The sequence below is a fragment of the Plasmodium berghei genome (assembly GCF_900002375.2).
Source record: "Plasmodium berghei ANKA genome assembly, chromosome: 8".
NCBI lineage: Eukaryota > Apicomplexa > Aconoidasida > Haemosporida > Plasmodiidae > Plasmodium > Plasmodium berghei.
The window spans coordinates 1-144,179 of NC_036166.2; the positions used below are offsets into that span (position 1 = coordinate 1).

Sequence of the window (144,179 nt, forward strand, 5' to 3'; positions counted from 1 at the left end):
AACCCTGAACCCTAAACCCTGAACCCTGAACCCTGAACCCTAAACCCTGAACCCTGAACCCTAAACCCTGAACCCTGAACCCTGAACCCTGAACCCTGAACCCTAAACCCTGAACCCTGAACCCTGAACCCTGAACCCTAAACCTAAACCCTAAACCCTAACCCTAAACCCTGAACCCTGAACCCTAAACCCTGAACCCTGAACCCTGAACCCTGAACCCTGAACCCTAAACCCTGAACCCTGAACCCTGAACCCTGAACCCTAAACCCTGAACCCTGAACCCTAAACCCTGAACCCTGAACCCTGAACCCTGAACCCTGAACCCTAAACCCTAAACCCTGAACCCTAAACCCTAAACCCTGAATACAAATGAATTAATAACAAATTTTCGTAATAAACAAACTATATTAAAAGACAAATTAAATCAAAATATTAAAACCATAAAAGAAACTAATTCAATAGATAAATTTTATACAGACAAGTTTGAAAATATATTAACAGATAAAAAGACAGAATTAGAAAAAAAGTTCACAGAAATGTCTTTAAATAATCACGAATCAAATAACAACGAATTGATAACATATTTTAATGATTTAAAAGCAAATTTAGGAAAAAATAAAGAAAACATGTTATATAAACAATTCAATGAAAAAGAAAAAGCTGTTGATGATATTAAGAAAAAAAATGTAGATATAAATAAAATTGTTTCAAATATTGAAATAACAATTTATACATCCATTTATAATATTAATGAAGAAACAGAAAATGAAATTGGAAAAAATATAGAATTACTAAATACTCAAGTACTTGAAAAGGTAAAAGCAAACGTAACCAATTTGAATGAAATAAAGGAAAAATTAAAAAATTATGATTTTCATGATTTTGGGAAAGAGGAAAATATTAAATATCCTGATGAAATTAACAAAATTAAAAATGATATTGATACCTTAGACCAAAAAATCGATAAAAGTATAGAGACATTGACGGAAATAAAAAAAAATTCAGAGAGCCATGTTGACGAAATAAAAGGGCAAATAGATAAATTAAAAAAAGTAACAAATAAAACAATATATAACGAGGATCCAAAGGAAATTGAAAAAAAAATAGAAAATATAGTAGCAAAAATAGACAAAAAAAAAAATATATATAAGGCAATAAATAAATTATTAAATGAAATATCAGAAATAGAAAATGATAAAACTTCGTTAGAAAAATTAAAAGATATAAATTTATCATATGGACAAAGTTTAGGAAACCTGTTTTTGGAACAAATTGATGAAGAAAGGAAAAAGGCTGAACATACGATAAAAGCAATGGAAGCATATATAGATGATCTTGATAATATAAAAAAAGAATCACAAAAAATAGAAAAAGAAATGAAGATAAAAATGGGCATAAATAAGGAAATGGAAGCACTTAAAATATCACATGATGACGACAAAAATTATCACACTATTAGTAAGAATCATGAAAAAAGTATTTCTGATATCCATAAAAATTCTTTAAAAATAATACAAGAATTTTCTAAGGAATCAAATATAGATGATATTAAAAAGGAGTTACAAAAAAATGTTTTAGAATCCCAAAATAATAATACTGATATTAATCAATATTTAAGAAAAGTTGAGAACATATATAATATCTTAAAATTAAATAAAATTAAAAAGATTATTGATAAAGTAAAAGAATATACTAATGAAATTGATAAAAATAATAAAAGCATAAATAATGAATTAAGTAATTCAGAAAAAATAATTAAAAAAATCGAAGAAAATTCAAGTTTAAAAGAATGTCAATCGAAAATAGAGTCAACCATAGATGATAAAGATATTGATGGGTGTATAAAGAATATTACAGATTTAAAAACTTATATTTTAAACGAAGAAAATAACATCAACACTTATTTTAAAAATGCCGAAGAGTATAATAAAAATGTATTATTAAACTTTAATAATATAGAAATGGCGGATACTAAATCACAATATATATTAAACATTAAAAAAAATAATGGCACTAATAGCAATGATTATAATATCAATGAATTGAAAGAACACAAGAATAAGTCTAATGGTTATAAAGATGAGGCTGATAAAAATACAAAAGCAATCAAAAAAAATAAGGAATTATTTGAAAAATATAAACAAGATGTAACTGTGCTTTTAAATAAATATTCTGCATTAGCATTAAAAAATAAATTTGATAAAACAAAAACAGATTCAGAACAAATCATAAAGGAAATAAAAGAGACACACAAAAATTGTATATCGCAATCAGGCAAATCTGAACAAAAAATGAATGAAATAAAAAACGAACAATTTCATATTGAAGATGAAGTCGCTAACAATGATAAATCTAATAAAGCAATAACAGATATTAAAATATCCGTAGAGCCATTCGAAACAAAATTCTTAAAAATAAATGATATAAGAAAAAAATCAGATGGTTGTTTAAAAGAGACCGAAAATATAGAGAAACAAATATCAAATTTATCTATAGATAGTCAAGAAACAAAACTAAAAGAGAACGGGGATAAATTAAATACCCTTGAGAAACTTTTCGAATCTCTCAAAAACCAAAAAAAAAATATTGAAGACCAAAAAAAAGAATTAGATGAAGTTAATTCCAAAATTGAAAAAATAGAAAGCGATGTAAACCAGCATAAAAAAAATTACGAGATTGGAATTGTAGAAAAAATAAATGAAATCACCAAAGAAAATAAAAACCAAATTGAATCAACAAAAGAATTAATAAAACCAACAATAGAGAATCTAATATCTTCTTTTAACACTAATGATTTAGAAGGTATTGACACTAATGAAAACTTGGAAAAATATAATAAAGAAATGAATAACATATATGAAGAATATATTAAATCATACAATCTAATAACAGATTATTTAGAAACGGTTTCAAAAGAATCCATAACATATAATCAAATTAAAAATACACGAATCACCGCACAAAGTGAACTCTTAAAAAATATAGAAAATGTAAATAAAGCCAAATCCTATTTAGATTATATAAAAGGAAATGAATTTGATAGAATAGTCACATATTTTAAAAACAAATTAAATACAGTGAATGATAAGTTTAAAAACGAATATTTAAAAGTTAACGAAGGGTTTGATAATATTTCAAACTCTATTAATAATGTTAAAAATTCAACTGATGAAAATTCATTATTAGATATACTAAACCAAACAAAAGAAATATATGCAAATATTGTCAGTAAAAAATATTATAGTTATAAATATGAGGCAGAAAACATATTTAGAAATATTTCTAAATTAGCAAATTCTTTAAATATTCAAATAAAAAACAGCTCTGGGATAGATTTACTTGAAAACATTAATATAGCTATATTACCTTACTTGGATTCCCAAAAAGAAGATACGCTAACCTTTATTCCATCTCCCCAAAACATATCAGAAACATATACAAAAATAAACGATTCTTACAATATTCTTCTTGATATATTAAAAAAAAGTCAAGAATTGCATAAAAAAGAACAACAAGCATTAAACCTTATACTCGAAAACCGACGTTTATATGAAAAAGTCCAAGCAACCAATGAGTTAAAAGACACATTAAGTGATTTAAAAAATAAAAAAGAACAAATATTAAATGAAGTTAAACTACTTTTGCATAAATCTAACGAATTAAACAAATTATCATGTAACTCTCAAAATTATGATACCATTTTAGAATCGTCAAAGTATGATCAAATCAAAGAAAAAAGCAATAATTATAAACAGGAAAAAGAAAAACTTGGGATAGATTTTGATGTAACAGCTATGGAAGAAAAATTTAATAATGATATTAAAGATATAGAAGAGTTAGAAAATAATTACAATTCTTCAGAGGAAAATAGTTACAATTCTTCAGAGGAAAATAATTACAATTCTTTAGAGGAAAATAATTACGATTCTTCAGAGGAAAATAATAATATTTTACAATCTAAAAAAAAACTAAAAGAACTAACTAACGCATTTAATACTGAAATAAAAAAAATTGAGGATAAAATAATAGAAAAAAATGATTTAATTAATAAATTAATAGAAATGAGAAAGGAATGCCTACTTTTTACATATACAACATTAGTTGAGACTCTTAAAATCAAAATAACTGATTACTCAGAATTTATAACATCTGCAACGAAATTTTCAAAAGAATTTTTAAAATACATTGATGATACTTCCAATACTTTAAATGATGACATAGACGCATTGCAAATAAAATATAATTTAAATCAAACAAACAAATATGTAAAAAGTATGTTTGCAGATGCAACTAATGATAATAATAATTTAATAGAAAAGGAAAAGGAAGCAACTAAGACAATCAACAATTTGACCGACCTATTTACAATAGATTCAAATAATATCGATGCCGATACATTACACAATAATAAAATACAAATGCTTTATTTCAATTCTGAACTTCATAAATCAATTGAATCCATAAAACAACTTTATAAAAAAATGCATGTCTTTAAATTATTAAATATAGGTCACATTAATGAAAAATATTTTGATATATCCAAACAATTTGATAATATTTTACAGCTGCAGGAAAATCAATTAACAGAAAATTTAAATAGTTTAAAGAAAATTGGTCAAAACATTTCTGATAAAAAAGATCAATTCCTTCATGCACTAAGTGAAACTCCAATTCCCAACTTCAATACACTTAAAGAGATATATCATGATATTGTTAATTATGAAAGTCATATAGATGAAATAAAAAATATTAGTAATAAAGAAAACGAAAATATAATCTTATATATAGACACAATTACCAAATTAAAGGAAAAAGTCCAAAGCATTTTAAATTTTGTTACAACTTATGAAAATGATAATAATATAATCAAACAACATATCCAAGACAATGATGAAGATAATGTATCAAAAATTAAAGAAACTTTAAAAACCACAATTCAATCATTTCAGGAAATTCTAAATAAAATAGATGAAACCAAAGCTCAATTTTATGGTAATAACAATATAAATAATATTATATCTACCATATCACAAAATGTAAATGATGTTAAAAAACATCTTTCTAAGGATTTAACTATAGAAAACGAACTTATCCAAATACAAAAGAGTTTAGAAGATATTAAAAATTCTACTTATGAAATCAGAAGCGAACAAATAACCAAATATATCAATACTATAAACAATTATGTTGAGCAACAAACTAAACACATCCAAAATAATCCAAATAAAGACGAAATAGACGATATAATACAAAAAATCGTCAATTATAATAAAGAATCAGAAATAAAATTACCCACCATTATAGATAATAAAAATAACGTTACATCAATAATTTCTCATATTAACAAAGTAATTGATTTAATAAAATCGGAATATAATAACAATAATAATGTATCATATAATGTTGCCAAAAAACATGAAGAAGATGCCAATATCATAATTCGTGATTTAGATACGAGTCAAAACATGGTTAATAATTTAATACAGAAAAATTTTAAAATTATAAACGATTTAAAAAATAGAAAACAGGAGATGGAAAATCGTAATAATTTACATGCTATTAATAGGCAACAAGAAATAACGCAAACAGAACATATTAACAATACATATCATCCTCATATTAATCATACAAACAATATAAATAAAAATCACCAATACTCAAGCTCAGATAGAAAAAACTCTTCCAAAACAAAAGATACAGAAAATTCGGTTAGATATGCCGGAGCAATTACACTAGGTTTAGTAGCATACTATGTAATTATAAGAACAAAAGAAAAAAAGGATAAAGATGAAATGGAATTCGATAAATCTACAAGTTTTTATGATGAAAATGAAAATGACCTTTTTAAAAGAGATGATGAAATTATAGAAATATATATGAATGAAGATTTATGATTTAATTAAAAACCATTTGTTTATAAAAGTTAATATTATAAGGAATTTACAACTACAAATAACAAAAAGTATTTTATATGAATATTTACCATATTAATGCAACAATTCTATGTTTAAAATATTTTTTGTATTACGCATACAAATGCTAATTGTTGAATGTTATATATTTAAACACATTTATAAAATTGTAATTTATAATACCAAATTAATACATCAATGGGTATTATAATTACATACAAAATAAAATCACATAAAAAATTTCCCATTATGTTTTAAATATTTGCAATTTTACATTTTTTTTTGTTTTTGTTTTTTTTGTTTCAATCCTTATTATATAAATATTTGTTTTGCATATAAAAACATATTTTATAATTCACACTAATTTACATAACAAAATGGGTATCAATACTATTAAGGATACATCATTTTTATCAACTTAAGAATTAAATTGCAAACATTTTGTTTAGTAAATTTGAAATTAAAAATAATAAAAAATAATAAAAAATATCACATAAAACAGGATTTATTATAAATTTTATGATGAATTTGTAATATTATTATTGTAGTTGTGCAATTGCAACCATAATAAGCAATTTAACCTCAAATTAGTCTCTTTTAATGCTTAAAATGTAAAGACATGCTTTATACCAAAACTAATGAAAAAAACACCAAAACTATTACTTTTATATAATCTTATTATAATGTATTTCTCCCCTAATCGCTTATTCATTGACATATGTATCCACAAATATCATCATATTCAAATCATATATATCAAATTTTATATTAAAGTTAATATATTTTTTATAATCATTCCTCTTTGCATTTTAAATGGTAGTTTTGCTATCAGTTACACACAATTGGTAGTGTATAATATTGCTTTTGTTCGATTTTTTGCAAATATAAGGTATATTAACCCCATATGTATGAATATCTTACAAATTTTAGTTTTTATTTTAGCTTAACGAACCATGATAAAAAGTTTGTGTATTCATAATGCAATATATATAATATTTATATTATTTATTTTTTGATATTCAGTATTGGGGAGACCATTGGTTTTTATTGTTTTCTTATAAAGAACAATTTAAATAAAAAATATATTGAATTTATAAATTCAATTAAGTATGCGCATTAATAATTAAATAGTCGTATTAATCTTTATTTTTTTAAATAAATATTAATTTTTAACGTTTTATTTATCATGTCCAAAATGAATAAAGGATACATTAAAATTTGGGTTTCTCTTTTAACCGTATTCATATATATGAGCCGTAAAACCCTTGCAGCTGAACTTTCTCTAGAAAAAGTTACTCTAGGCAAATTTGTGTAATCAAATAGGACAATATATGTGTTTCATATAAGAGAATATTATATACATATTTATGTAAATACACACCTGTATAACTTTGGATAGTTAGTATACCATTTTACAAATTATTTTTTTTATAAATTATTTTTTTTACAAATTATTTTTTTTACAAATTATTTTTTTACAAATTATTTTTTTTACAATTAAAAATGTAAATATTAATTAAAAATATATCCATTTTGGCCAATGATGAATCGGATAAAGGACATGAACAAAACACCCCACTATTATGCACAGATCCTGAAGAAATTGAACAAGCAACAAAACGTATGAATATACCTGAGTCACTTTTACAACACCATGGTACAAATACAGATAATTACGATTTAATTACTGATATTGATTTTGATACAAATATATATTTTAAGAAACATGAAAATGCATACATTGAAAAACTTAATTTTAAAATTCGAACCCCCGATAAAATATGAATTAAAGAGAAAAATATTACAATCTATAAAGTTAACCCAAAATAAAAAAATTATTATATATTTTTTGCCATTAGTATAATGATATAGTAAACAAACTATGGAATCCACATGGTGATCAATGTTATGATGAAAACTTTATTAATGGTATACAAAAAAAATAATCATTCTATTTAATGCATGGTTGTTACTCCTTATGTGTCGTTTCTTGCCTTATTATTTCCAATTTTATATGATCCAAAATTGGGGTTTTTATTGTGCTAATTCCATAGTATTTTATTTTTATGTATCCAATTTTATAATTTTTTTAGGAATAATTACTCATGTATATAATCCAAATTTAATAATCATACAACAACGTTACCGAAATCCTACGCAATCATCTCCAAAATATCCTTATGCTTTAGCCACAAAAGTTGAAGTAAAAATTATTTCTGTTCATATTAAATGATTGCACCATAATTTATACAAATGATGTATTTTTATATCCATTTTGTAGATATCAAAAGACACAACTATAATGGTCTGTGGTTCAACAAATATAAATGACCACAACAATGCCAATCAAAAAACATATATAAACACAATCTCCGAATTTTCAAATTCATTAAAAATTGATATTGATTCGGAAGAGGATATTAAAAAGGAAAAATTAGAAAAATATATTTTAACTTATCTGGATTTATAATTAAAAAAAAGACGAATTAATTGATATTACCTATGTTACCTCTGTAAAGCAATATAAACAATTTAATAGCATAATAATCTTATTTCATCATTTATTTTACATTTTTATTGCGTTATTCTCATTTTAACATTTATCAAAAAATATACTCTGAATAAATACACATATTTATAATATATGATATCCATCTTCCAAAAAATTGAAACATTTCTTATATACATTTATCCATTTTTTTCGTAGATGAATGTGAATGCCCCTTTTGTCCCAATGTTTATTAATATACTAAATAAAGCATCAAAATTGATAGTTATTATGCACTTAAAAAATATTTTTTATAATGTATAAACATATATTTCCCATTGTATCTTTTAAACAATTTAATATTCTGATACATATATTAAAAAATTCATTTGTTTTCATGGATGACACCTATTTTAAATTACCATCACAAAACCTCTTTTTTCCGTTTTATGAATTCTTACTTTGTATATAATTTGCTCATATATTCTTTATATAAAGATTCATATGCAGGTATTTAATTTTGTCAACAGACAAATATAAGTGTTATAATTTGTGCAAATATTTTATTTACGTCCATTCTTTCATTTAATGTTCATCATACCTTTTTCTAATATAATGCAAATTTTGGTCAAATCATAGTATTTGAAAATTAAATTACATTGTCCTATTTTCTAAGTGTATATGCATAACTTTTAAATTATTATTAATATATATAATTTTTTTTTTAATTCTCTTCAATAACTTTATTTACATCCAAAATTTTCTCTACACATAAATTTTATTTATTAATATTTTATGGGCGTAATTTATCTATCTTTATATAGGTTTAAAAACCTATAGAGCGCGGAATATAAACTATTCAATATAATTCAATTTTAAACAAACCATGATATATAAAGAGGTTTTAAAAAGGTATTTAATATATATTATTCTTTTTCACACACATTAACTATTTAATGTATAAATAAATGCTAAATATTATTTAAAATTATAAAATAAAATAAAATAAAATAAACGTAATTATTATGATTCCATTTACTTTTAAATTAGTATTTTTATAATATTAACATAACTTTTGACTAGTTGATAATTATAAATTTTAAAAACAATACAACATGAGTTACTATTTTAGGTTCATATTGATACGTGTAACCTAAAATGTATTATGTATTGAATATTTTTAACGAACATTATGGAATTATTAATATTATTTTGCTTGGTACGGTTAGTCTAAGGTTATCGCATTAAACATACTTAATAAACGTTATAATATTTCATTTGATCTTATATGCATACAATTTTAAATTTATCATATCTTTAATAATATATATAATGAAGCTATACCCATGTAATTTATCAAATTAACATAATATATTTATTCGTATTTAATACGTTTATATATTGTTATTACTATTACTATGTTGCTGATATATCACTGTATAGTACAACGGAATAATTAATACCCTTAATATAAATACTTTAAATCAATGTAGAATATGTCCGTGTCTCATTGTTTTAAATTATTACATTTTATAACATATATTATATTTCGTAAAAACATTATATTTAAATTATAAATTTAAATTTTGTATATATATAATAACCTAATATAAATATTATTAGTTCAAAGAAAATTGATTATTATGTGGCTTCTCGATAGAATTAATATTATTATTTAATTATATGAAATTTACACAATAAAACAATATTACAATATTAGTTATTAGCGTAGTATTTTATTAGAATATGCAAATATATATATAATAATAACGATATTCTATCTATCATATTATTTATAATTTTTAAAAAAATTATTATAAAAATTATTAAACAATTTATTAGGTATTTTATTAGAAAAATAATTAGATAAATTGTTATAAAAAATATTAGACAATATATTAGAACAAAATATGATATGAAATTTTATTAATATACTTATCTTTTAACTATTTTAAAATACAATTTATTTATACCTCAAATCTTTAAAATTTAAAAATTAATAGTGATTGATCTAATATTATGCTTTTGTAGTAAATAAATTAATGTATATAGAACGATTTATATTATTTGAATTTAAAACATTAGCATAAAATGATACTATACATAATCGAAAATTAAAAGGATAGTATACATATATCTATAATTTAATTTCTTATTAATATGCACATTTTTATTGATTATTAAAAGTGTTAGATGCATAAAATACCTTTTATAGATAACTTTGTATTGTTGATTCTCGGTTGATATTTTATGAATATCTATTATTACAGTTCAGTTGGATAACACGATTTAAATCAAAATAAATATGATATAAATCATAATTTTTATTAAATAAAATGTTCATCAAATAAAGAAACATATTATGATATGCATAATTCAATATAGCTATGGGTTATCAAGGCTTATATAATAGGCAATTATCATATAGAATAATATGAATTCATATATAGTCAATATCTATATTAATATATGCAATATAGACATTTTATTTTAATCATATTAAATCGGCATGAACACTCAATTGTATATATTATGCTTTATGGAAAATATGCTATATAACCCCTTTTACATTAATGATTATATCCACTTTTGGGTTGCATATTTGGTCTTTGTACTTCTCGAAATTAAACATAGGGTATAGTACATATATTAAATTAGTGTTCAAATTATAAAAAAATAAATAAAGATATAATACTTATCCCTAACCCGAATATGAATTCCACAACATAAAAACTATATAAAAATTATGCAAAAATTATTTCTAAATATATAAATCATTATTACTATTCCTGAATTAATTACTCTTCTAATCATACATTAACGATCAGTTTTCTTCTTTATTTTTTTTAACTTTCCTCTTAAATGTTGTTTTTGAGATCGTTTCCGAAATCCAAATAACGAATACTAATATAAAATGTTAAGAAACGTATGATATTTTTGTTAATGTTTGCATATATATAATGAAAATAATTTTTTAATTCCTTATTATTTACCTTATAAGAAATTCCTAAAAAAAATGCTATTGCACCAAATATCGATAAAACTGTAAATAATTTGTTTCCTATCGACAAACTTGATGATGTAACTTCAGATGTTTGTGCAGAAGTTTGTTCATAACTTTTTACAGTTGGTTCAAAAGTTTTTTTAGTTTGTTCAGGTAAATTTGCAGTAATTTTTGATGTTTCTATCGATGGAAGGGATGGAATATCCTTACAATTACCACCTTTGCTAGTACAATAATTTTTAAAATTATTATAATCATTTGATAAAGTAGACAATAGTTGTTTATAGGAACTATTACTATTAATAACAGAGTTTTGATTCATTTCTTTATATTTATCAACAAATTTATTAGCATTTTTCGAACAGGTTGAGCAATATAATGTCGTATCATCAAAATTAATATACATTTCACATAATAATTTAAACGCTTCATAAAAATTAAATATAATATTACTATCCATACCCAAAAAATATTTTTTTTGATCTATAAGATCCTTATAACTATTATACCCCGTAACAGCAGTTATAGACTTTTTATACTTATCATTATTTATATATGTATTATAAAAATATTCTAGGCTGTTGCCTTGTTCATTTTTGATTAGGTTTAACACATAACTTAACCACATCATAATATATTCAACAATATTTATGTTACTTTTTGCAACAGACTCAAACACAGAAGAATCCTTAAAGAATGCATCAAACAAATATAAACATCCAGCATTAATTTTTTCGAGATTACTACTGCATGTGTTACTAGTACAATAATTATTAAAAATTCCTTCATTCATAGTAAATTGATAGTCTCCACTTGCGCTCAACTTATTGGAAAACGAATTACTTAAAGCAATGAACGTTCTACACTAAGAAAGCAGTTAAAAACAATTAATAAAAACGCGAATTATTAAAAATTTTATTAAAATAAAGTTTAATGATATTTATATATAATACAATATAAAAAAATGTAAAGGAAACTATTATTATTAAAAAATGCATATACAATTTTGTCATCCATTATAATGGGATTTTATTTTTGATTTGTAAATTTAATAGAATCATGCTGTTTTATATGCACTGCCCCAAATATGTGACACAAATACTTTAGCCCTATATATAGCAACTATCTGTAGTTAAATATATTATAAAATTTTCAATAATTAAATTAATATAGAATAATAAAATAACATTATTACTAAAGAAACGTTTTATTTCTGTTTACCATAATTAGATAAATTACCTTAAATAGAGGGTTTTTTAATAAAATTTTGATTAAATATAGATATGATGCATTTTATACAAAAAAGACTGTTATTAACAAAATATCGTATAACTTTATTATAAAAATGAATATACTTTTATAATGAATTTAATGTATATTTTCTTGTATTTATTTTTGAACATAGAAAAGGAATATACTTATATTTTATGTTTTAATGATTTCAATTCTAAAACTTAAATACTGTATAAATCTAAAAAATAAAAAATCCTATTATTACTATAATCTTTAAAAGTATATAAATAATAATATTTTAAATATTTATATGCTTTTTTCTTATAATATATAATACAGTTTTTACTAAAATTATAACATTTATAAAATAAGTTGCATTGTTCCCCTTTTTAATTGATATACATAATTTTAATATATATGCACTCCAATTATATTTTAACGTTTTCAATGACTTTATTTTTATTCCTATATACTTCAATTTAAAAATATGCATTATTTGGTAATTTTATAATATATTTTGCACATCTCTCCCACGGTTTAAAACAACAATTACCACTGAACCCGTATTTATAAGTTTAAATAAATCTTTAAATGTATATTACTTTTAAAATCATACTTAGTAAATGTTAAATATTAACACATAAATAACTATTGATGCAAATTTAAAGTATAATATAAAACTATGTTTAATTATGCTGTTGTATTGCCCTTTAAATGGAGAGAGATAAAATATATTTTCTCTTTTAGTATGTAAATTTATATAAATATTCGATAAATGTTATGCATTGCTCATTTTATCTTATATGCTCCATTGTTATAGTTATTAATGTATATACATTCAAATATTTTATTAAAAATTCTATATTTTATTAATTCTATGGTAACATAATGATAATATAACATGTGCTAATATGGAATAATAAAATGGCATTTAACATGAATTGAATATTTAACCTTTTCTTTATTTATCCATTTTTTTATAATATAAAACCATATATCTCAAAATGGATCTTTAACAAATATATAAAAATGATGCCTTTATAATATATTTTATGCGTCTTTTCGATAAATTTAATATTTAATTATATGAAGCTTCCACAATAAAATAATATTTCAATATTAATTATTGATAGAGTATTTTATTAGATTATATATATAGGAATATAACAATAACAATGTTCTATCTATCATATTATTTATAATTGTTAAAACATAATATGTAATTTTATTAATATGCTTATATTTTATTTTTTAAATTTTTTAAAATATAATTTATTTATACTTCAAAACTGTAAAGTTTAAAATTAATAGTGGTTAATCTATTATTATATTTTTATGATAAATAAATTAAAGCGCATAAATCAACTTCTATTAATACTAATTAATTTTAATACAAATTTAAAGAAAATACAAAAGATAATAGTAACTACAATTACAATTTCAAAAAATGATAGAAGTATAACAATATTTTATAGACTATGCTATATTTTCGATTCTCGATCGATATTTATGAATACATATTTTATGATTATCCATTATATATTAGTAGTGTGTTTAATTAATATTAAAAATATAATAATTACATGAATGTATATTATAACGTAGGCAATTGTTCCAAATGAATCAAATTATAATTATACCCTGATATATAAAATTATTATACTGTTCGGTTATAAAAATACGATTTAAATCAACATAAATATGATACAAATCATAAGTTTTACTAAATAAAATTATCATCAAATAAAAAAACATATTATGATATCCATAATTCAATATAGCTATGGGTTATCAAGACTTATATAATATGCAATTAGGATATTCCATAATACGACTTCCTATATAACCAATATCTATATTAATATATACAATATAGACATTTTATTTTAACCATATTAAATCGGAATGAACACTCAATTGTATATATTATACTTTATGGAAAATATGCTATGTGACCCCTTTAATATTAATGACAATGCCCCTTTTTTGGTTGCATATTTAGGCTTTGAATTTCATCTCGTGATTAAACATACGGAATGAACTAAATATTAAATTAGTGTACAAATTATAAAAAAATAAATAAAGATATAATACTTAGCCCTAACCCGAATACGGGTCCCACAACGTAAAAACTATATAAAAATTATGCAAAAAATACTCCTCAATAGACAGTTTCTTAAAATATATAAATCATTATTACTATTCCTGAAATAGTCATTCTCTTCGAATCATATATTAATGATTCATTCTCTTCTTTATATTTTATATTTTTTCTCTTAAATATTGTTTTTGAGATCGTTTCCGAAATCCAAATAACGAATACTAATATAAAATGTTAAGAAGCGTATTATTTGTTTATTAATGTTAGCATATATATAATGAAAATAATTTTTTAATTCCTTATTATTTACCTTATAAGAAATTCCCAACAAAAATGCTATTGCGCCAAATACCGATAAAATTGTAAATAATTTGTTTCCTATCGGCGAACTTGATGTAACTCTAGATGTTTGTGAAGAAGTTTGTACAGAATTAGTTACAGAAATAGTTGCAGAAACTTTTTCAGGACTTTTTGTAGCATTTTGTGTTGTTTTTATATCTGGAAGAGATGGAATATTGCTACATTTCTTTTTTATATTATCATAATCAGTTGATAAAGAAGACAATATTTGTCTATATGCGGTACCTTCACCATTATAGTTATTGAGCTCTGTATATGTGTTAACAAAATTAGTAGCATTATTTGACAAGGTGGCGCCATTTGTATTTGTTGCAACATTACCATACATATTACATAATAATTTGAATGCATCATAGAATTTAGACATATATTCAATATTAATATTCATAAAATCATTTCGTTTATCTATGAATTCCTTAAGTTCTGTGAATTTACTGGAATCACTTATAAATTTTTTATATTTACCACTATTAATTACATGTTTAGTATAAAAATCGTTTATTGTGGTGGAATCGTGCCCTGTGATTTGATTTAATTTGTAACTAAACCATGAAATCATATGTAGAAAAAATGCATTAGTATTATTTTCTTTATAATTTTTATTTTTTAATGTAGAGTAACATATTCCAAGTAACCATAAAAATCCAGCCTTAATTTTATCGAAATTATTGTTGCATTCATTTTTTCCTGAACTGTTCTCAGGGCAGTACTTTTTGAAATCCAAATCATCATTAAAATTGAGTTTTGCGTTTTCGGTTAATTCATCGGGTAAATGCATCCTCAAAAGATCAAATTTTTGACACTAAGAAACCATTTAAAAAGAAAAGATAAAAATATGTATTAAGAAAATATTTTTAAAATAAAACTTAATGAAGTTTATAGGAAATATAATATAAAAAAGTGTGCATACTAGATCATCATTCATTATGATGGAATATAATTTATAATCTCTAGGTTAAGGGGGTATCATATTATATATATATACTAAAATAGGTAATACAATTATTTAATCCTATATACATCAATTATCTGTAGATAAAAATATTTTTATTATTATTATTAATTACAATTTAAAATTAATATGTAATAATAATATAATATTATTACTAAAAGAATATTATATTTTTGTTATGATAGTTAGATAAATTATATTATTTTGGGGGTGTTTAATAAATGTTTTATCATGTATATATATAAAACAATTTTTCATAAGTCGTTATCCTTAATAACACTCATATGAGCATTATTATAAAGATGAATATAATTTTATAATAAATTTATAATATAGTTTCTTATACATATGATTTAATATAGAACATAAACAATGTCCTAAAACTTAAATGCTGCAAAAATATAAAAAATTAAAAAAGTTATTATTACTATAATCTTTAAAAGTATATAAATATAATTTTTTAAAAATATATTAAATATTTATATACTTGTTTCTTATAATATATACCAATATTTTATTAAAATTATAATATTTACAAATTAAGTTGAATGTTCCATTTTCTATGAAAATTACATAATTGTAATATTATTTTTATTTAATGTAGATAAATTAATAATTCATTTTAGTAAGTCTTATAACATTATTTGTATTCCTATATAATTTAATTTAGAAATATTCCTTATTGGGTGATTTTATAATATATTTTGCACATATTTCCCACGGTTTAAAACGTCAATTAGCATTGAAACCGTATTTATTATACTATTTATAAGCTTAAATAAGTCTTTGAATGCACATTTTTTTTAAAATAATACTTAGTAAATATTAAATATATAACACATAAATAAGTATTGATGCAAATTTTAAAGTATAATAAAAAACTATGCGTAATTAAATTGTTATATTTACATTTTAGATAGGAGAGATAAGGGAAGTATTATTTTTTAAGACAAATATGTACCCATATAAAATTTACTTATTCTACGTAGTTTAATTATATTTTATATTTTCTACCATTAAAACTTTCAATTCATGTATACATTAAAAATAACTTAGAATTATTACTTTTCTAAATATATAATTTTCTTTTAAATTTTAATAAATAATATTGTACTACATGTTTTATAATAAACTATATTTTTAAGTAAACTATAGAATTATTAATATTATTTTGCTTGGTAATATTAGTTTTAATATTAACACATTAAAGGCATACTTCGTTGAAGGATATAGTATTTCATTTGATTTTTTGTGCATACAATTTTATTCTTATTACAAGTTTAATAATATATATAATTAATATATATCAACGCATTCGAATCAAATTAATTTAATGATTTGTTCGTATTTAATACGTTTATCTATTGTTACTGATATATCACTGTATAGTACGACGGTATAATTAGTGCGCTTAATGAAAATACTTTAAATCAATGTATAATATTTCCTTGTTTTATAGTTTTTAAATTAAGTATTTTAGAACATATATTATTTCACAATAACAATATATTTGTGAATTTGTATATATATAATAACCTAATAAAAATATTATTAATTCAAATTAAATTAATTATTATATACTTTTTCTATATATTTTGCATTAATATATAATTCTATATATTTCCCAAATTTAACATATTTCAGTTTTAGTCATTGATACAATATTATATATATTAGTGCAATAACGCTAATTTTATATAATAAATTGTTTATAAGTATTATAGCAAACTATAACATAAAATTTTATTAATATGCTTATATTTTATTTTTTATCTATTTTAAAAAATAATTTATTTGTGCCTCAAAATTGTAAACTTTAAAAATTAATAGTGATTAATCTAATATTATACCTTTATAGTAAATAAATTAATATATAGAGAACTATCTCTATTATTTGAATTTAAAACTTTAGCATAAAATGAAACTATATATAATCGAAAAATAAAAGGATAGTATACATATATCTATAATTTAATTTACTATTAATGCATATATTTTCATTGTATTACTAAACATGTTAGATACATAAAGCATCTTTTATAGATATCGTTGTATTGTATATTTTAGATCGATATCCCATGCATCTATATTTTATGAATACCTATTATATATTGGTAATATGTTTAATTAACAATAAAAATATTATCATTAATCCGAAGGTATATTATAATGTAGATGAATAATCAAAATGAATTTTATTATAATTCATATCTAACCTCATATATAATGCTATTATTATAGTTTGTATATCAAAATCCGATTTAAATTAAAATACATATGATACAAATAATATGTTTATTAAATAAAACATTTCATAAAACAAAGAAATATATTATGATATGCATAATTCAATAAACTCTGGATTAACAAGTCTTACATAATAAATAATTATGATATATCATAATATTAATTAATATATGTAATATAGACATTTTATTTTAATCATATTAAATCGATATGAACACTAAATTATATATATTATAATTATGAAAAAATGTTATGTGGCCCTTTTTATATTAATGGTAATACCCATTTTTTGGTTGCACATTTAGGCTTCACCTCGAGATTAAACATACGATATGGTGCATTTATTTAATTAGTGTTAAAATTATAAAAAATTAAATAAATATATAACACTTAACCATGAATCCTTAAAAAATATATTATATTTTTTTAGTATTGTATTTATAAAATCCAAGAATTAATAAAGGATACATTAAAATCGTTTTTTTTTCTTTAATTTTCTTCGTATATATGAACAATAAAATCTATTCAACCGAGTTCGCTTCAAGAAAAAATATACCCAAACTTACGCCAACCCAAGTTACACCATCCAAACGTTCTACAAACAAAGTTAATTCAGACATTATTATTCTAGAAAATGATAAGTAAGAAAATATGTCAATATATATATACATCCACCATATATAAAAATATTATATACATGTTCATGCAAATGTATACATTCATAACGATGTGACAATAAAATGCCACTTTATAATTTTTTTTGTTTTTTGTAAATTAAAAATTTAAATAAAATTTAAAAATAATTCCACTATTGTCAATAATAGACTAGATGAAATATATAACAAAATCCTGCACTTATTATGTAAATATCCTGATGAAACGGAAAAGGTGACAAATGTTATGAACAAAGCTATAACGGTTTTACAGAAATATGCTGCAAATGAAGACGGTTACAACTTATATCGGAAATATGATAATGATGCAAATTTATATTTTACAAAACATGGAAATGCAGACATTGGAAAGCTTATTCTTAAAATCCCCGATTCCGATAGGGTATGAATTAACAAAACAAATTGTTAAGTTAAAATAAAAATTATTGTTATTATATTATATTATATATATATTATTCTGTTATTAGTATAATGATATAATAAATACGCTATGGAATTCCAATGGTGCCAAACTTTTCGATAAAGAATTTATTGAAGGTATATAAACAAGTAACTGTTTAATATAATATATGATTATCATTCTTTATTCGATGTTTGTTAATTTATTATTGTCAACGTTATATGCTCCTATTTGTTATATTTCATTTTGTTAATTTTCATAATATTTTAAATTACATGTACGTAAAATTATAATTTTTTTAGGAAAAGTTATTCGTGTATACAATCCAAATTTAGCAATGATACAAAAACGCTACAATTTTCAGCTGCTATCATTTCAAGGATATGTTTACGCTTTAACTAAAAAAGCTAAGGTAAGAAAACATTTCTTTTCTTTTATCTTTCTAAAAATCCTATTCACATTATTACATAATAATTTATGAAATATTTTTTTTATTAATTTTGTAGATATCAGAAGACACAACTATAATAGCTTTGGATTCAGCAAATATAGATCATCATAACATTAGTGATAAAAAAAATATACAAACAATATTTTAGAGCATGCAAATTCATTCAAAGCCTACATGAAATCTGAAAACTATATTCGAAGTGAAAAATTAAAAAAAAATTTTGCTAACTTATTCGGATTTATCATTAAAAAAAAGACAAATACGTTGATGTCACTTGTGTCAACTCTGTAAGAAATATAAAAATATTAATAACATGCTAATTTTATTCCATAATTTATTTTATTATTATGTTAAATCCATTTTATCAGTGATCAAACATATACATACTCTGTAAAGATGTACATATTTATAATATATGATATTCATTTATTCAAAAAATTGAACATATTTTTTATGCATTTATTCATTTTTTTTGTAGATGTATTTTAATGTAACACCTTCTCTAAATTTCGCGATTAGAAATGCTATATCAGACAATTTGGAGGTTTTTATCAGCTTAAGAAAAATTATATCAAAGAAATATATATATATATATATATATATATATACCTAATAGTAGCTTTTAGCACTTTAATATATACATATGCAAATAAAATAAATTTATTCGCATAGCGTCGATTTTAATTAACATCATAAAGCGTCTTTTTTCCTTTTAAATTAGTTTGTTTCGTATGTAATGTATTTTTTCTCTTTAATATAAAGATACATTTACAACTATTTTATTTTTTCAACACTAGAAATATAATAAATATTATTTATAAATATCCTTTATTTATTTTTTATCATTTTTTTATACTAAAAATTTATAAGTTTATGCTTTTCTTTTGTTATTTCTATTATTTTAACTATCATTATAAATTCGAAATTATGGTTAAAATTTTATTATTTCCAAATATCTAGTGTCTTAAAGTATATCAATTTCTATTCTCATAATCATCTATTAATATTTGATTTCCTATATATTATTTGTGTTTTTTTCTTAAATTTGTCCTTAAAATCGTTTATGGAATTTAAATAATAATACTGATATAAAAATGTTTAGGGTTCAGGGTTTATGGTTATATTGAATTACGTATATCATAATATGTTCATTTGATTAATACTTTTATTTAACCAAAACTTTTATTCATACATTCATTTTTTTTAATTTAAATTATAGTTTCCCGATAAAACAGTAATAAACATTTTATATATGAAGTTGTAAAATCATAATCAAATTCATTTTAAGTAATTTCTCTATGCTATAATATGGCCGGATTAATACGCATATTTTATAATATTAATGAAATAAATATTTATATATTTTAATATACAATTATAAATTGCAGATACATAAACTATAAATTATGATTTGACAAAGCGGTATTATTTATAACGCAATAAAGATTTATGAAAGCATTTTTTATAATGCCTAGAAAAATATATATTATTAAAAAAGTATATTATAAGAAATTATTTCATATTGTTAAAATTTTAATCTATAATGTAGAAATAGTTTCGCAAACTTTTATTTATTTGCCATAAATATATAATATTAGATTATTATTCGACAATATATAATATTTATGGTTAATATATAATTATATTTTAAAACAGTTGAAACAAATATATGTAAGTATATTCAATAATATTTCAAGTATATTTTCTTCTTAATAAATTTTATATTAATTAAAAAAATAGACATTTAAATTATCACAATTTTATGCTATTAATCCATATAAACTTAAAGGCTATTTTATCAAGGACTAAACAAATGAATACTTGTTAATATGAATAATACATATAATTATATATGAATGCCGGTTTTACAAAAAACACGTATCAATTAACTTGCTTGAACTGCATACATTTTGTTATTACACATATAGGGTCATAAATCATATTATTAAAATTTTTTTTTAATATAAATTAGATTAAAAATGTATTTTTATCCAAATTTGTAAAAAATACTTTTTAGTCAAAATTATTAAGCATATATATTTTTTATAGTTAAATATTTCAAATATTGCATGCTTTTGCGAAATACAATTTTTTATTTTATTTAGTTATTAGATATATATATATATATATCATGTGTCTCTCTGAATTTTTAGTTCTATTTATAATATGCGCATAATATATTTGTATGACGTAGTTCATCACTATTAATTGCGAACCGTTGTTTTTTTCAGGGATACACCAAAATACTTTCCTGTAGCATATAATATTTTATATGAAAATAAATTCATATAGAAAAAATATAATATATTTTTATAAAAATTAATATAAATGCTTTATTTCTTGTATTTATTTTTTAATATAATTATAAATTTAATTATTATACTAATCGGGGTATCCATTATTCTAAATATATAATTTTGCCTTTAATATAGTATAATAAAAGAACTACTAATATATAATAATTAAAAAAATAATAACAAATTTATTAATATTTAATTGACTTAATAATGTCATTTTTATACTATAAAAATATATAAATGGTATAACTATTCGTGTCCTGTGATTCTGCCTTTTTTAAAATTATATTTGTAAATTTGTTAATATTTGTTCATTTTTCGGATCTTTAATAAAGTATATTATTTTTATGTTTTTGTTTATATTTGATATAAAAATTCAAACTTCGTTGCCCTCAAGGTTATATACATATATATACCAAACAATAACCCATTTCAATACCATTATTTAGCTATGGCGTCGTTAAATGGAAAACCATTTCATGATTTTGTAACTGAGGTAGAAAACCTGCCTGTATTTAGCAACAGCCTTCAGAATTGCGAATTAATATTAGATGATAATGATGAAGCTTTAGGCTTACATAAAATTTTTGAAATTAATATAAAAGACAATGATATCGAAAATATAATAGTTGGAATGAATGAAGAAGCTGATCAAAGCGGGGAAAAATCAAACGACGATGAAAGTGTTTCAGACGACATTCCTGATGGAAGTATCAATCAAGAAATAATAAATTATGTTTATGAAAATTTGCTAGCAAAAGAAATAAACAATGGAAACTCATCGAATAGTTTGGACCCAAATGACAAAGTTATAAACAATTTAAGGGGAACTTCAAAAAACGAACAATTAGATGATAATGATGAACAAAAACCGTCTTCTAGCACAACAGTGGAAGAAATTCATGAAAGAAATTGTGCTATAATAAAAAAAGACGAAGACATACTTACATTACAAAGTCCCGATTTAGTTGAAGGGAAATGCTTCATATCAAATAATAGCATTTATTTTCTTTCAGCGTTTAATCAAGTACTAAAAAATCCATCGATTGCTAGAGTAAAATGTGAATCGATCCTATCAACTAAAAGAGCACAAGAATTGAATATAATTCCTGAATGGCTTAAAATAAAACCCGATGAAAACCAATCATTTGTGTTTACATCATTATTAGATAAAGACGGTACGTATGATTCGATATCGAACATGATAGAATATGAAGTGGATTCAAAAGAAAAATTGGAAGCAAATCCTACATCAGACAATAAAACACAAACGGAAAATCAAAAGAACAATATAGATTCAAATGACATAAAACCTTCTTCCGAATTGTCGGAAAATTTCTTAACTATAAAGGATATTGATAATATGATACCTCTAAATTTATATCCCGAAGAAATTGAATTATTAGAAGAAAAAGAATTTTATAGTGATTTAGAATATGCAAGTAGTTCGTATATAAATAAAGATTTTAAAGAAGTTTACTATAACGTATTTTCGAAAATTAATGATAAAAATCCATTTTATAAATTATATCAACGAATAGATCCACAAGGTGTTAATTATGACCAGTTTAATGAATTAGGTGATATTATACAAACGCCATCTGGATATTCATTTAATTTTAAATATAATGTATCATTGTTAAAAGCTAAAAATAAAGTAATTGGATTACCTGAAAGAGCAGATATTAATGAAACTGTTAAATTATTCTTTTTTGATAATTGTATAATTTTACAAACACAAGTTAGCTTTATATCTAGTATTCCATTTCTTAAATATGTTCGAGTCGTCATAACATCTGTTTTACACAGTGTTCCTAGCGAAGACGATAACGGAAAATATGCTACGCAGATAGACATGCTGTATGGCGCATATTTTTTCAAATCTTCATTCTTCGATAGCTTTATAATAAGTACCATTTTGCCAATATTAAATTCGATTTGTTTAAAGTTTAAGGTATGCATAAGTGAATGCATAATGGACATATATAAGGACAAGATATTACGTGAAATGGGAATAGAAATTAACAATACAAGCACTATTTTTAGAACCTCCAATAGTAGCGATGCTAGTAGCACTGATAACAGTAGTTCCGATACCAGACATCATGATGCTAAAATACGTCACTAACTGGATTCAAAAATCAGATAACAAATCCCCAAATAATAAAATATTCATAAAAACAAAACATTTTGAAAATATCCTAGACAATTACATAAACAAAACAATGCATATGAATCTCACGGTGACGCCTTCCGACAAAAGTAAGTGAAATATTTCCCTTATAGTATATCGAACTACATCATATTTTTCCCCTTACATATACATCATTTCTTTATTTCTTCCCTTGCAGTCGAAAACTTTACCTCCACTTCCTTAACAATATTGATGTACACTTATATGAACTATATTAAAAATCAAGGAAATTCATCATAAACAACGAAGAGGAAGTATGGAATTTTCCAAAATTTTTCATTTGTTCGATTGTTTGATAATAATATAACATATTTACTTTCCTATTTCATTTTAATAATCGTAATTTTTTGTTTTCTTACCTCTCCAAAATTAATTAATATGGTTATTCAAATAAGATGCACTATATTTGGAAAAATACATTTCTTTTCAATATGCTTTATGGTTTAAAGTTCATAATATTGTTTCAATTTGATTTTAATTTACGTGATTTTATAATATTTATTAATCTGTATATAATTTATTGAGCACTATTATAATAGAAATAAAACTTCAATAACCATTACATACATTTTTATAATATTATTATACACACTTATCACCATTTTAAATAAAAATAGAAAAGTATATATCTACAAAATGATAAAAATTTATGTTCATAACAAATCCAAAATAAAAGACAAGCCATTATATATTTTCCATCTAATATTCCAATTCCTCTAACACTTATATAATGATAATAAATAATTCAATTTATTTGTGTTTTATAATTATTCTTTGCCATTTTATATATTATTTAACAAAACCTTATATTTTATGTTTTTTGTCAACTACATATATTTTCAGAGGCTGATATGTAATAGTTTTATTTATAATATTTATTTAATTCACACAATATGAAATATATTTTGCTAAAATCATATAAAATATTCATATTGGCAAGCATACCCCCAATAAATTACCACATTATAATATTAAATATAATCAATAAAAAAAATTGCATAAAAATATTATATTCCAAGAAATTACCGATTTAACATCATGACAAAATCTTATATCGTAATTTAATTAGTCTATTAACTTTTTATTTTGGTCATTCACTAAACATATATTACGACACCCCTAGCATTTAAACACTAGATCACCTCTATTTTTACACATCTCAATCAAAGATGAAACAATACAACAAATAATTTAAATATAAAATCCGATCATATACCAAATATATTTGATTAATTCCCTCCTTTTTAAATCAAAATATAGAGAAATTTTAATTATAATTTTGTTTATAGATATTGCAACACTAAATACTTATAATAATGAACGAAATATATGTGACGTATTATTATTATTATTATTATTATTATTATTATTATTATTATTATTATTATTATTATTATTATTATTATTATTATTATTATTATTATTACTATTATTTAAAATTTATATAGCCTTTTAAATTCAGAGTCGCAACCCCTTATCCCTAAAATTCAACCAAAGCAAAATCCAGAACCGAAATTCGTGATAATTTAAAAAATTACATATAATTTTAATAATCAATCTTATACGCTTCATAAAACAATATCTTACACAATTGTATCAAAATATAAAGTTTTATCTCAAAGTATATAAACATGCATCTCCATAGTATTGTACACAAATTATATTTTCAAATTCAAAATAACAAATCAGCTTATAAAAGTATAAATTCAGTATAAAATTGGATATATATTTACGAAATATAACAACACATGGGTTCTATATAACACAATCTTTTATATTTTTATTACGCCTTATAATCACCTATGATGCATAAAACAATAAATTCTAATTTTAACTACTGTACATTGACATCTTACATCATAAGAACATTTCATAATACTTATATGTTATATTTATGCTGAGCTCATTTGTTATAAATTTATTAAATGTCTAATTGGTCAATATTACTTCCCTTATCTTTACTCATGACTATTATGTTTCTATTAAAATATAAAAAATAAAAATAAAGATTAGCTCATAAGTAATAAAAGCGTCCATTAAACATAGTTATGTATAAATTATAGGACACAATTGGCTATTAAAAAAATTATATACATGATTTTTCAAATGCTAGAATTTTTATAATATTACCTTATTCATTCTTTTACGGGAATTATAATACATAATTAAATAAAACAATATAATACCAAATATAACACCTTGTAAGAATCTAGGGTCAACAAATAAAGAAAATATATCAGATTTAAATGGTATTAATCCTTGACCACTGCCTCTAGTAGCGGCACCATATGCAGATGCTGTAAGTTCCGCCATCATAGCATTTTTTTAAATTACAATAATATTTTATATTAATAACTTTCCAGTAGCATAAACAGAATCCCTATATTTGAAAAAAAATATAATAATAATCAATGAGTTTAGCAATAAATGATGGATATAGTAATAATATGTATAATACAACGATAGGCGTTTATATTTACATGCTTGTTGTTTATTTTAACTGAAGCATTACTAATATTATAAATGCATATGCTTTCAAGTAAATACTAAAATTAGAACAAATATATAATATAATGTACTTAATTATAATGAGTTTGGTCTTTAGTAATGTTTATGTTTTTTTATTTTTATCCTTAAACATAACATATAAGGATTGTAATACAAAATGTATTATACACTATAACGTATTTTTATTACATAAGAAAATTACAAAATCATATTTTTTACTAAATATTTAATACTATATTAGTTAATTAATTAATATATATAATTACTGTTGATATAATTTATAATTATATGTAATATTTACACTTTATTAACATTATGTTTATTGGTATTACTATTTATTATATATGGGGGGGCAAATTTATGTATTCCTTTTCCCTTCGATAAAAATGTATTTTTTTTAATTTCCGACTAAATATCAATGGAGAAAATAAAAAAAATGTTAATGAAAATACTTATTTGTGATAAAATTACATAAGTATAACAATTCGTTCTATTTTAAAAATGATTATGATACTATATATATTATACATAATTCATATAATCGCTCATTATAAAATTTATAATTTGTTTTTATCCTTAATATACAAATACTTACCTTTTTTATTTTTGAAAATGTATTAAAATAATTAAATCTGCTAACTTTTATAAACGATTTTATTTTTTAAGTTATTTTTAAATTGTATTAATCACATTTACAAATCATTAATATATTTTTTTAACGTTATTTTATAATAATAATAATAAGAAGAAGAATCTAATAATAATAATAATAAAAATATATTAAAATATAAGATAAAAAATTCACTTTAGTAATATTTATGTAATTTATTCATTTAAAATAAAAAATAAAAATAAGTAGGGTAATAACTTATTTTTTTCTGAATTAAAAATATTTTTAAATATCAATAAAAATAGGCTTTAGATAATAAATGCACATATGTATTATATATCTAACTGTTATCTAATTCATTTATTATATTTTTTTACTCCGGCTCCTATTGCTCGGTATAGTAATCAACGAGGGTGTATTAAATGCATGCTTTTTGTATATAATATATATATATAATTTTATATGAAACTATATATTTTATTTATGATTTTCATAATAAATGATATTTAAAACATATTTTTCATAAAATACAATTATTTTTTATTTTGTTTTTAATAATAACAATATAATATGCTTGCTATTTAGCATTAAAAACAATGTTAGCAAGCTAAAAAATGAAATACTGATTCAATTTTTTTCTATTTAGGACTTAAAATAACCCTAATTGAAAGAATATATGTATTATGCAATTATAATGAATAAAAATAAATAATTATTTCTCATACTCAATTTTCTTTTAAATGTTTCCCATGTTATTAAATGTTTTATAATAAAAAATGCATACACGAAAAAACAATCCCCCACTACCGCCATTAAACTTAATTTCTATTGTTTTTACTTTTTAAAGCTTTCATTTTTTTTTATAAAAATGCTATTATTGTGTTACATACAATTATCATATTCTATTAAAATTCTATAACAATTTTTTTCAATTTTTGGAAGTAAATTAAAACCCCATAAACAAATATTAAATAAATAAATAAATATATATATATATATTAAGAATAATAAAGAAAGTGTTAATACTTAGCAAAATACTACTAATAATTAATATCACCAACTGTAAATGCTAGTAAATTATCATTTTAATTTTTGTTTGCAGTATGTTGTAAAATTTTAATAGTTCATACCATTCACCATTATATTAATATATGTACATATGTTATATTAAAAAGTAATTAATTACACATGAAATACTTTAATCTCTTTAATTAATTTTATTAAATGAACAAAACAATATGTAAGGGCGTAAAAATAACCAAAGGTAAATATTCTGTATTTTACAAAATTTTATATTATTTTCAAATAATTACTATGAAAAAATATCACCTACAATATAAAGACAAAAAAAATATATATAAAATAACACATGAAAAATTAATTCATTAAAAATCAACGAAAACATGTGTTAATATGCATTTAAAATTACCCATAAAGCGAGGGTATTTTAATATATTTATTTAGGATTTTTTTTTATGGTGTTGGAAAAATAGCCAAATAAAATGCTTTTAAAGGTACTTACGAAAATATTACAATTATATTAAAATAGGCTATTTATATCTTTTTAGCTAAGCCTTAAAATATATTAGACACAAACAAAATGGTGATAATGGATTGCTCTAATAAAATACAAATTTATATGGAATAGCTTTATAATATTTTAAAATTTCTTATATAAAATACATATAAATAAGGGCATACTTGTGTTTTTATATACCATAGGTATTAATTTTTTTTTATTTATAGCTATTTTTAAATTATTAATCACTATTTTATGGATGTACATATTTTTTTGAATAGCTACCTTATTTTCCTTTGGAACTTTTTTTTCATATTATAGCTATTTATGATTTATAAATAGACATCCTTTATTTTTTTCTTGTATATATTTTAATATTATCAAACGTATTACATATATATATATATTTTTAATTAGCCTTTTTCTATATCACCATTTTTTGGTTGTAAAGCTAAATAGTTTTTTTTATTGTTGTTAATCAGCTGGATAACCTTTTGCCAATTTTTTTCAATTGTTTTACAATTTATAATTTGTAAATTTAATTTAATTTTAATTAATTTTATATTTATTTTTAAATATTTAATTATACTTTATTTTATATTTATATATTTATTTTTTATGTCTTAAAAATTTTTTTTTACATTTTCATTTTACATTTTAATTTTTTTGGAGACTTTATAACATTATTTTATTTTTTATTTATATTTTTTCCGTCTATACAGTAATATAATTACCTCGTCATTTTAATATACTTACAAAATTTAGAAAAAATGAATATTTATGTATCCCTTTTTTTAATTATATTTTCAACAATCAATAATGCCTATTCGGTTGGGCTTAAGGGTGGAACTACTATAAATCATCCAATAAATATATCACATACAGAGAAGCAATATAAATCCCTATCACATGTTGACGCACTCTGCGGTGATTCCAAAAACTTTGTTTGTGAAACGAAATATATTTGTAAAAATGGAAGCAAAGGAGAATATTGCTCTGAAGGTGGAAGTGGAAATGGTGCAGAAAATGGAAATGGGAATGGTGTAGAAAATGGAAATGGTGTAGAAAATGGAAATGGTGCAGAAAATGGAAATGGTGCAGAAAATGGAAATGGGAATGGTGTAGAAAATGGAAATGGAAATGGTGCAGAAAATGGAAATGGAAATGGTGCAGAAAATGGAAATGGGAATGGTGTAGAAAATGGAAATGGTAATGGAAACCATGAAAGAAAATCTCCAAGGGAAATTTTAGAAGAATATAAAAAAAGAAAGCAAGGTATAATTGCAGGATATTATGGATCATGGAATAGCCAAGGAGCTAGCGGGAAACAAATGACTCATTCCAACCCACACGTATCTATAATTTATATAGCTTTCGCCCGTATAAATATGAACTATGATGCTTCTAAACCATATAATGGACTTCAAAAATTTTTACAAAAAAAGCATGGACTAGAATTTGAAACATATGGTATGATGGCTAATGAAATTAAACGTATAAGAAAAGCCCGCCCAGATGTAATTATAATTTTATCATTAGGAGGAGAAACATACATGATAGATATAACAAAAGAAATTGATTATATTCCTCAAATAGTAAACATGGTTAACAATTTTGATTTAGATGGTGTAGATATTGATTGGGAACCAAATGGAAGTTTTAACAATTTAAATGAACTCGCCTTTTCAAATTATTACATTAAATTGATTGATTTAATAAGAAGCAACATTTCTAAAGATAAGCTAATTTCCATATCTGGATCATCAAATGCAGCATTATCATGTGTATCAGTATGGGAGACATTTTGTAAAGATGAAGAAACGCCATATAATACACAGTATTTATCTGAACAAATGATCGTAAACCCTGAATTATACAAAGCATCAACCATGTTATCTACAGGAACATTTGTTAATGTTTTTAATACAGCAAAGGATAAAATTGATCTTGTTTTTATTCAAACATATAATTTAGAAACATCAAACCCAGATATCATGCTTGATATGTATTTATCTCATTTGTATTTTGGAAAAAAATATGATATAACTGTTTTCTTAGGTTTTTCAATAGAACAAAATAGAGGTGGATTTAGTCCAGATAGCAAAAACTTAGTAGAATTAGTATCGAAAGCTATACATGACAATAATCACGAATTCAACAGAGCCGATGGTGTAGGAATTTGGCATTTATTTATGAAAGAACAAATGCCTAATGGAGCATATGATCTAGATGGTTTTATTGATAATACATGGACCCATTTAAATCCAGGAATAAAATCCCCAACAGATATAGTTTCAATCCCTAACCCTGACGATTGTAGTACTATAGAAGAATATGTACAAGGAGTCGTTATCCCAACTGTAGGAACATATGCTAAACACAATGATGCTATATGGGTAACAAGGTCCTATTCAACACGGGCACCTGGTATCGACAGATATGAATGGAACTTAGTAAAAGTATGTTATGAAAAAGCATGTAATAATGAAGCTGCACATTATTATAACGTTGACTACCCAACAGGAACAAAGATCATTTGGAAAGGAGAAGTATTCTCTATTAAACAATGGCATGGAGGTCCACCGGAAGGCCCTTATCTTGAATCATATGAAAAATTAGACGAATACAGCTGCCCAGGATTAGCAGAATGGAATATAAAACACCCACATAAACCAATTGAAGTTGAAGCTCCATATGAGCAAGAACTTGATGGATAAATACAAATATTTCTCACATTATATTTGCAAAAAGTTAATGTAAGCAATTCATAAAAAAAAATAAATATTTATTGGTATATTTTATTATAACATATATTATATACATATAAATATCCGTATGAAAATTAATATTTATAGTTGTGCTGTGAAATAGTATTATTATAAATCAAAAAATGTATTACTTTTTTGTAACATAAATAATCCGTTTCTCTACAATAAATAATTTTTTAAAGAATATAACATTTGTAAAAAATTAATTTGTCCTTAATACACATTTTATAATTCGTTTTACAGTAGTATTTGTTACACCATTTTTTGTATTATTTTTTTTCGTGAGTCACAAATTTTAGTTACATTGCATATATTTGGAAATTATTAACAACACATAAATTTTTAAGTAAAATAATAATAAAATAATTAAATCGTTTGTATTACGGAAAAATAAATGAATAATTATATGATAATATTTTATAATTTAAATGAATCTGCATCACTAATATTGCTCATACATTTCACATCATAAAGTGTTGTTGCATCAGCAATGGACTTTATATATGTTAACTTGTAATAAAGTATTTAGCTATGCACAATGTATAATATATAAGCTTTTAATATAATAAAATTTATAATGGTTGAAATTATATTATCCTTTACATTGTAAATAATTGGATGGTGTAAAATAAAGATAGAACAATTTTCAAATATAATACGTTAATTTTATATATTAATGAATATAAAGCGGTTCTGTATTGTTTTCCAATATAAAAATGCTATTTATTTTGGAAGAACAAAATATAGCTTATATACAAAATATATGATGCCTTTTTATTATATCATTAGGAAAATTACGTTTACTCTTCGATATATTATATATATATATAGATATAACCCTGTATTACCTATACATGCCTTCATTTAAGCTAAAAATACTTTTATGTTTTTGTAACTAAAACATCGTTAAATAATAGCATATCCTATTAAATATATTTTTATAAAAAAATATATATAATTCCCATTAAATGTTTTATTTGTATTTCCCAATTAACATTTAAACAATTAATAAATAATTTCCATATAAAAATGAACAATTTATTAATAAAACATGTTAAAAAATATAAAAATTTTAATTTGTTTTTTAATGGTTAAAGCGTCAATTCACCATTTTCATAATAATTCATTACTATATCTCATATATTTTTTTATTGAAAACATTATGTTAAAATAATGTTTTTTTTAATGAAGAAAAACATGGACGACCGGGGTATCGATCCCCGTACCTCTCGCATGCTAAGCGAGCGCTCTACCACTTGAGCTAGCCGCCCTCATCTTATAACAAAGAAATTGTATATTATTAAAAGAATGCATTTACAATCCCTTATATAATATTGTGTTTTCCAATTTATATAAATATATAACTTTATTCATATATTTAATAATTTAAACCAATATATACAATTTTTACCATATTTAAATTTTAAGGGTATTGTAATCATAGTAAAAAAATGTTAACATCTTGATATTTAAAAAAAAATATGTACATCAAGAATTTAAATAATTCATAATAAACATTTTTTTTATTTAGTTAAAAAACATAAAAATTTTCATTTAATACAAGGAAAAATTCTTTAGTTCATTTATTTTTTAATATGCCTTTTTTAAAGGAAAACAAGTATATAATTATTATTTTGAAATTATATTAATATAACATTTACCATTATAAAACATACCGATGATAGCTCAGTTGGTAGAGCGGCAGACTGTAGTTGTAATGGTTATCTGTTGGTCACCGGTTCGATTCCGGTTCATCGGAAATTTTTATTTTATGAAAATCTTTTTAAATTTTCCTTTTAAATACTTTAAAAAAATGTTTATCAAGGATTTATTCGTATGTAATATAAATAATTAATTCATAAATTTAATAAATAATATATAACTAAAATAAAAACACTATTAATAATACTTTTTTAAATAAATGAATTTTCCTAAAATAATTTCTTTACTTGATTTATGAAATTTTTAAACATAAATTATTTTATTTATACGTTATTATTAAATGATTTAATATACTTAAATTTGATTTCTCTAATATATAATAATTATTTTGATATAACGATTAAAAATTGGGTATTTCATGTGCATAGGATTGTGTGTTTTATTTTTAAAGTGATTAAACCTATTCATGTTAAAATTTTAATTTTCGTAAATTGGTTTGTGATATCTAGATAGTTTGATGCTTGGATTTTTAAATATTTTTAGCAAAATTTAAAATATAACTTTACTCTCATATATTATGTCTTTCGTATTGTTCCATTTAATTTAATAAATTAGCAAAAATAATATTAACAAAATTGGCACTAAATAATTATAAATTCTATGAGGGCTCCCATAAATCGCTTATATTATATTACTTGCATAGTGATATCGTAATATACATATTCATTAGCTATACTATTTTCAATTTATAGATACTTATGTGGACGAAACAATTTTTAGTATATATATATATATAAATAGATTTACTATTTAACAGACTTCTTTGTAATCTTCCCATTTTGCAAAAAATAATTGTATATTTACAATTTAAAGAGTTAATAAAAGGGGCAAAAGTATAAAAATCAAAATAATGAAATAACAATAAATAATAAAAAAAATGGGATTTATAAATCTATTAAATGAAAATTATTTTCCCCATTACCAATATTAAAAGTTTTAATATCATGTAAACTATGCACAATAGTTCATATAAAGATAAGCATATATATATTAGTATATATAACGATTTAAACGGAAAATGCAATTCAAATTAAGTATCTGTAATAAAATTGTCTAGAAAATCTTCAAAATTAACTATATAGTTGTTTCCATTCATTTTAATCTTCCGATATTTAGAAACCTTTATTATTAGGATGGACAGTTTAGTTTGAATTTATGAATATCATATATTCATTAAGCGAAACTAATAAAACGAAATTAAAAAAATAATAAACATAGGAAACGTTACAAAGCAATATTATGAGAGAAAATATACATGCAGTATATATACTAAATAATAAAATTATTGTTACTTGTTCCTGATGAGTCTAAATCGACTTTTGTAAAAAAATTTATGAAATCTGATTTTTTCATATATTTTAAAACTGATATAATTTCCTCTGCGTCAATTAAGCCTTTAAAAAATTTGAGAATAAACAAACAGCAAAAATATTTATAATGTACTTATTTATGCTGCATGTATATATCAATTAAAAACGTTCCCGAATTTCTTTTCTTTTATCAAATTGTTTTAAATCATATATATTAATTTATTTTTAAGATGAAGAATGTTAATATCCTCATCACTTTATGTATAAATACATTGATATACCCTTTATTATGGCATTTGCACGAATATAAAATTTTATAACATATATATTTACAATTGTACATGTTCATTGCTTTTAATAATTATAATCATGTTACGTAATTAATTCGGCCGTTTTTTATTATATATATAAGTTACCATCTCTATTTAAATCATATTCGACAAATTCCAGATAAACTTCGTCTAGTTCCTGTTTAGGCATATTAGAGGTTGTGTTAACCCCTGCTTCATTATTATCATTTTTCTGTTAAAATATAAATTAAAAATGTAACAAGATTTAAAACAAAATATGCATATTAACTTTGTAGTTTATATGCACATATATATATTTATGTCACTAAATATAAATGTTAGGCTTTATTATATTACAGCAGATTTTATTTCATTCCAAAAAGATACAAACATAAATAAGAGGGCGCTTGCCTTTAAGTAAAATCGTTTCATTATAACAAAATCAATTTAGTTCTATATTTGAAAAAGTATTGAATAAAACAAATAAATTATAATGAAACAAAAATTAATATAAAAGTAGCGCAATTGGTTAACAGCATACAATATTCTTAGCAAAATATATATATATAATTTTCCTAAATATTTATTTATTAAATTTGTGTATGAATTGCTTTCTTTTATCTATTTTCTGAAACATTTGTTATTGGAAGTAACAAACATAAAAGTTCAATGTTTAAAATGGCGAGGGTAAAAATAAAATAATAAGACATAACGCATATATGCTGCATTTATATATTTCAGTTTTGCTTGAATCTCCCTTCTTGATTATATCAAATATTTTACTTCCACACAATGCTTTCTTGACTAACACAACGACAATCTTTATGTACGTAAATTTAGCACACTTTGATTTATCGAATTTTGTAAAACATTTATTTACTAATTCCTTTCAAATACACTTTATGTTTTTTAATAAATAAATATATATTAAAAATTAAATCATATAAAAATTTAAGAAAAAAAGTATATATAAATTTAATATTGTAACAATCTGGAAGTTTTTAAAATAATATATTTTTATTTTTTTCCATAAATTTTGCGTGAAAAAAAATGTTTATTTTTGGAGCTACCTTATTTAAATATGCAATCATACCAATATATAATATTTTTCTTAATTGTTCATTTCTTTATTCTTAAGCACACAAGTTTATTTTTATCATATTTACTAATGCATAAATATACGTATAAGTATTTTTGTTTCTTAAATTTTTTTTTTTTCTTAACATTACTTGGTATATCAAATACAGAGGAAATACTCGTGGATCATTTGTATGCATCCCTCTAAACGGATTTCTTATTATTATCACCAATAACCGCCCAAAGCTCTTTAAAATAAAGTATATACGTAAAATAAAATAATATAAAAATAATATTAGCATAGCAAAAAAGGAAACCTTTATAATAAAATAGGAAAATATAAATTTCCTAGTTAAAATATCACATTTTTGGATAGCTAGGGTACTGATTTTTTCTTCTATCAATTAAGAGGTATATTTTCCCAAAAGGAAACATATACACACATACACCACTCTATATTATTATATTGATTTTTTTTGTCATATATTTCCAGAAATTACAAATGTAATGTAAAATCACTTACCCAACTTATGCATATGCATCTATACTATATATTTTTTTTGTGAAAAAAAAATTAATAAAATAGATAATGTGATATTATATATAGAAAATATAAATCCAAAACAATGGAAGTTAAAGAAAAACAAGATGACCATGTGTTAATTTTTGACACAACAAATAGCATAAATCATCTCACAGGAAACGAATTCTATTTTTTTTCTAACCATGACGCAAAGGAACATAAAAAAAAATATTCACAGAATTCTCCACCCAAAGAAACATATCAAACCAATAACGTCACAGACCTTTCTGTAAATATAAACAAAAAGAATAACACTGTAGAAAATTCTAAAAAAAAAAATGATAAATATGGCAAAAGGGAAAAAGAAATAATTAACAAAAATAAGAAAGATAATCAAGATAAAGAGACAAAATTATATGTATTAAATGAAACATGCAATCTTAATGTCCATGATTATTTGTTTTCAAAATGTATGGATAAAAAACGGACTTACGAAGAAAGAGAAAAATTTGTTTTTGAGCAAGAATATGCCAAAGTTACTAATATATATGATGTAGACGAAGTTTTGAAAATTATAAACAATTTAAATTCGATCAGAAAAGAAATTGAAACTGTAATATATAAAAAATTGGAAAAAAGATATAAAGATTATCTTATAAACTCAGTTAAAATCAGAGAGATAGAAAATCACATATCGAATATTAACGATTTAGTTGTCGATAATATGAATGAATTAAAAGTGATACAAGATAACAAATATAAAGAGATCTTAAACATAATAGAATTGGTTAAAAAAAAAAAAAAAAATCAAAAAATTAATTCAGTTATTTTAATTATTTATATTATTTCTATTTTTGATAAGATCATTTTTAGAACCATTTTAAAAAAAAATTATGAGTATGCATCTTTAGTATATCACGAGATGTCTAATTTAATAAATGATAATATTAAATTGTTAAAAAATATTAATTGCATACGTGTATTAAAAGAAAAAATGTCTTCAGAATACCTAAATAGATTAAAACAAAAAAACCAAACAAACTTCATTGAGTTTTTGTTTTCAAATAATTCTAAAAAAAACTTGGAAATACAAATACAAGTTTCATTCAAAATTTATTACTTGATTTATAAATCAAAATCTTCAAATTTTATTGAGAATTTATTAGGTTATGTATATCAGTGTTTTCGGAAAATTTCAAAACAAGTTATTCTATCATTTGTAATTATACAAAACAAAAAAAATGCTTTTAAAACCATCCTTTCACAAAATGAAGAAGAAAAAAAAAGAACCAGAAACAGAGATATGGAAAAAAGAGAAATATCTAATGAGGAACTAAAAGAAGAAATTATGTTTTTAAATGACAAATCCATAAAAACAGCTGACAGTGAATTAAAAAATATTCCTATATCGGAAAATACTAACAAAATAATATTAATGGAAAGGGCATCAAAAGAAGATATACATAAAATAAATAAAAATTCAAGTGATACAGAATTAAAATATATTGATGCCTTGAAAAATATGAAAACATTTAAAAATGTACATAATAACAACGATACACAAAATGCACGCACTGATAAATATGAAATAAACAAGCAAAGGAAAACACTACATTCATCAGAAACTATTAGTACAAATAATGTATTTGAAAACGAGATAAATCAAAAAGAAGATGAAGATAATTTGTTGTTTATTCCTTTAAATGAATTAGTTCATAAATTAAATGAAAAAGATAGATATATCTCAATGGTCAAAGTTTATGAAATCACATTTGATATCCTTAACAAATATGATTTTATCATAATATTTTTATTAAGTTGCTACAAAAATTATGCATCAAAATTAATAAATAATAATGAAAGCGATAATAAAATGAATTTGGATGAAAATAAAGAAAAAGTTATTCCTATCAATTATGAAAATCCTTCCACACAAAATTCCATTAAAATATATCACGATATAAATTCTATAAAATGTAATGACCATAAATATAATAACTGCGAAATGTTACACGATAAGACAACGTATGATCATAAAATTCAGAAGGAAAAAACAGGACGAGACAAAAAAGATAATACTGATGATCTTCGTTTTAATTTCTATGATATATTAAATTTTCATAAAAATAAAAAACATAATTCAATTTGTTCACAATTTTCCAAAAATATAAATTCGTATATTTCAACATCATACATCATGTTTATGAATAATAATGATGAGTGTAACAATAGAAATAATAACTACTCATTTTTAGACAAATATTCAAATATAAAAGATCAGATAGAAAATTATCTAATGGACAAAATGACTAAATATGAATACTGTGAAGAATATGCTAATTTTTCTAGGAAATGTGCAAATAAATTCATAAATTCAAAAAAAAAATTTTTGAAAAATATAGAAAAAGTAATAAAAACAATTGTTGAAAATATACAATTCGACAATTTTGATTTCAATTATGTACTAGGATTTATAGTTATTACTATTATTTTTTGTATTCATTCTTTTCTTTTTGAAAATGATTGCTCAAATAAATGCATATACAATTTGAGAAAATATGAATTAAATTCAACCCACCCAAAACATCACGAACACACCAAAAATCATAATTCTAACGAAGAAACATGCGGATTGAACGATACAAATACGATTCTAAATAATAGTATAACAAATAAAAACGAAAAAGAGGAAAACAAAAACTTGAAAAACACATTGAAAGAATACTTTCTCAACGAATTTCCACGTATAAATATCTTTGAAAAGGAAAACATAGATATTTTTTATAGCATGATAGAAAGCAATATAATCTTTAAAGAAATAGAAAAAAATATTAAAAATAATTTTTCAAAAATACTTTCCATGAATATTCGAAAATTAAACAATGCTATTAATAATGATACCTGGGTAAGAATACCAACTATAAGAAATCAGTCTATTTTAAAGAAAAAAAATAAATTTTCTAGTGTCATATCATTTTATAAAAAAATATTTAATAATTTTTTAAATATTCCTTTTTCGGAAAACCCATTAATGAATTTTAATTTCGAAACATTAGAAGAAGATCTTTCCTCATATAACATATTAAACGATCCCTTGGAAGGAGAAATAAATTACATTAGTTATTCAGAAAATAATATTACTAATCAAGTATCTTTTGGAAAACCTTCTGACAACATTACTCTAGAAAAACGGAACACATATCAACCTAGCGATACGAACATTTGGGAACAAACAATCGAAAAGAAAAGTGAACAAAATAAAGTCGATAATAATGAAGAAGAAAAAAAAGAGAACCTACATAATTTAACAAATGATAAAAACAAAATATACAGTATGAAAAATTTTGAAATTGTTAATTTTGACATAGTTTCATCATACTCTACAAATATGCTAATATCCGTACTTCAGAAATACCTTGAACTTAATGAATTATTACCCAGTTTAAAAGATGAAATTCATAATAATATTTTTAAAACAATTGATTTGTATATATATATGTTATGTTATTACTTCATGAAAAAGGAAACAATTGATGAACTCATAGTCGATCCGAAACACTGCAATGAAAGAATTGGATTAAATAGTATATATTTTATTATAAAAAGACAAGAAAAATATAAAGAACTATATACCTTCTTAACTTATTATAATGATGAAATTAAAAATGAACAAAATATATGCAACCTTAAAAATCTTAATATAAATAAAAGTAATTTCCCCAAACCGCAATGTAATGTAGACAATTTTAATAGAAATAACATTGCAGATAATAAAAAATATCTTTTCCGTTTAAATAATTATTCTAAAATTTATAGTTCTACTTCGACATATGCTATTTCTGAAAAAATTGTATCTATAGAATCATTATATTGTTTAATATCAAAATTAAAAGAAGACATAATCAAAATATATGTTTCAATAAATGAAGAAAATAATAATTATCAAAACAGTGTAATTACAGAAAAAAAAGTAAATGATACCTGTGATAACTATGAACATATAAAGGAAGAAAATTCAAATTGCAAACCAATTAGTAAAGATAAAAATAATATCTTCATTTCATTTTTAAATGATAAATTAAAAATTGTAGAGGAGCTACGAATTTTAATATATTGTGATTCTTTGTTTGGAATTATCGACAGTAGTAACTATATAAAAGAAGTATTAAAAATAATCAATGATAGTTACAATAATGAAAAAGAGAAAAAAAAAAAAACAAATGATGACTTAAATTTAAAAAATAAAAACTTTAAAATGAATTTAAACGAATATATGAATTTATATTTAAATATATTAAATGATGGGAAAAGAAAATTAATGTTTTCTTGTGAAGGAGTTACATCTATTATTATTCATTATTTACTTTGGAATTTAATTAATTATATATTTAATTTAAACAATATAGAAATTATATATAATATCAAAAAGGAAATTATTCCTATAATAAGCAGTTCTAAAAACATTAAAAACCAAGCAAGCAATAGTAATTATAAATCCCAAGAAAATAATAAGTATATGTCTACAGCCAAAAATGGAAATACTCTATTATCACATAATAATTATTATAAACGCATAGTAGCACCTTTAAATAACAAACATGGGAAAACTGAAATATTCACAACACACAGTAACCAATATGAAGATAATTATACACCAGAACTTTTCATAATAAATACATTAAAATATTTTTTTTCGACAATATCTAATTCTATAATACAAAATATAAAATACTTTGAAAAAGAAATTGAAAATTATCTAAATAAAAATAATAATGCAACAATACAAAATACAATATATATGAAATTTTATAATGATTTAAAAAATTCAGCCAATAACTCGAGACACAATTTTTATTATATATATTTGTCTAATGAAGTTAAATATTACGATCAATATTTAGATTTACATTTTTATAATTTAGAAAAACTCGATTACTTAATAAAGAACTGCAATCCAGATTTTTTTCAATATAAGCATATACTTTCTATCATTATGAAATATCATCATTTTAAGATGATCCCTGATAATTACGTTGCTAGTTATGAAATGGGTATAATCAAATGCATACAAAATAAAATTAAATCAGTAAATTCATAAATGAACAAAAGTGGAAATATAAATAAAATGCCAGAAATGTCCACACGCATAATATGCGCCAAAATATATAGATTAATAAATAAGCCGTCTGATAGCCATTTGCTGGTTGTCATAAATATACATGCAATAAAAAACACAAATTTGTATATTTGTAAGACGCACATTTTATAGTAATTTTATAGAAATATAATCATTATACAACTTTAAAACAAGCATATTATCATATATTTCCTTGCAGTTTCTATATATTTTTTTACTGTTTTAAAATATTTGTGATATAATTATATGTGATTATATTTTTTAATTCAGTGTTATAATTTATTAACATTTATTCATATATATGATATTTTATAATTTTTTCGTACTTTATTATAGCATATATACTAAGTTATATGCTTTATGAACTATTATTACTTTATTTTTTAGTAAATTCAAATTAGTATAAACTGCATACATATTTTTTGTGGGACAATTTTCCCCTTTCTCTTAAAAATCCACGATTTGTATAATATATATCGTAAATTCTGCTTATATATATTTATTTCCTTATTCCATCTTTGCACTAAATTATAAATTGATGAGTTTAAAATAAATAATATTATTATAGTGGATAATATATTTGTTTTATATAAATATTTTATAAATAAATAACTAAATGAAGAAAAGAAAAAAAACTTTTAATTTTATGAAGATTCGCAAATTTCGTATTATATAAAACTCTGTGAATAATATACATATAAATTAGCTAATTAGCATTTATGTATATACCATGAATTATTTTTTAAAGAAATAAGCAATTATTTTGTTCCTATATTTTTTTAATTGTCTCCCCCAAATTATCATATATTATATATGCATAATATAATGAATGCTTATAAACCTGAAAATGAAAACCCTATATTATATAACACAAATACGGATGAAAAAAAGGATGCAATAAACGAACAAGTAATTAAGGACAATATATATAATTCAAGCGATTTGTGTGACTTACATTACGAAGAAAATGAAATAAGTGTGGATGAAATTTTTGATTTATTAAAAGACATAAAAGACCCTGAGTATTCTTATACATTGGAAAATTTAAAAATAATAGAAAAAAAAAATATTAATATAAATCGTGAAGAAAAAACAGTTACTGTTTATTTTACTCCAACAATACCAAATTGCTCCTTAGCAACACTTATTGGATTAATGATAAATATTAAATTACAGTTTTCTTTACCAAATATATTTAAAACTAATATTTATGTATACCCAGGATCACATAATTCTGAGCATTCCATTAATAAGCAATTAAATGATAAAGAAAGGATAGCAGCTGCCATCGAGAATACCCACTTATTCAATGTTATAAAATCCAGCATAACATATAACCATCCAGTCATTAATTTCTAGACATTATCAGTAAGCGAAATATCATTGAGAAAAAAAAGGGGAACTTTGTAATATAAAAATGACATAGTATACAAAATTTATAATGAAAACTCAATTTAAATGCTCCTAAAAAGACATAATATATATTAATAATAACAAAACCAATTGAACATGGTTATTTGAAATGCAAAACATTTATTGACAATGTAAAATATTAACCTATTAATTGTTTAGTGTCATATAAACCTTTGTTTCCTGTGTACGAGCAATGGAAATATATATATACCCATGTTTCATAATTTATTTTTTTCATTTTTCATAATAAAACGTGGTGTTTTTTTTTGTATTATTATTTTTTTAATAAAAATGGGACACTCATATTCCTCTAATTGGCGTTAAATTTTTAAACTTTTACATATATAAAAATCCCAAGGAAAATATAAATATATACTATGCGTATATATTTATCTAAAACAATTTCCTTATAAAAACTACAAAAAGTAATATAAAACGAAAATAAATATGTAAAATTAAATGCATAACAAAGGTATTTGTACATTTGTATTAAAAAATTTTTAAATTGTGTTTTTGTTAAAACCAATGTAATATTAAAGAAAGTTTAGATAATATACTAAAAACTGTATAAATCATAAGGGAATATATACACATTCATTCCAAAGGAACTTTGCGCAAATATTTTAATATAAGCATGAAAATTAAAACATAATTAAATTGGATATGGTTAAATTAATGAATGTTTAATAAATAACTGGTGAAATAATTGTAAATGACATAAAACAATGCAAAATATGCATATATCAAGGGGATTATAAATATTTACTTATATATGCACATACTTTTTTGTTACATATGTAATTGTATTACACCTAAAAAATTGTAAGCAAATGAATTATATATTCCTTCTCAATATTAATAAAGAATTGTCTTAAATCTGCAATTTTACATTATATTGAAAAATTTATTATATTTTTGTAATATAAATAATACATAGAAGATGGGGCAAGCAGTTGCACTGTGCTAGAGTTATCTACAATTGTTAAATCATTTGTATTTTCTTTCACACTATATATTTTTTCATTTTCTGCATTTATAAAATGCTCCCAATTGTTTTTTATTTCAAAATTTTTTTTTTGTTGTTTTTCTTTTTTTTTATCCCTTTCTCCTGTAAACATGTCAGTATTGAAGCAAATGATATTTCCTTTTGAAAAATCATAAGATGATTCATAAAAAAAATATCTTGGACTATTCTTATAATATCCCGTATATAATGTAGGAAAGGAACAAGACGGATGTACTAAATTTTGTATGCATATTTTATTTTTTATAAATATATTTAAATAAATAATAATATATTTCCATATATTATCCTCCAAATTTGCATATTTTGGCTCTGCAATTTCTATTGCGTCAAATTCATTATCTTCTTCAATAACCTCGATATTTGAGTCTATTAATTCAAAATCAGACATAAAAAAGCTCCAATTATTTAAATGCTTATTTTTTAAAACTAAAATATTATTACCTGCATTAGATAAAGAAACTAGCATGTCATAACATTTAACCCATTTTATAGTTTTAAATCCTTTATATGCAGAAATATTTACTTTAACAGCATTTTGAAAGTCCATATTTTTTAAGTTATAAATATATAAGGTGTATAATCCTGACTTTAATGATATTACTAATAAATAGGATTGATGTATATCTCCACTAAAACAGCATACTTCATGCACTTCTTTTTGAATAGGATTGTAAATTGTGTGATATAAACGCATTTTATCAATATAACTATATATACGCTTCTCAATTTTGTCATTATTTATTTGGTCATCCACCTTGTTTATATCATTTTTTTTTATATTTATAATTGATTCTTCCCTTTTATTATCATCTTTCTCAATTTTATCAGTACATGATATATGCTCCTTATTTTTAATCGGCAAAGAGCATTCAATATTATATTTGTAATTAATTTTATACAAAAAAACTTTATCTGAAGTTCTAACACATATCATATTCCCCTTTTCTCTCATAACAATTTCTAATGGTGTTACTATTCCTAAATATATCTTAAATAAATATTTTAATTTTAAATGCCTTTCATAAATAGTTAATCCCACATTTTTAATAAAATTATTATATTCTTTATATACTTCACTTGATATATTTTCAATTTGTTCATACACATTATCATTACTCAAAATATTATTTTTTTTCCTTCCATTTGCTTCTTTAATATTACTATTCTTTATATATCGTAATTCAAAAACTAGTATAAATGAATGAGTGCCTACAAATATATAATATTTGTTTTTATCTAAGTTTTCATACCTTTTAATATTTTTAAAAATATTGTTATTTTTTAATAAATCGCATGGGTATTTAAAGTAGTCATTTTTTCCCATTTCAGAATAATCAAATAAATAATAACCATTATATTTTTTAAATATTTTCGTTTCTTCGGTTTTTAAATTATTTTCATTATCAATATATTCTTTTAAAATATTATCTAAATTGCCATAAATATTTAATGTTGTTGGTAATTCTTTAAATCGCCTCTTACATTTTTTTTTATAAAGACATATAGAAAAACAAGTATTCTTTAACTTTTTTACATATTTACGATTTTTTTCATAATTTTCATAAAACATAATGAAATGCATATACTCATCTTTGGTATTATCCATATTTATATCACAATTTTCTGGTTTTTCCACTTTTTCACATTTATTCATACTTCCGTGCTCTCCATTACACTTTTCTACATATCCATCAAAGTTGCATATATAATTTTTATTATCGTCTATTTGAGGTTCCGAAACGATGGTTCCTTCCCTTTCGTTATCTTTTCCTTCCTCATTTTCAATTATTTCATTTTCTTGACTATCATCTATATTTTTTATTAATCCTTTTGAAGATAATTTTTTAACTTTCAATTTACTTTTTGTACAAACGATATCCTTCTTCGTGTTTAAATTACCTTCTCCTACATTCTCTTGAAATGTAGCATTCATTTGACCAAGAGAAACTAATGGAAATGTCTGATTTATGTCAATAATAAAATTGTTTATGTGTCTATTATTTATATCATTCTTATTAATATTAATTTTTTTTTTTTCAACATACATTCTTGATATATATGGTATTTGTTCTTTTAAACATAAAATTGTATCTATTATATATATTGTCCTTTTTTCATTATTTTTATCTATATATATTTTTTTTTTTATATTTATACACTTAATATCGTGTATCTCAAAATTTCTAACTGTTTTAATACTTAGATTTTTGTAAATATCGTAATATTTTTCAAATAATTTTGAATGACTCATCTCTCCTATTGTATCATTACTACTTACATCATTATTATATTCCAAATTTGTTTTTATTTCATCACTATTTTTCAATTTATCAAAATTATCTTTGCGTTTATTTATATCATCATTTGAACCATTATTGGCGTCATTTGGGGGCCCTTTATTTTCATTTTCTTTATATAAAAAATAAAAATACTCCGAAAAAAAACACGGAAAAAACAATTTCTCAGAAATAATGGTTTCAATTCCAATACATAAATATAACAAATCAATACATATTATTCTAGTAATTGGATAGTTGCAAATTTTATATATGTACAAATATCTATTCGATATACATAGCAAATATTCATCATTTTTAATAAATTGGATTTTTTTAATATAATAATTTTCATCTTTCAAATTATCTTCTGTATTTTTCTTATTAGTACCTATATCATTATGTTTCCCTTTGGTATTATTTGGATTATCTCCTAGCCTATTTCCATGTTTGTCAGTTTGCTTTGAGCGTTTTTTTACTTTCTTAATTTTTTGTTCCTTTAACGAAGCATGCTTTCTTTTATTATTTATTTTTAAAGAATAATCATTAATAGGACAATCATTATCCACTGAAAGTTGGCTACACTTTTTCACATTTTCATCATCTTTATTTATATTGTTAATTATATTTTCATCATTTATATCATTTGATTTTTCATAAGCATTTTTATCGACACAAACAAAATTCTCGTCATTATCACAAATATTGCCATTTTTTAAATCACCACTTTTTAAAATTTCTTCATTCGTAAACCTTTTCTTGTTCATTGGATTTACCTCATTTACTGAAGGATCTTCATTATTTGAATTTTCACTATTTATAATAATTTTATCATTGTTACAAATTTCCTCATTTTCAAGTTTTTTCTCTGCCTTTTGAGAAACTCCGTCATTGTTATCACATTCTTTGTCATGATCATATTTGGAGGTTTCTTTGACTAATATATCTTCTTCACCATCTGTTTTTTTATTACATTCATTATTATTTACACAATTAACATCCTTGGGAATATCTATTTTTAAGTTTCCTTCATTATCTTTTTCATTGTAATAATTATATTGAACTAGCAAAGTTCCAGACAATATGTTAAAAAAATACAGAGAAGTTTTTGTGGATGCTACCAATAAATTCCCACTTGAATTTACATCGAAACATAAAAATTTTTCATTATCAAAATTTTCAAGCTTGTAAAATACATCCTGCAATAGATTTTTGTTTATTTGCCTATTATAAAGATGATTTATACAAATATCCATTATACAAATATTGTATCATTTTTTTTCTTATTTATCCTTTTTCCCCTATTGTATATCATTTGAAATACAATCACTTTCCTTTATTTATGCAAAAATGTATATATTCAAGTATCTACATCAAGTCAATTATATATATAAATATATTAGCATGAATATTGTATATTGGGGTTTCTTTAAATGTGCTACTATTAAAATAGTTCTTTTATTAATCATGCATATATATACGTTTGTTCATTTTATGTTGAGTTCTATATAGATAATCGAATATGTTATCGTTGTGTATAATTAAAAATGGTTAAAAATATATTGTGGAAAATAAAAATATATATATCATAAATTTTCACAAAATATTAGTGTTTATAAATAACATCATTAATATCATCAGGTTTTAATTATGCTTATGCATTTATTCACAATACAATGAACTCAAATAAAATTAGCCATAAACAAAGTAAAATGAACATGTGTTATATGATGTGTATTTTTACCATTTACTTATTACTAATAATCTATTCGGTTTTACTCATTTTTTTGTTTCATTTTTTATTTAAAATTTTTATTTTCTTATATATTTTATTAAAAAAGAGATGAAACGGGAAGAATTGGTGGCTCTTCACAAACTTATAATTTGGAAAATAGCAACTTAAAAATGAATATTTATTACACTAATAAAAAAATATGCTTTTTGTGCCTATTTTGTTACCAATTTTATTTCCAAAAAGTTAGAGAAAAATATTTATATTTATTTATCCATAGACCAAATTTTAAATTATCTACACAAAATGGGGAAAAAGCAAAGATTAAAAATATAATATATAGCCTAAACGCAATCAAATTTTTATACGTTTATTAATATATTTATACAGCAAATATGTATTTTAGTGCATAATTCACTTGTTCCCAATACGTAAATTTTTCTTGTATCTATGAGCTTCAGTTATATGAATATATTAATAAACAAAATTTTTACCACAAATAATTGACATTTTTTTCAAACATTTCTTTAAAAAAATTTACATATTTTTTTATTCATTAAATAATCAAAGAAAAAGGATTAAAAAAAATCCTTTGATTTTTTCTACAAATTAATGCTCTGCTTAATCAAAAGTATTGTATATAATTAAATAAACAATAAAATAACACAAGTTTTTATAGCCATTTAATTTTTTTTTTATTTTAAAATGTTTACTTGGGAAAAAATGAATCAATAATATTTTAATCCTTTTCAGTGAATTTAAATATAAAAAAAATAAGGAACTATTGTTTTTTTTAAATATAATTTTGCTTCAAATATATACTATAATGAATTGTTGATTCTTTTTCTATATATGTATATATTTTTTTTGGTATAAATGCTCATTTTGTTTAATAAAATGTTTATTTTTAAGAGAAAATTTTCTAGATTTATGAATAACAATACACCAAAGAGGGGTGTACGAAAAAACCTGCATAGAAATGTAACACAATATAATTCTATGCCAAATAACCTTCAAAATCAACAATATGGGAATAATCAAATATCTAGATTTGGTGGAGGACTGTTAAATACTTTTTATGAAAGCTTTATTTATGGCTGTGGATTTTTTTTAAGTAATAGATTGTTAGATCAAATATTTGGTCCACGTACATATGATACTTTTAACAACAATATGGGCAATTATCCAAATGATAATACAAACGCATATCCCAATAATAATTATTCCAGTGAACATTTTAATAACGATGATCCATCCATTAATGACAATGATTTCCAGCAAGATATTGGTTTGGACGACGATGTATTTGATATTTAAAAAAGTAAAATGAACTTTCAAAATAAAGATAAGTATAACAAGGAAAATGTCCAAAACGATATTTCCAAAAAAATCAACGAAATATAAAAGGGATATTTATAATTTAGACGCGCATAAATATTTACCCGCATGATGTTATATTATATTGCGTTATATAAAACAATTGAAACCCAATTTTAAACCATATTGATTTTAAATTTTATTTCAGTTTTTTCACACCAATACCACATTTAATATATAGTATATAATAAAATTAAGTATATTTATTTTACTATAATATTAGTGTCTTATGAAATTAAGCCATATCATTTTACCAAACAATCAATAAACATCATATATGTAATATATATTCCTATTTTTGTGTATTCTAAAAATTTATTTGACATTATTTTATACCAAACATGTACTTCATAAAAAATCTATAACCAAAATGGAATGAATTTAATTATATAATTTTGTGCCATCTTCTTTTGTTTTTTATTATTGTAATTCAACTTATTTCGTTTTTTATCCAATTATAATATTATTCAACCAATGCGCATTTATGTGTATATTTATTATTTTATTTTTTTTGTCTGAGTATGTTATGCTTTAATAATAAAATACATAAACAAATCCACAAGTAAATTTTACTACTTCACATATATATGTGTGTATGCATTTTTTTCGTATATTTATTATTTTGATTAAACCATCATTATTAACCGCAAAAAACAGCAAATACTAAACAAATTATAAAAGAAAAACAACAAAACAAAGATATAATTTATATTCTAAATAAAAGGAGCATCATTATATGTCGGTAATAATATACATATAAAATATGTTACAACTTTTTAATAATAAAACAAAATGCTCAAAAAATTATCTTAATGGTATATAAAAATAATATGAAACTAGACATATATAAAACAAATTCACATCTCATGAAAAAAAATACGATTATATATTCTTCCTTTTTTTCTATGTAATTTCTTTTAACATATCTCTGTCCAGCTTATTAATATCATCGTAATCGTAATTTCTTTCCAAATTAACGTATTTTTTTTTTCGAAAATGAAAAATTAAATTTTGTTTGTCAAATCGCTCTAAATACAAATATTTCCCACATGAAGAAATATCACGTATATTGCACAAAACAACATCACCAATATTTTTGTCATCAAAAAAATGAAAATCATTTTCCTTATCATTTAAATATCCTACTAATATATTATTTTTATAATTATAAATTGTTTTATTTCTATTTACAAGTGTGGGTGATGCGTTTGAAAAAATGTTATTATTTACATTTTTTAATAAATTTTTGTAAATACTGATTCTTCTATTATTTTTATCATATATAGAACAATATTTCTGTGATAAAATATTTTTAAAAGAAATATTTTTAGAGTTTAAATTAAAACGGAATATTATATTTTTTGTACATTTATTTTTCTCATATATATATGCATATAAGTTACTCCCTATAGTCAAGTGGTGATTATATATTATTTCTTCATTTATATTTAATTTATTGTACAATGAAGTAATAAGTTTATCATTATATTTCTCATAATTATTTTGATAAAATTCGGTACTACTAGCTTCATTTATATGCTTTTTTATAATATTATCGTTATAAAATAATTTTGCGCTTTTCATACATAAAATTTTATTTCGGAAAGTAAACAATGATATATATTTTTCTATTAATTCATTCATTTTATAACAAATGTTATATCCTTCCAAATCTTTATATTTAGAAAGCAATTTGTGTGTGCATGGAAATATGTATAAAATGTGTACTAGTTGCTTTTCATAATTTAGTAATTCGTTATTATTATCAGCACACTTATATACAGACATAATTTGTTTCTTACATTGAAAAGGTTTATTATATTTCTTATTAACATTTGAAGGATCACCTTTTCCTAATTCTAAATATTTTTTTTGTTTTTCTTGGTATTTTTTCCTTTTTTTATATCCATTCATATTTATTCCAATCCGATATTTTTCATCCATACTAGGAAATTGTTTATATTCATAAAATATTGTTTTATTATATATATCCGGAAACAATATACTAATCACTTGATAAATACTATTTTTTAAAATTTTAAGCTCATACATAGATAATATATTATGATATAAATGGTGCAAATCTATAATATTAAATAAATTTATTTTTAAAAATTTATATAAAAAAGAAGACAACTCAACTGAGTCTTCGTATATTATTTTAATATATTTTTTTTGCGAAAATACTTTTTCCAAGGCATTTTTCATTTCTCCTTTTAGAGTATTTTTTCGATATTTATAAACCCGTCTTAGTATATTATTTTTAATTATTTTTTTTATACTTTCCTTTTTCCCTATTTTTCTCTCTTTCATTTCAATAAATTCAATGATCTTTTCATAATAAATCAACTCCTTGAAAATATTAATAAATGACAATAGGAATACACAATTTGGCAAAATAAGGTATAATTCATAAATAATTTTTCCATCCATTAAATCCTTTAAATTTTTAAAAATATAAAAATAATTTGCGTTTATAGAATTAATATTTATATTTTCAGGAATGTAAATGCCAATTATGTTTTTTTTCATAATACTTATTTCACCATTTTCATTTGAGCATAATTGAAAGACATAACTCAGATGTTTACAGGTGTTGTTATCATAATTAGGATCCTTATTTCCATTTATTGCGTTTTCTTCCCTTTCTACTTCTGATTTGTTTTTGAAATGAAATTTGTTCCATTCATTATATATTTTTTCAAAGTTACTATCTTTATATAAAAATCCAATTACATCATTATTTCCAAAATATGCTTCATAACTATCCTTTTTTTCGTTATTACCATTGGAATATATATTTTCAATATAGCATATCATTTTCTTCATATCCTTAATCGTTTTTATGTTCAACATACATATTTTTTTTGAGCTAAATCCTGCATGTTTTCTATTCCAAACATCAACACATTTCTTCCGTGTTATCACATTCATTTTTAATGGGAAACTAAAGAAATTAATCATTTTTCTTTTTTTTCCAATAATATTTATCATGTTTTTAATAAAAAAATTTCTTCATTGTAATATATAGATTTTGATATATACCTTCACTTATAATGCACAATAAAAAGAAACGTTAATCTATGTATAATAAGAAATATATATACATATTTTATGTTATGTATACATGTTTACTTTCACTTATTTATCCTCCGCATACCCTTCATTCCCATATTCATTTAATCACTTTTTCATTATCTAAAATATATATCTCACTTAATAAGTTGCATACATTTTGTTAACCTTTAATAAGTCTATGACAACTTAAATGCGTACATGATGCAATGTTTATCAAATCCCACATTATATTTTGAAATACACAATTCGATTGCCTTTTTTTAAATTAATTCGGTTTAAAAGAATTTCTATAAATTTTCATGCATATTGCGTTTATAGAAAAATATAAATTAAAAATTTTCTTATATTTTGTAACAATTTTTATAGAATAAAAATTTGTGTTACAGAATTATTTTTAAAAGATGAAACATTAAAAATACATGATGATTTATAGGAATAATGAAAAAATATAATTTACACGAATTAATTTACAAATATTTAAAAATAATTCATTATTTTATTTTTTATGATTTTTAAAAATTTAATATGCAAAAATAATTTTCGTATTTTAAAAAATAATACATGAAATGTGCATAATCATATAATATGGCGGTGTATATCTAAGTAAAAACTTGTATATGAACGTTATATATCCCAAATGTTATTTATTTTTTTATAATAAAAACGTCTATATTTTTCTTCTTACTTTTATAACTCCAAAGTTATATGTACAAATAGCGAGCTCGTAACATATTTTATTATATTGTTATTGCTTAATTCATTTTTAAAATATTATTTTTTTAATGAAACGCCGAATTTTATTTTTGGTGTATACACAAAACAGAAAGCAATACAAATATTATTGACGTTATAAAGTTATTCCTTATCTTTATTATTCAAAAAAAATGCACTTCAAGGCTTTAAATTTTCGAATAAGAATATTCTCTATATTTTTAGTATGTCTCAACTATTACACACTTAATATAATATATGTATATAACTATATTACTGAAATAAATGAATATATGCGTATGTACATATATAGAGAGTATATACAAACATATGTTATGCATATACTTTACTTTAAAAAATACCTTTTAAGTAATTAATAGAACTTCTATGTAAAAGGATAATTGTTAATTGCATATTAAATTATATTACAACGAAATATTTTCTAATCGTATTTTTTCAAATTAAATAAAACAATAGCATTTTTCAAACTATTTCCATTTACATTAACCTAAATAAAATTTAGGTTAATGTAAATAAAGCATATACCTAAAATAAAAATACAAAAATATACATATTTATCATTCAAATTTCACCATTATATGTATGCATATGTAATAGTGAAAAACAATAAATGTGCATATCAAAAATGATTATGATTTTTTATTTTATTTTTTCTTTAAGCGATGATAATTTAAATACAAACTTATAGTACTAACAGTATGTTAAAAGAAATACTATAGTATGTAAATATTTATTTGAAAATATTATATTTTAAAAGTTAGCTTTATCATGTTAATATTGCATTTTCATGTATACTAATATATATTTGTGATACTTGAAATACTATTTTGTAATTGTGCATCCCTATCATTTGAAAGCAACATATATATGTTTTTTATATATACTTTTATATAATTGTAAATTTGCATGTATGTATATAAAATCCTATTTAAGAACAAATAAAGAAAAAAAACAAGACCAAGTAACAATAATAATAAACAATATTATCCCACATTATATTGTATATATACTATAACAACAAAGGGAAAATTAATATACATTTACTATCAATAACATTTATAAAATTTCTATATATTAAAAAATATATAGTGTGTGCTTATGAATAATTCTATAAATATTTTTTTCGCTATGTATATCCATTAAATGCTTTTTTGTAATGAAAAAAGTTGTTACTACTATATATGATTATACATAATAAGTATGTGATATAATAAACCTTTAATTGTTTGGTCATTTTTTACACTTCATTTAAAACTACGTAAATTACCAAAATATATTTAATAATTTATGTTTTACGCGCAAAAACATATATAAATAAATTTTTAAGCACTGGAACATTTTTATAAAAAACAAGGAGCTTATATAATACATATATATATATATGATAAAAAGGAATAAATTTGTTATTGTTTGGGCATATCTTATAAACACCGCATGTTACTTAATGTAAATTTTTTTAATTTATTCCTATGGAAATAATGAAAGATTTATTATACCATTATTTTTTTAATTACCAATTTATATAAGCACGGAAAACTTAATGCATATGCATAATATAAATGCGCGCAAATAAGTTTCTATATACAAAAGTGCCTGCAAATGAATACATGCTTGTATATAAAACGTTTATATATAATATATTAGTATTATATTTTACATGTACGTAAAAAAAAGTAACAGCAAAAATATATAAAAATAATTATGTATTATAAAATTATTGTGTTCGCATATAAAATAAAACAAAAAACTAATAAAATATAAATATAAAATATAAATTGATAAATGCCCTTATAAGCATCAGTGTAAAGGGAAAACTATATAAAAATAACCCCTCCAAAAAATATATGCATATAACATATTCAATGTAACATATTGTTATAATTTAAATGCAAGGAAAATATTATATCATTTATTTATACAATATTGCATATTTTGTTAGAATAAAAGAAGAAAATCTACAAACGAAAATAAAATTTTTTTCATATATATATAATGCCATATTGATATAAATTATTGTAACTATTTGCATTTCATGCTTACAAATATAAATATTTACATATTTATATACAATATGTTATTATATATATTTATGCATAATATATATATATATATATTTTTACCTATTAATATGCTATTTCCCGAATTTTTTAATATTAATTCATTACTCATTAGTTAGTAATCCATGTTTACATTTTTTAATATTTTTCTTTTAAAATTTTAACATACATTTTTACATAGAATAAATTCAAAGACGTTTTCCCCTTTATAAAAATGTTGTAAAATTGCTTATTTTTGTATTAATATATATTTATTTAGTGAATAATTCATAAAATTTATGTTTCCATCAATAAAAATTGAAATAACAACAGTGTATGCTCTTGATACCCACATATAGAAATATAATAATGTATTTATAAGTTTGAAATCACATCTTATAAACATTTTTAGCATATTATGATTTTTATTATATATTTATATATGATATGATTTTAAAAAAATATAAGAAAATATCACTAGCAAGTCAATACATGTATATTTTTTCATTAATTAACGTATTGCAAACAGAAAGTATTATAGTAAAACAAAGTAATTCGCACATTCACAGCTTAATTCCCTTTTCATGTTCAGCACACAGAAAAAACAATCGATTAATATTAAATAATATCAGCTCAAATAAAAAAAATTATAATGCTTTTATAAATATATCGCTTAAAAAATATAAAATGAGCAAGAAAGTCTCCAGTTCCATAAATATGAATACAAATAATGACGATGAAAACATCATAAATGATAATATATTGTCATTTAATAAAAGTAATAATGACGTAAAGGGTTATAATAGAAACTATAAAAATAATAATAGATATTCTATATTTAACAAACAGTATAATAACCCTAATAATAGTGGAAATAACATTAACAACTTTATGAACAATAATATTCATATCAATAAAAACAAAAATAAAGTTTCCAATAGTTATTTATCGAGTAATAATAATAACAGTAAATATCCAAACAATAACCATAATTATTCGAATAATTATAATGGTTATTTTAATAGAGATTCTAAAAACAACAATAATGATTCAAACCATTTATTAAACGAAGCAAAAATAAATACAAGTGCTAAGTTTGTAAATTCTAATATTAAGGACAATACAAATTTGAACAAAAATAATGACTCTAATTCACATATCAATGATCATAATATAATTCAAAAAAATGTAAACACTAATTCATACAATAATGAAAATTCGTTGATAAAAAATCCTAAAGAAAAAACTGATTACAATAATAGCAATATATCAACGAGCAGTGGAATTACTACTAATAAATTTCCAGTTAATTCAAATTATCAAGATAATTCAATAAAAAATGGAAATTATAAAAATCATTCTAATGAAAAAAGGAAGGAAAACGAATCAATGAATAATAATAACAATAATTATAGTAACATGAAAGGGAATGAACGATATAACTATTTTCATGATAATTATCAAAATAATATGAAATATACCATGAAGAGCGCATTTAATTCAGGAAAAAAAAAATTACCCACATATAACAATAATAATAACCAATATAGCAAAAATAATGGGCATACAAGTTACATGCAAAAAAATTTTAAAAGGGAAGTTTCAGATGAGATAACAAGTATTAGTACCAGTGATATAAATAAAGTTGAAGACCTTAATATGAACTCAATAGATAAAACAAATAACATGCTAAATACCAAAGATGCATGTAATGCTAACATAGTTAATAATAATAGTGACGATGTAAACTTGCATGGTAACTACAACATTGAAAATAATAATACAAATGTGAATGTACACAAAATAAATAACATAATTAAAAATAAGGATATAAACAGAAATGAAAATTTTGATAATTTTCAACATGAATCATCACAAAATACATATGTAAATTCAAACAATATGAGAAACTCAATAAATAACCAATTAATGCAAAATAGAAACATAAATAAAATTTCATCATATAATTATAATGATGCTAATAATAATGCAGGCAATTTGATGAGCATTAATATGACTCATGGGAAAAATGAAAATCGTATGAATGTGATAACAAATAATTCTAATCATGGAAACAGCAAACTGTTAAACGAAAATGACAAAGGAGCAAACATGATTATGAATAAAAATGTAAGAAACATTTCTTATGATAACAAAAGTAATAATTATAATAATGATTCTAATAAATTAAATAATTATGATAATTTGTCAAATTCAAAGAACATGAGCAACTTGGGGGGCATTAACAAACTGGATAATTCATTAGATGCAGAAAATATAAACATACATACCCCTGGAAACAATTCTACTGGCACCCTGAATTTAGACTCTGATGCATCTATATATTTTGATTTTAGTGATTTTGTAAATTACATGTATAAAGATGAAAATATATTAACCATTTTTTATATAAGAAAAAATTATTTAAAAGCAGAATCCAAAGAAGAATTTGCAAATGAAAATGATAAAATAAAATGTTCTATTATATGGTCGTTTGCAAATAATGAAAAAATTACCGTATTTGGATTACATAATACTAAAAAATTAAGTAAGAAAGTATGTGTAAAAAAAATTTTATTAAAATTAAAAAATATATCCCTTTTAGAACTAGATCAAATGAGTAAATGGATGATAAACAGCCTCAATGTTATATTAAAAGTGGAAAGTAAAAATGTGGAAAATACATTTAATAATAATATATATTGTACAAATATAAAATGGAAGGTTAATAATAAAATATATCAATCAATAGGTTTGCATGCTCATGAAAAAGTGGCAGAAATTATAGCTATTCAAAAACTATATATGACTTTATATGATATTAAAGATCAACTAATTAAAGAAACAGAGCATTCTAAAATGTCGGATGATAAAAAAATGGGAAAAATGCATAGCAATAGTAATAAAATGTATGAAAATGCTATGTTTGGAAAAATTATGAACAATAATAAAAGTTATGATGAATCCAATATGAACAAATTTGGCGGAAATCTTCCAAATTTAAATAATTATGATGATTTTTATATTAACAATGATAATAACAGTATCAACAATGGAATCGCCAACAATTTTTCTAACCCCCCATCTTCTGATAATCAATTAATGCAAACGCTAACAACTAATATGTATAATAGAAATATGAGTAACAGTATAGACATGAATAACATGCCTATTAATTCAAATAACAATAATATGAACTTTCAAAATTGGAATAGCAATTCTCAGAATACTAACGATAACAGCAGCAATCACAACAATATAGGCAATGATAATATAAATGGAATGAATTCTGAAGTGCCATTACCACCTGGAATATCGGACCCATCAGAACTTATTGTGTATGGTTTAACAAAGCAAGATGCTAGCAGTATACAGATGTTGAGAAATAATATTGCTTCAAGATATAAAATTCATCAAATTGAAACATTTGAACAAGTATACAATATATATAAATGTACTTTAGAATGGGAATGGAAAAATGCCAAAATATCATGTAAGGCAAAAAGTTTTGGTTATGGAAGTACAAAAAGTTTAGCGAAATGTGAAGCTGCTTATGATATGCTAGTAAAAAATAATTTAATAGAATATGTTTCATCAACTGATAGGAAAAATGCGCAATATATAAGAGATCTTATTTCAAAAGATTTAACAAAAGCTCTTAATTTAGCTATCCAATTTATAATGCAATATAGTAGTAATGCGTGGTCTATATTTGTAGTATATTTACTTAGAGAATTGTTGATAGATGGTAATTATGATCACATAAATAGACTACTTAACACCCTTGTTGAGGTTAGTAAAGAAGGAAGAATAGAATCTGAAAAAATAAATAATTTAACCAATAACGCCAATTATGGAAATTCTTATAACAATAATATATGTGGCGGTAGAAATTCTAATTCTATGAACAATAATAATATTTCAAATAACGAAATGAACTTTAATCCATCAGGAATGAATAATAATGGGGCATGTGTAAATGCCGATATGGGAAAAGGATTGTATGAAAATAATTCCTGTGAAGAACAATATATTGATAGTTCTAGTAACTTATTTTTTTGTAATCCATATATTAAAAATCAAAGTGATAATAGTAATTATGTACACAAACTTGTTTCAATAGATTTATGGGAAAAATTAATTGATGAATGTGTAATTGTTTTAAACGATAAATTATGTTTCCATTGTATTAGCTTATTACGTGAAATAGAATTGGATTATTCAATTTTTATATCTAAATGCGCACATGATTATTATAAAAAATATAGAATAATGTTAGCATTAGAATTACAAGCTAATTTGGCACAAAGTATACAAGAAAAAAGAGATTTCGAATATTTACATGAAAATAAATCATTATTGTTAAAAATGAAAAGTGTTACTATGCCTATTTTGTCATTTACTTGTACATTAACGAATGAAGAAAAGGAATGGATGAAATCAACTCAAATGAGAGAAGATGACATTGTTATATTGAAGCCATATGATATGCTATTAAAAGATGAAGATGCATGGTCAAACAGTTTAATAGGTAGTATAACAAGTACAAAAAGTGATAATACGGTTTATAATATTAATGTAAGAATATTTTCTGCAGAAAATACAAAGAAAGGAAATATTAAATACACTAAATATAAATTATATTTATTATTAAATATAGTTACACATGAAAGAATGTTGCAAGCACTAAGATCAATTACATTTATAAGTTCAGTTCCAACACAATATCAATCACCTTATGTTTTTACTCCAGAAATTCGTTTTCTAATATTACATACATATAATAAGCATGCAAAATATATAGCACAAACTGGAAAACTGAATGAAGAAATTGCTGATTATGAACAAATTAAAATGAATTTTCAAAATAATGATGCATCCAAAAACTCACAAGAAGATATTTTAAAAGATTATAGTAGAGAAGCAAAAAATCCATATGAGGATTTATTAAACGAAGCATTGAATAAACAAATTGGAAATACATACCTTGAAGATGTTGACCAATATCTAGTTGAAAGTATTAATTTACCAACTAATTTACCACTTAACGATTCTCAAAAGTTAGCATGTTTAAGCGCTTTGACACGAAGATTAACTTTAGTACAGGGGCCTCCAGGTACAGGTAAAACGCATGTCGCATGTGCTATTATCGATAGTTGGCATAGGCAAAACAGCAGCAAAAAAATATTGGCTGTTGCAGATTCAAATGTTGCTGCTAATAATTTAGTAGAAGGTTTAAAAAAAAGAAATATTCAAGCTGTTCGAGTAGGGGCTGGTAGTGATAGCGATTTTCATGAAGAAGCTATAATGGAATTTCATAGATATAAAGATTTATTAAAACTACGAAAAAATAATATGCAAAAAGAAGCTAAAGTTATGAAAGCATTATTATTTCTTGAAGCTGTTAAAAAATATAATGTTGTTATAGCTACCTGCGTTGGGTCAGGCCATGAAATTTTTGATAATGAAAAATTTGAAAGAGTTATTATTGATGAATGCGCACAATCAATCGAACCATCTAACTTAATTCCCTTAGGTCATTATTGTACCAATTTAGTCCTAATTGGGGATCATAAACAATTACCTCCAACTATTATATCACCAGATGCTATTAAATTAGGATTAGATAAATCATTATTAGAAAGGTTTGTTATGGCGAAAATCGCACCAATACATTTATTATCAACACAAAGACGTATGCATTTAAGTATTTGCACATTTCCAAATTTTCATTTTTATGATAATAAATTAAAAACTGCTAATGTTACTGAAGAAAACAGACCCATTATTAAAGGGTTCTTATGGCCAAATCCCAAATGTAGGTTAGTATTCATAGATGTATCATTAGGTAAACCAGGAAGTAAATTTGAAAACGCTTATGGAACATCCAAATTTAATTTATATGAAATAGAACCACTGATAGCCGTTTTAAAATCTATTGTTAATGAAGGATGTGTATCAGTTGACGAAATCGGTATTTTAACTGCATATGATGCGCAAAAAATTAAATTAAAAAAAGCAGTTCAAGAAACATTCCCATATGAAGCTGCACATAGAATAGAAATTGATTCAATTGATGGATTCCAAGGAAAGGAAAAGGATCTAATTTTATTTTCAGCGGTTAGATCGAATGCAAATAACGAGTTAGGTTTCTTAAGAGATGCAAGAAGATTAAATGTTATGTTAACAAGAGCGAAAAGAGGAGTTATCATATTTGGTGATCAATTTACATTAGCAAATGACCCAGCCAATTGGTTACCATGGCTCAAATGGATATCATCAAAAAGAGCAATCGTCCATATAACTAAATTAAATGAACATTTAGATAATGCTGATTATTCTCTAATGGATAAATTAAACAAAATTAATAAATCTGTTAACTTTAAAAATGTAAATGTTTCGGATAACTACTATTTTTATGGAGATGATACTGGGTTCTCAAATGATTATGACCCAAAATATATCCAATCTACCGATAATACCAATAATTCAGATTTAAACAACCAGATAGCAGAAGAGCAAGTAGAGGAAATTGTAGAAAATTGGGAAGATTTGCTATAAATATAATATATATACATACAAATGAATATCATTTGCAAAAGGGTACAAACTATAATACCATTAACAATTCCATCCCTATTCTTGTTTTATTCAGCCCTTTCATATATTATTATTATTTACCTTTTTATTTTGTTTAATACAAATTATATCTGCAGTATATACTCCCATATATATACATGTATGCTACATATGTTTACTCAATTTAAAAATTATCCAAAATAATATCATTTAATTTTTTTATTTATCAAAATTAAAATTTTTTATTATTCTATATTTTATTTTTATATACATTAATATAATTAAAAAAAATATATATTAAGATTAAAATTAAATTAACTTGAACTTTTATTCGATATATCATATAAATGTTTGCATATTCATATATCATTTTCCTATATGCGATACTTGAAAGTTAGTATTTTTTCATCGCACAAAATTTTTAACAACCATTCCTATTACAAGCAGTATAATGCATTGCTTATGGTAACTGATGTATACACAATTTTATGTTTCCTTAATATTAATATATATATATATATATATATATATATATATAATTGCATTTACTTAATGGAGATCATGCTAAGGTATAGAAGGCCTGAATATAAAAATGAAATGATGCTATCCAATGACCATAACTGGTTGAATAAACAAAACTGTGAAATTAATGAAATTGGAAAAATTATACTGTACACACGGAATATAAAATCCCTAATTTTATTGATATGCATATTTATGCGTATTATATATTTATGAATATATTTATGAGTATCAATTAAAAATATGTATAAGGTATACATATATGACACATTAACACAAATGTGCATGTAATCATTGAGTGGAAATAATTCCCTTTTTCAATTTTCCTCTCCTCTCCAAAAAAATAATAAAATAATAATAAAAGAAAACTACGAATTAATGCAAATATATATTATAATATATTAATTAAAAAAATATATTCTACTTTCTATGCATTGATAAAATAGTAAAATATAATTTTGCATCATATTGTTTTTTACACTTTAAAAAATTTGGTGTAACTTTCAAAGGTTTAATTATTAAAAAGTAAATGCTTTAATTTTTTTCTGATTTTAATAGTTATATAAAATTAATAAAAAAAGTTTTTACAATTTTTGAATACAGTATTGTATTTTAATCAAATTGTCTATTATATATATAAGGAATAATATAAAATAAATGATAAATTCAAATATTCCTTCACATAATGTATTTATTGTTCGTTCTAATATTAAGTGATTTAAAATGGGTAATAAAACAAAATGTTAAAAAAAAAAATATAAATGTATACATTTCTTCACCAATTTGACTATAAACATTCACATATATCCATACACATTACATTTGTTTCACTATATATATAGAAGATATGAACAAAAGTGGAATTTATAACAAGCAATTTTCTTTAAGCCAAAGCAAACACAGTAGCGTATGAGAAAATAAAATTAATGAAGAATAATAATATTTGTATAAATATTATTATACAAATATATTTAAAAAATAAATAATTAAAAATTTAAATACTTATATTTTTCTGTTACAACTGCAGGAAAGGTTGCAAAGACTTGAAAAACGATTGAGCGGTCTACATTTCAATATTGAATTACAAAAAAATGAAAAAGTTGAGGTAATTTAAATCAAGGAAGAAATACATATATATAAGTTTTTTTAATTACAATTAATTAATATCATGTTTAAATCAATTATTATATGATTATTTATTTGGTTTTTATTTATTTTTGGGGGGAATACTCAGAAATTAACTGAAAGGGTCAATTCCTTAGAAGAGAAACTAGTCCAAATTAATGAAAACTCAAATAAAATTTTTGAAGAATTGAATGAAAAGGTAATCAGAATTAAAAAAAATTATAAATGTTTCATACGTAGTTTATAATAATATCGCTAAACAGTATTGAAATATCACCATTATATTTTACCGTAACTCATATATTTACATTATTCGCATGTGTATATATAAACGCGTATATATTTATCAGATAAATGATATAAAAACGGATTTTACTAATTATAAATCCGAATTTGAGGAATTTAAAAACTATCATCAAAAAAAATTGTATAACCTTGAACAAAAGTAAGAATAAATATGCCTTGATTGACACACAAACATATTTGTACTTACATAACTGTGTCTACTATTATGCATATAATACCACACATATATAAATGAATATAATAATTTGTGTTTATTATAATTCAATCAATGTTTTCCTTTCATCACTGGAAAAATAGAACTGAAGATTTTATAAACGCCGAAAAGGAAGAATGGCATAACCTCAAAATGAAACTAATAAAAGACTTTCAAAATGAATCTAGCTTATTAAAGTAATATATGAATTTATTTTTGTAAAATAATTTTAAAATTTATATGTATATCTATATATACAAACATATATACACATATATATGTTTTTTAGGGAAGAAATAACTGAAGAATATGGCATTTTTGAAGAAAAGGAAGCATCATTAAGAAAATATTATGATGTAAGAATTTATAATTAGCTAAACTTATTCTATATCATTATGTGCAGTCATAATATTTTATTTGTCCAATAATGTCTATATCATCATTTATTATAATTTATATTTTTTCAGAATGAAATTGCCAATCTTAAATTCATGGTCCAAAATGAAATAAACGAAAGAATTAAAACTGAAAAAGAAATTTTGAGAGACGTAGATGAAAAAATCAACGAAATTATCAAAATAATCAAAAACGAAAAAATAACTAGGTAATTTATATATGGAAATATAACCACGAATTAAAGATATATCAAATATGTTTTATATCCTTTAAAAAATATATATTCACATATATTTGTGTATTTTTTATTAATTTACTTATTATTTTTTTGTAGAAAAAATTACTCAGAAAATTTAGTTTCCCTTATCGAACAATATTTTTCAAAAATAAAAATGGAAATAGATAAAGTAAAACTTTTATTGAAATAATAAATAAACGAGTGTTTATTTATGATATAAAAAATATATAATGCATCCACATATACACATACAACATTATACCAGTAAATGCTTGTAAAAACATACAACTTTCCATTTTTTTTAATTTAAAGGAACGACTAGAAAGAGAAGACACAGAAGAGACACTTGTTCACCTAATGGAAGAAACTTTGGATAAAATAGGAATGCCATATGCATAAATATATATGTTATTTCCCTTTTTAATTGTTCTTTATAATATTACTAATTAACTATTTGTAAGTAATATTTCTTTTATAATTTAAAAGCATGTGATTGGAAAGGCGTTATCATTTTACCCCTTTTTTATTTGTTTCTATAATATACGTGTATACATGTAAAGAAAGCATGTATTGGCTTTATTATGGCATTTTGTTTTTTTTATTTTGGCATTAATATTTAACTTATTAAAAAATTTTGAACAGCTTTCATTTTTATGTGAATTTTAAGTTATTCATAAATTTCAATTATAAAAATGATAATACAAATACAATAAAAAAAATGAATAAATAAATATATAGAAAAATACATGTAGGAAAATACATATAAAATAAAACACACAAAATTAAAAGAAATGAATATCATCGTCTTTATTATTTCGGTTTCTTTTTATTCATTTGATTCTCAATCATTGTTATATAGTTTTCTTCTATTTGTTTACAATTCGTTTTGCCCCTTTTTCCAAACATGGAATAATATAATTTATATAAGTTTATTTGCATGGATCTGGTAAGGAATCTAATTGTGTGCATTTTAATAAACTATTAAAACATTCTTTCTGACTACAATCTCTGCATGCGTTAGAGCATTGGTCCTTTGAGCATTGTTTATTACATGATATAAATCCACAACCAATAAAATTTGAAAAGCATTTTACGCAATCAGGTGAAAATGGGATATTGTACTTTTTAAAATATTTATTTATGCAAATATCTATTAAATGTGGTTTTGCTGAAGATGCTTTAGCACAGTTAAAAAGAATTTTATAAAAATTGTTCGAAGGCATTTTTTTATCGAAAACAGGTAATTCTATTGTATGTTTTTTAGATTTATTAATTTTTATACTAATTGAATTGTCATTGTGTTTTCCAGTATCATCTCTCATCATCGCATAACTGCTCCAATCTATTTTTTGCCCATTTATTATATTTCTTTCAAGTTCTCCAGTGCATCCTGGACTATTCGATTTTAAAAAATGATTTAAATTTTTATTATCATATTTAGAATAACTATAATTTATATTAAATCCCGAGCCTTCTCGATGGCCTTCACATACCACATTAAACAAAGCAAGGGCTACAAGCAATTTTATTATATAGTTCATTTTATTTAAAAAAATATATAAATAACAAAATAATATGTATCTTATTTAGCCTTTAGAACTTTTATATACAAACCAAACAAAATTATGTGTTGTTCTATATATAATAAATTTAACAATTTTACAAATTACAATAAAATGTAACAAACAAATTTGGAAATTAAAATAATATTCTAGGGTATATTATTATTTTTTATTTATTATAAATCATAATATATAAATTAATAATTTATAAAATTATTTAATTTTATAAAAAAATATAAAACATATTTTTTTCTTAAAATAAAATAAAATAATTTTTATTTCCTATGAAATTGTAAAATAATAAAAAAAAATATGCTTTAATTTCTTTTATTTAAACTAATGGTGAAAATTGAGGAAACGTGCGCTTAGTAAAAAAAATATATATGCTTCTATAATTATTCTCTTCTAATATTAGGACCCCCATAAATATAAGTTAATTCTATAATAATATAATGTTAGTAGATGCATTATTATATTAGGTTACTTTTTAAGTAATGGCAAAGTATTATTTCCACAATCAAATAAACTGTGGTTATTTTTATATGAATGACATGTATCAATTAATAAGAAAAACGATCCTAAAACTATTTCATACATATAGCTGCGTATCATATACCGATTTTTTATTATTTTATTGCATTTTGTTTTTTAGCTCTATATAATTTGTTGGAATATAAAATAATAATTCTAAAAGTAGTATTTACTAAAGTATATTAATAAATTATTATACAAATAACTCAAAAATTAATTATATAAAAATTTAAATAAACATTGCATATTAAGATATTTTCCAAAATATTTAAGAAAATTAGCAACCAAAAATATATATTAATATGTGAACCATTATTTTATTGATCTATTATCCAAACTCTCAACTAATCTACAATTTTACTATATAATAATAATATCCCTCTTTCTTTCGAAAAATAAATAAATATAAAATAAATTTTTAGAACCCAAAGCAAAAAAATATTTAAAAAACTATTGTCATACCATTAAGCATCTAATAAATAATATTTCTACTTAAGTTTCAAAATTTTTTGTTGCTATATTAAAAAAAAGGTTTTCCTACTATATACACACAGTATACTAATGAAAAATGTATATATTCATACTTAAATTGAAGTCCATATTTATATATGAAAACGTTATACCTCATTTAAATAATTCAATATTTGTATATACAAAAATCCATTCAATGTCATATAATATGGAAAGTAACTTATCTTCATAATATATTCATACTGTGCATATATATAATAAGTTCATAAAGATTGATTGCAACACATTTGTTATATAATAACAATTCCCATATAACTATGTTTTGAAATCAAAGAGGCAAATTAATTTATTTAGAAAAAAATAATATAATATGCTTTTTTCAGAGAAAAACATGGAAAAAATATCTTTACTAAGACTATTGTATGATTTTGTATATTAATATTATTAAAAAATATTACATATATTTAATCTGCAATATTTTTAAATAATAAACAATTTCTGTGTATATAAGCATGCTGTAGTGTTTGAAGTTTCTATAAGCATATATACATTTATAGAAACATGATGAAATGTAGTTTTTTGGTAATTATAATTAAATAAATTCTCTATATGCTAGCTATTAAATTTTCAATCAAGTAATATCTTTTCTTACTATACTGCATAATATTTTTTTCTTCTAATTTTAATAAATATGGAAAAATAAACAAAAAAGAAAAAGTATTAATTTTATATATGAATTGTATTATAACTATTATTCATAACTTTTTATTTTTTTGGCACTCTCCCTTTTACGGGCTCGTAAGATGTGTGTATGTGTCTTTGTTTTGAAAACGCGATAAAATTTTTTGCACATATAGATAAACATAATTATATATACACATAATGCATTCCTTTGTCATATATATATTTTATCATTTTCTTCCCTATTTTTTCTTATCTTTTTTCAATTGGATATGATAAAATAGCTATAATTAACCAAATACTATTTCACATAGCATATTATTCATAAGGAAAAAATTTTAATATAATATTGAAATGGAATATCATTAAGAAAATGATATTAATATTATAAAATATGTATATATATAGCAGAATATAATAGGGGACGTATTAGTTGTTATTTCACTCGTCCTATTATTTGTCATTTCGAAAAATTTATATAAAATGTGTCGAAAAATGTAACAAAAGAAAAGGTTTAGATAATATTATCGAGACAACCCTGTATCTATTATATATACCTCTTTTACACACCAAAACATACATTTTATTAATTTATAAATAAATATATTACGATATATATATATATATATATATCACATCCTTGGATAACAGCATTATACTATTTTTTATATTTTTTCTTAACAGTTATATAATTTATTTTTATAAAAAATCAAGGTCCAACTAAAAAATGCTACTAAAAAAAAATAAAGACACAAATCTCAAAGAAAAAACAAAAAATATCCATAATAACATAAGTGATAATAAAATGGATAAGTATCAAAAATTATTGGAGAATGATTCGGATGATTGCGATATTAAATATTTAGGCGAGAAAGAATATGAAATCGAGAAAATATCTCGGAGAATATATGAAGAAAATAGTAAAATAAAAAAAATTAATTTACATCACAAAATAATAAAAGACGAATTAGAAAAAAAAAAATTAATTGATCAATCTGATAATAAAAAAAAAAACTCATTAGATCATTATAAAAAAATTACTGTTAAATTACAAAATAATATTAACAATATTGAAGAATATACAAATAATATTACAAATGATATAAACATATTAAAAAGTGCTATAGACGATGAAAGGAACGAAAGAATTATTTATAACAACAATATGAAAATATTAATTAATGAATATAATACTTTAAAAAAAAACATCAGGAATTTAACAATACAAGAAAAGGAGCAGGCTATCCAAAATGAAAAATTAAAAACTGAATTAGCTGAATTGAATAAAGAAAAAGACATCATGGAAAAAAAACATAGAGAAAATTTTAAAACATTACAACAAAAATTAAAGGAACAAAAAATTTTATCCTCAGAACAAAAATTACATGAATTAATAAAAATGAAGCAAAGTTATAAAGACAAGAAATATAATAAAATTATAGACGAAACAAATACATCATATAAAAAAAAAGAAAAGCAAGGTAACACAAACAATGAAAATATTGTTAATAACAATCATCTAATTGAAGACTATGAAAGTGAAAAGAAACAAAAATTAAATCAAAAAATTATATTGCTAAAAAAATTGTGCTTAAGGATATTATTTATAAATGAATACCAAAAAGAGAATATAAACAAATTAGAAACAAATATAGAAAATATGAATAATGCAATTAATTCCATAAATTCGTTAAGTGCTAAAAATGGAGATTTCGATCATATTATAATAAACTTAAATGCATCAAAAGAAAAAAATTATAGTCTTATATCCAGAATTAATCTTTTAAATTATGAAACAAATGTACTAATAAAATTAAATAAAAAAATGAAAGAAAAATTTAAGAATATTAATGTCCAAAATGATGAAATTATTCATTTGAAAAATAAAATTACTAATAAAATGAACGACAAAATAAATACTATTAAAACTTCATTAATTAATAACCAAGAAACTTGTAAGCTAAAAAAAAAATGCTTCTATGAGTGTGTCTCATATTTAAAATTATTATATGACTTTATTAAAAAATATGAAAATAATAATAATAAATTAAATTTAAGAGCCCAAATTATAAATAAAGACAAAATTTTTCATTTTAATTATATACATAAATACAATGAAGAAATATTAGTTGATGAAAATCATCTAAATGATTTCTTGATATTTATTGAAAGATATATATATGCTTTGAATTTTTATCTTCCTATGCCTTTTAATTATAAAACATTTATTTATCAAAATCCAAATTTTAACAATACACATTTTAATTATATAGATATCCAATTAGATACAACCAATATAAAACAACCTGAATTTATTTCTACAAATACTCTCAATACACAAAATGATCTCATAACAAGCACACAAATTCCACAAACACATTATGAAGTAATAGATAGTAAAGATGATATAAAAAATAACGACAGTATAAATTATAATGTTGATAATACAAATGATCCATCGGTGGATCAACTAAGTAATATTGATTTCAATATCAAACAGGAAAATAAGGAAACAAAAAATGAAAATATCGCAAATGAAAGTTCAGAAACTGACGAGAAAAAAATCTCAGCCTTGAACGAAACAGATAATATTATTAAGAAATCAGATGTAGCTATAGAAGAAGCAAAAGAAGATGTAATTATAGAAGAGAAAATGGAGGATACCAATTTAGAGAACAAACAAAATAATATAAATATAGAGATTGAAAAAATGGACGATGATAATTTAAAAAACGAACACGAAAATACAAAATCGATGACAGAAAAAAAAAAACACAATGGAAAATTAGAAAGTAGCATAACAAGAGAAAACAACCAAAGTGAACAAATAAATGATATTATAATTAATGAAGTAAAAGAAAATTATTTATTGAATCATTTCAATTCTCGTAATATTGAATATGATAAACTAAAAGAAGAATTACCAAAGGAGCTTCTAACTAACGAAAGTGAATCTTTGAAATGAAAAAATATATAACATAAACACATAAATATAGCGCAGTATAAAATTCAGTTTTATTTTATTAATAAAGCAACTATATCTACGTAATATTCATTACAATTGAGAATTCCTCGTCTAAATCGTTTACCAAATTTATCTACATACATATTAATATATAGTACCCCCATTTTATTTACTTTTCTACATTTATTTTATAATTCATAACATCATATAATAATTATACTAATATAATTTGTTCCCCATTTTGTTAACATTTTTAAGTTATCTATCAAAAATAATATATATATAGGCATAAAGAAAAAATTAGCATATTAAATATGCGCGGTACAGTAAAAATAAACCTCATAATTGCAATGTTTATATATATGACAATAAATTACCCCTAAAAGTTATATCAATAATAATAATGGATTATATTTATACTGCTATTCGTATGCATATACAATGCAACCTCGCTATTTATTTATTCATTCATTTTTTTATTACTATTCGTTTAAAATGCGTTAAATAAAAAGTTTTTATTTTTCAAAATGTTTAATTTGAGTTTTCGTGTTTTTTAAATCTTTAAAATTATGAAATTATAACATCGTAATGAAATGCTTCTAATAATTGATGAACAAATAATAAGTGTATATATGTAAGGACTCAAAATAAAAAACAAGCATATAATATTATGTATATATGAAAAATCGACAAAAAAGGTTGTATTCAGAAAAAAATGTCAAATCAATGAATTTTATTTTTGATTTTAACTATGTTTCTCTCCTTTTTTAGTACCATCATTTTGGCTACAATTTCAAATAATTAATTACTAAAAATTGACTCATAAAAGCTTCAAAAATTTAAGAGAAAATGCTTTCTTCATATTTAATATATCTTAAAAAATTTGCTTTAGTATTGATTCTAATGGATCCTTTTTAATAATATTATAAAGCTCAAATATGTATAAATATATCTTTGGTCGATTATCAACATTAATAAAATGATACATAGTAATTAGCTTATTTAAAAAGATATAATAAAAATGTTTGTTATTTTTAAAACAATTTTTATGTATCATTTGTAATACGCATAATATGATTTTTCTGTATAAAAAATAATTGGAATATTGTGGAATTTTATTATACGTTTCTTTTAATAATTTTGTATGAATTTTAACATAAAATGTTTCAATTGTTCTACTTCTACCATGTATGTTTTTTTCTTGCCCTTCATATTCCCCTTGTTTGAATTGCTCAATATCAAAATCGGTACTATATTTTTTCATTTTTGGGGAATTAAATGAATTAAAATAATTGAGGATTATACAAATGTTTTCAAAAAATAAAATAAATTCGTTCACAATTAAACTTATATCATTGTTCATAAAAGATTTGTCTACAATTACTTTTGTTGATATTGAATTTTGAAATATATTATCATTTGATATTGCTGTGTCATATAAACTAGTACAAATGTTAAAAACCATATTAAATAAAAGATAAATATATTTAATAAACCTTTTAGAAATTTTTACATAATTGCTAATAGTTTTTTTCAAGTATATATTTTTTCTTCCAATATATTTCTTTTTTCCACTAATAAAAATAAACAAATTATAATATTCTGTATGATATAAATTAAAGAATGTGTAATATAAACTTCTATTCAATCTTCTTATAATTTTTAGTATTTCTGAAAATAAATTTAAATTCGAATTCCTCAAACTGATATTTTTTTTATGTATTAAAAAAATCCCTCGAATTTTTAATGATATGCACCTATGAAAATTATTATACCAAAAATTCCATATCTCAAATTTTTTATTATTATTTTCATTTTTTTTATATATTAAATTATATCCATTTTTTAGTATAAATTTTTCGATTTTTCCCCTTTCTTCTTTTAATAAACTATTTGCAAAAATATGCGAGTAATCTACACTAGGATAAAACAAATTAGACACTATATTATTGGTCAGTAATGATAAGTATAACAATATACATGATGTTTTTCCATAGTTTTCTTTAAACACATATCCTAGCATATGCCATTTTTTAATTATGTCATCTAAATATTGCAACATAGATAAATCGCTGCCATTCATATATTCATTGTTATATATATCACTTTCGTCGTCAGTGATAATGTTTCTATTTCTATAGACACTAACAGTTTCACTACTGCTATTATTATTGTCACTACATATTTTCTCATCGTTGTTGGTGTTTCTCAAATTGGGATATTCAATGTCTCCTTCTTTGTTCTCATTGCAGCTGTTTTCTGTTTTTTCCTTATCATTCTTTATTTCATCAGAATTTTTTTCTTCAAAAATTTGCATGTCATTCTCAATAAACTTCAACTGATTTATTAAATAAAGCGGCATAGATAATTTGACGGTGATTTTTTTAAAATTTTTTAAATTCTTATAAATAAAATTAACATAAAATGTTTCATTTTTATTCGTTAAATCATAAAAGTTTAAAATTGGAAAAATAAAAGAGGAAGGATAATTTAATGAATTTTCTTCGTGAAAAAGCTTTTTATGCATTAATGAATTAATCCATAAAAAAATATTGTTTTTGGTAATTAATTTTATAACGAAATTATTTTTAACATAATATTGAACACCAATATTATTCATATTAGTATTATCATAATTTTTTTTTTCATCGTTTTCATTAAAATTATCATTATTCATGTATATTATATTTTTATTTTCAGTACATTCATCTTCTTCATTACCATCACAATTTTTCTTATCGTCTATCACATGTGAGTTGTTATTATTTTCATTTCCATCATAATACAGGTTATCTTCTAATTGACCCTTCTGATTTCCATTGCATGATTCAGTACAATTAATATCATCATGTTTCATATAAACTACATTGATTACATTAGTTGATGCAATAAGCAATATTAGAAAGTTTTTTAATAAATTATAATTTAAATAATTATTAAAAAACATAGACATATAAATTTCAAAAATTTGTTTTTTATTTAAAATACTGTAAATACATTTTACTGCATTTTTGTGACTTTCTTCAATATGTTGCAATTTATCTAAAACTGGTTTATCCACATTTTCTTCTTCATCATTCATTTTATCCTCTATTTCCTCATCGTTATCATCTTCGTCATTTTCAAAATTATGAATCATCCTATTACCAATATTAGAAGTTACAAAAAAACTTTTGTCAACATGATTATTATTTTTATTTTCTGTATAATTTCCTCTTCTATTATTATTTGCATACTCATCTTCATAATTGTTATTTCTTTCGCTATAATATTCATTGTTATTTTCATTATGAAAGTTTTGATTCTGAGATTCTTCCACATCGCATTCCTGTGCATCTTTATATTCATTTTCATCTGTTATATTATATCCTATTGAATACAACGACTGAACCGAGATAATGAAAAAATTTATAAATTTTAGTGATACTAGATTTTCATTTGTAAACATTTTGTCTAAATAAGCATAAAAAAAATAAACCGAAAAAGTTTTATTTATAATTAGATGCTTCAATGTTGCTTGAATATTCGACCGATTGTACAAATCATTTAATAAAAATATGGAGTAAGATGATATACAAGGATTTATATAATACGAATTTTGATCTACTGAATATTTTAATTTTTTCATGAAAAAATATAGATAAAATAACTCTTTAAATGGAATTACAAAAACTTTTTTCTTTTTTCCTATTCCAGGACTAATATTTTCATTGTTGTTGTTATTTATACGTGAAATACTATTCTCCATAAAATCGTTATATATACCATTACTTTCGTCCGTATTGTTATAATTTTTGCTTCTAAATGAATTTAATTTTTTTTTTATTTTGTAAAGAAAAAATGAGTTTTCTATAAGTTGGTAAAAAATTGATAACCCTTTTAAACTTATAATTCTAACAATAATATCATTACTACTTAAACAGCATATTAATATTTTCAATGCATGTATAGAAAAATTTTTAATCCATTTTCCAAAAAAATCTATATCGTCTAAAAGATATTGATTTAATAATCTTTTATAATTTCTTTTAAAATGATTTTTTCCAATTTTTTTTCCATATAACAAATCATCATTATTGTCAACTATACAAAATGAGTTAATTTTGTTAATTATGTTGTTTTCTTTACTTTGTTTTTTATTATTTTTAGTATCATTTTTTTTATCGCCATCCATGTTGATGTCATCGTTTTCGCCGTCATTGTTTTCCATTTTATCCACCTCTTCGTTTTTAGAATTATAAAATACATTTGACGTTTCATCATTTTTAGTTTTTTCATTAATATCATCGAAATATTCTTGAGCATTTATAAAAGTGTCAAAATTGCTGTATATATTATTATCATAAGGGCAATTTAAAAATATAGTTGTTCGAATAGTTTTACCATAGTAAATCATATTTTTTATATGATTTTTCTCATTTTCATTGAATAAATTAAAAATTCGATATGATTTGTGTATCTTATGAACCTTCTTAAATTTTATACAAAATTTACAATTCATACTATATTTTTCACCTTTTTTTAAATGATGAAAATGCTCTTTTTCCTCGTCATAAGATATTAATTTTTTATTTTTTGGAAATAAACCACTGTGATTTTGCTCGTTCATTAGCTCATTCTTATTATTGTAAGAATTTTCAAAGTTTTCTTCGTCATTTAATTGTGCATTTTTACTATAACTATAATAAGAAGTATTATTGTATCCTTTATTTTCTTCCTTTTCATTATTGTCATAATCAATATAAAAATTAATATCTGGATATTTCTTTATATAGTTTTTAATCTTTCTATTAGTTTCTTGCATATATAATAGATCATAATTTAAAAAAATATTATCATAACTATTTGTCGTATATAAAATCCTAAAATGGTAGAAGAAAACCCTTAATTTTTCTGCCATTAAAATAAAACAAAAAATTAATTTACTAACTATTAAACAAAGCAAAAATAAATAATCATATATATTGTCTTTTAATTTATCATTCTGTGATAAAAGATAAACTTCTTTTTTAATGTAATCATTTTGATATATTATAGAATACAAATTTTTAATAGCTAAATTTTTTAAATAATTTTCAATTTTCCCCAATTCAATTTCATTATCCTCATCATTTGTATTGTCTGCATATTTATTCTCATTGTTGTCATTATAGTTATCATAGTCATAGCTCTCTAAATTATTGGATGTGTCGATTTTATTTATATTATTTTGCAAATCATTATAATCATAATTTTCTTCATCTTTTGATCCATTAATATTATAATTTTCATTCAAAGATTGATTTTTCATATTTTTATAAAATGTAAAATATGTTTCATTATTTCCTAATTCGTTACGTATATTTTCATTCACAAAAAAAAAGGTACATGTTTGATATAACATTTTTGGATTCATATTTAGCCAATTATGATTATTATCATTATCTAAATTAAAATCCTTAAATTTTAAAACTTCATCCATTAGCTTATTGTCAAGCATATTTTTAATAGTAATTGATTTTAAAAAATAAGATAAATCGACAAAAAATATATTTCTTATACAAATGTCTACACCTCCTAATGTGTAATTATACAATTTTTTAAGTTCATTAAATATATTTTTATTTAAGGTTTTTAAATATATATTTTGTTTTTCTGTTTTATTTTTACATAAACTATACCATTCTTCATAAAATATTTTTATTAATTTTAAAATGTAAATTAAAATTTTTTCATCGTTTTTTTTTTTCTTCTTTTTGTATTCATCTATTTGGGATAAAATTATTTTTTCTATACCCTCATCTTTAAAAAATGATTCAATCATATTTAACAAATTCAAATCTCTTAATTTCATATACTTAAATAGTAGGAAATATATGTTAAATGATATATAATTCATATTTCCTTTGTGTTTTACTATATTATTCATATCACAATCACAAAAAGTATATATGTATTCTTTCATAATATCTGTGTAATATAAATCCTTTATATTATTCCTTTTAAAAATATTCGAAATATTAACTAATAAAGAATTAAAACGTTTATCTATCACATTTTCAATATGAAATTTGTTCTTATTTTTATTAATCAAGTTTAATAATAGCATTAGCATGATATGAAAATCATTTGTCTTACCTTTTAAATCCACATCAACAAACTCGTTGATTCTTGGATTTTGTTCATTATTTACATCGTCAAATTTATATGATTTGTCATTTTCCCCGATGTTACTATTCGATCCATTTTTCTTAAATTGCTTGAAATATTTTATATACATAAAAAAAACTACTCTATTATACGATTTAAAAATATGTTTATTCTTCTTAGCATTATTTTCAAAAAAATATTCATAAAAATAAAGAAAAACAACTTTGCATATTCTTCGTATTATATTTTTATTATATTTATTGAACATAGTTACTCGATTTTCCATTTTCAATAAATTCCCCAGAAAATTTAATATAGATATGGCTACAAAAAGACAATTCTTATTTCTCATCCTTTTCGTATTTAATAAAAGGAAGTCAATTTTCTTTTTATTGCTTACATTTTTATATGAATATATAATTTTATTTAAACATATTTCTCCAAATTCGTTTGTAAATGTATTTTTTTTCAGTTTTAAAACTTTTTTATATGTGATTTTTTCCAAAATTCTAATATGTGTTTTATCGAAAAATTCACACTCATTATAATTTTTCATAAAATATAAGATATACATAATAATATAATTTTCTTTACTTATATTTACATTTTCTTCGTCCTTTAATGTTTCGATTCCAAAATGCATCATATAATTATAAATTATACAACTTTTTATTTCTCTTTCTATATCTTTATAATTTAAAAAATATATTTTATCATTTTTTATTTTTTTAATAATTAAATTATTTTTAGCAGCATCCATATTATTATTTTTGTTGTTGTCGTCCAAATTATTTGATAAAATAAAGATTGTAACATTCTTAATTAAATCATAATTTAATAATAAGTCATTATATGAATAGATTTTATTAATATATAAATTCCATAAATTTTTTGCTGCAATTTTAGTAGTTACATTTATTCCTTTATTTTTTATGATATTATTAATTAGTAATGATGTATTACTAATCATATTTTCACTAATATTCTTCAAATGACTTTGCATAATATTTTCATTGGTCATATAATAAAGAAAAAATGAAAGGGCTTCCTCTACAATAAATTGATATGGCTTATCTATTTGCTCGAAATCATTGAATTTTTCTGAGCTTGTAATTTTATCATTTTGCTTTGATGCATCTTCAATGTTATTTTTTACTTTATCACAGAAATAAGGATTCATAATTAATTTATTTATAAAACATTCCTTTGTTTGCAATTTTTTTAATAAAAAAAAAACCATGTTGCATATTTTTTTTTTAAAAAGAACGTTTTTTCTGTTTATATCATGCCTTACTATTGCATTAATTAAAAATGTTAAATTATCAACTAGCACATTTATATGTTTTTCCTTTTTTAATTTACAGAAATATACATTTTTATATATATAACATAAATTAAGGTAAATAAAATTTTCATATACGTCTCTATTTTTGTTTCCCACATTCTCCAATAAGCTCAATAAATTTTTAAACAATTCATTTTTGAAAATATTCAAAAAATATATAAACATTTTTTTATTCAGCTTGTTAATTTTTTCAATAAATTGGTTAGAATGAAAATTATTTTTATTTAAATTTTTACGATTCATAATCATATTTTCTACCTCTATATATTCCCAATTTCTTTTCATTAATAAGCTAAATCTTCTATTTATGTTCATACAAATGTTAAGATATATCTTTAGTATATAATTTATATTTTTTATTAAATGTATAGCGATATCTATATTTATATGATCTACTTCATTATTTTTTATATATATATAATTAATATAATAATAATTAATTAAAATGTTTGTTATATTACATATCTTATAAAACACTACCTCTTCATCCATTTCGTTTTCGTTTTCATTTTCTTCATTACATTTTGAACCAAATGTAAATATATTTTTTTCGTTTAAATAGGCTTTTAACACATTTTTGCATTTGCTAAGAACTTCTCCTAATTCTCTGCTAGTGTTACAATCTATGTTATTTCCTTTATCGTTTTTTAATAAATCCTCTTTATTATTCATTAAATATTGTTCATTATTCTTTGCTTCTAAATTTATCTTCATTGTGCATATTTTCTCAATTTTCGATTTATATTTAGTTGTATCATTGTTTTTATTTAATTTTATTTCTTTTAAAAATAATTTTATACTTTTTTGAAATTTCAAAAAAATTTGAAACGTTTCATCGTATTCTTTCATTTCTTGTTTATAAGGAAAGTATATATTTTCATTATTATTATTTTTTATTTTGTTATTTTCATCTTTTTTATTTTTTTCTACCAAATCGTCACTGTTTGGTTGGTTACAATTTTCGTGCGAAGTATTATTCTTATTAGTATTTGTCTGTAAACCTTTATCAGGATTTGAATTTGTAAAACTATTCTTTCCCTTTTTACTAATAGTAAAAAACAGTTCACTCAAACATTTTTTATTTTTTAATTTATTTTTTAATTTTAAATATATATATGGATTAAACAAAATAATATATTTAACAAAATTTACATAATTTTTATACAATTGTACAACGTCATTGACAGTATATTCATATAGGTTGGTATTATTCTTATTATTTGCTCCTTCCTTTTCTGAATTATTATCATTAAAAACCTTTAATATTGATATGCCATTACATAGAGATTTTATGTTATTTGTAAAAAAATAATCAACAATTAAACCAAAAACAGATGAATTTTCATAATTTGTTATTCTACGCTTTTTGGCGGTGTAGTTTATTATATTTTCTTCTGTGCATTTTTTTGACCTTTCATTTTTGTAATAAACTTCCAACTGTATTATTTTTGTATTAAACAAATTAAAAATTCTTAAAAATAATGAAATAACAATAAGAAACTCTCTTGAATTATTTATACTTCTTAAAAAATTTAGAAATATAAGTAAAACATCCAAGTGTTCGTTATCAAAATATTTTGTTTTTTTTAAAATTTTGTATACAAGAATTTCCATAAAATTATAATACTTTTCATAAATACTATAAGTTTTACTATTGTTTTTTATTGCCTCATTTTTTTCCACTATGACTTTATTTTTATAATATATAAAAATGTGGAATAAAGAGTTAACTAAATTGTAACTTTCAATAGTGAAATAACGTTTTTCTATAAATAATTTTAAAAATATTTTATAAATATTATCATTAATTTTTGAAAATAATGTAAAATTATTTATTTCAATAATTGTTTTTTTATTGTATAATTCATGTATTAGCTTCTTCTTCAGCTCACATTCATCAAATAAATTTATAAAATTCCTTAAAACTATAAAATAAAATATGTTTGAATTTTTATTATTTATATATACATTATTTATAAAATAATGTAAATTTAGCAAGTTTTCATTTTTTTCTTTTTTTTTATCTAATTTATACATTAACATCATGTTAGTTTTATCCTCTATGTTGAAAACATAATTATCCGAATCGTTACCACTTGAATATTCCTCTTCAAATTTTGTTTTTTTCTTGCTATTGATATTATTTTTTTCATCTTTCTTTATCCCTCTATTATTGTTATCATTACTTGCTAGTATATTTCCATTTTCATGAGTTTCTACATTATTAATACTGTTTGACAAGCACATATTTATATATGCAATGTCTAATAAATAATATGGGCTAACGATGTTGTAAAATATTATTGATAAATCCAACTTTATGCTTTTGAGTAAAATTTCATTATTTATTCCTTTCGGAATGTTTATATAAGATTGAAGAGATAAAAGAAACAAGGAAATGCATTTATATATTTCAAATATATAATATAAATAGGACATTATAGAATAATTAAAATAATAATGTCTCTCTTTTTTCACAACAAATTTTAATAAATATTTTGTAATTTGCATAGGTATAAAAAAAAATAATAATTCTTCTAATTTTTTTTTATAATTTATTTCGTTTTCTTCACTATAAATATAATCATTTTCTTCTTTCATATTTTGAATTAAAATATCTTCATTATTTATTATTTCATTGTTATTATATATATATATTTTTTTTTTTTTCTTATACAATTCTACAACAATTTTTAAATTTACAACTTGTTTACATAACACTAAAAAATATGTCTTATGAACAATTTCATCTTTAATTCTTTTATATATATATTTATACTGATATTTTTGTTTGCAAATTTTATCAGTTTTATTTTTATCTATTTTATTTTCAAAATCTATGTTATTATTTTCATTTTGTTCTCCATTTTTTGGTTGCTTTCTTTTTAATTGATTATTTTCAATTATCGTTGCTTCGTCTTCAATATTATCGCCTTCTATGCTCACTCTTCTTTTCTTGTTTTTATTACTTGGCGTCAAGTTGTGCTCCTCATCGTTGTTTATCCCATCATATCCATTCTCTGTTTTCTCATAATTAAACGAGCATATGCTCCTCCCGATGTTTATATCAGTTACATCACAATTTGCTATCCTGTTAAACAATTTATCAAATGCTACATTTCTTTCATGTTTTTTTATACACATATCACAATTTGACTTTTTTTTATAGATGAAAAATATTTTATTTAATTCGATATATAAATTAAGAAATATAAATATATATGCGTTCCCAGAAATTAAAATTTTATATAATCTGCTACTATTATAATACATATTAATAAAATGCTTATGCTTTTCTAATGTTCTTACAATTACATAATGGTTAAGAAAATATTTTACATTTAAATCAGTTAAAAGGGAAAAAAATTTATCATTCATCGTTTTTTTATTATTATGAGGTTTTCCGATTTTAAGATTATTATTATTTGTTGATGTACTACTTTTCAATATTTTGACGTTTTCTTCTTCTTTCAAATTAGGGCTAATGACAAATAATTGATGTATTCCTGTGGAACAACTTTTCACATACAATTCTATAATTTTAAATATCATACAAATCTGACGAATTTCCTTTTTATCAGTTAATAATAAAAAGTTATTATTTATTTGCTCAAATTTATTTCTTTTAACATTTTTAGCAAAATTTATTATAGCATCATTATAATTATTATCTGTTTGCATATATTGTTTTCTATTGAAATTTATAACTAAAATGTAACTCCTTTTTGATTTTTCAATATTTTCTTCCATTATTTCATCAAAATTATTGTGTAATTGATTATCCGTTTCTTTATATGACTCTTTTGACAATTTTAAAAGAAATATAACTTTATCATTAAACTTGTTTTTTTTATATATGTGGGAAAATTCATTATGCTTCAAAACTTCATTTAAAATAAAAGTAACTGTTTCTTTCATCTCGATCTGAATATTATTTAAGAAATTATTTTGTAATTTCATAATAACTAGAAATATGTTAATATATTTATAATGCTCACCTTTCTTTAGTATTTCGTATGTGCATAACAAAATATAATGTTTCACCACATCAATGCTATTTCTATATATTTCATATATTTCATTACATAATTGTTCAAAATGTTTATGTAAATAATGATTTTTTCCAATAAATAAATAACAATATAAAAAATAAATTAATATAGTTACTCTCATTATTTCAAAGTCTGATCCACTTTCAATTAAATCACGAATATTATCATTATTATTTCCTTTGATCTTCTTTAACTTTTTTTTTATTTTTTTTATTTTTTTTATTTTCTTCTCTACATTTATTATTTCTTCTTTAAAAATTTTGCTTTCTCCATTTTTTTTTCTTATTAATAATTCACCATAAAAATCACAATTTTCCGATATTTGATTAACATTTTTATTCGTTTGGTATTTCAAATTTTTTAGTGCTAAATGTTTATATAAAAAAATTAATTCTTTTTCAAAACTATAATTGCATATTAATATTTCATCTTTATTGTTGATATGATTTGAAACATTTTTTTTCTTTTTTCTATCATTTTCATCAATTTTATTATTTACAACACTTGATTCATCACTTTTTTCTTTAATATCCATTATGTCGCTTCCGTTGTATAATTCATTTTTGCCATCCATGTCACTTTCATTGTCTATATTTTCTTCTTCCATGCTATCAAATATGTTGTCATTATTTTTTACATTTGAAAAATCTTCCAAATTTTCTCTTATTTTAATCAAGCTTAACAACAAAGGGGATCTTAAAAAAATTTCATTAAATCTTTTATGATATAATAAAAAATAAAAAATACAATTTAATATATATATTGCATTATAGGAAATATTAGCTAATGCAATAACTTCAACAAACTTCAAATTTTCACACAATAACATTCCAATCCTTGAAAATTCATGAGATTCTTCAAATATGCCATTTTTTATATATGTCTCTATATTTCCATCCTTTTCAAAAAATTTAGATACTTTTATTTTTCCATTATCGAATTCATTTTTATCCTTCGTATATATGTTACCTCCCCCAAACAATTTTCGAAATACCCAATTTAATGTATAAAAAATTATTTCAATAAACTCTAAATCAACATCTTGTATTATTTTTGAAGACTTCGCATTTTCTACTTCATGACATAATAAAAAATATATTACACGAAAATAATTATTTTCAATCAATAATCTAACATAATTATTATATTCATCGTCTGATATAGAGTCATTATTTATTATAAACAAACATAATGTTCTTATTCCTTTGTTTATGCTTTTATCTTTATTGTTATTTAATAGGGAACATATTTCGATCACCTCATCCTTTGCCCTCTTCATTTTATTAAATTTTACTTTTTTTTTCAACCCCTTCCTAATTGTTCACATAAATCTATATACAATACCAATTCGTATATATTATTTTCAATCTCATAATTGCATGGTATTATAACCAAATCATAAAGTTTTATACAATTCAAATAGCTATTTTTAGTTCCTTGAATCAGTCTCCATACATTATATATACATACACTAAGTGAATATAATGCAAATATATATACAACTGAAAATGCGTGATAAACGCAAAGTGATAGCAAATCTATAATGAAATAAAAATGAATTACAGACTTGTAGGTAATTTTATTGAACAAATGTAAAAAAATATAAAATTGGTAAATCAACAAAATATTCTCAAATATTTCAGGGTTTAATCTGTATTACAAAGATTCTTTTTTTACTTCCTCAAGGAGTTTTCTTTGTTTCTTTTATAAACCATAAAATTACTTCAAAATTTATGAATATATATGTATGTATACATATATCATATCTATGAAGTAATGAATTTTTTATAGGAAGTTAATTAATACCTTTGCTAGCATATAAAAAAACAAATGCCAAAATTATGCAAAATATTCACTATAAAATAACGTATTTCAAAACAAATTCAAAATATATACAAACATGTAAAAATATAATTCGAAATAAAAAGTATGTATATATTTATTTCCATATTTAATTAATTAATTTATTAATAAATTTTATATAAGTATGTATACATTTTTTGTTTTCATGTCTCCACTTATATTTGTATACAATATATATTATACATATTTATATAAATACATACCGAATAAATTATTTGTTTACATAGTTTTTCCCGCTTATTTATATTTACAAAATTCCCATAAATATTCACCTATTAATTGTTATTGATAATTTAAAAATATTTTTTTTCTCAGAAAAAAATAGTGATGTTAAAAAATTTGTAAATTATAAAAATTTATCCAATTACATGTAGATCGAAAAATATTTTGCAATATAGAAAACTTTAATAGTAAGGGGAAATAATATATATATTAATAATAATGCTATATATAATTTATTGTTTTATTTTTTTAAATTATAAAGAAAAAAATTATTTTTTGTCCCACTGAAACAGCCATTATAAAGTTTCTCTTATAAGCTTTATGTTGTGTATTTTTAAAATATACGCCTATTACCAAGGCATAAACATATAAACATATATACATATAACATATATTTTACGAATTAAACCAAATATGAATATATTGGGGAGGGTAATTATATTCAAACCGTGTATAACACATAGTGTAATTAAAAAATAAAAAAGTAAAAAATAGGAATAAATACACAAAATTCGAACAAAACACCCCATCACTTACACCAGAAGCGATTTCTCCGTGTATTATACGCACCAAAAATATTAATTATTACAAAACTAAGAATATTTATTTGTATAATTTTCACATAAAAAATTTATAACCCTATAAACAAGATGTATCTTCGAATTAGGATATAAATATTCTGAATTATTGAGAATGAATCCTTTTGTAAAACTCATGAAATATATAGACAAATTATTAAAAAAAGCTTGAATTAAATAAAATTGGTGAGATAATCCATCGCAGTTCGAATTTTCATCAATATTTATTTTGTTTGATATATTATTATTTTCAATTAAAAAACTTCGTACTAATTTGCTAATAAAACTAACATTTGCTATATATAGTTCAAAATTGTTTAAAAACTGTGGTTTAATACTTAAATAATTTAATATGGCATTGTCATAAAATAATATTTTTTTTTTTTTATTTCTTTTTTCGTCGAACAATATTTTGTCTACATTATTCTCACCATCGGAGAAAAGTGAAAGGGAAGAATTTTCGTCATCTTTACAGCCATTATTATTATCATCATTATTGTCATTTTTATTTTTTTTCTCATTTTCTTTTTTATTTGTCTGTATATTGGGAATATTTTTATAGAATAACTCGTTAAAATTGTTTAGTATAATATTTTTATTTAAGCTCAATTCAAAAAACGTAAAGGCATCCTTCATAAATAAAGGGACAGTAAAATATTTTGAAACTAATTCTTGATCATCAGAAACAAAAGAATTGTTTTCACTTTTTTTGTTAAAGGGATTATTGTTATAATAGGAATTATCAATAATATCCTGATTAAATGCATATTTTTCAATATCCTTGTCATTTAAATTGCATATATCATAAGTTTTTATAAATATATCATCTTTTTCATTTTTAGAAAAAAAGGATAATATATTTTTATATTTATCCCTTAAGTTTGTTCTTCCTTCATTATTTTTTATTAAATAAAATATTCCTAATTTTTTTAAAAAAAACATATCATTTTCTAAAAAAATTTCATATGTTAAGTTTTCCTCCTTTAGTAATTTGTTCTTATGTTTAAAAAAACTATTTCTCATTTGGGTTCTTATTAATTCTTCTTCAATAATGTAAAATATTTTAGAGATGTTAATATCCTTTCTTTGGTATTCTTCATTCATTTCTTTAGTTTTCATTAAATTGCCAACGGTATTTTTTTGATTAGTATTAGTGTTATCATCACTTATTAATTTTTTGTTGCCATTATCATTCGTGCTATTTTGAAGTTTTTGCTTATTTAAGACATTGGTATTGAAATAATTATAAATTCTTTCTTCGCCGTTTTCACCCTTGTATCTTTGTGCCAAATCGATTTTTTTCTCAAATAAAAAAGTGGCAATACCATCAACTAAATAATTAGCAACATCAAAATTGTACATAAGTTTGTTTATGAAAAAAGAGTTATTATTATTTTTAAAAGAAAATAATGTAAATGATGTAATTAATATATATAGATATTCTTTATTAATTTGGTTAGCATCACACATTTGCAATAAGTTATCTAATATTTGTTGTTTTTCATTAAATTGGCTATATATATATGATAAATATATACATTCTTTTATCAAAAAAATAGTTTGAAAATATTCAGTTAATTTCTGATAATTAAATTTTAGAATCAATAACTTTTTATTATTTTTACACGATTCTTCAACATAGTAAAAATTTTGAAATTTCTCTTTAAATGTAAAATTATACTCAAATGTGTGAAATAATATTTTATTTCTAATCATGTTTAATTTTTTATACGAATCATTAAATTTCAGTCGAACATAACCTTGAATAAGAATAGGGCAATCTTTTATTAGCTCATCAATGTTTATTTCGTTTTCTAATTGTTCTTTAACTATTAATTTACACAAATAATAAACAAAATCAGATATACACATCATAATACTAAAAGGCATATCTAAATATAGTATTTTGTGTTTTTCATCATCCTTTACAGCTTTTTTGTTAACTACACCATTGTTTTCATTATTATTATAATCATTCCCAATTTCATATTTGCTTTTTTTTTCATTTAAATAGTTTCCTAGTTTTGTCCTACTTATATTGTAATAATGTTTTTCTATCATCGGAATATCATATTCGACACTTTTGTTCTCACTCACAATTTTTCTAAAACTATCGCTTAATGAATAATAGCTGTAATATTTTTCCTTATATACTGCTAGTATAGCTTCTTCAAGTAATGTAACAAAAGACAACTTAATATAAGAACCTAAATTATCATAATTAACACTATTTTTCTCATTTTTTACTTGCTTATTATTATTTTTTTTCATGCTTATATATATTTTTTTTAATAAGATTTTTAATATTGAAATGGTGTAAATCCATAGGGATGTGTCTTGGTGAAATAGTTTTAAATTTTTGAAAATATTCAAAAAAATAAATTTTATTTCTTCTTTTTTAATTTGTTTAAAATTTATTATACTTTTAATAAACATATATTTTTCATATGTACTCAATGTATAAAAATTATTACTAAAGTTGCAAAATATATGATTATATGAGCTATTAAATACACTATATATAGAAAAATAATTAAATATGCTTATTCTACATTCATATAACAATTGAACTTTTTTGATAACTTCTTCATAAATTTTATAAAAACTTTTTATTTTTTCCATATCTACACCCTTTTCAATATTGCATATTATTATATCTAAAATTATGTAGAGAATTGTTATAAATTTACTAATAAAAGAATATATGTTTAAAATTATATTTTTAATTTGAACATCAAATTTTATATAATTTATTAATTTCATTGTATTTAAAAATATATTTAAATTATCATATAATTCATCACTAAAAAAATTTAAGTAATACATCTTGTTTCCAGTTCTATTATTCATCATGTTCAATTTTATATCTTCATATTTTTTTTTGTTTTTTTGTAAAATGTGTAACTCTTCTATATCGATAATTTTACAAATTTGGAGAAATTTTCTTAAATAATTTTCAATACACATTAAATTCGAAAAAATATAATACAGCATGTTATTTTTATCTAAATTTTCAATTTTAATTAACGAACAATTTAATTCTTCATAATACTTATGACAAAATAAATACACAAATATAAGAATTGTATTATTATCACTAATTATTATATCATTATTTAATTTGTGATTATTATTATTGTATATAAATAAATTATTATATCTTTCTGGAGTTTCTTTATCTACTATATCTTCGTTTTCCATCCCTTTATGTATATGTTTTTTTTTATTATCTTCGGAACATGAAGATGAGTCACTATCAGCAAATATCTTATTCGTTGCATTAATACTTTTTTTTATTTCAAAATGCTTTTTTATAAATATATTTATAAATAAAATTGTCATATTAGAACAGTCAAAAGAATCAAAACAATCAGATATCATACATTCCCCTAAACTTTTTAACCCTATTAAATTAAAATAGGAAAGAAAACTTATATTTTTATCTTCAAGCTCCTCAAAATATTTTTTAATAAGTATATTTACCCTATTTGATAACATTTTCATTATCTCTTTTATATCATCATATTTTACTTCACTACTATTTTCCCTTATATTATTAGGCACATTTTCCACTACATTTTTACCATCATCCGTCTCGTACGAAAAATACCCAAAATGTTTTTTTAAATAAAAGTTTATAAATCGATAAAATGAACACATACCATATACAACATATTTTGAGTTATACTGTATATTTAATTTTACATGGCTTATTATAATTTTTATGTTTTCTATAATATCATAAATACTTATTATGTTTTTTATATATAAATACATCATAATATTTGTAATGGTAATTATAACATTATTTATATTTTCATTCGAATAATTTATTATAATATTGTATATATGTTTTATAAGCTCATCAAATTTTGTATTACTATAATGCTTATATAAATAAAAACATAAATTGTTTATCGAAATAAAAAAGTAAAGATCATCAAAAGTTTTCAAGCTTTCTTCATTTTTATCTAAGTTATTTGTTTCTCCCTTTGTATAATCCATATTTAGATTTGATTGGAATTCACCATAATTTTTGTTGTGATTTGCGTGGTTATTTTTTCTGTTTTTATCAGTTTCGTCATCATTTGCTAAAATTTCTGAAGTAATGTTCACATCGTTATTCCAACTTTTGAAGTTTAACACCCATTCTAAATTTTCAATGTGCATATTTAAAATTGTAATAATATCATCAGTGTTTAAATTTGTATAATGGCAACATGAGCTTAAGCAAAATAAAAGTGTATTTTTAATATATCGATTTTCGTCTCCTTTTTCTTTTGACGCCTCCTTATATATTCCAATCAAATATTTGCAAATTTTGGGAACTTCTGAAATATTTATATGTATATAATTTAAACATAGCAATGATATAATCACTTCATTTTTTACAACCTTCAATTTTGTGTCATTTTCTTTTATATACATATCAATTTTTTGTAAAAAAAAATCTATAACTTCATTTATATAACTATTATACTTACATAATATGCATAATAGCGGATAGAATACATATATGTTTAAATTTTTGTCATTTATCATTTTTTTGGTTTCTTCATATATTTTATTACAGATCGTTTCATGAGATACATTTTGTTTTACTTGTTTGTTTATCATATTGTGTTCCTCTTTTTCTTTTTTTATAGATTTAATTTCAGATTCTTTATTTGAAATGGTTTCTTTATATGGTTTAGATATATCACTATTATTTCCATATGTGTTAATAATTTCTTTATTTTTTTTTCGAGTTACCAAATTTGTTGCTTCATTTGGTTTATCCTCAATGGACATAATAAACTCTTCCTTATCTTTTATTCTACTTTTTAACCTTTCAAAAAAACATTCAATTGTGTAAAAAAATAAATTAATATATTGGTCATTGAAAAAATGCAAATTTTTAAAAATTCCAATTATTTCATCAATATTATTAAAGTTTTCTGTAAATAACAACTTAACATAATAGTTAAAATTTGAATTTGAATCGTTTTTAATATTTTTATTAAACAGTTTATATAAAACTCTTATCAAGTGGTTGTTATTTATTTTGTTGTTATTTTTTAAATTATATAATGAAATATTATTAATTTCATCTGTAAGTATAACTTTTTGTAGTTTTTCATAAATGTTTATTTTTTTACACTTTAAGAATGACTCATGTACAAAACGTTTATCAAAATAAAGGTTCATTAAATTGTTGTTCTCTGAAAAATTTAAGTAATATGTCATATTGTTATTTTCCAAGTTTCTATCATTATTTTCCACATAAAATTCAGTTTTCATGCTAGTATCATTTTCTAAATTGGAGATAACACCATCTTTCACATTTTCAGCTTCGATATATTCATTATTTTTATAATATATTGAATAAATTGAAGATACAAGATTAATAAGTTCTTCTGATATTTTTTCATTATTTAAATTTATTAATTTAGAGAAATCTTTAAAAATATATTTAATTTTTGTGTGATATAAAATATCATATTCTTCATTACACATATTTTTTTTTTTATAAACTAAATAATTTATATAATATCTTGTAAAAATAATAACAGAACAAAGTATATTCGTATTACACACATTAAAATCGCTATAATCATTATTTTTTAAAAAGTTTTTTTTCAATAAATTATAAATAATTTCAAATTCTACATATTTTTTTAATGATAAAGCAACTAAAACTAATATGCTTATTTTTATTATATTATTCTGTATTTTATTGTATACGCCGTTCAATTTAACTTTGTTTTTATATTTACGAAAGTATGTACTTATTAATTTTATAATAATATCTATATAGTTACTGACATTATAAAACCTGCTAAGTTTTAGCAAAATCAACAAATTTTTCAAATCGAAAAGAACATCTAAATCTTGTTTAACGCAATCCAGTATGTCATTTTCAATATTATTTTCTATATAATCATTTTTACTAAATTTATTGAAACTACTTCCTGTTTTCTCACTTTCTTTACTACTTTCTACAGGACTATTCAAAATATTCTCGATATATTTGAAGTATTTACTCATTATGTTTTCGTTATTATCAATTAATTTATCATAACAATATAAATAATGTAGTTTACTAAAATTTTGTTCATAATTCATGTTTTTTTCATTACAAATATTGTCATCCTCCAAAGTTGATGGTTTTGTTTTATTCTCAATCTCATTTACATTTTTATTTAATAATATACATACACAGTTATAAATAATTGGAATATTGCTATCGCTACATCCTATTTTTGAAAGTGCATGTAAAATTAAACTTCTGATTACTAAGATACGATAGAAATTTCTTTGGTTATAATATAACACATTTTGATATTTTTTTATTTTAAAATTCGTATTATCTATATAACAATTATCATATGGGAAATTATAAATAAATAATAACGCTGGTAGAAATTTTATCAATTCAGATGAATTTATTAAACAATAATATGAGATAAATTTAAAAACATAAATTAAATTATACTCAAATAATGATAATATTAATGTATTTATATATATATAGCTACATTTAGATATATATTCGATTTTCAAGTTTTCAAATGTGTTAATACATAATTTTGTATTCAACTTTAGCAAAATATCCAGTTTATTCCTTACCTTTTCAATATTTATACAACAAAATGTATACTTCACATTTTTGCATAAGTTAAAAAAACGAATCAAATATATTAAGTCAATATGATTAAACATTTCATATATATAAAATAATATATTATTTAAACACAAAATATTTAATATATCTTCTTCATAAAAATTATCGACTTCTTTAGTCAAATATTTTATTTCATTCCTTATATTATTTATTATACTTAGATTCTCGATATACACATTTACACCATCTTCACATTTATAATTATCATCTACATTACTCCTACAAAACTTAATATCTTTATCTCTTTTTATTAAATACTTTAGAAAAAAACGATTATAATTTTTAAGGTATAACACCCATTTTTCTTTCAATTTTAGTGACAAACTCATTATTTTATGATTTATGCTATTTTGATCCTCCATATATTTTTTGTTCAAATTATATTCAAGAGTTATATGAATTATCAAAAACAATAAAATAGGAGATATATTAAATTCAAAAATGTTTATTTCATCGGAATAACTACCTTCTATATTTTCTTCTCCATTTTTATTTCTTTGGGGTTCTTTATCAGCACATTTATTGTTTAATCCAATAATATTTTTTTCAAATATTTTGTGATTTTTCGCATAAGTATTAGAATTACTGCCGCTAATATTATTCCTTACCTCATGATATTCCTCAATAAACACCAAATTTTTGTAATAAATTTTTAGCAAAATATCAATGCATTTTAAAATATAAACAATGGTCTCATTATTATTAATATTCAAGTTGCTAAATACTAATAACAAAATGAAGATTATAGTTTTTATAATATGATAAACTTTATTTCTCATAAAATACATTGATTTTTTTAGTAAATGAAAAAAAATTTTAATAAGTTTATGTACACATCCATTAATATAACTTATATCATATATTTTTAATGCGAAAATTAATATAAATAAAATTATATGTTTCCTATTTATTTCTTTATTATTTATAGTAAATTCGGAAGCATTTTCACTGTTTTCTATTGCTGATTTATTATAATAACGAGTGCATATCTTTGTAATTTTATTATCTTTTTCATTTTCAATATTGCAATATGAATTAGTATCTAATTCGTTATTATTATAACAAAAATCTTCCTTTTGTTCATCTTTATCATTTCGTTTTTCTTCGATATTTCCATTTTCACCAGCTTCTTCTTCTAAACTGTTATGGCTATAGACATCCAGACATATATTTTTGTGCTGATTTTCTTCATCATTTTTATTAATATCAATCATGGTTAAGCACAAATTTTCCTTTATTGAATTTTCCTTATCGTCAATAATTAATTTTTCCGAAATAATGTTCGTACATAATTCCATATTATATGTATTGTATATATTTCTCAAATTTATTAAACATAGCATAATAATATAATTATACAAGGTGCAATTTTTTTGACTGATTTCATTACATAAATCATTACTCAAAAAAATATTATAAATGGTTCCTATTTCAAATTCGTCTAAATAGCTTATTAAATGCTTTAATATTATAAAAAGTTTATTACAAACCTTATTAATTTTTTTTATTTTTAATGTTTCAATATTTTTTAAAAAAATATAAAATATATTTTTAACAAAACTTTTATCAATAGTGATTAATATTTTGAATAACTCTAAATAATTGATAGGTTCATTGCTACCAACATTATTTTCACCTCCCTCTAATTTTCTTTGTTCTTTTGAATATGTCAAATAACTTTTTTGCATCTCATTTCTGCAATAATATATATTATTATCACTTGTTTTATTTTGATTTTTTGTAATTCTTTTTGCTTTACTTTCGTCATTTTCTTCGTCTTCGTCACTATAAATATTGCTTTCTTGATCGATGTTGATAATAAAAATTTTATAAATAGTTTCTATTAAAATATTTATAATATCATTATTGCGAATTAAATGATAAGTATTATTTTTTTTTAATTGAAAATCGACATATATTCTATCTATTAAATAATTTATATCTACACATTTTTCCAGTACGCCATTACAAATATATTCAAATAATATTTTCTTAGCATTTAAAAACTCACGATTATAATTACATATATTTTTCGATTTTAACGCAAAATAATATATATCATCTTCATTTACCTTTTCTACATGTTTGTTTTTAACATTTATTTTAAATTGTTTCGCAATTTTTGATTTATTTTTCTTTGTTATATTTAAATTTATTTCCTTATTTGTTTTTAACAAGTTATAATCAAAAAGAAAATTTTCATTATTGCAATAATTATTATCATCTAAAAATACATCGATAAGTTCTATAAATATATTATTGTCTTTTTTTATATTATTCTTATGAAATACATTTAAATTTTCAAGCAAAATATTTTCATTTTGAAAATACTTAACATTTTCAATAACCTTTGCATATTTCCGTTTCTCTTGATCATTCATTTTCACCTTGTTTTATCATTTACTTATCAGAAATTTATGTTTTTTTTGATGGTACTATGGTTTACTTAGTAGTTATTAAAATTATTATATAACACTTTTATTATGTACCCACTTTATTTTTTATATTGTATTTTAACTCTTATTATTTATTTTTGTATCCTTCAGGGTTATTAAATATTTATATATATTCGTGTGTTTTTCCTGAGTACCATGTTTTTATCCACAATACTATTATATATAGCATTCACTTATTATCTGTTTACTTAAAATCTGATAAAAGAAATATCACTTAGTAAATGATAAGCAATATTTTTTCTCTTTTTAATTAATGACAAATTTCTTCAAAATATTAAATTTTCGTATATATTCTATGTTTTACCAGTTATAAAATATTTAAGCATATTAAATTGGAAAAAATTATATATATCATAGTTTCGGTTTTTTAAAGTTCAATATGATTATTTAATATTTATAGGATTTCATCCTTCATATTTTCAAATAATGCAACAATATACATTGTTAAATGATATTTATTTTGTTATGCATACCACGTATATGCCCACTTTCCTTTGTACATATATATAATATATTTTTTTTGTTTAAGAAAAATCTTTAATTTATTATACCACATTTATTTAAATGCAAACGACTCTGTATTTTCCGGGCAATGCAATTCCACGAATAAATTTTCTCATTTTTTATTTTGTGAATTACTCATTTCTACTATTTTATTATATAACATATACTAATCATATGCTTTATTATTTACATATATATGTGAAAACTGAATAATATAAAGAAACATATTAAGTATAGAGGAAAAAATTAATCCCAAATTATGTACATTAAGAAAAAGCAATAATATATATAACCAAAATCATATAAAACATGTTTTTTTGAATTAAACTATGACAAAATAGTAACTAATACATTTTTTGGGGAATATAGAATAAGTTTACACATATATAATTGGATATTTATATTTTTATATTACTCTTGCTAATAAATGTTTATTTTATTGATAGTTCCCCGCTTTCTATACGTTCATGAATAACACTATAAAATATACAATTTAATAAACAAAACAAGTTAAAAAGCCAACATTACATATATCATGAATAGGCGAAATGTGATTAAATTATGCTATTATATGGTAAATTGATTGTTTTTCCAAAAATACAAATAACGTCTTTAAAAGTATATATTGAAGTTAGATCATATATTTTAAGACACAATCGGCTGCAACAAAATGATTAATTTTCGAATGTATTATCACGTTTAATATAAAAATAATACCCAATATTTGTGTTTTGGAATGAATATTTTCATTATAATAACTTGGTAATATATATTCTTTTAATGAAAGTGATAATTCACACATGCATGTAGAAAAATATATCGTGTGTGCGCATTAGTTGAATATATTTATATACCATTAAAAAATATATAAATATTTCATTTTACCTTATATTATTCATAACGAATATAAAATTCAGCTAATATAATTTAATTAAAAAAATAGTGAAATTGTGGCACTATACATGTTTACCATAAATTATCAACAGCGTAGTTTTAATGGTTATTTGGTCTTAATTGATAAAAATATATGAATTTAAGAAAAAATATAAAACAAGTTTGTTCATTAAGGGTATATTCACCATTTTTTACAATTTACATTGTCCCAAAATAATGCTATTAAAAAAATACCAGATTATTTTTTTTATTTATGTAAAATGCATATAATATAATAAATGTGCTTTACCAGTGTGTGTATTTTTCTCAGACAGTGTATTTTGTTTTTTGGTTTTTTAAAATGACAATTCTTAAAATATTAAAACATTCTTACGATAGAAAACATAAATTTCTTTTAGTACATTCATAATATAAATGGTTATGATAGAAATATGAGATATATAACAGAAAAAAATATATAATAAAAAATAAAAACGATATCATATGATTTAATACCAAAATTATTATATTCAATGATATGGCATGTGGAACATTGTAATACATATTTCTTCGCACACATAAAAAAATAATAAAAAATAAAATAAAATTTGCTTATTTCTTTAATAAATAGAATATTTCCCTTTTCATTTTATATTTCCATGTAACAATTGCATCTTTTTAGAAAAAATATATATGTTCAACCTTAATTATAAAAAAAATATATATATTTTTGTATGTAAATGTATGCACGAGTAGACAAATATAAATACGCGTATTTGTTAAAAATATTGTATTTTTATTAGATCATTGTGAAATAAACAATTGAAAAATGTATTTTATTAATTTTTGTAATATTATGTATTTTTCCTATGGCACATTTTTACTTTGTTTTTTCGTAAATTCTTAATTTTTTTTATCATTTATCCATAATGAAGAGGATAATAAGTTCATGAAACTTAGAACAAAAAGTTAAACTTTTTATAGAATTTTTTTTGATAATGCGATTTTTTCACAATTTTATAAATATTTATATATATTTATCATTTTGTATTTAACTTTTTTGCACATTTTGCTAAAAAAAATTAAATTTATTTGTCTTATTATCAATTTGTTGTAATTATCATTACTATTGTCGCATTTTTTTTTATATTTAATATAAAATGAAAATTTTTTGGCATACAAAGATTGGAGAGAAATAATATTAACTTTTTAAATTTTTATTTATGTATACCCATTTATGATTGTGCATAAAAAAGGAAAGCTATATGTATATATATTTATTTGTTTTCAGGATATGAGAATACTATTTAATAAGAATAGAACTGTTCTATTTTTATTTATATTAATATTTTTTTTGTGATGCTTTCGTTTCATTTGTTTTGTTAATACTCTCTTGATTTTTCACATCATTACTATGCATCATATGCATTATTTGTAATTTTTTGTTTTATTAATATTACATGGTTCAAATATTTTTTATAATTCACACTGAATATATTGCTATCATCAAGAGAATGTTTGATTTGAAAAAAAAGACAAAATAATAAAATAAAAAAAAAACAAAAATTGGATATTTAATATTCACTATTTTATATAAAATAGTGTATACGCTATATTCCACATTGGAAATCAAAAAGAAACCCCAAACGAATAAGGTTCAATATACGTAAAACAAAACATAAAATATGTATAAATTAAGTAATATAAATTCAAGGGATATAGAGAATGCAATAAATTTCCATGACAATTTATTTGAAATGATAGAAGAAGAAGATGGGGAAAAACCAGACGATATTAGTCTGGGAACAAGTGAATATTTTGATAAAAACGATATTCTAGAAAAAAGGATTGAGGAGGAAAATAAAATCATAGATATTTTTAACAAAAGCTTAGATGTTAACGATACAGAATACAATAAAATTATGAGTTATAGCAAATTATTATCTCATGATGTTGATAATAATATAGAATCAGAAGAAATAAAAATCAATGAAACCATAGAAGAAAGAGAAAATTTAGAAACGCCAAAAATATATATAGAAAAAAGTAGTAATAATAATTCGAATACAAATCTTTATAAATATAATGAGCATTATGAAAAGAACGAAATTAATGATAGCCAAAATGACGACATAAAAATAAATAGCACCAAACATAATCAAGATACAAATACGAATCGTTACAAACTTTATTTGTCAAAAGAAAATCTTCCCGAAAAATTAGAAAAAGTAAAAGTAAAAATAAATAATATAATGAAAAATGTATTAAATTCGTATAAAGAATCATATAAAAAGCAATATATTTCAAGATTATTTCAGTTTAGAGACATAAATTGTATATTTAGTTGTATGTTTTTTACATTATTAATAATATTTTTTTTTATGAATGAGTGGATGGGAATTCTATTATCAATATTATTATTTATGATATCAATGCAATTAAAATATGCTCTTTCTAATATGGTATTGTTGAATTCGATTATCGCAATTATTTTAATATCTATAGCTACATCTTTTTCATATGCGAATATTAATAAAAATGTGATAGGCAATATTGTTGTAGGACAAAATGATAATATAATTATAAATGCAAACAGAAATTTGCTAATGCTAGAAACATGTCTTTGTCTTTTCTATGCATTAATTTTATTTACATATATGATTTCATTGAGGGGTATAACAAAATACAGACAAAAACATATTTGGATATATCATAATGTAATCACTCTTTTTAATTTTCTTGACGTATGCCTTATTTTTTCATTTGGGGTATTAGCATTTTTCTTTATATTTATAGCTTTAGAGAGTAATTTACTTACAATTTTTTCTATAATATTATTTGTAAGCAGTTTTTTAACATATACTTTGCGGTCATTTAGTAATATTTTAATGCTAATTATTCAGACGAGTTTAACAATAACGAATCTTATTATAGTATCTACATCTTTACCCATAAATCATCCAATAAATAATAAAATAATAGTAAATATGCAGGCACAAGGAACTAACAAATTACTTAACAATATTTATTTATTTTATATGACATATTTAATATTTTTTTTGGCACTTAATTTATTATACACATTTTATGTTTTCTTTTCAAATAAAATTTTTTTATCTAGATTGTTTGCTCAAAGAAAGATATATTTTTCAAATGTCTTTCCATATCCCACCAAAAGTTTTAATGAATGTGCTAATGGCGAAATATATTTTAAGCAGGATAAATATATATTATGTTTGGGTGATAATAACCAAATATTACACGCTTATAAACAAAACAGTAAACCTGTAGAGATAGACATACGCAAATATATGTATAACGAATTTCATTTTTATAAACAACTTTTATTAAATACAATTATAGACTCGAACAATTTAACAAATGAAGATATAAATTATGCAATAAAACATAATGCTAATGAAGGGAATAATAATCACTATTCAAATTATCAGAAACAAAAAAATTTCAAAAATAAAACATCCAAGTACAATAATAATGGAAACAGAGACGTTGTATTAGATGTAATTGATACATCATCTGATATGTCCAGTAACTCTCTAAGCATTGCTGGTGAACCAGAAATAATAAAAAATAAACATGTATCAAGTTGTAATAATAATAATACTAACAGTTACAAAAATATTATAAAGAAAAATTCTCGATTATTACTTAAAAAGGTAACAAATATTCAAGATGAAAAACTATACAAAAATAAACGTAAGGGTAACAAAACCCTAAATAATTACTATTATCTAACAAATTGCGAATATTCGAATAGTGATTCAAATTCATTGTTCTATAGCAAATATTCACATATAATTGGGGTATTAGTAAAAAATTATGACGATTTAATATATTATTTAAATAAAAAGAAAATACTTAATAAATTAATTGATTCAGAATCAGAAATCAACAATACAAATGCCAAAACAAATGACAAAGGTTTTAATAATTTAGGGGAAAACAAATCCAATGAATTGTCTATGTCAAGTGAGTTGAAAATAGATACAAATATACTAAATGATGAAGCCATAAGTAATTGTAGTAATATAAAGAAAAACGAAACGAAATCGAATTCTCAAATGAATGATATGCATAATATAAGTAAATCCATCGATAATATTACTCCATCATATAAAAGTGAATTTGATAGCAATAATCTAAGTAATCAAATTTTTATGGGTACATTAGAAAAAGAAAATGATTCATCTTTTTATTGGATAAATAAAAAAAAGAACTTTAATAAATCAAATTCAATATTTACAAATTGTACTAATGAATATTTTAACATACCTATTTATTCAGCATCTCCCAACATTTCTCCAGATAAATGTAATAAAATGGACGAAAACTATTTTTGGTATTACTATCCTGGTATTATTGATAGAGTATATAATGAATGGTTGACGTGCAAAAATCTAGATTGTAAGAAGTTTAACAACGATTTTTATCATTTGCTTAAAAATTCAAATGAAATACAAAAATATTTTTATCAAAGTAATAGTATTGAAAAACAAGGTGACATAAAATTATTTGATATTACACAAGTTTTAAGTAACAATATAAATATTATAAACAAAATTGTACAACCTTATTCCCCCTTAAAATCCTCATCACTTTTAAGTGGTGATTTATTACCTAATAATAATAATGGCAATTCATTAAATGGAATAATAAATAATTTTTTAGAGGATATAAATATCGATGGGGATGATATCTGTTATTTTGATATATCTAATATGCAATTCTTTATTGAGGATAATAATAATAATATAAACTTATTTTTATCATCCTTAGCTCACAATCATAGGATACACAAATTATTAAATAACCATATTGCAATAAATTCTTCCGATATTTTACAAAGTCTTATAAAAGAAATAGATGAATATACTCAAGAAAACAAAAAAAATACTAATAGTTATTATCAATATAATAACAAAATAAATGATAATGCAAAATTTTTATTTAATGATTATACTTATAATGATTTAGAAAAAAAAGGGACACATATTTTAGACGAAAATAAGGAAAATTCAATTATATTAAATAATTCATATGGTTATAAAAACAAAAGTAACAATATAAAAAATTATAACATCAATAATAATAATAATATAGATGCTATTATAGAAAATTGGAAATTTAATAAAATTGGTGATATAAATATTTTAAAAAATAACAATTTTAAATTTAATGGTTTTAACCTGCAAGATGCAGATGGTACTTTAATACAAGACAAATACAAAAGTAATAGTGAAAATATAAATTTTAATGATTTATTAAAATATGCGGAAACATTAATTATTCAAAACACTGGAAATGAATTCATGAAGGAAAGTTTTGCAGATGCCTTATCTAGTAATTTATACTATGAATCGGAAATTGAACTTATTAATAATTTTGATGAAATTTTAAGTAATTTTATTAAAAATGTTCAAACTGAAAAAGTGAATTCGCTTTCTTCTTCGAATCTTATGGATAATAAACAAAATTATGAAGTAGGGGCTTATTCAAACACTAGAAAGAGTGCATATAAAGAAAATATTTCAAATATAATTGACGGTTCGAATAATAATGAGCAATTTTATCAAAGTCTAAATATTCAAACACTTCAAACTAACAAGAGTGATTCTATGACAAAAAATAAAAAATGTACCGATATATTAGACAATATTATTTCAGAATCAAATATGTCAAACAAAGGAATGTACACCACTAAAGAATTAACTGATGTAAAAAAATTAAATATTAGAGAAATTCTAACATCTCCATCAAAACTTGATGAATTTACTATACCAAAGACAAAAACTAAAGATAGCATTGAATGCCTTAAAAAAGAAAACAAAAAAATTAAAGAGCTTACTGAGTTACCTTATAACTCTTTAAAGGAGTATATTGATAACGATCCAATTTCCGAAAAAAAACAAACCAGTAATCATAATTTGTTATTTGAATCGTGTTTTAATCTTTCATCCAGCATAAAGGAAACAAAACATAATAATGAGCATGTGTTAAGTAGTTATGGTAATGTGAAGGATGAAAAAGATAAAAATAAATTGAAGGAAAAAGAAGGCGAAGAAACTGATGAAATCAAAAATTTATACAATTCTATAAAGGATACTAAATTCATGAAAAAGACAAATATAAACAAAAATAAAAGTAATGAAAGAAACCATAGCAACTGTTACAGTAGTAGTAACCATAAGCATCACAAAAAAAATGGTAAAAAAGAAAATAATTTTGTTGAAAACTTTTGTATATATAGCAATAATATAAACTATGACTCAAAGAAAAAAACACAAGGAAAGCATGATGAACATAAACAAATAATAATAGATCAATATGACGATGATAATTATGAAAAGGAGTATGGATATAATTCAGAATATATAAAACGAATTGAAGAAAAAAATTATTCAACTAAGAATATATCAAATGATAATATAAGTAATAGTAATAACTATAATATTGATAATTATGATCTTATAAAAAATTTAAAAAAATATTTATCCTCTTCTAGCAATATAGGTATAGATGACAATGAATTTAATGATACCTTCCTATTAGATTATATTAATAAATATTTAGAAAATAATAATTCATATAATATAAATATATATAATGAAGTAGTTATCAATAGGAATAATAATAAAAGGGAAAATGCTGAAGAAACAGAAGTAGACAAAATAAAACATACTTATAATACATCAGAATTCATACACAAATTAAAACAGAATAATAATGATAAACAATACATAAAAAAAAAAAATACGTTTCTGAAAAAAATTGACTTATTTAGTAGTTTCAACGAAAAGAATAATTTGTCAAAATATTATGATACATATGATGGAAGCAAATTATTTAAAGAATTGGACAAAAAAATAAATAAGGAAAATGCATTTTTCTCAAATTTATATAACAATAATTCAACAAATTTTCTTAATATGAGCATATTGAAAAGCAATTATAGCAACAGTAATAGTTGTGATAATAATTTTTTAAACAAAACTGATCTTTTAAAAAACTGGAGTTATAATACAAAACTTATGAATGTTAATGTAAAAACTAACGAAAAAAAACATGATACATCTAATATATATAATGTTAAAAAATTAAATACTTTAGAAAAGATAAAAGAGGACATAATGAATTATATTCCAATTAAATTAACAAACTTAAAAAAAAACGAAAACCATACAAATTTAGAAAAAAATATATCTAAAACAAAAATGAATAACCCTGTTTCATGCATTGGTTCGTTAAGTAATAAATATGACAATTTATATTCCAATATAAATGAGGAAAACAATTCTCTATTTTTATCCAAAGATAAAAAAGTTTCTAATAATTTATTTACCACCAATGAGCAAGATGAAAATACTATTAAATATAAACAAAATATGCAAAACATTACTAACGGAAACGATGATATATATCATAGCATATATGACTTAGAAAACTCAAATAAAAATAACAACATTGAAAATTCAGTCTTTGAATTAATAAACAATGAAAACCATTCACAAGAATATCAGAAAAATCAAATGAGCCAAGAAATTATAAAAAAACCAAATATAAATCTAATGATAAGCAACAGTCCACATTCTATTCGTAATCTTGGTCACCAAACATCCCCAAAAATATCAAACATTCTCAACGATAGCAAAACCATAAATATAGACAAAAATGATATACTTGATAATAAAAATAAAATAAAAATTTATCAACCTAATAAAAATATATTTAATGATGTTTATGGATTTCGAAATAAAATATCAGAAACAAACTCATCAACAGAAAATGATTTAACCGAGTTGTTAGCTGGTAGTGATGTGTTTTACGAATCTTTTAAATATAAAAGCGATGAAAATATCGATGATTTAAAAAAATATACACATTTAGAATTATATAATAACGAAGAAAATGAAAAAAAAAAAATTACATTTAATAATGTGAATGATAATAATAATAATTTTATAAGTTATGAAATTAAGGACAATTCGAATATTACTCAATCGCCAGATGCAAAAAACAATATAAATATTCAATCAAATAAAGAAAAAGAAATTACAAAAGGAAATAAAAATACAGAAAAATTAAATGATACTTCCATACTTTCACTAAGCGGAAAATATTACTTAACCCATCAAAATATATATAACGAAAAATCAAACAGTAGAAATAGAAGCACATCAACTAATTCTTTTTTTTTGAAAAATAATAATTCTTTTGAAAATAAAAATTATCCAGACTCAGAAAAAAAAATTTTGCACAATTTTTTCAAAAATTCTAATACGCATAAACATTCTAATGATTTTGAAATAAAAAATGGACAATCTATAAAATTGATTAAAGAAAATGATGAAACATTAGACAAACAAATAGATGAAATATTAAACAAATTAAATAGCCAAAATGAAATTGATAATCAACTAAAAAATGCAACAAAAAAAAATACTAATTCCAATGATAGCAGCAAAAGTGATAGTAGTAGTAAGAGTGAAAATAATAGTAATAAAAGTAGTACCAGCAAAAATCAAAGTAAAAGTGAAAGTAACAGTAATGATAGTGCAAATGCATTTGGTAATGTGAAAAAAAAAAAAACATCTAATAATAAACAAAACCAATTAAAACGTAGTGATCATTCAGAAAAAAATACATACAAAAATAATGAAATGATGATATCAGGTTTTTTAAAGAAAAACAGATATAATTTTTCAAGTGAAGAAAATGAAAAAGAAGAAAAAATGAAAATTAAAAATAGGTATTATAATAAATGCCGTATAATAAAAAATGAAAAAAATGATAATAAACATATAATTAATTCATTCAATAATTCATATTATATCCAACATTTTAATAACATAATTAGTACATATTCATGGTGCCCTAATAGTATTGATTTAGAAAAAAATGAATATTCATTAAAAAAAGACAATATCTATATGGATACAGGTAGTACTGAAGATAGTGATGTATCCGATACAAGTAATTTTGTTAATGATGTGATACATCAAGATTCCAATTCAAGCATGTCGTCAAATGCATCTGAATATTTTGAAAATAGAAGTTTAACAAAATGGGAATCACAAAAAAGTTTGAAAAATTTACTAAAAAATGAAAAAAAAATAGAAAATAATCAAATCAGTGAATATGAAGATTCTATTAAACATGTCGAAATAAATACAAATGAATCTTTTATAGAATTAATCAAACAAGGTAGTATTTTTCCTAGTATTAAAATTAACCCATCCACAAATGAAAATAATGAGGGCAATAATAAACATGTATCAAATGATCAAATTTATAATCAATATAAAAATAAATTAGAAATATTTAATTCGGAAAAATGTTCAAATGCGTCTAAGCATGCATTAAATAGTAGCACACTAAGTTATATATCTAAAGAAAATAATAAACAAGACATATTTCTTAATACACCACAAAATAATATTAGTAAATATGATATACAGGTATTTACGGATGATGGAATTAATGATGAATATAATAATCAAAAATGGGATGAAGTGAATAATGAAGTTAATCAAGAAATAAATAAAAAAAATTATATAAAAAACAAACATGTGAAAAATCAGGAATATAAAATTACAAATTTAAATGAGTTGAAGTCAGTTTCATATAATTCTTCATATCAAAATAGCAACATAAATGATACACAAAGAAATAATAAAATAAATTCAATTTTTTATCATGATCAAAATGATTCATCATTTTATTCTAATAACTCGGATGAATTAAAAAGTTCTAATATTGGAATAAATTCAATGGATATATATAAATTGCCAAAAAATCTTGTAAGTAATATTGATTCGTATAACGTATATAAAAATAGCAGTTTATCTAATATTCCATTTAATGAGTTTGAAAAAAATGATATAGCTGTTCAAAACGCTATTTCGCAATATCAAACTGTTAATGTAAATCCCACCATTTTGTTCGAATCAAAATATATTGAAAATGTATTTAATACCCATGAAAATACACCGAGTGAAGGTCTAAAGAAAATTAATTTACAAACTAAAAAGAATTTAGCGAAACAATTTCCAATTAATCAAATTAATAATAACAATAACTGTGGTATTATTAGTAGTAGTAGACATAGCAGTATTGATATATATCAAGAACCCCAAAATACCAAAACATATAATTTAAATAACAAATACAAATCAGAAAAAAAAGAGATACCAAAAACGCAAATTCGAAATACACATGAAAAAAAACCCAATTATATAAAAAGGGAAAATAATAGTGTAGTAACTGATATTCAAAACGATCGCAAAAAAATGTTTATAGAAGAACTCAAAAAAAAGTTACTCGAAAAAAAAAATGTAAAATCAACTAATAGTATAAAAATAAGTAAAGAAAATAAAAAATACAATAATATAGATGCTAAAAAAGATACACACTATAATTCAAATTTGAAAAATTATAAAAAAAAAAAAAATGAAAACATTCGAAAGATGAACAGTGAATCAATTGAAAAAAAAACAAAACATATGTCAACATTACAGGATATTGGGAAAATTCCCTATTCAGCAAATAATTTTTGCAATATTATTAACAGTGATGACGATATAGATCAAAATATGTTCGTAAATATGGGTTCAAAATAAGTTTGTATATATAATACCCCTTGATGATTAATTCTACGAATTGCATATCCTTTCCAAAACTTAATAATAAATAAAATAAAAGTACTGTTTTATGTACTTAATGCATACAAAATGAGGATAATTATACATGCTATACAAATTATAATTTTACTATTGTGTGTTTTTTTTTTGTTCATGTGGCATGGATCATTTGTTTTCCATTGTCAAATCTATATTTTTATGTATTAAACTTTTATAGTTATTTTTTATATTTAATCGTGATAAATTATAATAAAATATAGTAATATTAATAATCACATATATGATTAAATTGTTTTAATAATATTTACATAAAGGCCTTTTCCTTTCATTCTTTTTATGGAATATTAAAATATCGCGTTCATGTAATTATATAAGTTGAATAAGATAAAAAAATTTATAATTTAAAAATTAAATATTAAAAATATTGTTCGGTTTTCTTTCTATTTGTGAATTATATTCAACATTTCTTGCAAAATTGATAAAACAAAAACAATTAAAAAAAAAAATGATAATATTTATGTTAGCCATATTAGCGAAAATAATTTTCTTTTAAAATATGACAGTTTTGTTGTAAAAAAAATATGTGTAAATTTATATAAATATGTCATGAAAATGGGTGTGATAATATATCCATATATAAAATATATGCATATGTCAGTGGATATATCCCTCGAATTTTAGTTTAATATGTAGGGAAGCATCATAATGGAATTTTTATCAATTGTAATATCCACGTAAATATTTCCTTTGTTCGATGGGATAGCTAGAATTTGTTTATTTTTATTCAGTGTCAATAATACATTAGGTGAATATTTATTTAGTTGCTCAGTTTGTTTTATTGTCTCATTAGTTATGCTATTTATTTTAGATTTATCTACTTTTATTAGATCCAATATGACATCACTTTTGACCCATATAATGTTTGTATCACCAAGTGTGCTATTATTTTCCATATCAGTTGTAAAATTATTTTCTTGGCCAATATTGTTATGACTTGTTTCATTTTTATCGTCCTTAGAAATAGGGGCAACATTTTCAGTTTCTTTTTTACATAATACGTTTTCATCTAATTCATCTTTTGTTTCTTTTCCATTTTTATTTGAACTACTTTTTTGCATCACGCTTTTTCTTTCACCTATTAATTTATTCATATATGAATCAAAATCAAATACTCTTTCCTTATTTTCATAAACAGTAGAAAAAAAATTTTTAATAATATCTTGCCTATATTTTGTATTTAATAAAAAATCATCTATATTTTTAAAAAAATTCATAAAATTTATGCATCCACTATAATTAATCCTATAATAATTTTCTACATTATTTTTTTTATTTTTATCCACTTGAATTACTGTTATTCCCGCACTGATAATTTTTAATTTTATTTTGGTATAACTTTCCAAAACATTTTTAGTATTGTTACTAACAAAATTTATTTTTTTAATATTCGAATTTATTCTGTCATTAATTCCTAATTTACTAGAATTATTATCATCTTTCAAATGAATATATAAATTATCTTTTATTGATAAAAAGTCATCATTTAAATTAAAATACGTTTTTATTTTATTTAATAAATCATTTGATTTTAATAAACTTTCGTAGTAATTTAGAGGTATATATTCCTGTTGTTTTTTCAATCGTTCAGAGCCAACACACAAATTGAATTCATCTTTATATTCGTAATTTGTGTATCGTTCTTTATCAATGTTTACAATTATATCCTTCTCTTCTTCAACATTTTTCATGTTTTCCATTTTTCCAACTTCTTCCCATTCTTCCTCCTCGCTTTCTTCTTTCTGTTCTTCCTCATTTTTTTCCATTTCTTCAAAGTCTTTTTCATTTACATTTTCGTTGGCAACGTTATTACCTATGTAATTGTTCAATTTTTCTTCACTCTTTTTATTTATCAATTCTATGATATCATATCCTGATGAACTCGGGTTTTGAGTCAGAATACTTGCCCTTAATATGTTGCTACTTCCTACTACATTATAACTATCAGTTATTTCATCCATTTCTCCATTTTTGTTGTTTTTTATTATATCAAAATGATTTACCATATTATAATCATTCATAAATTCATCACTACCTACCATATTATAACTTTTAGTTATTTCATCATTTCCTGTCATTTGTTTTTCTGTTTGTATATGCTTATCGTGGGGAATTATATCATTATGTTCTTTTTCGACTGCTTCAGAAATTTCATTGGGATGGTGTATATTATTAATTTTTTCATTTTTTTTTTTTTTTTTGTTTTTTTTTTTTTTGTATTTTTTATTTTTATACCTATGAATGATTGCCTCTTTTTCCAATTCATTTAAATCGGCTCCTTTTGCTTTTATAATATTTTTTATTACATCATGTTTACTTCTTTCTTTCCATTGGACCTGCCCACATTTTTCAATTAAAGCGATAAAAAAACCGCCAGCATTATAATGATGTGGAAAAAATCTTTTAACATATTTTAAATTAATTTTTTCCATAAATTCTTTATTAGGAGTAAACATACCATTTTTAATTTTTTCATATATTTTTTTAAATTTTTCAGGTTGAATGCTTTTTAAATAATCAATAAATTCGTCATAAGTATTAAACCATTTGTCATCTATTAATAGTTTCCATTCTGTTAAGCCTTCTCTATAATTTAATTTTTTAACTAATTCATTTTCAAAGTTAATTAATTTTAAAGATTCACCATTATTTAACAAATTAAATACTTCGCATATAACTGCTTCGTTTTCAATAGGATTTAATGAGCAAGTACTATATATAACATAACCCCCCTCTTTTACTAATTCAATTGATCTTTTTAAAATATTAACTTGCAATTGAAATAAATTATAAGCATTTAACGGATTCCAGTTTATCCATATATTTCGATCTTTTCGTAATGTTCCATCACCACTACATGGTACATCACATAAAACTGAATCAAAATATATTTTCTCGAAACTATTATCTAATTTATTTTTCAAATATAAATATGGGAAAATAACTGCATTGTTATTTGTTACAATTAAACAATTACTATGTATATTTTTCAAACGATGAAATAACATACAACATCTTTTAAAATTTGCATCATTTGCAACAACAACTCCTGTAGGATTATTATTTGATATTAACTTTTTATATTCATTATATAAATTATGATCAGCATTTAAAATATACTTAAAAAATTCATCATCATACAAATTGTTTTCTAATATATTATAGTAAGTTTTGTATATGTCTTCTTCATTATCCTTGTTATATTTGCTTTCATTTTCTTCATTTACTGGATCTTTAACGTCAATTTCTTTCTTTTGGTTTTCCATTGCACTATGGAAAGTATCAGTGCTCTCGTTTAGCATTGTAACGATATTATTTTCATCATTTTCGCTGCTTTTATTTTCACTAATTTCACTACCTTCACCACTTTCACCATCACCCTTCCCAATATGTTTATACAATTTGCTGTGGTTATTTTGAATAAATTTATTTATTAAATAGTTTTTATATTTTTTATTAGCTATTAAGTGCATATAATCAACTATTTGCGCTGTTTTTGATCCCGGAGCAGCACACATGTCTAAAACAAAAAAGTTTTCTTGCAATTTCAAAAATAAAACAGGTAACATACTTACTAGTTCCTGCCTGAATATATACCCACTTTCATTTAAATTTATTAAGTAACTATATAAATTTTTATAATTTTCATCTTTCTTTATTTGTGATCTTGTTAAATAAATTTCATAAATATGATCATCTTCATTTAATTGTGTTATAGAGTAATTATTTTTACATATGCCTTCTAACTTTTTTTTAATATTTTCATGAATAAAATTGTTAAATTTATTATTCTTTAAAACCCTAAAAGTAATGGGCAATTCTTTATTTATTATTTCCATAAATTCATCAATCTCATTTTCGTTAATTATATTCTGGCCTATGTAATAATTAAAAAATTTATCATTTTTTTCAAGAATATTATTACTGTTATAATAGGTTACATCATTTCTTCTTTCTTCTTCCATCTTTTCTATATAACTTTCAAATTATATATATACATATATACAACGTTTTATAAAAAAATGAATTTTACAGTTGTTTCTGACTTAACACAAATGTATCACTATATCGTTAAGTTAGTGTTTAATTTCTCGCATATATATAATCTTTTTATTTATAATAAAATAATTTTCTTATTTGTTCTCTTTTCAAAATTTACATAAACTTATTCAAATTTTTACAATTTTCAAAAACATCATTTCAACATATTATATAAATAAACAAAAAATAAATATTTATTTATATTTAAGAAAATATGCATAATCAGTTTAAAAATATATATAACATGTTATGTATATATTGTCGCCGAAAAAACCTATGAGTATTAAAAAAACATTATTATCCCATTCCCTTATAGCCCCATGAAAATTGCACCTTTTATTCTTATATATATTTGTTGTTTATTTTGTTTAGCAATTTTTATTAAATTACTTGTTTTATATAAAAAATTATGCAAAATATTATAGGATTTAAAAATGTATTAAATTTTTATTTCGCTAGTGGAAAATAGCGTTTCACTAAGGATTACATTATATTTTTTTAAATAAAAAAACAAAATCCTAAAGTCAGAAATATCATAGTGTTTGTTGTATACATCATTAACAATATAAAATAGAATATAAAAATATATGTAATGTTGTTGTTTGAGCTTTTTTTAGTAAAAAATTCGCACAAAATGTTATATAACTTGGTTGTTCATATTTACATAAAAATAATAAAAATTAATAAAATTGAGGGTATTACATATATGTAATATGCACCAATTTTTATGGAAAATCGGGTTCTTTATATTATACTTAACATTTTAATGAATACTATATAAAGAGGTATACAATATTATGAATATAGAATAAAATATATTATTGATTTAATACACCACCGTCCGTTCTACACATTCCACATATATGTGAATGTATAAAAATTATAATTTAAGTTTTAAGGTAGCATTTCAATTATTTGAAGAAAATAGTTAAACAACTTTTTACCCAATAAATGTATTATAGATATTGTCTAATTTATTATGCAAACAGAACATAAGAAAATAATTTATATATACAATAAGGGTTTAAATAAATTTATTTGAACTTTTTAGTTTATTGTGGAAAATATATAAATATATAAATATTTCAATATATTTACACTTTGGCATTTGTTGTACCTAATTTCTCATATATTTTTTCGTGGGGTTTTCTTTTTTGAATGTTATTAAAACCTTACTTATGCATATAACTTATATTTCTGTCCAAGATAAAAAAAAATCTTTAAACGTAAAATAGTGATTGCAAAATACTAATAAGTTATATTAAAACAAACTAAAATAATGATAAAAAATCAATAATTAAGTAAATTATTGAATAGGTATGCGAATAAATAAAGGGGGAAAATAAATAATAGCAGTATTATTATGTAGCACTGTTCCTAGTTTAACATAAAAAAATTAAGTGCTATTTCGTTACAAGTGTAATTGCACAACGATAATGCACATGCATAAATAATTACTTATAAAATTAAAATATTTGTTTTATTGGTTCACTTGTTTTTTTTATAATAAACAATAAAAATATATAAACAAAATAAAGAGTATTGCCACATAATAATAAAATAATAGAAAATTCAACAATTAGTAATTTGTTAATTATAAAATATATTAAAATTGTCAAGAGAAAAATAAAGAAAGGAAAATGCGATAAATGGGTATTTTTGAACATATCCGTAAAATTAATGCAACCAAAAAAAAATAATAAATAATAAATTATACACATAATAATATATATATTATTATATATAGTGTAACAGAACTATTAAGTATGAAATTGTTTTATATTTAGAATTTAGATCGACTACTATCTTAGACACATATTCTTATTTTTTTGTAAAAAAATATATACATGAGTTGTATATATATTGGAGGCAAAAATGCATAATACCCATAAAAAAATATTTATATAATTTTTAGTTCAAATATATTTCCGAATGTTTAGTATACCTCATTTTATTTTGCTTTATTTTACATATATTGTATGTTTCATTTAATTTTATTTATATTATTATTTTGTTTGTACATACTTGCCACTTTGTAGTATTTTTTTCCTCTTTATAATGTTTCTCCTTTCGCGATATTTTTTCGTGTTTTTATATTTTCAATTTTATGTTAATATATTATAACAATGGAAATATTCATTAAAAATGATAATTCTTTTTCATTTTGTTATGTAGTTGTAAAAAAATAATTAGTTTTATATTTTATTTGTAAAATAGCCACATATATATTTACATTGTTTGTGAAATATATATAAAGAAATACAATTAGCAAAACAATACATTTTTAAATAATAATACTGCTTATTATTGTTATATTTTTTTTGTTTTTTTGCATTTTTGTATTTTTGTGGCATTTTATATTGCAGTATATATATGTATCTATTTGGTTGTTATTTTTTGTAGTGTGTGTATGTATGTCCATGTATGTATATTTTCGTATAGCAGGTTTGTATTCCCGTATATATGTATTAATTTATGTATCCTTTTTTGAAAGTATATATAATTTGTTTAAAGACAATAATTAGTCACATATTGATATCAAAATGACGAAAAGAAAAGATATCGAAAGCAACCGATTTTCTTTTTCGAAAAAAAAAAATTGGGCAAGAATAAATTTCACATTTTTAGTATTTGTACTTGGGATAAAAACCCTCTTTTGTATATTATTATTTTTATATCATCAAATAGTACTATTTTTTATATTTTTTATATCAACAACAATATCGTTATATGCATTAGTTATTAATACATTTACAAGCTTGATATTATATATAGTAGTATTATTTTCTATATTATCTTCAATAGGTTTATCATTTTTAGGAATAGTACGCATTGATTATATACTTAATATTTTTTATGATGATTTTATATTTTCTCTATTTTATTCTCTCATTCCATTATTTGTATTAGAATTATTTTCTTCTATTATTTACACATGCATTAAAAAAAGGAAAAAAGGATATATAGAAAGACGATTAAGAGCGTTAAAAATAATAATTGATGGAAATCAAAATAAAGAACATCAAGAAAACCTTTTATTTTTACAAATAGATTTGGAGAATAACCAACTAAACACATATGACAAAAATTATAAATATTATTTAACTCATTATAAAAATAAAAAATATATATGTATAGAAAAAAAAACAGATTATTCCACTGATGAAGATGACAATAATCAATACTCTTTAAGTTTTGAAGATGTTGATCATCGAAAAAATAAAAATGCAACAAAGATTATTCCCATATCATATAATAATATAAGTGAAGATTTGAGCTTTGTTCATTCTGGAATTAAAAAATATGAAAAAAAACATGGATCCAATAATAAGAAAAATAACACCCCCCAAAAAAATAAAGAAGCTAAAGTAGATAAAAAAGATATATCAAATGAAAATGGTAAAACTAAGGAAAGAGATAAATATAATTTTACTTATAATTTTGCATTAAAACAAAATACACAAGAAAGTTCTATCAGCTTTCAAAATATACCAAATGAGCAAAATAAATGTGAAAATAAAATAATATTGAATAATTTATATGAAAAAAAAGACATTTCCAATGCAAATATATCAAACGACCAAAATTCTGAAACTTCAAAAGATTTGAGTTCATTATCATATATTAAAAATGAAGAAATTAATGAGAAAAAGGATGTAGAAAATCTTCGAAATAGTTCAAATAACAATAAATCTTATTTAGATTCCAAAGAAATCATTATTGTTGATACTTATAAAAAATCGATAACAAAATCATTGATGTTTTCTAAGCATGAAAATATATCTATCAAAAATGAGGATAATAAAAATGATTTAGAAAAACATTCAAATAAAAAAGACTCTAAAGCAGTAAAAAACAAAGAAGAAGAAAATGTAATAATCGATAAATTTATTAAAAAAAACGAAGAATCACAGGAAATAAATGAGGATTCATATATCGAGACAGCAAAAGAAATTCAAACATTATCTGAAGAAAAAAACAATCATAAAGAAATTAACCAAAATAAACAACTCGAAGTTAAAAAAAATAATAAAACAAAAGTCTCATCGAACAAAAATTTAACACACAAGGAAAGATCTAGAACTTTATCAAACAACCTTATACAAAATGAAGGGGAAAATAAAATGAAAAAAATTGAAAAAATAAAGAAAAATGATAAAAACAAAGGATCAACATTGGAATTAAGTACTTCTGTTTTGGTAAAGAAACAAGAAAATGTAATGATTAATATTGATGAAAATAATAATAAACAAAAGGAAACATGTGGTCAGAATAAAATTAGAAATGTAACTTCTGATTATTTTACATCCATAAAAACGTTAAATAAAGATATTAATAGTAGCATACCTTTAGAACAAAAGCAGAAAAATGAATCATTAGTAAATGATTTCTTAAAGAATGAACAAATGAGGCAATCAAAAACAATTTTAACAGTTAATAAAACATCAATAAATGTTACTTCCCTACCAATTACTAATACTACTGTTAATAATACGCACCAAATTATGAATTACAACAAAAATGTTATAAATGATTGTGATCCAGTAAAGGAAAGCTCAAATACAATTGATCGAACAAAACCCAGAGTTAATAAAACGAAGTTAGTTACAAATTTGAACACCTTAAAAAAAAATATTGTTGATATAAATTTTACAAAGGAAAAGGGGGAAAAAATTAATAATTATGAAGAAAAAAATATATTAAATGTAAAAAAAATATCTGAAAAAAAAACGTCTGAAAATACAAAGCACCATGAAAAAAAAAGAAATACTAGTAATCATATGAAAAAGGCAATGAAAATAAATAAAGAACAATATGAAGAATGTAAAATAAAAGAAAAAAATAACAAAGAATGTGAATATTTTTTAAAAGAACAAAATAAAACATTGATAAAAAATAAAAAAATAGATTCATTTACCATTTTAAATAAAAATGAAACTAAATTAATTAGTGAAAATGATGCTAAAGCATCGTCCCAACCAAAAGACATAAATTCTATTGAATATTCAACGATAAATAATTCAAGTGTAATGAATATAAATTTATCTTTTGGTGATAGTTTACCATATACAGACAATTCTGGTAATATAATTAATTCTTCATATCAGAACCACATTCAAAAGAGGAAAGTAAAAATAGAAAAAGTAGAAAAAGGTGACGAAATGAAAGAAGTTGAAGAAGTGAAAGAAGTTGAAAAGGTAGAAAAAAGTGAAGAAGTTAAAGAAGTGAAAGAAGTTGAAAAGGTAGAAAAAAGTGAAGAAGTTAAAGAAGTGAAAGAAGTTGAAAAGGTAGAAAAAAGTGAAGAAGTTAAAGAAGTGAAAGAAGTTGAAAAGGTAGAAAAAAGTGAAGAAGTTAAAGAAGTGAAAGAAGTTGAAAAGGTAGAAAAAAGTGAAGAAGTTAAAGAAGTGAAAGAAGTTGAAAAGGTAGAAAAAAGTGAAGAAGTTAAAGAAGTGAAAGAAGTTGAAAAGGTAGAAAAAAGTGAAGAAGTTAAAGAAGTGAAAGAAGTTGAAAAGGTAGAAAAAAGTGAAGAAGTTAAAGAAGTGAAAGAAGTTGAAAAGGTAGAAAACAGTGAAGAAGTTAAAGAAGTGAAAGAAGTTGAAAAGGTAGAAAAAAGTGAAGAAGTTAAAGAAGTGAAAGAAGTTAAAGAAGTGAAAGAAGTTAAAGAAGTGAAAGAAGTTGAAAAGGTAGAAAAAAGTGAAGAAGTTAAAGAAGTGAAAGAAGTTGAAAAGGTAGAAAAAAGTGAAGAAGTTAAAGAAGTGGACGACGTGGATAAAGTAGAAAAAAGTGAAGAAGTTAAAGAGGTTGAAGAAAAAGAACCAGAGCAAGTAAATGAAAACAAAATCACTGAGCCTCAAATAAAGCAGGAGGGAGAGAACGAAACGAAGGAAATTAAGGAAGGAAATCATAATGATAAGATTGATCAAACAAGGAAAAACGAAGAAACAATTGAATGCAAAAAGGTGTTAGAAACAGAGGATAAAAATATAAGTGAAGAAATAAAAAACGAAATAAAGATCACTAAATTGGAAATGAAAAACGATGAATACTCATCAGACAAAAATAAAATTCAATTTAACAAAAGCAATGATATTCTTCACAACATTTTTTTTAAAAGTTCCATATTAAACGATCCTATCGTAGGTGATAAGAACAATAAGAAACATGTGCTCATACAAAACGACGGAGATAAAAATAGCGATGAAAATAATAATAATCTCTTCTTCAAAAAACATGAATCAAATAATTATAAAAAAAAATTAGAAAACACGACATGCTTAAACAATTTAAAAATTATAGAAAATAGTAATAATGTTATAAATTCAAATTTGAATAGCGAGGATGTTGAGGATTATAATTCTGAAAATAATCCAAATAAGGTTTCTCAAAATACATATAATTTTTTATTATATAGCAACGAAAGTAATAAAAATGAACCCATATTTTCTAGTAATTTAGGCAGTCTATCAGTAAGTAATTATTTTGATGATAATAATAATACAGAACACTATATTAAACCTTATGGTGATGTATGTGATAGCTCAAATGAATTTAACAGCAATTCTCTTAATATCAAAAACTGTAATACATTATTAGGAACATCACGATCTAATGATTGTACTGATCCTTCGAATTTCTTAGTTAATAAAAACACTAGAAATAACAACAATAATGCAAAGATTAAAAACAGCAGTAGGAATAAAAATCGAATTAATAAATGGCTTACCCTTAGCAATGAAAACCCAAATAATGAGGTTTCCAATGTTAATTCTGTAAATTCAAGTGAATCTCCAAATTCGAATTCATTATTTAAACAAAGAAAATCCTTTTTTGAAAATCTTAAAAAAGATAGATCATTAAACAATAATAAAAATAAACCCGAAAGTAATAACGAATTAAATGTGTTGAGTAAAAAAAATAATAACAATTTACTAGAAATAAATAATTCTAATATTTTATTTAATGCATCTAAAAACGATTCAAATGATTCTTCAAATAAAAAAATCAGTTCTGATGTCATTAAGAATGACAATAAATTAACATCGTACAGCGAAGAAGACAAACATTTAACAATTTTAAAAACAAATATATATGATAATTATTACATCAAAAATGATAAAATTAAAAATAATGAAAAGAAAACTAAGGATATAAATATCAATATTAAACATGGTGATAATAAGCACATCGAGGGAGACAACAAACTCGATATAAAAAGTATAGACACATTTCCATCATCTGATGCCTCTAAAAAATTAACACCATTCTTTACCAAATTTGATGCTTCTGATACCACAAAAATCGAAGAGAACAAAAACAATTCAATACTCAATTTGACTAATGAGTCTGGTGTTATAGATGTAAATAAAATGGCATTAAATAATTGTATTATTGAATCAAATTTGACTCAAAAAAAAAATAATGAAAATACAATAGAAATAACGCCACAAATTGATGAACCTACTTTTAATACATTTTCTAAAATTGATGAAGAAAAGGATGCAAGCATATCTAGTAATAATGATATAGAAAATGACAGAAATTACAATCAGAAATTTAATAACAATAATAACATTGATATAAAAATAAGCGAAGTTGCAGAGTTACCGAAAAAAAATACGAATATAGATATTATAAACCCTAATCCAAGTGAAAATGAAAAGAATACAAATGTAACAACCGATAAAAAGGAGGATGTCAATGCATCAATGGATAAGGTATCATTTCCATTCTTCTTAGGAAATTTGAATCAAAAGAAGAAGCCAACCTTTAATGATTCAACTGAATCTAGTAAAAATGAAGATACAAATAAAGTTGAAACTATTGAAAAAAATAATATTAATAAAGATTCGACGAGTTTAATTAAATTGAATGATGATAAAGCAAAAGACCAAGATGCAAAAAGTAACGAAATAAAAGAAAAAATTGACGAGATAAAAATAAATGATAATAACTTAAAAAATAAAGAAAAAATAAATGGTACCAAAAAACCTATGAATAAAGGTTTTCAAAAAACTGAGGGGGAAAATATTTTCCCAGAAAAAGAACCAACATTAGATTCGTATGATAATGAAACAAATAACGCTATTTCTAATATTGATAAAATTTTAGAACCTATATCTAATGCTTCTTTTCTTAGTATAAAGATAAATGACTCGAATAAAATAAATCAAACTTTTAAAAGAGATGATATTACAGATGATGAAAAACAAACAAACGCAAATATTGAAATTTATACAGGATTAATTGGCAAGATTTTATCAAGTAATAAAAATGAAGAAAATAGTAATGGCTTGTTAAATGTATCTTCACCAAATTCGAGCAATAAGGATGAATCTGATATTTCAGTAAAGAATGACATAAATGAAAAAGTGAGCAAAATTAATGATAAATTGAGTGAAGAAAAAGAGTCTACCCTAAATAGCACAATTGATATTGCAAAGGATCCATTGGAACATATAGAATTCAAAGAAGATAAGGAAAAAAGTGAAATAAATGAAGTATCAGGCGATATATTAGTTGATAATATTGAATCTGAAAACAAAAATAAAGAAAACCCACAAAACATCAATTTCGAAAAAACAGAAACCTTAATCAGTGAAGGAAAAAGTTCATATGCATTAAACACAAAAAATTATAAAAACAATAAAAATAAAAAAAAAAAACGAAAAAATAAAAATATGTAAGCAAAAAAAAATATATATAGAATACTATGAATGTGCTCAAAAAGTTCAAAAATCAATGAAAATGGGCATCGTAAAATTGCAGTAATTGTTATGGCCAATTATAAAACGATTAAAATATATTTATGTGTGTATACAAATTCTTGAAGCAATATTAACATTATAAACAAAACATAATTCAATAACCGTATTGTAAATATATTTTAAAATGTATGATCATATATTATTTGCGTTGGTAAGAACTTTTTTTTACACTGCACATTATTATCCCTATTTTATTGATTCATTTGTTTGTTTTATATACTATATATTTTTTTCAGGATACTATTTAAATGCAAATTATAATAATTAATAGTATGTATGTTGCATTGCTCTTACTTTATTGTCTTATATTTATATTTATTATTATGGAAACAATTTTACTTTCTTAACACCAATATATATATATTTCGTAATAATTTTTTTATGTGAATAACTAATATATATTATTATTATTATCATTATTTATTTTTTTATTTTAAAAAACTGTTAAAAGACTGAATTTTAAAAAACAAAAAAATAATAAATTTACTCGATCGTAATTATTACAACGCAGGTATTTCATCGTTCTATAAAACCTTTACGTAAGTCATTTTGTCAATTTTTTATTATTACAAAAAATGAGCATTTTAGTATTTTCTTAAAGTTATATATAATGAATGGGGAACATAAATAGCAGTCATAATAATAGTATTATAATCCGTATGAAACTTGCACAAATAAAATTTATTTTTGAGCTATGCATATCTTTAAATTTTATATATAATTTCAAAACCTACATGAAAATAAAAGTGACCATATCAAACAACCCACTAGTCAGACTATTTTTATAACTATGTATAAAAGCTGGAGGAAATTGCATTTGCACACAATTTTTAAGTATACTTTTTTTAGCGACATATTACATGTATTTTTCTACGCTTTTATACATAAATACTTATACATATGTATATTAGAACATAAAATAAAATATAAATTATGATAATTTATTAATACATAATAAGAATTTTAATTTCCTAATGGCAAAGTTTATACCAATTTTTTTCCAGAATATGCTAAATGAATAAAAAACAAAAGTTATTTTTATATACATTTATGAATTTTGTGTATAGCATTTTAGTAATTAAACGTTTATATCTATATAATAGTTTGAAAATACTTATTATCCTCAACATTTTATTTGTTTTAATAATACACAATGCATATTTTTTTATTTTGTGTACCAAAGAATATAATATATTTAATTTTGTGTTATATTTTTTTCACCCTTAATTTTATTATTATTTTAAAATGCCATATAATACTAATCGATAAAAATCCATAAAAGATTAATGAATAGGAAATATATACATTTATATTGTATATAATATTATTCGTGTTATATATTTAATATAATTTTTTTTATTATTACTCTTTCAATACATATTCTTGAGAATAAATTATATTTTTAATAAATATTTTTATAATTAATAAAAAAATAGTTACACCATTTTTTTTAATCAAATATTCTTTGTATCATTATAAAAATGCATTTTTTATGATTACAATTTCGTTATTTTATTTTGTTTTTCCTTTTACATATTTCTATATTTTTTTCGTTTTAATATTATTATAATTTTATTTGTAAAATATTTTTCTTTTTGTAACAGCTATGCCGTTCGAATTATATTTTCAAATGGCTGCTATGAACTAAATATGATGAAAAGCTTTTTTTATTGTTTTTGTTTTAACTAATATTTGATGATATATACTAAATGCGGGACGGGAAAAAAAACAAAAAATAAATAAACCTAACACTGAAATTAGTTAACATTAAATAATAACAAAATATACCACAATAATAAATAACGTACTGAACAGGTATAAAATATAAATATATATCCTATTCTTTTATATTTGTCTTTCGAAAATATGGAATTGGAGCATTTTAATATTTACATAAACAGAGTAGATAGCAGAGATGAAAAAATTTATTACATAATTTTAGTTAACTACAAAGATCTTAAATATGAAGTAAGCCGACGGTACAGTGAATTTGAAAATTTGCATTGTGAATTGATACATTTGGGATATTCAGCTTTACCAAATTTACCCAAAAAAAAATTAGTGTCTTATAATAATCATGAATATATAAATTATAGGAAAAGAATATTGAATAATTATATCCAAGATTTATTTGTTAGAGCAGATATAAGATGTTGTGCAAAATTTTTAAATTTTATTTTATTTTATGACAAAATAAATTTATCAATAGATATTGTTAAAACCAAATTATTAAATAGTGTAGGCCCCCAAAAATATTCCTTAAGTGATTTATATATTAATGAAAAATATAATTTTATAATATGTGTATATGAAGATAAGAGCAATTTTAGTAAATTAGGAAAACTATGGTCAATAATAGAACCTGATATGATTGGAGAAATTAAAGTATTTACATATAATAATGATCTTACTTCAACATTTGTTGAAACACATAAAGAACGAACTATATATAAAGCAGGAAATATTATATGGTCAGAAAAAAATAATGAAGTTATTATTTCTGGAGATGATGGAAAAATACATATATATCAAATAAATTTAGAGTTATTAATTTTAACATATATCAAAAGTATTCCTTGTCATAATGATACTATTTTAAAAATGTGTTCAATAAATGATAACTTTTTCTGTACATGTGGATATGATAATGCTTTTAGAATAATCGATTTATGTGAGTATAAAATATTAAGTGGTGGAAGATGTAATAAAAGATTAGATAATGATAAAATAACTACTTGCCATTTGTTTCAATGTAATAATCTTGTTATAGGTACAAATAATTCCTTATTTTTTATATATAATATGGGTTTTAATCCTCCTATTTATTTAGATACAAAAAAGTTAAAAAATGGATATAATATTAAGTGTTTTACTAATACTGAAAAATACATATTTATTGGTTATGATAATATAATTGCTTGTTACAATTATCAATATGTTAATGAAGTTAAATCCACAAATAGTGTCGAGATAAGTAGTGAACATAAAACGGGAAACGACAACAAAGGTAATATTGTTAATGCACCTCAGGGTACTATAATTATGGAAAATAAACGCAACGATTCATATCCTATAAATAATTATAATATAAGTGAACCTAAAAATATTACAAAACTAGTTATTGACAATAATATGTGTGCACAATATATACCCCCATTATTATACGATAATAATGTTTTATCTTTAAGTGTAAATAAAGATAAAAAGATATTATATGCAGGATATGAAGATGCAATTATTATTTGGTCAATAACAACTGGATTGATAATTTCTTCGTTTCATGCACATTCAAATGGAGTTCACTTTTTAAAATTTATGTACAGTTCAGAATTATTACTATCAGGGGGAAATAGCGGAAATTTAAAAATTTGGAAAAATGACATAGATAATTTTGAAATATGGAAACCACAAAAAAATAAAACAAAATATACACAAGAAAATTATCGAGAATATGATAAAAATAAAAAAAATAATAGATTTGAGCAAAATCAATTTTATTTTGATGAAAGTGATAATAATAGTAATTGTGGTTATTATAGTACCCAAAGCGATTCGAGATCAATTGATAATCTTTTAGAAGAAACAAATAAAAAACATGAGTATAATGCACTTGATACATCGAATTATAAAAAAAATATAGTCAATTATAATGCGCCAACAAAAGAAAATATTATGAAATCATCTCAAAGTAATATTTTTTATGAACAAAATACAAATTCGTTAAATGAATTAACTTCAGATGTTACTAATTTGGATATTTGCATAATTACGAATAAAAATGAAAAAACAAACTTTAGCAATATTAGAGGTTGTTATGATAAACAAGAATTTACTGACTATTACTATAATAAGGATATAAATAATTCTTCAAAAATGGGCAATATAAAATATATTTCACAAAATGGCGCTTCTTCATATAATTATATAACCCAAGAAAATGAAATAAAAAATTATGACATATATCCGAATCAATATGATCGTAATAGTGTGGAATATGATCATAATATTGATCTTCCAACTTTTGATCAAAATATCAATCTTAAAGATAATATCCCACATAACTCTAACTCTGCAACTGTAAAGAACTATAATTACAATACTAATAATTCCCCAATTAAAAGCAATATACAATTATATAATACTGATTCGACTCTTGTTATGGCCAATATAAATGAAAATGACGAATCTTATAATTTAAAGAAAAATATAGTTTATGTCACTGATGATGACGATGACTTAATTTCAGCTTTTAGATAACTTCATTTTATTTTTTTTTTAGTGTGTTTCATTTTATTGATTTTTTTACGCCCTTTTATTTTTTCTTTTCCAATTACTATAAGGGAAAGCATATATACATACACAAACCCGAATCCAATCAACAATAATGTATGAAATAATGCATTTATATGTATACATTATATATATATATATAAAATATTAAGTAAATTAAAGTTTATTTTTTTTCTTTTAAAATGATGTATATATTTATGTTTCTAAATGTTTATACAAAAATTTTATAAATAAATTGTATGAAAAAAATTTACAAAAAAATCAAATACAAAAAAAATATATATGAATTTCATAACTATATCCAAAGATCGGAAGTATTTAGTCTACTAATTTGTAGCAGTGGTATAAACATGAACAAAAAATATACATGATGTAGTATGTGGTAAAATTATAAAATATCAAAAAGGGAAAAATGAAAATTATATTTCTTTTTCCAATTTTAAAAACTTAAAAAAATGAAAAGGCAAAAACAAAAGGAAATAATATTAGCAATGGCATGTCTAAGTAGATCCTACGCACATATACATATATGTATGTAAGCGAAATGAGACAATTCATATTATATTAAGATAAAGTCTGGATAGGAATATTTATGCTTTATAATAAATATTTACATATATTATTTCCCCAGTATATTCGGTAACATTGTACAAAAAAAATAATAATAAAAAAATGAAAGAAATAATTTCACTGTACCTCTTAACTTTATAATAAGATGCATCAACTACTACTATATATATGATTAATTATGACTATAAACAAAAAAAATCTAATTAAATAAAGAACTTTCCATAATTTGAGACACATTACTATACTGATCACAAACATCAAGGGATAATGCTTTCCTTAATATTTCAACAAGATAAATATTTTTTTGGTTTATCTTAATTTTATCAAAATCGAATTTAATACCCCGTATTTTGGCTATTTCTTTTAAATTATCATCTAATAAACAACTATCATTACAAAAATATATATTATTATTTATTAAATGTAAATCCATCAATTTTATAAAATAAGTACAATTAACATTGTGAAATAAAAAGGAAAACGGTATAACTATTTCCTTATTTTTATTAATTATTTCATCTTCCCATTTATCTATCGAAATTTCTTCAAATAAATATGGAAAACTTTTAAAAATTATTAAAAAAATAGTTACTCCCACACTATATATATCTGTTTTAGTACTATACATACCCTTTAGACAATGTGGGGACATATATTCTTTAGTTCCAATTATCAAATCGTTATATATAATTTTGTCTTCATTATTAATAAATGGCTTTTGAATATCTCTTGTATTTGTGGATAAAAAATTATTTTCAATTTTGCGTATATAGTTGTAATCTAATGAAGTACTTTTCTTATTATGTGTTTTATTTTTATTTTTAATATAATCATAAGAATTTGAAAAATGCCATGAATTCAAATTGCTACATTTTCTATCATTCTCTGTAACTTTATTTGTATATGTATTATTTGAGTCTAAAGTATTCATATTTGGCTCATTTTTATATAAACATGAGTTTTTAATATTCATCGAATCATGATTTTCCATTTTATTTGGATTTTCATGTTTTCCCTGATTTGCATAATCTGTAAATGTATTAGAAGTAGCTGCATTGTTTTCTTCTTTACAAATGTTATTCTTACTCTTTTCTGAAAACTCTGTATTGAAATTACCCGAAATTCCAATTTTTTTTGAAAATAATTGATCAGAGTTACACATATTCATATAATTTTCATCGAATTTGTTATCATAAATGGTATTTTTTGTCTCACTAGTGTATATACAATCGCTTTTACTAGGATAAATTTGATCTTTAGCACAAATATATATACTCATATCAAAATCAATGATAACTAACTTTTCAAAATTTTTATCTTTAAACATTAAATTGTCTAATTTAATATCTCGGTGAATAATAAAATTATCATGTAGTGCACTAATTCCACTTAATAATTGAAAAATTATATCTTTAATTTTTTCAAAAGATATATTTTCATTTGATACATAATCGACTAAATCTGTACCTTCACATAATTCCATGATAATAAAAAAATGGGATTGATTTTCTAAAACATCATAAATTTTTATTATATTTTCATTATCAATTTTTTTTATAATTTTATATATATTTGTATATGTGTTATAACTCATAATAGATAGTTGTTTTTCTTTATTTACGCATTTTATAACAACATTTTTATTATTTTTTATATCATAACATTTATATAAAAAATTAATTGTATTATCTTTAATTAATTCTATAAATTTAAAATTATTTTTTATATATTCACATTTTTCCAAACAATCTATAAATATATTAATAGTATTATTCTCATAATTATTTTTGTTTGTATATCGATTATATTCATTATTCAGATTATTAAAATTATCTTCATTTCCGAATATCCGAAATTTTTCATTTTTTGGGAATTCATTAAATTCGTCCCAATCCAAACTATTAATCGTTTCCTTACAATTCCTTTCGTTTACTATATCAAAATCCTGAGTATTCCATCCTTTAAAATTTTCTGCAATTTTAGAACCCCCTTTTAAATTTATATTAATATTACAAAATGGCGCTCCGTCATTTAAATTATTAATAGTTTGTTCAATTTTATTAATTTTATCATTTCCTTTTTTAGTGGCATAAATTTTACTATATGATTTTATTATTTGTTTTACTCGGGTTGTATTATCTTTATTTTTTATATATGTATATTTTTTAGTACTTTTTGTTAATAATATTCTTTTACATATTTTATCTTTTCTACTTTTTCCATTTTCATTATAATTTTTGTTATTATTTTTTCCTGTTATATTACAATATTTTCTCTGTTTATATATATATTTTTCCTCTTTTATTTTTTTAATATTACTGATTTGTTCATCCCTTTGAATGCTTAAAGATATATAGGTTGTTTTATGGGTATCTTTTCGATTAACTCGAAAATTATTTCCCAAAGAAGTCATATTTTCATTAATTTTATCAAGTTTTTCGTTGTGTTGTATTTCCAAAGCATCTACCATATAGTATATATCGTTAACTTTTTCCATTTCTTTACAATATTTCGTTTTTTCCTTATATATTATTTCATCTTTTTCTTTTATTTCATTATTCTTCCCTTTTTCTAAAAAAAGATGAGCAAACTTATTACCCTTTAATTTTATAAAACAGTTCAAACCACATTTTTTTAAATTATTTCTTTTGATATTAATTACACCGCCATTAATATATAAATAAATTATTCTGTCCAAATTAGAACGTTCTTTTTTATTTCTTTTATAATTATTTATATATAATCTTTCATCATATGGTTTATTACATTGAACTTTGCAATTATTTCTATTGATATTTATATCACACTTTTTAATGAAGCTATAGTATTCTTTTAGTTTGGTTATATTATAAAAATGTGTATTTTCTATATTTTGTAAATATGTATTACAAATATAAATAACACTTTTTATGTATTTACTTTTAAAAATTTCTTTTTTCATATATTCATTTATATTACTGTAATGACTACTAACATTTTTTTCATTCTGTATTTGTCTTCGATTTTTTATTTTTTTAATTTCTAAATTGGTTATTATTTTAATACAATTTTTTAAAAATTTTATGTATAAATAGGCCAATTTATTTTTATTATTGTCTATTCTTGGATTACTGTAAACATATTTTTTCGTATGTTCTATTTTACACATTTCACTAATAAATAGCATATACAAATTATTAAATGCTGATATAAATTTTGATGAATTTTTAAAATATGAAAAAAAATTTTCACCATTAAAATTATGATCCATATGTATATTATTATATGTATCATTTATTTCACTATAATTTGTACTTTCAAAAAAAATATTCTTCATATTATTTTTTTTTTTCACTGCCTTTCTTTCTTTTTTTATTCTTATCAAACCATTCATAATATCTTTATTCGAATATTTTTTGATGCAAATTAACGAGTTAATTGCTCTTTTACAATAATGTAATGATAAATATAAATTAATAAAACGAATTAATCGTATTATTTCTTTTTTAATTTTTTTTATTCTGTAATAATTTATAAATTTTAAATATTGTCTATCTGCAGAATAGTTCCAATGTTTGTTGTTTCTCACTCTTCTTAATAAGTTTCGATTAAAATGTGTTTTTTTCCCTTTATCGTTATATACATTAAGAAGTATAGAAGTATAATTTTTTTTATGTTTATCACTATTACATATTTTATCAACATAATCATTAAATATTTCTATTTCTTTCATATTATTATTATCATCAGTATTATATGTGTATGTAGTACTGCTGTTACTATCGTCTTTATTTTCATTGTGATTGCATTGATATGTTACAGTATTATAATTATAATTTCTTGTAATTTGACTCGTATCCATGTTTTGACACTTATATTCGATATCTTCATCTTTTGGAACATTTGTAGTATCGGTACCTTGATATAATGCACTACAGTATGTCCTATTTTGCACATTAATAATATCATATATATCTTCTATATCAGTAGTATCTCTTTCATCTAATATTTTTTGATTATTTATTTTTTTTTTTTTTTTTTTTTTTCGTTTTACAAATTTGAAAAAGTAATTGCAAAAAAAACATTGATACATTTTACAATAAATATTTTTTTTATTTCATAACGTCTATTCGATTCATAAAATGTACAATAGAAAGCTTCTTCATCATAAGCTTATAACTCATTTAGTTGACAATGCAGATTTTTGAAAATTAAAAATCTAAAACAAATATGTTACACAAAAAAAATCATAATAAGTATAACAATAACAAAATCAATGAATGTACCAAAACTAAAATTCGATTATTAATATCATTTATCAACTATTTTAATCAAACACGTTTTTATTGTATATGATTAACAAAATATAAAATATCAAGTTATACGGAAGTGTAAATATATATTATGGCACGTGGTTATTATGGGTATACAGTTATATAGTGTATAGCAAAAAAATTAGTTGTATCTTCATATATTGTATTTCCACATTTATACATAATTTTTAAATATAAAATATAGTAATTTTAAAATAAAATAGAAATATATAATATACATAACAAAATAATGTGTCTTTTAAAATATTATCACAATTTAGTATTCCTATAAATAAAAAATATAATATTATTATATATTTTTATATTTCTATTTTATTTTTATTATTTTATTTTTAAGTGATAATATTTAATTATTAAAAAAATAATATATTATAATCTATGATTTGTTCACCTTTAATATTTTTGTGTAAATTACTAATGTAACAAAAATAAGTTGTCTGGGATAATATAAATAAAAATAATTATATGCATATAATATATATAATATGTAATACACTAAAATATAACAATAACACGTGAAAATTATAATATATAATTATAATACATGCGTAAAATAAACATAAATTGCTATTATTTATTTTTATATATTACACATATTATTATGGAATATATTCCCCTCCCCCCTTACCTATAATTCATAATAATACACACTCTCCTGTTTAATTAATATTTAGGAATATGCACCTAAACTAATGAATAGAATTTACTAATAACATATAATATGTATTATCTTTCTTTCTTTACTGCTATTAAAATATCTTATTAATAAACTTGAAAGCGTATTTTATTATTTTTTTCTTAAAAATATGTAATACTTGTTAAAATTACACATGTTACATATTATATGAGCATTGTGCATGCAACAATTAAAAATATGTAACACTTTAATTTTATGTGTACATATTAAAGTATTATACATTTTATTTTAAATATCTTTAGATTTTTTCAAAAGTTTTAACGAATTCTAACTATTTTGTTTAAAATTTAAATTCTTAAAAAAAAAATAATATTTATAAAAACGAAAAAGCTATTTAAAATGAAATAAAATGCAAAAAAACATAGTTTATTAGTCTTATAACTAAAATTCCAAACTGTTCATATTGAAAAAATTAATTTGTATCCTTGTTGTATACAACTAAGATAAAGAAAAATTCTTTTGGCCTATCAAAAAAATATCACACACACAATATGAGAATTATATGCACACACATTTTTATAAAGTGTAATAGTTAAATACTTATATATATATATATAATTAAAAAATATAATGCACCATAATATAAAAACTGGAAAAAAAATATATTTTTTTACCTTCATTGATGGCATACATTAATCGATTTCGTAATTTTTCTTTGTTTTTGTAGTCTGGAATTTTCAAATAATTTGTACATGTCATGACACTGGGTAAATCATTATTATCTTCTTTCTTAACAACTTTCATTAATGGCCTAAATATATAAAATAAATATAATTATCAATATAAAATTACTATAAAATCGCTATAAGCTTTAATTGTCAAAACATATACACGAAAAAAAATAAAAATATCGCCTTTTTATCAATATATATATAAGTATGTATATATTCTTACTTTAAGGCTGAAAACCCATTATTAGGTAAAGTAGATGTTCCGGTACAAAATTTAAGAAACATTTTTCTTTCATTGCAATCAAATTCGGACAATATATCGATTAGCGTGATGAATGTAATTGAGTCGTTTGTGTACCTTCATAAAAATAAGTCATACATTTATTTATATTATTTATTTGCCATTTATTTGCGTAAACGTGTTTACATACATGCCAATAAATATAAATAAAAACAAGTGGCACTTTAAAAAATATTTTTTTCGATTCTTTCTATTATAATTGTAAATATTTTATGCTTACCCATGATCAGGTTTAATATAAGTTGATAAATGAGATTTTGTCCAATATTCATCATTATTAATACTATTCCCAAATAAATATTCACATATTTCTTCTTCGTCAAAAATATTTGTACATATTAATGGCGCTATAGTACTAAAACCGAAACGAAACGCCCATACCTATTATAAAAATGAGTATGTATTTATATATTCCAATTATTTATATCCTTTTCAACTTGCTCTCAATTTATAATATATTTATACATAATAAAATAATGATATCAAATAAAATATATATAAACTTGTTACCTGAAATTTTATTCCCTCATATAAAGAATATTGAATTGTTTTATTTATAAACAAATCTAAATTTTCATTAGTTACGGATATGTTCGAACCATTAGGTATTAGTTCAACTGGTGGTGTAGTTCCTGTTATTATATTAAGGGGGAAAAGGATATTATATATGCAAATAAGTTTATGTATGTTTTTTTTTCACATTAGTAATATATATATATATATATATATATATATATATATATATATATGATTAGATATTTTAACAAAATTTCAAATAGTTCAAGCATCAACAATTTTTAAACATCTCTATTAAGCAATTTATAACTATGCACAAAAAATTATTTTATTAAATATTATTACCTAATAGTGTAAAATCAAGGTGCAAATCTTCAACATTTTTGCCATTTTTTCTGTACTCTAATAGTTTGTTTATACTATTCATGTTTACTGCATCAACCTAAGAAAAAATATAAAAAAATAAAAAATAAAGTAAAATAAGTATATTAAAATAAGTGTAGTAAAATAAATGTGGTAAAACAACACAGCCTTAAATATTTTATACACAGGGGCATAGATGGCCGATGAACTATTATAAAAATATTTCCTTCTTTCATTTTTTTTATTTGTTATTATAAAACGTGTGTATATATTTTTCGCGCCTTACCGATTGATAATGATGCAACTTGGACATGTTAATGTAGCCGGAGTTATTCATTACAATATACCAAAATAACGGATGCAAATTAATATCGACATTTCGATTATCTGTTAATATTTTTGCACATAATTGACCTAACAATTTGAAGTATTTAAACAGCCTATTCTCTAATGTATCTTGCTCTGTACTTATACATTTTTTATTTTTTGAATTTCCCTTTTTATTTATTGTTTCGTTAGTTTTTTTCGGTGTAGATTCTATTTCTTCTTTTTTTCGTTCATTTTCCTTTTCTGCAATATTTGTATTTTTATTGAAACTAATATTATATTCCATATCCAAAGGCGTTTTATTATTCATTTCACTAAAAAGCAAATTAATAATATCCTGAGTTTCGGATTTTACTAAATTAAAACCTTTATTTGAATCATTATTTTTTTTTGTAGAACTTTCATTTTTTTTTCCTATTTCTATATTATCTTCCTTCAAGAAATGTTCTTCAAAATCTTTTGTAAATAATTTATATTTTTTAATATTTGAATTTTTATTTTCCTTTTCACCTTTTTCAGTTTGTTTTCTTTTATTTTCATCTATGATATATTCATTTTTTATTTCTTCTTTTATTTTTTTTTCTGGTACTAATTCATCATTCTTGGATTTTTTAATTTTTTTATTAGTTTCATCATAAGCTTCTTTATTTTTTTCGCTATTTTCTTCTTTTACAGTTATTTCATTAATTTTGTTATTTTTTATTCCTTTATTATCTAAGTTCTTTTCTTTTTTGTTCTTTTTAAGATTGTTTTTTTTTCCTTCAAACACAAATTTTTTTTTTTCGCCTTTTTCATATTCTTCACTATATTCATCATAATAATCGTCATCGTCATATTCGCCAATTTCGTAACCATATTCATCTTCTTCTTCATCAAAATTTTGATCATTCAATTTTTCTTTTACACTAATATTATCTTCATCATCTACACTTTTCTTATTTTCATCTTCATTTTCAGCATCATAACATCTACTTCTTTTTTTTTTATTTATTTCTGTGTTTATAAGTTTCTCTTCATATATTTTTGCATTTTCATCTTTTATATCAAAATCATTATTTTTTTTATATGATGATGTTTTATCAGCCACATCACTGGACTTATTTATATGCTCACTATTAATATTATCATTTACATCGTTTATATCGTTTTCGGAATGGTTATTTATACAACTATCTTGATTGGTTATTCCCTTTTTATCTTTTTGTTTTTCCTTAATTGATTCTTGGAATATCTTTTCTTTTTTATATATTTTTGTCAAACAATTTTTAATTTGTTCGTCGTCCATAATTTCTTCAGCATCTTCATCATCCTCAACTTCACAACCTTCTTGGGCATCATTTTTTTTTTTTTTCACTTTTTTTTTAATATCATTTTCTATACTGCCATTGTTAATATCTGTAATGGAAATATTTTTAACTTTACTACTTCCGCCTTTTTTTCCACTTTTTGTGTTCTTTTTATTCTTCGATTTTTTATCTAAAATTCCGATTTTTGATATATCGTCATAAATATCCAAATTTCTATTATTCTTATTAAATATGTTTGAATTCATAGAATATAAAAAGTGATTTATGAAACTGTTAACTGAACGATAACTATTTGTATGTACCCCATCACTGATATCATTCATTCTTTTATTAATAGAAGAAGAGTTATATGTGTTATGATTATTTGAAGCAAATATTCGATGACTATTGAAATTGTGCACATTTCCAGAAAAGGCTGCTCCTAAATCACTAGCACTATTATTTGTCATATTTGTAAGTTCAGAATGTTTAGGTTTTTTTAATAAATTGAAATCAAAATTGTTCAAATTGATTTTATAAGATATAGGAAAAAGATAATTATTTTCAGTTTTAAACAATTGCAATTTCTCTTTTTTTAACTCTTCAATAACTTCATTATAAAATTCTAAAGAAGGACCTAACCCAGTTCCTTCCTCGTTAAAAAATTCTATATCTAAATATGATGGAGTAACATAATTTGAATTAATATAATGCAAATGATTAAATATTCGGAAAGAGGAATCTATTATTTTATTTCTGTGTAATTTAATTTTAGTTCGAGGTAATGATAAAGTAGTATTGTCTTGTAAAAAATTAAATATTTTTTTTTTTTCAGAATTATAAGTATAATTTGCACATACTGATAATAAATGTTCCTCCATTAATGCACCATTTCTAGTAGTTACTTTTTCATTGAACTTATCAACTAATTCTTTTATTCTTTGTTTATAATTGTATAAACCTCTATAATTTCCAAAATATGCTATTTCAAAAAAAAATGATCGAATATCAATATTTATTACAAAATTAAATAAATAAAATATTTTGTATATCCATGATGGTAATTTTTCACTAAACATAAATAATGGATTATTCAAATAATACATTATTTTATTATTTAAACTATTTAATATAAAGTCTTTTTTTTCTATTTTATTTATTTCAAGTAATAATTTACTTGGTTCTTCAAAATTTTCTCCTTTATTATTTTTACATAAATAAAAAGATTTCACAAAATTCATTTCATGTTTTGTCATATCGTTTAATAATTTCATTGATTCGATTTTATTTTCATCTAAAATCAACTTATCTTCAACTTCATTATTCATATAAAAGTTAAAAAGTGGCTGAGTATTGGAAATTTTAAAATGCTTAAAAAGTAAAAATAATATTTTATATAACAAAAAGTTGTACATATTTTCAATAAATATATCCCTATCCATTTTTCTCTTTTTTTTATTATTACATAAACAATTTTTAACATTATTTAAATTGAAACATCTTTGATCATATTCCCATTCTGTATCATTTTCTGTTTTCATTATTATTCCCTTTTTAATAATTTCACTATACATAGGCATATAATTAAATAGCATATAAAATTCTTCTTCAAAAGCTGGTTTAGTCATATTTTCACATTGAAGTAAAAAATCTTGGTGTTTTTCCTTCCTCTCTTTTTCTATTTTTTCATTATTATATATCGTATTTTTGGATATTTCAGGAAATTTTTTTTTTTTTTCATAATATTTCTTATACAAATTAATTTCCCACATTCTTCCCATTTCAATATCTTCAATAGTATTTCTTTTATTCTCATATACAATACTATCATTTTTATTTTTTTCATTATTTAAAACAACATTGAAATTGTGATAATGGGTACTAAGCATTATATCCTTATTAATATAATGATTATCTAAAAGAATAAGTTCTATTACTTTTGTCATTTCGCTTTTAAGATATGTAGATAAATAGATTGAATCATTTTCTACATAATTATTTTCTAAAAAGTCAAAATCCATTTGGTTATTTATATAACAATTTTTTAAATAGTCAAGTAAAAATGATGATGTTTTTTTTTCATTTTCTATCTTTTCGCTTCCCAATTTGTTATAATATTCTTTCCCACTTACATGTTTTAAAGATCTAGGATCATAAGCATCTTTAATTGCCCCCATTTCGTGATATAAGCTTTTGTTTTTTTCACAAGCTTCTTTTTGTACTTTTGTTTTTATAATAGTAAAGAAATTATTCACCATAGCATTTTCTGTACCTCCATTTGTTTCACCATCAAGATCACTTACTTTTGTATGGATAGTATCGATATGTTCATCAACATTATTATGCAAATGTTTAACTAAATCAAAAGATATATTATAATAATTATATTTTTGATTTATAATTTTACAAGAAAATGGTGTATTTATGCTACTCTTAATTTTTTTATAAATACTTGGACTGACATAGGAATATATATCATCATTTTTGTAAAATGTATTATGCTCACTTTTTTGTATATTTTCATCAATATTTTCATAATTATTATCTCTTTTTTTTTTGCTTTTTTTTTTTGTAACAATATTTAAGTCATTATTTATGTTCATAAATTCATCATCATATAAAGCTTGCTCATATGTTTGTTCAGAATGTTTTCGTTTTTTAATAATTTTGTAATTTATAATGTGCATGTTATTATTATTTTTATTATTACCTATATTAATGGTACTATAAATACCTTGATGACTATTATTATTCCATAAATATTTAATATTATTTTTAATATAATTATAATTAGTTATACAATGTTCTACTACATCATTATAAACATAAAAGTTTTCAAAATTACAATATATATGTTCTTCATTAATATATGATTCATTTTTATTTAAATAATATAAATCACTTAATTTTACTAAGTATTCAGAAATACATGAATCTTTATGCACATTTATTCCATTAATTGATAGAAGAATAAAATCGTCATTTTTTCCATAATATTTTGAATTGTAATTTTTATTATTTTTATTAACATTTTTTCTTATATAATTTTCAACTTTATTAAATGACTCAAATATGTTAAAAGATCCTTGTAAATTTTGGGATTTATCAAAATCATTTTTGGAAAAATATAAAAATCTATTTGTTATATCTTTTGTATATGTCATTTTGTTAATCTTTAAATCTTTAGAATTTTTTTGTGATAATTTTGCACTTTTATGATTTTTATCATCCTTTTCTTTATTTTTATATGAGAAGCTACCACTATTATTTTCGTCTTCACCTTTTCCTTTTGCGTAATCACAAGCTACACTGTTGTAATTTTTACTACAGTCTACATACATCTTATTATTTGAAAGTTCTTCGTTATTATCATGTACCATTGATAGTTGTATATTCTTATTCAAAGAATTAAAAATTGCCACATTATCAACATATAATCCATTTCTTCTTAAATGGATCGGGAAATGACAATTGTAATTATTATACATGCATTTTCCTTTTTTGTCATTATATTTTATATTTATATTATTATTTTTGGCTAAGGCATCATAAAATGAATCCCTAGAAACATAATAAACATTATTGTAATTTTTTTTATTTAAGTAATTATATACATTATTATCATCATTTTTGACATTATTCATATTTTTTTCGTCAATAAAATTATTTTCCTTTGATTTTTTTTTATCCTTAATAGGAAAACAATTATGGCGTGCATAAGGTGTGCTTGATGAACTGACTTCTTTTTCGATTTCCTCTTTTCTATTAATTTCTCCTTTATTTGACTCTTTTAAATTATAAAATGTTGAAGGCTCATTTTCTTCGGCTTTTTTTTGTTTTTTTTTTTCTTCATCAATTTCTTCATTAAATATAGAAGTATCTAGTTTCTTTTCATTAATATTAGTACCTAAGTCATCATCTTTTACTTGTTTATTTTTTTCACTATTATCCGCACCCTCATCGATGTTTAAATCCTCTTTGTTATTTTTCTTTTTTTGTTTCAAACCTTTTGCCAAATTATTATCACTAACTTTTCTGTTTTTTGAACCCAACACATTATTACCACAATAGTTATCATGATGCAACGATGGGAAATCATCAGAATTTGACGACCATATCGCTTTATTATTATTATTATTATTGTTTGTATATAACTCATTTATATTTGTGTGCAGGGAATTATTTGCATTATTTAAATTTTCTTGGAAAAAATGCATAGGCAAGTTGTCAAACATATTTAAACAATCTTTTGTTAATTTGATCAAATTGGAAAAATGATAAAAAGATACATTATTTGTAATTAAATTATAATGATAAACATCAAAAATTTTTAAAACTGAGGATTTTAAATTATTAAATTCGGATTTGCTTATTTCTTCAATATTTTTCACAATTCCTAAAATATTATATAATTTTTTAATGCTATTTAAAAATAACCCATGCACTATATCCTCTTTTTTTTCATTGTTAACAAACAATAATGCATATAAAAATATATACAATCTTAAATTTCTATCTATATTTTTTAATAATTTCAAGGTTTTCTTTTTCTGTTTTTCCTTATATATAAACTCTTCATTGCTAATAATAGCATTATTTTTAAAAACATATTTCCTGTTTCTTTCTTGCAAATTGTCTACGTTTTGTGTATATTTTTTCCTTGTATTTCCGTAAAACAACTTTTGAAATAAAAAAAAATATAATCTTTTTGCAATATTGTATTGATAAAAATAAATTGATCCATCTTCACGCATACAATATAAATTACAAAACAAATTTATTAAATAATAGTAAGATAAAACAACATTATTATAGCAGCTTATTTCATCAATAATTAAATATTTTAAAAATATGTTTGACCCATCATTATTTTTGCATTTTTTTACATTTTCATAACATAAAAATATTGTTCCAAATTCTAAATTAACATTTTTAGATTCTCTTTCGTAATTAAAAAATAATAATTTTCCATTTTTAGTTGTATCAACATCATTTTGTTCGAGGTTATTACATAAAATTTTATGAGGAATGAAATAGCTATTATTATTTATTATATTTTTGCCTGAACAGTCAGAATTATATAAATCATAAAAATACAAAAATATAATGTTATATATTTGTTTATTACTATTGCATAAAATGTTGCTGTCTTGGGTACTTATTTCTTTTTTCTTTTTTATTAATATATTTTTTATAATATTTATTAGTACATGTAAAAAAAAAATTTTATTATCGTTAAAAGTGAAATTCGTTATATCACTTTCTTGAATGTTGATATTTTTATACATTTTATTATTCATAGTAAAATTAATATATGCCTCATCAGTTGCAGTTTCACTTTTTATATTTAATTTTTCCTTCAATTCTTTATACATTAAATTAGTTGATATTAGATTTACAAACGACTCTACAATTTTGCATATAATAATACCACTAATAGCTGATGTGTCAGATAAATTATTTAAAATACTAAATCTTATAAAAGAATATAACTTTGTACTATAACTAAATATATAATTTAAGCATTGAACAAATTCTGGATTGTTAAAGGATGTAAATGATATTTTATAAAGAGAAATAAATAGCGATAACAATATGGATGTACATAAATATTTTGTATCATAATATAATGTTTCTTCAAATATAGTATATATATTTGGTATAATTATTTTTATAACTGTCATTAAATATTTCAAATTATTTTTATAAAAATCAAGTTTTTCTTTTTTAACATCCACTGGGAAATTCAAAGATGCACAATTAATTGAACAAAACCCGCTATTACTAAAAATATCATTTTCTTGTATGCTAGCTTTTAATGATTCTTCTTTATTTTTTTTTCCTAACAAATGTTCTATCTCATACTTATGTATTAAAGATCCATCAATTTTACATATTGGAAGAAAAGAATATAAAGTAAATAAAATATAAATAATCAATATATTATTGTTTTTAAATTTATTATTATCAAATAATTCATTAAATTTTTCTAAAAAATCACTGTTACAAAAATCTTCTAATATATTATTACTATAATTAACTAGTATAGATATAATATAAAATGTTTCAATAAAGGCATATAAATTATCCTCTATTTTACATTCTATTAATAATTTTACAATATTATCTCTAATATTAGTATTATATACGCTTTCTATTTCTATGCATAATTTATTATTTATATTTTCATTATTATTTAAATGAATTATATTTTGTAAAAGATTATTTTGATTGTTAATATAATTTGTTTTGTTTTTTTCTTCCTTATTATTTCGACTATTTTCTTTATCTTTATCAAGATTATTACCAATTTTTTTCATTTCATCGTTTTTTATTTTATTAATATGACAAACATTTTCTTCACCCTTTATTTCGGCATGTGATTCATTGACTACATTAGTGGATTCATTAACATTTTTTAAAAGTGTTGGAAATAATGTTTTATTATCTTGTTCTTTTTTATTTATATATTGATCATTTTCTGATAAATTTTCATCTAAAGTGTATATATCATCTTTTTCTTTTTTCATTTTCGTTTTTTTTCTTTTTTCGCTTTTATTTTCTTTTTGACAACAGCTGGAATCTGAATCGCTATCATTAACATTATCTTCTTTTCCACATTCTTTATCAATCTTCTCTTTTTTATTAAATATATTTTTTTTCTTCTTTTTCTTATCACACCCGTGATCTTCCTCCATATCATTTTCGGAACATTTTGATTTTTTGTTTTTACTAATTGAACTAGCTATTTTTTTTTGTGAATTTTTCTTTTTCTTACTTTTGCTATTACTACTAATAACACTGGATATATCGTTGCTTTTGTTTTCATCATCTGATATTTCTATAACATTATAACTTTTATCATTTTCTTCCTTAGTGTGCATATTTTTCATTGTAGTTTTATCTTCGTTGCCATTTGAATCATTGCATCCTTGTTTTTTTTTTTTTTTTTTTTTTTTTTTTTTTTTTTTTTTTTCCATTAATTTGCTTAAGTAAGACGATACTTCATTTGTGCTCTTATTTTTACTTTTTCGAGAATTAGAAATTCTATCTTCACCTAATAATAATAAATTCGATTTTCTTCTAATTTTATTATCGTTATCTAATTGTATAGTAATTATTTTATCAAGTAGTGATCTCCATAAAGTGCATATAATATTTAATATATGAATATAATTGAAATGAAAAAAATTGACATATGTATTACAATAAGGCATGATATACTTTTTAATATGTTTATATTTCTTAATATTATTAATCATTTGAATAATGCAAAAAAATATTTTTTTCTGAATATTTACATTATAAAAATCTATATGCATTAACATATATTTAATACTTTTTTTTTTCAATATAAGCATAGGATCTTTTTCTACTAACTTTTCAAAAATTTTTAATATTACTTCAGCAACATCAATATATTCTATATCATTTAATTTTTTATTTAATATATTTACACAATCTCTATTATTAATTACATATTTTATTGAATTAGGGTATATATCTAAAATTGTATAAATACAACATGTAGCAGTATATATCATATTAATATATTTTACATCGATTGCACACGCCTCATCCATAAACATTTTCTCGTTATCAAACTCATTACTGCATTCGCTTGTAATACTAGAACAATTATTTGAACTTTCAAATTCTGAATCAAATTCACTACTATATTTATTTTTATTATGTTCGTTACTTTCTTCTTCATCATTTTCTTCGTCATCTTCTTCTTCACTTACTTCATCTTTCCCTTTATCTTCTTTCTTGTCTGTTTTATCTATTTTTTCTTCTTTATTCATGTTCAAATTTTCTAATAATTTTTTATTTCCCTTTTTATTATTATCACTATTGTTATTTTCATCATCACCTTTTCCCTTATTACTTTTATTATTTTTTTTTTTTCCTCGAACTTTCTCATTATTATTGTCACTATAATCAAACTCATCCATATCATCAAAACTTGTAGCATAAACACCTATATGCTCTTGTATAATTTTGAAGAAATTATTTAATCCATTTCCTACTACATCATTTATTTTATCATTATTTGATTTTTTATCATTTCCCCACCCTTTAGATGTTTTTTTATTTCCAGTATTTTTATATGAATCATCATACGATGCATATGGTTTATTAATTACATGAATTAACACGTTAATATATTCTTCCAAATGTGAATTACTTATTCCTCCATCCACAGATAAGTTTAGCTGTTCATAAAAATCGTTCAGCGCAGCTAGCTATAAAAGGGTAAAGAAGGGGGAAAATGTGAACATGTGCATAAGCTTTATACATGTAACATATATACAACACTCCAAAAAAAATGATAAATAATAGATATAATTTTTGTTTGTTTTAAAACATCATATGTGTACAAAAATGATAGTAATAACAAGAATAGAGCATATAAGAAAAAACTAATTTTTCGTAAAAAGTCAAAAATACAAAAAAAAGAAAATAAAAACAAACTATTTTACAGGAATCTAAACACAAGCAAATGTATACGTATAAAATTCAGAAAGCTAATATAACAACAGCTTACCTTCTCGGATTCGTTTCCATGTTTTATAGTATTTATTATATATGAATATTGTGAGTTCTCAAAAATCATATATTTTTTCATGATTATTTAAATCATATTATATATATCATATTATATTTCAAGGTAAAATCCTATTAATAAATATATATGCAATATAAATATATGATAAAAATACCTAATAATAAGAATTAAAATAAATAAAATAATATATGCAAAAATATCTTTAAAAAAAATATTATACATGCAATGCAAAAAATATAAATAAAAATAAACGTGATATGAAATCAAAAAACACGAAAAAAAAAATGCAAAAAAAAATATTGCGATATAAAAAAAGTCTTACATAACATATATAAATAAATATTTTATCGTAAAAACAAAAATATATATATACAATTAAAAATTATAATATTTTTATTCTACATTTGAAAATTATATTAATGGTAATTACCTTTTATGTGTATTTTTTTTTGTACTGTTATTATTATTATTTATAAGCCAATCAAGCATATCACATAACAATTTTATATATAAGGAAAAAAGAGAAATTATATATATTATTTCATAATACATAACAAGTTAATAATTAAATAAATAAATAAATATATATATATATATATATATATGCAATATTCAGTAATAGCTGAAGTGTAGAAATAAATCTCCCACAAAAAATAGATATATTGATCAATATTTTTAAACAGGGAAAATGGAGATTATAAGATAAAGCTTTTATTCTTTAATTTTTATGTTATAAAACTTCACATATTTATAAATATCATACAGGCATATAATGTATAAATACAATATATAACATATATTCTTAATAAGAAAAAATGGTGAAAATAGGATAAAATATAAATTTACAAGTTTTTTTTTTCCCCACACTATATCCTTTCTGTTTTTATCATATTTCTTTTAGCTTTTTTTTTGTATAATCTTTATGTAATAGCTTAGATTGATTTTTTTTTAAAAGGAACATAAATATGCAACAAAAATGCGTGTACCATTTATTATAAGTAATTTATATGAGTATATATACTTGGAAAATTTTACGATAAGCTTATATATAAAATATACGCCGTTCCTATAAGGTATAAATCTGAAATATTATACAATAAAAAACAGTGAAATAAATTATATATGAAATATTCATGTATATGTATTTTGCATAAATCTTATGTATATATATATATATATGCGTATGTGTACACACCTATAACCTTTCTATAAAAACACTTTAATAAAAACCAATTTTTTCAAATAATATAAAATGATAAATGTGTCAATTTAATAAACTATGTATAAACCTTTCAAATAGGCGTAAATATTTAAGTCTATATAAGGATCAATGCCATTGTTTTGATAAATATTCCATATTTTGTTTTTTTATTTTATATATTATTATAAAATCAATTAACAGTTTTTTTAATGATACATAATATAAATAATCTTAGTGGGATTATTATTTTTTTTTAAATGTGCTTTTATTTACCAACTTAATATGTATACACATATCATAATAAAAACATATTTAAGTTTTACGATAATATGTGATATTTAGTAAATATTATCATCTCAATACTTATTTTTATATTAAAATCTTTGAAAATATTTTAAAATATATTACATTAGATTAATTCTTAAGCAATGAAAGATTTTCATTTTCTATTTTTAATCAATTAAAATATGTGTAGCTATATATGTGTGCATATATACAAATTAAACATTTATACATATAATATTTTCCCATATATTTTACAGTTTACAAACAATTATACACTTATATATATAAAAGTAATTTTGTCTACTATCCTTAAAACTAGTTTTATTACATAAATTATTATTTTATGCAATTATAATAAATATATAGAATAAAATATTTAATACCTATATATATAACTTTTTAAGAATATCAATGATAAATATTAATTTGATATGTATTTCTATTTAAGGGGAAAAAGTAATTGTTACTTTTTAAAAATTATTGTTATATTTTCTGAATAAACAAAATGAATTATATTAAAATTAGGCAATTGTGAAAGTATATACATTTCGTTTTTTGAGGGTATTAATTAAACTTATATATCCCTGAATAAATACCGTATAATTTATATTACATATATCAAACTTGCTATTATGTATGTTAAGGATGGACTAATAATCAATAAATTGGTATAAAAATGGAAAGATAAAAAAGGAATGATAAAAAATTAAATCGAAATAATTAAGAATAAAGTTTCATATTTCTCCAAACGACTTGTTTTACAAAGCAAATGAAATAGGATACCCTCTGAGTAGTTACATACATGATAAGGTCGTCTTATTTTTTAAAACAACGATATTTAGTTTAATTCACTTTTTATACAACTTAATAGTGTGTAGATAGTTGGTATGTCATATTGAAATATTGTTTTTTTATATTTTTCATAAAAGTATGTATATGGATAAAAAAAATAAGTTTATAAATAAGGTATAAATGATAATATTTATGAATATATTTTATTAATACTATGGAATGATAATATTGTGCAATAAAGGAAAATTATATATCAATAAGCTTTTTAATTTTAATTTGTTTATTTTTTTGTATTACATTTTACTAATGTTCTTTAATGATGTATCTCTTAAAATTTTTAGTTCATTACATTTTATTTATTATTATTTTAATTTTTTTACATACCCACGATGAACCGTGAAAAAAAAAAAGATATAATTAAAAACAAATGTTACAAAACATATAAAAATTGTAAACAAAACATAAATAAAAGTAATAAACATAATTAAAATAAAAATTATCATAAATAAAATATATATAATAAAATAAATATTATTAAAACTACAAAATTTCCCAAAAAAATACACAACTTTAATGTAACATATTTAGTTTATCATAAACAAAACTTATGATGAAATCGTATTGTTTCCTTTCTTTTATGTTTAATATATTTGAAATAATCCAGCAACTAAACACATATGCAACCTTTTCCATATTTATTCACCTATTTGTACTTTGTACATATATACAGGTATGATTGCATTTATTTTATTATCGTATTAGCGAAAGTGTAAA

At 21.6% G+C, this 144,179-nt stretch overlaps 24 protein-coding genes, 2 non-coding genes and 2 pseudogenes across 26 annotated transcripts, besides 2 other annotated features; 15 read left to right on the forward strand and 13 right to left on the reverse strand.

The window, feature by feature from the left end:
- Positions 1 to 536: 536 nt before the first annotated feature.
- On the forward strand, positions 537 to 5,894 carry PBANKA_0800021 (reticulocyte binding protein, putative; the record flags this gene model as incomplete). Its single annotated transcript, XM_034564144.1, has 1 exon — positions 537 to 5,894. A coding segment is annotated over one exon (5,358 nt), but the record flags the coding sequence as incomplete, so codon positions are not given.
- Positions 5,895 to 7,107: 1,213 nt separating this feature from the next.
- On the forward strand, positions 7,108 to 8,724 carry PBANKA_0800041 (annotated as a pseudogene).
- Positions 7,108 to 8,724: a sequence feature (fam-a protein, pseudogene).
- Positions 8,725 to 11,217: 2,493 nt separating this feature from the next.
- PBANKA_0800061 (BIR protein) lies at positions 11,218 to 12,421 on the reverse strand (the record flags this gene model as incomplete). The annotated part of the gene is made up of 3 exons (XM_034564145.1): positions 11,218 to 11,304; positions 11,394 to 12,269; positions 12,407 to 12,421. The coding sequence occupies 3 exons, from the start codon at positions 12,419 to 12,421 to the stop codon at positions 11,218 to 11,220; spliced, it is 978 nt and encodes a 325-aa protein (XP_034420971.1).
- Positions 12,422 to 14,899: 2,478 nt separating this feature from the next.
- Positions 14,900 to 16,023, reverse strand: PBANKA_0800100 (BIR protein; the record flags this gene model as incomplete). Its single annotated transcript, XM_034564146.1, has 3 exons — positions 14,900 to 14,959; positions 15,049 to 15,900; positions 16,009 to 16,023. The coding sequence occupies 3 exons, from the start codon at positions 16,021 to 16,023 to the stop codon at positions 14,900 to 14,902; spliced, it is 927 nt and encodes a 308-aa protein (XP_034420972.1).
- Positions 16,024 to 18,804: 2,781 nt separating this feature from the next.
- PBANKA_0800200 lies at positions 18,805 to 20,316 on the forward strand (annotated as a pseudogene).
- Positions 18,805 to 20,316: a sequence feature (fam-a protein, pseudogene).
- A 2,254-nt stretch (positions 20,317 to 22,570) lies between these two features.
- On the forward strand, positions 22,571 to 24,247 carry PBANKA_0800300 (conserved Plasmodium protein, unknown function; the record flags this gene model as incomplete). Its single annotated transcript, XM_034564147.1, has 1 exon — positions 22,571 to 24,247. The coding sequence occupies one exon, from the start codon at positions 22,571 to 22,573 to the stop codon at positions 24,245 to 24,247; it is 1,677 nt and encodes a 558-aa protein (XP_034420973.1).
- A 2,024-nt stretch (positions 24,248 to 26,271) lies between these two features.
- PBANKA_0800400 (conserved Plasmodium protein, unknown function) lies at positions 26,272 to 26,626 on the reverse strand (the record flags this gene model as incomplete). The annotated part of the gene is made up of 2 exons (XM_034564148.1): positions 26,272 to 26,292; positions 26,444 to 26,626. The coding sequence occupies 2 exons, from the start codon at positions 26,624 to 26,626 to the stop codon at positions 26,272 to 26,274; spliced, it is 204 nt and encodes a 67-aa protein (XP_034420974.1).
- Positions 26,627 to 29,720: 3,094 nt separating this feature from the next.
- On the forward strand, positions 29,721 to 31,667 carry PBANKA_0800500 (chitinase; the record flags this gene model as incomplete). Its single annotated transcript, XM_034564149.1, has 1 exon — positions 29,721 to 31,667. The coding sequence occupies one exon, from the start codon at positions 29,721 to 29,723 to the stop codon at positions 31,665 to 31,667; it is 1,947 nt and encodes a 648-aa protein (XP_034420975.1).
- A 1,249-nt stretch (positions 31,668 to 32,916) lies between these two features.
- Positions 32,917 to 32,989, reverse strand: PBANKA_0800541. Its single transcript has one exon. It is a non-coding gene; the product is annotated as a tRNA-Ala (tRNA).
- A 404-nt stretch (positions 32,990 to 33,393) lies between these two features.
- Positions 33,394 to 33,477, forward strand: PBANKA_0800561. Its single transcript has one exon. It is a non-coding gene; the product is annotated as a tRNA-Tyr (tRNA).
- Positions 33,478 to 34,582: 1,105 nt separating this feature from the next.
- PBANKA_0800600 (centrin, putative) lies at positions 34,583 to 35,472 on the reverse strand (the record flags this gene model as incomplete). Its single annotated transcript, XM_034564150.1, has 4 exons — positions 34,583 to 34,623; positions 34,733 to 34,834; positions 35,167 to 35,272; positions 35,398 to 35,472. The coding sequence occupies 4 exons, from the start codon at positions 35,470 to 35,472 to the stop codon at positions 34,583 to 34,585; spliced, it is 324 nt and encodes a 107-aa protein (XP_034420976.1).
- A 1,271-nt stretch (positions 35,473 to 36,743) lies between these two features.
- Positions 36,744 to 41,738, forward strand: PBANKA_0800700 (conserved Plasmodium protein, unknown function; the record flags this gene model as incomplete). Its single annotated transcript, XM_034564151.1, has 1 exon — positions 36,744 to 41,738. One exon carries the CDS (start codon positions 36,744 to 36,746, stop codon positions 41,736 to 41,738), a length of 4,995 nt encoding a protein of 1,664 aa, XP_034420977.1.
- An 864-nt stretch (positions 41,739 to 42,602) lies between these two features.
- Positions 42,603 to 43,136, forward strand: PBANKA_0800800 (cytosolic iron-sulfur assembly component 2, putative; the record flags this gene model as incomplete). Its single annotated transcript, XM_034564153.1, has 1 exon — positions 42,603 to 43,136. One exon carries the CDS (start codon positions 42,603 to 42,605, stop codon positions 43,134 to 43,136), a length of 534 nt encoding a protein of 177 aa, XP_034420978.1.
- A 944-nt stretch (positions 43,137 to 44,080) lies between these two features.
- PBANKA_0800900 (conserved Plasmodium protein, unknown function) lies at positions 44,081 to 47,749 on the reverse strand (the record flags this gene model as incomplete). The annotated part of the gene is made up of 1 exon (XM_034564154.1): positions 44,081 to 47,749. The coding sequence occupies one exon, from the start codon at positions 47,747 to 47,749 to the stop codon at positions 44,081 to 44,083; it is 3,669 nt and encodes a 1,222-aa protein (XP_034420979.1).
- Positions 47,750 to 49,101: 1,352 nt separating this feature from the next.
- On the forward strand, positions 49,102 to 49,542 carry PBANKA_0801000 (conserved Plasmodium protein, unknown function; the record flags this gene model as incomplete). Its single annotated transcript, XM_034564155.1, has 1 exon — positions 49,102 to 49,542. The coding sequence occupies one exon, from the start codon at positions 49,102 to 49,104 to the stop codon at positions 49,540 to 49,542; it is 441 nt and encodes a 146-aa protein (XP_034420980.1).
- Positions 49,543 to 50,505: 963 nt separating this feature from the next.
- On the reverse strand, positions 50,506 to 52,566 carry PBANKA_0801100 (conserved Plasmodium protein, unknown function; the record flags this gene model as incomplete). Its single annotated transcript, XM_034564156.1, has 1 exon — positions 50,506 to 52,566. The coding sequence occupies one exon, from the start codon at positions 52,564 to 52,566 to the stop codon at positions 50,506 to 50,508; it is 2,061 nt and encodes a 686-aa protein (XP_034420981.1).
- A 3,329-nt stretch (positions 52,567 to 55,895) lies between these two features.
- On the forward strand, positions 55,896 to 62,009 carry PBANKA_0801200 (erythrocyte membrane-associated antigen, putative; the record flags this gene model as incomplete). The annotated part of the gene is made up of 1 exon (XM_034564157.1): positions 55,896 to 62,009. One exon carries the CDS (start codon positions 55,896 to 55,898, stop codon positions 62,007 to 62,009), a length of 6,114 nt encoding a protein of 2,037 aa, XP_034420982.1.
- Positions 62,010 to 63,272: 1,263 nt separating this feature from the next.
- On the forward strand, positions 63,273 to 65,206 carry PBANKA_0801300 (conserved protein, unknown function; the record flags this gene model as incomplete). Its single annotated transcript, XM_034564158.1, has 10 exons — positions 63,273 to 63,276; positions 63,392 to 63,456; positions 63,577 to 63,654; positions 63,784 to 63,873; positions 64,025 to 64,119; positions 64,278 to 64,370; positions 64,463 to 64,529; positions 64,641 to 64,777; positions 64,904 to 64,976; positions 65,120 to 65,206. 10 exons carry the CDS (start codon positions 63,273 to 63,275, stop codon positions 65,204 to 65,206), a joined length of 789 nt encoding a protein of 262 aa, XP_034420983.1.
- Positions 65,207 to 65,736: 530 nt separating this feature from the next.
- On the reverse strand, positions 65,737 to 66,348 carry PBANKA_0801400 (conserved protein, unknown function; the record flags this gene model as incomplete). The annotated part of the gene is made up of 1 exon (XM_034564159.1): positions 65,737 to 66,348. One exon carries the CDS (start codon positions 66,346 to 66,348, stop codon positions 65,737 to 65,739), a length of 612 nt encoding a protein of 203 aa, XP_034420984.1.
- Positions 66,349 to 68,779: 2,431 nt separating this feature from the next.
- PBANKA_0801500 (conserved Plasmodium protein, unknown function) lies at positions 68,780 to 71,017 on the forward strand (the record flags this gene model as incomplete). The annotated part of the gene is made up of 1 exon (XM_034564160.1): positions 68,780 to 71,017. One exon carries the CDS (start codon positions 68,780 to 68,782, stop codon positions 71,015 to 71,017), a length of 2,238 nt encoding a protein of 745 aa, XP_034420985.1.
- Positions 71,018 to 71,891: 874 nt separating this feature from the next.
- PBANKA_0801600 (conserved Plasmodium protein, unknown function) lies at positions 71,892 to 83,822 on the reverse strand (the record flags this gene model as incomplete). Its single annotated transcript, XM_034564161.1, has 1 exon — positions 71,892 to 83,822. The coding sequence occupies one exon, from the start codon at positions 83,820 to 83,822 to the stop codon at positions 71,892 to 71,894; it is 11,931 nt and encodes a 3,976-aa protein (XP_034420986.1).
- A 1,399-nt stretch (positions 83,823 to 85,221) lies between these two features.
- PBANKA_0801700 (conserved Plasmodium protein, unknown function) lies at positions 85,222 to 94,251 on the reverse strand (the record flags this gene model as incomplete). The annotated part of the gene is made up of 1 exon (XM_034564162.1): positions 85,222 to 94,251. One exon carries the CDS (start codon positions 94,249 to 94,251, stop codon positions 85,222 to 85,224), a length of 9,030 nt encoding a protein of 3,009 aa, XP_034420987.1.
- Positions 94,252 to 97,388: 3,137 nt separating this feature from the next.
- PBANKA_0801800 (conserved Plasmodium protein, unknown function) lies at positions 97,389 to 106,340 on the forward strand (the record flags this gene model as incomplete). Its single annotated transcript, XM_034564164.1, has 1 exon — positions 97,389 to 106,340. One exon carries the CDS (start codon positions 97,389 to 97,391, stop codon positions 106,338 to 106,340), a length of 8,952 nt encoding a protein of 2,983 aa, XP_034420988.1.
- A 698-nt stretch (positions 106,341 to 107,038) lies between these two features.
- PBANKA_0801900 (methyltransferase, putative) lies at positions 107,039 to 110,383 on the reverse strand (the record flags this gene model as incomplete). Its single annotated transcript, XM_034564165.1, has 1 exon — positions 107,039 to 110,383. The coding sequence occupies one exon, from the start codon at positions 110,381 to 110,383 to the stop codon at positions 107,039 to 107,041; it is 3,345 nt and encodes a 1,114-aa protein (XP_034420989.1).
- A 2,619-nt stretch (positions 110,384 to 113,002) lies between these two features.
- PBANKA_0802000 (conserved Plasmodium protein, unknown function) lies at positions 113,003 to 119,143 on the forward strand (the record flags this gene model as incomplete). Its single annotated transcript, XM_034564166.1, has 1 exon — positions 113,003 to 119,143. One exon carries the CDS (start codon positions 113,003 to 113,005, stop codon positions 119,141 to 119,143), a length of 6,141 nt encoding a protein of 2,046 aa, XP_034420990.1.
- Positions 119,144 to 121,090: 1,947 nt separating this feature from the next.
- On the forward strand, positions 121,091 to 123,481 carry PBANKA_0802100 (phosphoinositide-binding protein, putative; the record flags this gene model as incomplete). The annotated part of the gene is made up of 1 exon (XM_034564167.1): positions 121,091 to 123,481. The coding sequence occupies one exon, from the start codon at positions 121,091 to 121,093 to the stop codon at positions 123,479 to 123,481; it is 2,391 nt and encodes a 796-aa protein (XP_034420991.1).
- An 802-nt stretch (positions 123,482 to 124,283) lies between these two features.
- PBANKA_0802200 (serine/threonine protein kinase, putative) lies at positions 124,284 to 128,156 on the reverse strand (the record flags this gene model as incomplete). The annotated part of the gene is made up of 1 exon (XM_034564168.1): positions 124,284 to 128,156. The coding sequence occupies one exon, from the start codon at positions 128,154 to 128,156 to the stop codon at positions 124,284 to 124,286; it is 3,873 nt and encodes a 1,290-aa protein (XP_034420992.1).
- Positions 128,157 to 129,532: 1,376 nt separating this feature from the next.
- On the reverse strand, positions 129,533 to 141,175 carry PBANKA_0802300 (E3 ubiquitin-protein ligase, putative; the record flags this gene model as incomplete). The annotated part of the gene is made up of 8 exons (XM_034564169.1): positions 129,533 to 129,558; positions 129,709 to 129,845; positions 129,989 to 130,123; positions 130,287 to 130,447; positions 130,577 to 130,698; positions 130,928 to 131,024; positions 131,232 to 140,804; positions 141,107 to 141,175. 8 exons carry the CDS (start codon positions 141,173 to 141,175, stop codon positions 129,533 to 129,535), a joined length of 10,320 nt encoding a protein of 3,439 aa, XP_034420993.1.
- Positions 141,176 to 144,179: the final 3,004 nt, after the last annotated feature.